Below are 144,179 nucleotides of genomic sequence, written 5' to 3'. Positions count from 1 at the left end.
GTCTTCCAGGTGACAGGGCGAAGGGACCTTCCTGGTAAAAATAAATGTACAAAATAAAAACAAAGCCCTAGATAGGCTTAGGGAGGAGAGACACCAAGAGCAATATGGGGCCACACACAGAAAGTCAAATGTTCACAAAAAGCAGAACTTTTCTTTCTTCTTTCTTTCTTTCTTTCTTTCTTTTCCTTTTCTTTCTTTCTTTCTTCCTTCCTTCCTCTTTTTTCCCTTCCTTCTTCCTTTTTTTGGTGAGATTTCGAGACAGGGTTCTCTGTAGCTTGGAGCTGTCCTGGAACTAGCTCTTGTAGACCAGGCCTGGCCTCAAACTCACAGAGATCCATCTGCCTCTGCCTCCTGAGTGCTAGGATTAAAGGCATGCGTCACCGCCACCTGGCAAAGCACAATTTCTAATACCACAGATAATAAAATAAAATGAAGCATTCAATTAGGTAACAGAAACCAGATAAGACAAGACCATATCTTATTTTAATATGTTAATAGAGTCACATTACAAAGACAATGGTTGTGTATGATTCCATTTATAGAAACAGAAGGCAAAAGAGTGACTTCCAGGGGCAGGGTTAAGGGGAAGAAAGATGAGCAGCTGAAGTACAGGTTTCCTTTGGGGTGCTGAAAATACTTTAGAGATGATAGAGCTTGTTGTGTAGTAGAAACAAATCCTCCTACAGCATCCCTCTGCACAGCGCTCACCATGTCAGATGCAGTCACGTGCTTGCTGCATCCGGCATCACTGCGCTCACCATGTCAGATGCAGTCACGTGCTTGCTGCATCCCGCATCACTCCTCTCACCGTGTCAGATGCAGCCACATGGACTCTCCCTTTACCCTCATAGCTCTCTCCACCTATGCCCTGTGCTCCCACACAGCATCTTCTTGGTGTTGCCCAAAGGCACAGCCCACGACTCTAAGCCGTGGGCACATGTGTCTGTTTCAGGTGCAAGCAGGAGTCCTATACCATGGCCTTCTGTTGATGACAATGGCATCTTTATGGATCAAAAATGACCACTGCTCCTTCGGGCCCCCGACAGAGCTAACAAAGTGGTCCAACTCACCAAACACGTCATCCAGTTCCTTGTGCACCTTCCTTTGGACGTCTGGATAAGAACCCAGTAGGTATAAGGACCAGTTTATCGCAGCTGCTGTTGTATCGTGACCCTGAATTTACAAGGGGGAGACATTTAAATTGTTGTGATATGTATGAGGACAAAAGTGAAGTCCCCATGTCTCACAGCGGCAGGATGACTGCAGTACCTGAATCATTGGGTGCAGCTGCTCACCTCAGTGAGCAACAAACAGACTCTACAGCCTCTAGGCTGGGTGGGAGTGGTTACTTCCAGAACCCCAGCACTTGGGAGAAGTCTGAGGCAGGAGGATTGCTTTACTGGTTAGGTTTTACTGTCAAGTTGACCCACCTGAGAAGAAAGGGACTCAATTGAAGAAGTGCCTCCATCAGACTGGCCTGAAACATGTCTGTGGGTCCTTTTCCTTGATTAATGATTGATGACTGAGACAGAGCAGCCAAAGCAATGTGAGGCTGGGCGCTCTAGGACTTCCGGAAGCCCATGCCCACTTCCCTTCCCACCACTTTGAGGCTGCTGCTATATCAGAGGATTTCCTGAAACCTTAAGCTTGCAACACACGTGTAGAAAGCTCCACACTTTGTAATATTCATATAATATTTAAGGTATATTTGTAAGAAGAGTTTTTAAAAAATACTAAAATGTCAAAGAAATCCCATTGGAATCACAAGCTGGTTAGGTTTTCTTTGTCTAAGCAACCCTCAGCAATAGATGCGTGCTAGACTTTGAAAGGAGTGAAATGGACCTGTTTGGGGACGTTAAGAAAAAACATGGAGCCACATAGGGAACCGAGGACAATGTGAGGTTTCGTGTCTTCTTGGGGAAAGTCTGGGAACCTTAAATTTTCTTAATAAAATATAATGTGTCTATCATCACTCTGTTCTTAAATTTAAAATTTCTGAAAATAATCTTAATTTTTTCCAGTTATACTAAAGCTGCTTTAGTGTTTGACTGAATTTTTCAACTCTCTGCTAGTGATTCTTTTTATTATTCACTTATTTGGACTTTATGTGCACTGGTGTTTTGTCTGCATGCACGTCCGTGTGAGGGTGCCATACCGCCTGGAACTGGAGTTACAGACACTTGTGAGCTGCCATGTGGGTGCTGGGACTTGATCCTGGGTCCTCTAGAAGAGCAGCCAATGCTCTCTTAAACTGATGAGCCACCTCTCTAAACCACTCCCCCAACCCCTCCTTTTTTATTTTTTATTTTTATGTATGTATGTATTTATTTATTTATTTTCTGCTTGCTTGTTTCTGTGGCACTGGGGTTGGAACCTAGTTCTTACGTAATTTAGGCAGATGTCTCCACCACAGTAAAACCCCAGCTGCGAAAGGCTTCAATAATAAAAGTTACCGGGCAACAAAAATTACCTCAAACATGAAGGTGTCAACTTCCTCTTGGATGTCTTCCTGGCTTAACCTGTTTCCGTCCTCATCAGTCACACTCAAAAGCAAGTCCAGAAAGGCCTTGCGCTTTCTTCTGGAGGGTTCAGGGCCCCTGCCGTCATTCCAGTCTTCCTCTGCCTTCATGGCATTGACCCGTTCTGCGATGACCTGTAGGATTTAAATCATGTTGAGTACACAATTTGCACTTTTTGTGAGGCTTACTGCTACATTTTTTTTCTATAAAAAACATGCCAGCTTTCTTGAACTTATTCCCACCCCCAAACTTTCCTGTTTTTTTTTTTTCTATTTTGGTAACAACTTAGGCTCTCTTGAAAGAGCAAGAAAGCCCTTGGTTAACACTAAGGACGTCATGTAGAAAACTATGAAATATGATTTTCATGTTAGGACAAACCCGTAATTTTCAATACTGCTTTTGCAATCTTTCTAACAGGGGAATAGAGTCACTGGCTACTAAACAGTCCCCTAGAGATGTGTGGGAACTCATGAGGAGAAATAGAGAGGACACAGTTACAGAATACACTAATTCTAGATCCCTCTTGATGAGTGCATCTGGTTATGGAGAAAGGAAATGGCAAGTTAATGAACCAATAGCTGCTGAGCCAATTCACCCTGCTGGCTTGCTCTTCAGGGAGCCCAGAATTCTCGGCCCTTGAGTGCTCCTGTGGCAGGGTCCTCTGCCACTCTCAGGTCTCAGGTGAAAGCCACACAGAGATCTTCCCTGCGCATGCCTGCTCTGCTCACTAACACTCTCTATGTGCCTGACTTTCTTTCTTTTGTCCCTGCTTCCCTTATCACCTGACATGCTTTGAGTTTGCATTTTATTTAGCATGTTTCCCCACAATCTCAAGCACCACCATTGATGGAGGAAGGTCATTTGTCTATGTGTTACTTTCATTGGATAATAAAGAAACTGCCTTGGCCCTTTAATAGGACAGAAAAAAGGTAGGCGGAGTAGACAGAACAGAATTGTGGGAGAAAGAAAGCAGAGTCAGGCAGATGCCTCAGGCAGATGCCATGCCTCTCCTCTCCGAGATGAACGCAGGCTAAGATCCTTCCCGTTAAGACACCACCTCATGGTGCTACACAGATTACTAAATATGGGTTAAAGCAAGATATGAAAATTAGCCAATAAGAGGCTGAAACTAATGGGCCAGGCAGTGTTTAAATGAATACAGTTTCCATGTAATTATTTTGGGGCTAAGCTAGCCATGCGGGAGCTGGGCGGGAAAGCAACCCGCAGCTCCTACTACACACCATCCTCTTAGCAGAGTCTGCTTTTGTGTATTGATTCCCCCACTCAGAATAAGAACACTGGCCAGCATTCTAGAGTGTTCATTAGATTCATCTGAATAACAACAACAGAAACAGTCCATACACCTGCTATGTCCATGAATATTTTTATTTTGTTTTGTATTTTTCAAGACAAGGTTTCCTCTATGTAACAACCCTGGAACTAGCTCTTGTAGACCAGGCTAGCCTTGAACCACTGCCTGGAGTTCATGAATATTTTTTTTCTTGTTGGGTAATTAGGTGACCTACCCATGCAGAGGCTTAAACAAGTACATTCTCAGAAATTTGGGAACAAAATACTATGTTTTCTTTTATTCCTCATGGAACTCATAAGTGTTTATGTCTCTCTCTCTCTCTCTCTCTATATATATATATATATATATATATATATATATATATATATATTAATATTTGCAGAATGAACAACACTGTCTATGCAGTCTGGAATTTATAGCTTATTGTACTGATGTTGATGTTGCTACATTCGGAGTGAAAATGCAATTATAAAATGTGACTGCTTCTCCTCTGGCAACCTGGCGGTGACGCTGCGGGCAACTCAAGGCAGAATCTCATTCATTTAACACCCACTGACTTAATCACGTGACTCATTGGTGGCTCGTCCACCAATGAAGAAGCAAGCCCAATATATTTAAGCAAAAATTACAGCAAAGCAAAGGTATAATTCAATGGGAAAATTTCACCACATTGCAATTGTGTTCTGTATTTTCAATTAAGCCTTGCTTTTTGGTAAACATGTCTTCAACCCAAAGATGTTTTAAACAAAACTCCCATCACCTGCTTATTTTTCAGTTTGGAAAGAAAATAGTCCTACCAAATTAATGGTCACTGAATTATACTACGTACTATGTTAGAAGTCCTTTCCTATGAGAACTGCTGTCTTACTGCAACATTTCATGCACAGATCTCAGTCCCCTTCCTCCTTCCATCCAGAACCCTGTTTGTTAATAAATGCTCAAAGTCCATAAGTCCACAGAACGTTCTGCAATTATGGTTATGGATAACCTCCTCTCCTAGACTATTCTCTGATACGGTAGAGAACATGCTTGTCTAATTAATTTCTCTATTTCCAACACTGGCTGCAGTGTAGAACACTCAGCAAGTATTTCATTCACGCCAGCTGAATATGCAATTCCGATGTAATATTGATTTTTGACATTACTGTCCTATTTAAATTTTATGGAAAGTATATTTTACTCCATAATCCTACATTTGAGTATATGTTTTTTAAAAAAATAACAATTCTGGGTTTAAGAATATGGGCTGGGTGATGGTGGCACACGCCTTTAATCCCAGCACCCAGGAGGCAGAGATAGGCGGATCTCTGTGAGTTTGACACCAGCCTGGTCTGCAGAGTGGGTTCCAGGACAGGCTCCAAACTATGGAGGAAACCCTGTCTCAAAAAAACAAAACAAAACAAGACAAAAAAACCAACCAAACAAAAAAGAATATTCTAAGTATTTGGTAATAGCTGCACAACATTGTGAAGTCATTTAATTCCACTTGATTCCATGCTTTGCATATTTTAACACATGCACACAGTGACACACACACGAACACGCTCACACAACTTACATTGTTGGTGAATGTATGTAGGCGCTTGAGTCCCCTTCTGTGTTCGCGTCCTTCTTTAAACAGAAGGTACCAAAGGTCAAACCAAAACCAGGGCATCTTCATTCTGCGGTATATCATATCACTCATCCTATAAACAGGATAACAGTACCTTTGATATCTGCTGACCTCTGGAACCTGGCCTCGATAACGCTAATAAATAAAGTGATGCCGATTTGTGTTCGCGGCTGCTAGAGATCCGCGTTCAATGCTCAGAGGTGAAATAATAGACTACTGCACATATAATGGAGCTTCAGCAAATAATGGTCATACTGGGGAACTGAAAACTCCGCTCTGAAACCTGCAGACGTCTTTGCCCAGTGCTTTTATGTCTACAGTGCAAGTTCACAATTTCCCAGGAATGGGAGAGCTTTTACACCGAAGGCTTAGATAAGATCTGCCTCTAGGCTCTGTGTACTTATTCAGTCACTATTCTGAGGACATTAAAAACTCTGGTGCCAGTGAGAAGGCTCAGCAACTAAACAAACCTGTGAGCAGGCCTGAGGTCTAACCTTGGGACACACATGGCAGAAGGGAAGAACCAGCTTCAGCATCTACAAGTTGTTCTCGACTCCCGCGTGTGCACTGTGGTGCACACACCCACACTCATGCATATGCACACAAAATAGATACATGTGATTGAGAAATAAGCAGTCTTTACAAGAAAATGCATATTAAATAGCAACCCATCACAGAGATGTTTCCAGCACCTGCCTCTCATCTTAAATGACAGGGCTCCTTTAGGACATTCTAAATGACAGCTTTTTGAAGGCTGTCTTTCCTGGACACAATTCTAGAACACAACCATGCTTTGCAGACTGATAACAACTTGATCTTTTCTTCGTCAACAACTTTTAAAATTCCTAAATTCCTATTTCTTGGTTCAATGGCCACCTCCCATACTATTCTGTTGTCTGTGTCAATTTAAAAGTAACTCGTAATTAACTAACTGTATGGTGCCTGGCTGGTTATAGATGTTCAGTAAATATCTGTTAGGATGAAATTAACTGAGCAATAAATGAAGATAGTATAAATCAAGTAAAATTCTATTCCCATCTCTTAATAAGCGAATAACTCCTCGAACTTTTAAAGTTCAAAAGGATGGCCTCAATTGCAAAATCAACATACAATCAATGCAGAAGATACGAAAAAAATACATGGTATTAAAAATTTCCCAATAAAAAAGAAAGCACACACAGAACAGTAGTAACCACTGCTAGCATTGCGGTATAGATCTAGAATAGTGGCTCTCAAACATCCTAATGCTGTGTCCCTTTAACACAGTTCCTCATATTGTGCTGGCCCCCAACCATAAAATTCTTTTCATTGCTACTTTGTAACTGTAATTTTGCTACTGTCATTAACCATAATGTAAATATCCAACACACATGCTATCTGATATGTGACCCATGTGATAGGGTCATCTGACCTCCAAAGGGGTCACAACACACAGGTTGAGAACTGTTATAGAGTGTTCCTAAAAATAACAAATAAATAGTAATAGTTGGCATGCTATTAGGATTGTTTCTATCTTTCTTTTGCCTTGTGATATCATGGTACTATGAGAAATTTTAAATAACTATAGATCTCAGACATACAATAAAATTATAGCAATCTCCCGTTACTAAAGTTGATGCCTATATTATGAAGTGAATTTTTAGTTTAAATTTTATTTCAAACACAATCAAAATACCATATAGATAGATGTGATTAGCAATGGTTTTAGAGACCAAATCAATTTAAAGAATATTAAAAGACCTCACACTCACACACACACACTCACACACACTTACACACACGCTTGCACATGCACACACTCACATAGTCTCACACACACATATATGCTTGTACATGCACACACTCACAGTCTCTCTCTCACACATACACGTCATACACACGCTTGCACATGCACACACTCAGTCACACACACATGCTTGTACACTCACACAGTCTCTCTCACACACACTCACACACACAAGTCACACACGCTTGCACATGCACACACTCACAGTCACACACACACAGTCACACAGTCACACACATGCTTGTACACTCACACACTCACACAGTCTCTCTCTCTCTCACACACACACACACACACACACACACACACACACGCGCGCACACACTTACCTATACACTGTCCGGACGTACTCAGAATCACCATTACTTTGAGCTTGGATGTTCTTCCCCATAGCTGTTTCTGCAACATACAGAGAGAAACATTTCCTACGCAGCCAGCTGTGTTTGCCATGTGATACGGGACGCTGAGATACGTCTTCTCTTCTTTGTTCCCCTTCTTTTCCCTTCTGTACATCTTATTTACAGTTCCTGTCATCCTTTCCCTTTGACCTTCCAGGCAAGGTGATACGGTGACTGCTTTGGACATTCCCCCTCCCCCACTTCCCCGCCACACACACCCCAGGAATGACTGCTGCTTCTTGGGGAGAGTTAGAACACTACCCTGAAGGATCCTGGGACCTTTCCTATTAATCCCCTCATCCATCCTACCCACAGAATCTTATTTCCTATTTCGGCCATTTATTTTCACGGTATAAACCGATTGCACTTACCACAGATTATATCCAACGCACAAAGAGTGACGTGGAAAAAGCAGTTAAATGCTCCGTGGTTGACGTGCTTTTCAAGCTTGCCAACCAATATATTTGCTTGCTCGTTCATGACATCTAAGAAATCTTCCAGAATTGTAAAATGGAATGTGGGCGTTAACATTTTCCTCCTGGAGCGCCATTTGTTCCCAGTACTGAAAACAGGACATCATAATAAACTCAAGAGGAGTAGAGCCACCTCGCAGTAGCCGTGAGCCCAGCCCAGTCAGTGCGATTCCAAAACAGCCTCAACCACAGCGCCACGCGGCAATGATTTCATTCAAATGAGAAAGGGAGCCGCATAGTATAAACTCACTTATTCCTACATTGTTGATATCTGGACCTTATTCTATGGACATTAATAGTTAAAATTAATTTAATGAAATAGAAAATGTTGAGAACATTTTGTCCATTTCTAAGATGAATTTCTCAAGACCAGCCCCTCCTCTAAGCCTTGATCTTCAGACACCCATATGACCTTAATGCCGACTGTTTGAAGCCCGTTCCTGGCTGACCCTCTCTTGGGGGAGAGACTTATTTCCAGGTGTCAGATCAAGGCTGATTTATGTATGTATCTGCAGCTTCCTGGCTGTCCCACTAGCGTTTCAAGGCTTCCCCCCACCACACATTCTCCCTCTACAGCAGACCTTCTAGTTCTTAGAGTGCTTTTCACACTTAGGAGCTCATAACTTCTGGTTATAGGCACGTCCGGCTGGGAACTGCCTATTTACCACACTGTATGCTACCGGGTAGCTGGACAGTTGTCTATCAAAAACCTCAGACAGCGCCCTTACCTTGTGAGAAGTCCTAGGCCCAGCCATGGCTGTAGGAACTTGTACAGAAATGATTTATCAATTTGTTTTGAACTGGTCAAAATTACCTTAAGAAGAAATAAAAAACGTAGAGGGATTTAGACATCAAAATAACTGCAGTTATAAAAACACCAGACTAGGTCTGTTTTTCAGATCAATATTTTATCAATGTTTATTATTCTATGTGGTTCATTTAATTCTTATGCCTAAAAGAAACTTGCTCAGAGTTTCAAATAAATATTTATTTCATAAAAATGAATTTTCTATCCACACTTGGGGACCAAATGCAGCTGAGGAAAATGAGAAGGTGAATCCCTTGATTGTCTTTGGCTTTTGTTTTCATTACGGGGAGTTCTTTGTCTTCGGAACTTAAACTTATGTATAGCACTTAATCACTTTACCTAAAGGAACTGGAGCTCAGGCATCATTAACGTCAATTTATGAGCTTTTAAACATAAAACAATTAGAAATAGTGTCCCTGGTACTCTGACTATGGGACCCTTGGTTCAGAAACTTGGAGAAGAAAAAAAAGAAAAAAAAAAACCCATGTCACTCTTTAGAACCAAATTAGACTAATTACACAGCCTGATCAAGAGAAAAAGAGAGAACTTAAAAAAAAACAACCCCCACCTCCTGTTGAACCCTCCCTTGCCCTGCTAGTCCACCCTGAGCTAAAGACTAGTCTCCATCTGAACACAGTGGGGCACCTGGGATGTGAAGGGCGGGCTTGACATTTCTCTGTGGATGCAAACTTAGAAGCTTTTTACCATCTGTTTACCTTTCTAAAAACGGTAACTTTTAAAAAGGAAACATAGAAACTGTGGCTCAGCAACCTGCCAGCCCACTAATTAATAAATAAACCAGCCAGTCCATGCAAGGGCTTAAAATAATGTCTCCGATATTAATCAGATTCTGTCAGTAGCCTAGTGGTGACCTAGTCCCCCAACCTCCCTCCCCTGTCATGATCCCTCAAAACGAACGTTATTGTTATTTAAAGGTTGGTTTGTTTGTTCCTGTACACACTGATGATATAGAAATATTTGCCTTTTCAGTGATCACTCTGTTATCTAGCACCTATGTTTCAGGTGCATTGGAGAGTTCTCCTTCAATCAGATCAATACCCCCACCTCTGCCCATGGTGGGCAAATCAGGCAATACTCCCTGTTTGACACAAATGTCCTAAGACTTAAGTATATTTAATTATATGGAGGATATCTTATTAGCTTCCTCTACTAAACACACAAATCTAATTATTTTAAATGTTTTGCAAGCTTCATAATCAAACTTATTTACTGCTTGCCCCATACAAAATTCAGTTTTTCCATGTGGTTATCTTAGATATATTGTCACTAATTTTTTAATTATACCTCATCAATTTCAAGTGTCTGTCCACTCCTCCCCTCACAAAGATAATGTTAAATTCTTTTCAACAGCTCTTAGACAATGTCAATTGGCTTTGACCTTCCTTGGAAACTCCCAATGCAACACTGCCACATCCTTTCGTGTCTCTTAAAGAGGACACTGACTTAAGTTAACCTAGGATGACAACATCACCTTGGATGACAACAGTTCACAGCCTGAGCCTTGGAACAACAACCCACCTTCTTGTCAATGATTATTTATCTCCGACACACCTCTTCCTGTTCCAGCAGCCATTGGACAGTTAACCCCCACTGTAGATATTTTAAAATGGCGTTTTCTTCTCAATACACCGAAAGAAAAAAAAAGCCTTTGCCCCAAACCAACAAAGACTAACTTTCACTCAACGGGACTGAACCCAAACCATCCATTCTTCCATATCTCAAAGCAACTTTCACTTTCTTCCATAGACTTCAGAAGAATGGAAAATAACATGTCCAGGGGTTGGGGGGACAAATTTCTATTCTCTTTCTTTCCTATAAAGGCTACATATACAATTGCATCACTTCCCAAACAGCCTTTTCGCCCATCAATACTCATCTTATTTCTCGTGCACTAACCATTTCCTGAGATGGAGCCAACAAATCGGACAAAAGAGGCTATTGCATAGCACTATGACGTTGGGATATGGCACTCTCTTGTAAACCCTGTAGGTACCACCACCCAACAAGCAAAACTGCGGGCTGCCTTTCCTGCTTCCTGACCTCTCCCTGATTCACCTGTCAATCTACTAACAGATTCTCACTGTGTGGCTCAGGCCATTCCACCTTGGTTCATACCTTAGACTCCTCTTGCCACCACTACCTGAAGTCCCTTTCCAGACAAACTCACCATCTTCTTATTCAACCCATACAGGAACACCTGGTCCCTCACAGAAGGAAACTAGCTTGCAGACACTTATTTGTATGTTTTCTTTGGCAAGCTCCTGCTTCCCAAAATTTCTTCTTTTATTAATAAGCTAAATTGTCACAAAAATAACTTCAGTTATCACACATGCGGGTTCAGCAAATCCTCCAGTCCCATAGCAACTGTCGGTTATCGGGCACCACTACCCCAAGAGGAATTAGCTCCCAAAGTTTTCATCCTAATGATTTTTGGGAAATGAATATAAGACACATACCTTTTTTTGGTTCTTTTAAATTAGTTCATGTTTGCACTGATACCTTGTCAGGCTTTATCTTTAATACCACATAACCCCTTGGATCTGTTGAAACTATTTCTAGATACTTATTACCTGCTTACTCTGTAATGGGGTTGCTAAGCAAATTAAGACAGTCAGTGTCATACTGGTACTCTTAAAATTTTTGTTTCATTTTGCCAACTTTGGAAATTTATGTCTGTAGTGGCATTCTGTCAAGGACAAACCATAATTAAATAAGCCCATTTATTATTCAAAACTCAAATACAAAAGTGAATAAGCTGGGGACTAAAGGATTTCTTTATTTCTCAATTTCCTTCCCTAACACCTGTGGGAAAATATCATCAAGAAGTAAGAAGTTTTATTAAAAAAAAAAAAAAACAGACGATGGTTGCACACACCTTTAACCCCAGCACTTTGGAAGCAGAGGCAGTCGGATATCTGTGAGTTTGGGGCCTGCCTGGTCTACTCACAGGACAGCCAGAACTATTACACAGGGAAACCCTGTCCTAAACGAACAAACAAAAAGGAAAGAAGGAAAAGAAAATAAAAGAAAAAACAACAACAAAACCCACATGGTTTTATATTAACTCCCTCAAGAACTCATCAAACAGCTACATCCTGTTCCATACGTTAATGGGTGCTACAGCTCCGTGTCTTTGCTTTTTCCTACAGACCATCTCTGGTCCTCAGTATGACTGGGAAAAGTCATGGACTGGCACAACCTGACTGCAGAAGAGTCTCCCGAGTTTAAAAGGCATTCCATCTTTCCCAAGAATCACTACAACTACGGTAATGGTAATTCACACCACTCCTCCAACATACTCCACTATTACCAACCCCCACACCAATAGCCATTTTGATTGATGTGTCCCTTAATTAATACAACTAAGGGAGTAGGATTGTAGGAATAATTTTTCTGAGAATGCTGCCCATACCTTGCCATTACTCTCAGACTCCCACTCCATCTGTAACAAGCTAGTAATGTGACTGGAGATCATTTATGACTATGCTTTTGTTCTGCCTCTATGCTGTACATTCTGCCTGTTTAGAATGGACCTTTAAGAAAAACAATGAAATCAATCTTACTCTATTACGGATTCCCAATGTAATTAGCTTCTATAAGCTCATTGAAAGAATGGCTTGAATGTACCATATTCTCTGTTTTTTTCTTTGTAACCCACTCATGCCTCTGACTCAGAACAATTGATAGTAACTAGACTTAAAACCATTCCCTAAAAGCAGTAACATATTGAAAGCAACACATACACACACTCCATACATACCTTCACACATACACACACACACACACACACACACACAATTTTGAAAGAAGCATATGGGCACACATCGATAATATCTGGTTGCAGCTTTATGTGCTTCTGAGTCAAAAGGGTGAGAAAAGCATTTTTTTTTTTTTTTACTTTTTGACAATCCTATGAAAGATGATTAAGACAAAATTTTGTCATTCTTCCTCAATACCATATTCACTGTACTGTTTAGTAAACAGACAGATTGGCCTCTGGGGTGGTGTGAATGAGAATGGCCCACATGTTTGAATATACTGACAATGCTCATATATTTGAATATATAGTCTACTTTTTGTGGAACTGTTTGAGAAGGATTAGAAGGTGTGGCCTTGTTGAATGAGGTATGCCACTGAAGCTCGGCTCTGAGGTTTCAAAAGTCCATACCATTTCCAGTTAGTTCTCTGCCCAATTCTCGTGAAATGAGATGTGAGCTCTCAGTTACTGCCTAGCACCATACTCGCTTGCCTGCTGCTCCCTGCCAAGATGGTCATGGACTCTAACCCTCTGGAACCGTAATCCTCAAATTAAAATATTTCTCTTACAAGTGACCATGGTGTTTCTTCACAAGCAGTAGACCTAAATAACTAAGACAGCCTCTGCTTCAGATGTTAGATCAGAACACCCCAGAAAATTTCAGGCAAAGAACCCCAAGGCTTAGTTTCTTTTCCTTATGTTCCACATCCTCAGGGCAATAATAATAAATTTATCACGGATGTAGTATGAGAGCCTGAAAACCATGATGAAAACACCCCTATTTTATTAGTCATGTGTTTTGAACTTTTTAAAAAATATTTATTTAATTATTATGTATACAATATTCTGTCTGTGTGTATGCCTGCTGGTCAGAAGTGGGCACCAGACCCCATTACAGATGGTTGTGAGCCACCATGTGGTTGCTGGAAATTGAACTCAGGACCTTTGGAAGAGCAGGCAATGCTCTTAACCTCTGAGCCATCTCTCCAGCCCCGTGCGTTTTGAACTTTTAAAACTGCCTGGTACACCAGTCTTGGTGCAAGACCACTGCACTGGCTGTTCAGGAGTCTGAGGTAGGAGACTTACAGACAAGTTCAAGGTTAGCCTGAAACTACAGGATGTGTTCAAAGCCACATTGGGCAACTCAGAGTCTCAAAATTAGAAAATAGAAAAAGGAGTAGACCTTAACAGATGCTGTGGGACAATGGTCTTTTATCCTATCACTTGTATTATTTTTAATAAACACTGATTGGCCAATCACCAGGCAGGAAGTAGAGGTGGGGCAATGAGAACAGGAGAATTCTGGGAAGAGAAAAGCTCAGTCTTCAGTCGTCACCCAGACGTAGAGGATGCAGATGAGAATGCCTTGCTGATGAAAGGTACCAAACCACGTGGCTGACGCAGACAAGAATTATGGGTTAAGATGCCAAAATTAATTAATAAGAAGCCTAAGCTAATAGACCAACCAGTTTATGTTTACTGTAGACATCTGTGTATTTCTTTGGGAATGAATGACTGCAGGACCTGGTGGGACAGAAACCTCTGTCAACAAACGGAAGACCATTTGTATGGCATGCAGTAGCCTTAGATTTAATCCCCAATACAAAACAGAACGCTAAAAACCCAAAACAACAACCACCACCACAGAAATCTCCCTCGGAAGACTTCTAATCCAAACGAGACCAAGTGTATAGGGACCTAATGAGAAACACGTGCAGCTATGGGAGTTATTCTCCCAGGATTGCAAGCGAACTGCAGTGAGAAATCACTGAATGGCCTGCACCGTGCCTCCCGAAACGCTCTTTGGGTGGAGCGTGAGGAAATGTGCAGCTGTATTTGTCCCATGTATTCAGATGAACTTCTTACATCCCAGCCTCCAGAGCACACCGTCCCCTGTAGGACTACATACCCACCTCCACGTTCTCTGCCTTATAGAGAGCCACGAGGGGCACTGGTCCAATCCAGAGTTTAATGAGGGGCAGGTGTCGGAATTCCTCTGTGTACTGAATTAACTGCTGAAAAAAGTCTGGAAGAAAAATATTTTGTCCTAAATTCAATGGAGACAAGAATTTGTTCATTGAAATGTGCAAAGTTTCATCATCTCCTTTCGACAAATACATAAGGTAAGTGACAGGTCATCATTAAAGGAAGCTGCAGAGAGGGAGAGGAAGTGAGCTCCCATGAGCTGCAATGTTCCTGTAGTCGTAAGGTTATTTAAAAAACTTTATCTATATTTTAAATAAATGTAACAATGATACAAGTTCTTATAAGATAATTATTAGGATTTAAAGTGGCAACATGTACATTCTTAATAAATCGGTGTTCAGTGCCGTGGAGCTGGAAAGTGGTAGAATGTGACTTGGTCCCAGGACCCTGGACCACTGTACTACATTTAGAAAAGAAACTGCAAACATCTCTTAGATAAAAAATCTTATCAGTATTGTCAAAATTTCAGGGAAAGAACTGGAAAGATGGTTCAGCCAGTAAAGTTATCTATTGACACAACATTCAACCTGAATTTGATCTCTCCGATACACACAGTGGAAGGAAAGAGATGACTCTAACTAGGTAGATGTCCTTTGACCTCCACACATGCACTGTGACACACATGAGCACACACACACACATACACACACATGCACACACACACGTGCACACACATGCACTAAGTAAGTAAATGAATAAAATAAATGTTAATAAAGAAATTGTTTTAAAACTTTAAAACTTAGAGCTGGAGAGATGGCTCTGTGGGTAAAAGCACATACTGCTCTTCCTAAGGACCAAAGTTCAATTCTTACCACTATTAGCAGACCACCTTAAATCCAACTGCAGGGGATCTAATATCTTTTTCTGATCTCCACAAGCACCCACACATATGTGTCATACCTTCATATAGATACACACATGTACATACACACATGTATATATACATATTTATATATTATTAATATATATGTATTAATATTTTTTAATCCTGGGCTATATCAACTCATTGATTTCAGAGCATTCTGTTCCACATTTGCCCTCTGCGTGGTTTGGTCTGACGTGGTAGGAGGATGAGGGCATTTGAATCTCTGGTTCGAGGGAGTCAGATCCAAAGGTTGGGCCCTTTGGTTATTTAACAGGAAACACTGGCAGATGTATGAATTAGATGCCAACGGGAGTCTACGGGCAACACTCAGAGGGAGGATACCAAGGCGTGTATCTGGACATTAGCCACAGAATAAAAGGCACAGCCACTTACATAAGTGTATCTCAGAGCAGAGATCCTATCTTAGAGTGTTCTCATAGGCCACTTTTGCCGAGCTCAATGCTGAGTACAAAAGGTCTCCATAAATGCTTGGTTGGTGCTTAAAGGACTTGCTGTAAACAAGTACATTTTAGAGAGTAATCTAGAAATTTGGCTCAAATTATGTTTTAATCCTAAACTAACTCCAATAGTTTCTTCTATAAATGGAATGAGTAAGAACAGCAACAAAACCTTTAACTCGAGAGTTCTCAACAACTTCCCAAATAAAGTCAGTTTCATAACTGAAAATTGAGCAATGGTTTTCTGTCCCCAAGTCCAGTACTTGTGGGCTGAATAAGCCATCCCTTTCTAAGTGGCCATTCTCCTCACTCAGAGTCACTGCAACAAGAAGGACTCGGAAGAGCCCCATCAGCTCAAAGTTTTTGCCTCTTGTTTTAGTCACTAAAGATTTTAGTGCATTTCCCCAAAATATGAGACTTACCAAGGATGAAGTTGGAGGGGCTCTAAGGCTATGTATGACCCCTCCAAGTAGAGTTTTTTTCTCAAACATTTATAATTCCATATGAGGAAATTCAGAAAGGACCAAAATATCTAAAAGCTAAACCCTGAAGGACTAGCATCTGGAAAATAAAATTACAGAAAAATAATTTTGAAAAATTATATAAAAGATATTTCCTTAAAATTTCAGAAAGTGGTTTAGTTGAAAACTCATATAAAAACACTAGACTGTCTCAGAGGCCACTTTATGTTATAAAATAAGTAATCACGTGTTTATCTTTACAGTCAAAACATCCAGACGTATTAACGACAATCATAAGCAGATCAACTGTGTTCATAAAGAAATGGGTCAAAAGTTAAAAATACGTAAATGCATATCACCATCATTGTAATGGTTTGCATCTTAGTGTATAATTGCTGGTGTTTGAAATGTCATGATAGACAATACAAGGGTGATGCTTACATGGATGAAACCACAATGGGGAAATGTAGATGCCCAAAGAGCTGAGGCCTCAAGGAGATGTTCTTTGTGGATGGAGTTCTCCCCATTCCTTAAGGGTGTCTCAGTGTTCTTTGATACACACACAGAGCTTCCTCAAAAGGTCAACCTTGTGGTAATGCACTTGTGCCTAGACCAACGTACGAAAACAGTGCCTAAGATGAATTAGAACTCTGAGTCTTTGAGCCATAAGTGAAGGAAGTGAAGTGCATGCCTACAAAACCCTAGAAGAGGCGGTGGGAGAGGCTGGGGTTTGCCTAAGCAGTACAGTCTGAAGGCTGGCCAGCCTGGCCTTCTGATGACCAAGGCAACCGAAGAAAGGTTCAGGGAGACACCAGTTGGCTTTCTGTATCCTTTCTCTGTGCTCAGGATGGGTTGGCTGCTGGGATTCTGCCCATGTTAAAGGTGAATTTTTCTTAGCTGGGCCACTCAGATTCATACACTGACTTCCTATGAAAAACCCCTTACAGACATATTCAAGATAATGCCTTGCCAGCTCTCATTCTATGGAAGATGGTACCCCCCCGTATATAACCAGAAACCCAGAATGGTTTCATGAAAATCTGAGTATCTACACTAAAAGCTGTTTTGTTTCCCCAATGGGCTTTTTGGGTTTTGGATTTTGTCTGTCATGATTTTCACAGTGGAAGTGCTAGAGGAGAAGCTCTCAAGCCTCAGAGTAGAGGGGAAGTTAGTTTTCTTTTGAGTATAGGCAGGTAAGCAGCATGAGTGTTAGCAATGTGGTTTTAACATACCTACATAGATTGTTAGGTAACTAATGTTAACTTTACTTGGATTTCTGCTAGAAAATATTTTTGGTTCATATTTTCCCATGTTGTCCTAGCTTAGTCATGTCACGTTGTCCTGAGGTGCGGTTTTTGTCTGGGGTCACAGAAATGATCATAAAGGATCTTAAGAAGGTTTAGAGTTGATGCTCAGCCTGTAAAGTAACTATTAATAAGTAGTATGAAGAAAGGATAGGTTCTGAGGCAGGTTCATTTTAAAACATGCCATGCTGGATGTATCTCCCCTATTCTGGGCATCCTAACATACACGGCCATAGAAAATAATCGTTAAGATCAAATGCACTGCTCCAACAGGGGGCCACAAATACCACTATGTTAAAGAACTTTCTGATTTAAAGTATTTTTCTTACATCAGCAGAACAAAAAAATTACATAAAACATATTTTTAGAAGATTATTTCAAGTTTTGAAAAAAAATCACTCTTTAATAAATAAAGTTTTTGAAACTGGCCATGTAATTTTCACCTCAAGGCCCAGGCAGCAGAGTCTGCTGAAGTAGTCTTGTAAAACTTCCTCAGAACAGTCGAAATACAAAGGCCAAGAGAATTTTAGCTGCATATTGGTCAAGTCATGCAATGTCTGGATGGTGAGCCTCAAAACAACCTCTGCTCTCTTGTTTTCTTAACTAAGATACAAAGAGGAATAGTATTAAGTTTGAGGATATTTGCAGCTTTCCCAGGGGTTTCCTCCTTAATGCTTTGCAAAACACAGCAGAAGAAAAGAGACCTTTGAGATATGGAGAAAAGAGAAAAGACCAAAGGAACCACAGGTACTTGGAAATATTGCAATCTGTATATACACTCGTTATAGGATAGGAGAGACACGGTGCAATTTGGCAGGCACCAGAGTGGAACCTGGAATCGGGAGAACTGGGAATTTATTCTTTAGGGAATCAAAGATTTCTTCTTTCTCCTAGTAGCCAAAGAGAATCCGAGGGATGTGAGGACCCCTAATATGGCAAAGGGTGGGGAGGGGTCGGTTAGACAGGTTTCCTAGACTGACAAGGAGCCTAGCAGTTTTCGCGTCAGAGTATAGATTCCTTGTACAAACCCTTACCTGTGCCGTTGGGCTTCATTAGCGGCGCGTGTCCCACAAAGGGGTAGGCGGGACCCACCGATGGGATAGGTCGCATCTGCAGCCATTTCCGCGCGTAGCTAGCCACCATCTGCAGAGTGTTGAGCAGGACAGTGGCGCCAGCCACCGAGACCGCGCTTGCTGCGCCCCAGAGCAACAGCTTCTGCCCGATGAGCCCTAACCACAACCACATCATCTCTCTCTCTCTCTCCTCTCCTTGCTGGCTGCGGGCTCCTTGCTCGCAGCGGGGCGCGGCGGACTGAGGGAGGTCTTGGGACTGAGGGAGGTCTTGCTCCAAGTTCAAGCGACAGCGTCTGAGGACCAGTTCGGGAACTCCGGGATGTAGGAGCTCCGAGCTCAGCGAGAGGACCCGGGACACGTCCCGTCCTCTCCGGTCTTCCTGCCCTAGAGCCCGATAGTTCTGCAGACACCGCTGCCGCCAGACCCTGGGGACAAAGTTTCTGAGGCTAAGATAAAGCGCCTCTGGCTTGTTATGATGTCCCGCTGGAGCCTGCGTCATCCACGCCGGCCTCTTGGGTGCTAGACGAAAGCGAAAGACCCGGAACAGCTTCTGAGCTCTCAAGTTCAGAACACACTAAGTCTCTCGGTGCGGAAAGATGACAGAGGAGGTCGAAATTAGGACAGTTTCTGGACGGAGAAGAAACTAGACAGTCACATGTCCAGCTCTGGACTCTCTGAGGCCTGATACGGCCTGGGGGGGGGCTGTTTAGAATTTTGCAACACCCCCTGCTAGATGTGGAGGTATTACGGATCTCATGAGCAGTCTGTTATTAAACAATTCAAGTGAGGAGTCTGGGTGTTGAAACGCAATCTTTGGAATTCTAAATTCACTTGTCCTTGCGCAACCTGCATCAGCTGCTGCCCTAAGGCACGGTTGGCTGATGAGGAAGACTGCTTCTGCTTTCAGGGTCAGGCACAGCAGCCATCTTCCTGTGACCTAGACCTTTAGGAAAGTCGCTTGCCCAATGAGTGTCAGCTGGCCGACTGAAACACCGCAGCTAAAGCAGATTGCAACCTAGGCACTTCCCCCCAAAACCTCTGATCGAGGAAAGTTACTTGAGGGAACAGGAAGCAGGAATAAAGGATGGAAAGGTAAGGTTTCAGATCGGAAGAGGATGGAAGAAGGGATGCGGAGGGTTTGGGAAGGAAGCAATAACACTAAGCCTACGGAAAAGAAAGGCCAGCGAAATCCGCCCCCTTCCCCCCCCCGCCCCCAGGGGTCTGTTTTCTGACTACCCACCCGTGGAGGTGTCCAGTCCTAATACCACTCCTCTTCTCTCTGCACCGGATTCTCCTTACCAAAGGGCGGGGCTGGAGGTGCCCTCTCCCAGTACCTGCACACTAGGTAGAGTGCCAAGAAAAGTCGAAATCCAAAGAATGTCTTGGATTCCCCTTTTTCTCAGTTACTTTCTCAGAGACTTCGCAGGTTACCCACAGATGCCCACGTAGCCTCTGTCATGTAGAGAAAACAAACCTGGGGCGTTTCCAGTTCAATTAAAATTTATTTAATTGGAGGTCAGAGGACAATAGATTTCTTTCCACCATGTGGGTTCTGGGGGATCAAACTCAAGTGGTCAAGCTTGGTGGCATGCTCTTTCTTTGACCAGCTGAGCCATCTTGCTCTCCCCTCCAGGTAGTTTTTAGAGAGCCATTGGTAGGCACCTACATGAAGAGACGTTTGTGAACTACTAAGTGAAAAAGCAAAAGAAAATAAGTTATAAAGCAAAATAAGTGTTATTATACTATCATTATATTACTATTTAAAGTGGTATATTACCTAGCATATGTATTCATTCATTAATATAGAGCATTAATATATTTCATAAAACATAGTGATATAAATATAGGCATGTCCATTGTTTGCAAGTTTCCTGTGCTGTAAATAATTGTGAATGTTCCTCCTCTTAGATGTCTTTTGACTCAATTATGTACATATTTCATTTGAATACATATGGCTAGGAGTAGAAGTGCTAGATGATGTATATATTCAGCCTTAATATTAATTGCCTGTTTTCAAGAATTGCACCAATTTGCTGTATTTATTCTATTTTATGGTACGTAATGCACATATGTCAATATATCACTAATATATAAATGAAATGGGAGAAAAGTTTTCTTTGCAACTACAATGAAAAGGAAGTAGTTGGAGGAAGGGAACTTAGTCATCTTCTTTTTCTTCTTTTTTTTATTTCTGATTTATTGAATCACTTCCAGACTTCCTTAAGAAATAATATGTTTACTAAGCGTTGTTAAGTATGTCTCATGGGTTTTAGTTTCCTTCCCTCTAAAGGACTAAGGCTGAGCTTTGAGGTCAATTACAGCTATCAGAGTAGAAGATAAGCCTCTATGTGATTTACTGCTAATCTCTATGGACAAACAAGCATTGTAAGGTAAACCTGTCTCTTCAAACACGGGTGGGTGTGCCTCAAGGAAGTGACAAGTAAGGAAATGGGCAAAGGGAGGTTCCCAAACAAGGAAAGGCATGAGTTCTGCTAGACCTTCTGGGTACCCTCCTTGGAGCGCTGGTGACATTCAGGAAGGTAGTTCACGTGTATGCGTGTATTTAGGAGGAACAGACAAAGACTGGACACCAAGCTTAGGGGCTTTGTTAGCTTTTCACTAGTGAGGAGGGTGGATATAGACATCCGGCAAGAGAGATATTGAAGATGGGGCATCTGATAATATAATAAAAGCTTTCTTCCTTTCATCAGTTCTCCAGGTGGGTTTTTTTTTTCTTCTGAGGTAACGATTCTTCTCACACCGTGGCCTTCTAATCCCACAGCTTCAGACTACGTGTAGGAAATGTGTGGTAACACCCTTCCGCAAAACAACAGGGGACAACAGAGCACACAACATCATAGCCCTTAGAGTCCCCACCAGGAAGTGTGGTGTTCTTTGGGGCCCGTGGTTGCATTGCCCACATGAAGGTAGTGGGTCTGTGACGTGTGTGACCACTCCTGCCAGGTTGTCAGCCTCACAAAGCTAATCCAACCAAACACAGGGGCGTCTCATCGCTTCCCTTCCCGAAGATCATTTGATCCAAAAGGGGGGCTTTTCCACTTGATAGAACTTTCACTAATGCATTAAATGCTCCCCTCCTTAAACCAGTGCATTAAATGTTAAAGACAGTTTCATTTATAATACAGCACCGTCATTGCAACCCAGATTTTCAAAGGCTCAAGATTCAGAATGGTCTCCTTACTTCCTCACATGCATCCTTTTGGGTAACCCCGTAGATTTACAATATAATAGCATCTATGAACTGTACTGATGATCACTGCCTGGCAATGATTTTTCAACATTACAATGATGCTTTAAAAATTCTGTATTTGGCCAGGTGGTGGTGGCGCATGCCTTTAATCGCAGCACCTGGGAGGCAGAGGCAGGTAGATCTATGAGTTCGAGGCCAGCCTGGTCTACAGAGCGAGTTCCAGGACAGACTAAAAAGCTACAGAGAAACCCCGTCTTTAAAAAAAAAAAACATATTTGGTAGAAACTTAAAACTTGAATTTTAAGTTTTGACTTTTCCAGGGCTGGTGAAAAGTCTCGTACAAGGCTGGATAACTGCAACAGGCTAGCTGCGTTGGCATAAGAACAGACAACCATTATTTCTGGATTTCTGCATTGCCGCCACACTTTGGATCCAGGTATTCAGTATTCTGTAGGAGGGACTGAATAAGGCCTTACATGAGATGACATAACAATAGGCTAAATGTCAGTGTCCTGAGAACGCTTTGGGTAAGCGAACGAACAGGTATGGTAGATAAATAAGATCCATAGTTTCCTTATCAGGCTTTCGTTTTCAGTGGGGACGAGAAACAGGTGCACAAGGTGACAGCGCTCACTTTGTACCTCCAGCCTGTGCTTCTCCAGATATCCAAACGCTCTGACATTCTCTTCAGCCTTCTACTGAGCCTCTAGAGGACAGTGTGTTCTAACATGCTCCAAAACTTACTTTCTTGCTCTTTCCAGTTCCACCGTATTTCCAAGAGATGGGGCAAAAGCTCAAGAGTCATTCTTGATCCTTTATGCAACTACACTTCACATCAAATCTTACCAGCTCAATTTCAAAATTGATCTAAAACCCTGCAACTTCCCATCTGACTAGCTACTGCCATCGAACTTGAAACATGAGGATTTCTTGCCAGGGACCCCTTCATCCTCAGAACCTAAGTAATTTGACAATTCTGACTATGATACTGCAAAGGCATCTTCCTCAGCCCCCTCTCACCTCCCTGATGCCATCTTCTGAGCCATCCTCTACCATGACTACTCTGTTTTCTCCTTGCCTCTCTGCTGCCCCTCGAGTACTGCCAGTGTTTGTCCTGTGTGTTAAGTCTCACTTCGGACTTCTCATCTATATTCCCATGGTTGATTTTTCTCATCTCTGGGCCTTTGACTGTACGACCTCAGAAGTACAGCCTTGGATGGTTGCACCACATGAAACTGTGTGCTCGGTCACCTTCTCTTGCCTGTTTCTTTGTGCCGCTGATCACTGGCTAGCCCTACATTTCTTTTCAATTTGTCTACTGCTTGCTTATCTTTCCCCCTAGAGTCTGAATTCTCTGAGAGCAAAACCTTTGTCTTATTCAGCCCAGTAAGAAAAGCATTTAACCAAAATGTTTACTGTTTGAAAAAAATAATATATTTCCGATGAGAACAACATAGAAGGGTCACCTTCTAAAACAAAACTTTCTTTGCAGTATTTTTTATGAAAGAAACTTCCACAAATCAATCTCGTTTTCATGCTCTCTCCCATGCTCGCTCTCCTGCTCTTGCTCACTCTCTCACTGCCTACCTGTCTGTCAATTTTGAAATTTCTGGGAAAAATTGACTGTCTGCTTAGAAATAACTCAATAATCTGGGAGTAGTGGCACACACCCTTAATTCTAGTACTTTGGCCATGGAGATCAGATCTGTGGATAAGGAGTTCAGAGCCACTGTCATCTACATAAAAAAATCTGAAGCCGGCCTGGGATTCTTTGAGACTCTAACTCGAAAGAGAGAGAGAGAGAGAAAGAGAGAGAGAGAGAGAGAGAGAGAGAGAGAGAGAGAGAGAGAGAACAAATGTCTGTGTGTTAGAAACTGCAAAGATAGTTACAGAACTCATAAAACTGGGAATTTAAGGATGTTTTTATGACTCCAGTGAAATTCTGAGAACTCTTAACATTTTATATTTTATTAAAAATTAAATATTAAAATCACTGAACAATCATCCATCATTATACGAAAGCAATTATAATAAAAATATACTGAAATGACTTATGGCGTTAAAAGTGAACCTCGCCCTTAGTAAAGAAACTCCATCCTAGTTCAGCGTAACACAAACATAAAGATCTGTGCTTCCTTTTGTATTCTTTATTAATCTAGCCATTTTCCATGGAATAGTATATTTTCTTGAATTATTTTTAAATTCTTTCCCCCTTTCTTTGGTTTGGGATGAAATAAAGATATTTTAACTCATGGAGTCACTACACTGCACTTGAAATTTTTTCTAAGGAGTGATTTCCCGTTTTCAATTTTTCCCGAGACAGCCTAAGTTAAGACTCACTTACATCAGTAGAATATTGTAGAAGCAGCCCCTGACTTTTCCTTTGCAGTCTGAACAGCACCATCCTCACACAAGCATCATTTGCTAACTGACAAATCTCATTTCACCCACAAAAAAAAAAAAAAACCTTTAACACAGGCATGAAATAAATTCCAGGAGAAGGTTTCTTTTAGAATCTGTAAGACCTCTGAGTCTAGACACCCTCCAGCAGTGTTTTTGCTTCCCAATTAAATGCCTGGAAGGTAAAAATCTGCCCCTGGTTCTCTTTGTCCTGCAGTACTTTGCTGACATAAACAATACGTTTCCAACTTCAAACTTCTGAAGGCAAACATGACGAAGCCACTATTCAATTGCTTCCATGGCTCCAAGACAGTAACTTATCTTAGACTCACCATCTGATTAGATACCCTATTAGCTACCTCCCTTTTTAAACCTTGGGTTGAGGGAGAAACAGTTGGAGGGCACCTAGGAATTCATGGGAAGTGGGCTGAATGACCCTGAGAGAGCAAAGCGGATGGGTCCCCTACCGGTATTGATGGAGCACAGAGCAGCCAGCCAGGCGCCTGGAGGCCAGGACTCCAGCCACTCATCAATCCAGAAACCCCTCTGTGTGGGGAGTCATTGCATTAAGACTGATATTTTCTCCAGAGCCTCCAGAGCTTATGGTGATAAATGGTTCACATAATTCTTGAAATGCTTTGGTCAGTTTGCAGTGAGAAACTGAACATCCGGCACACTCCCTAGGCAGAGGAGGTGGCGCTCAGAGTGCCCATCTGAAAGGAAGGCTCAATATAAACACTTGACTGTTGTTCGTTCTCTCTCCTGCCCTGGGAGATGCAGGAAATAAGTGGAGAGAGTGAAGGGGAAACCGAAGTCACTTCTGCTTGGTCATTCTCTGTAAAGAGTGGATCCAACTCTACACAGATGGGCCAGCTTCCAAACATCTCCCCACTTCTTACAGCAGGAAACGTGCTGAAACAATTTATCATGTTTACATGGTATACGCATACATGGGTATGCATGCAAAATTTATTTTAGAGATTTATGTTGATGTAGTGTAAATATCTAATTTAAAAAGAGAGAAAGTATGCTGACTTGGAATGTGTGTATATGAAAATGAGCCAGGATGAAGTCCCAGAAAGGGGCCTTGCCAGTAGTCAAGAGGGACCTATGGTCTGAAGAATATAAAGAAGGGAATGGGCAAAGGGTGGGAGAATTGCTGCTTTCAGCAAAAGCTCAGGGAGGCTCTGTTGAAGAGGTGAAAGCAGAGCAAAGGCTAGGCTGGGAGGAAGCAAGGATGCTGCTGCCTCAGTTCCCCCAGCCCAGGTGTCAAACACGCCAACTGAAACATTAATGTCAGAACCCTGTGCAAATGATTGTGATTTTGCTTATATTCAGCTTTAAATATGGGATACTTTTAAATGCACCGTCTAAATTTGACAATGAAAACTAGTTTACCGTTGTGTTTTAACACAATTGGCTTGCAAGATATTTCTCAACTATTTGCAACTAATCACGTGGTAGCAAAGTTGCGAGAAATCTTGTCAATCATGAAACCCATGACTTCATACACTGCATATGCAGTAATTATTTTTAAAGTCAGCATGATGAGCAGAAGAACCAGAATATTTTTTTCAAGAGGACAGATAGTCTCAAATATGACTACTATTTAGTTTTGACAGCATCATTAAGAGAATGAGACCAAAATGTTACAAAATGGCATATCCTTACAGAACGCACCCACATGATCATCGTGTGAAGACTAGCTGTAAGTATAAGCGAGGAAGAAAGAGAATCCGGGGACAAAGTAGGGTCTTCTGAGCAGAGCTCGAGAGCCCAAGGAGCCTCTGGCAAGCTTCACATCGGGCTTAGGGAGCTCACCTTTTATTCTCTTACAAAGCAAAGTGTTCATAACCAAGTTACTTATTTGCTTGTGTTTCTCTCCGGTACCCTACCATCTCTGGCTATCAGACAGAGAGGTGAGTAGATGCACCAGGTAATACTTGTTCCTGGACTTTTCCAGTGACAAACGATGTGGTCAAGGCTTCACACGTTCCAGCAAGTCCATAATTCCGGAGCAGTGATATCATGATGCCACTGGGAACCTCTTTCTCGCAGTCAGAGTTGACCTCTGATAAGATTTAGGTAGATACTGAGAACCTGAAACACAGGACACACAGGCTTTTACCTTAAAAGATTAAAATTCAGCCTCCTGAGATTGTGCTGTCTGTTCCATGCAGACGATATTTTGAGCAATAAAAACATTGTATCTAATGTCATATTTACATAAACTACAAAGTAGATACATGGAAACACCATCATGTAGGATCCTGAGTAAGGGGAAGGAATTCCCCACCCGCACCCTGCAACAAAACCCAGGACCTGGGATACATTCTCCCACAGCTGAGGGATTTACAAGAACTTTTTCTGCAGACGTCTGTCTAAGACCCAGGATGATGAGAATGAGGGTATCTCTGAACCATGGTGCCAGCCATGAAAGAAACGCCCCCATTATTGGAGACAATCATCTCTATTTTCTTTTCCAACCACAGATCAAACAGAAAGCTAAGACAGCAGCTCCTGGTGCTCTTTGTTCTGGAAACAGAGCAAGTCAGATGCCTGCTTGCCAGACAAAAAGAAAAGAAACCCTTACAAATACAGGAACATGGCCCCGAGGAACCTTTGGGCACATCTGTGGAAATGCTAAAAACCTCTAAACGCCAGTGATAATAATTACCCTAAACATCAATAAGAGAATATGATGACTTAATGTTTGAAAGAGTAGGTGTTTCTTTTTTTTTCCTCATTTTTTTATTAAAAATTTCCATCTTCTCCCCTCCTCCTCCCCCTTCCCTCCCCTCCCTTCCACCCATACCCCCACTCCTCCCCTCTCCAAGACAAAGAGCCATCAGGGTTCCCTTAACTATGTTAAGTCCAAGGTCCTCCCAGCTCCCTCTAAGTCCAGGAAGGTGAGCAACCAAACTGACAAGGCTCACAGTGAGCCCGTCCATGCTGTAGAGTTCATGCTCATTGCTGTTGTCCTTGGTTTCTCAGTCCTCCTCCACCGTCGGCCACATTCAGAGAGTCCGGTTTGGTCCCCTGTTCCATCAGTCCCATTCCAACTGGACTTGGTGGTCTCCCGTTAGATCTGTCCCACCGTCTCAATGGGTAAATGCACTCCTCACGGTCCTGACTTCCTTGCTCATGATCTCCCTCCTTTTGCTCCTCATCAGGACCTTGGGAGCTCAGTTCAGTGCTCCTATGTGGGGCTCTGTCATTTTCTCCATCCAATGCCAGGTGAAGAACAGAGAATTCTAAACAGAAGAAGTTCGAATGGCCAAAAGACACTTAAGGTCATGCTCAACCTCCTTAGCAATCAGGGAAATGCAAATGAAAACAACGTTGAGATACCATCTTACAACTGTCAGAATGGCTAAAATCAAAAACACCAATGATAGCCTTTGCTGGAGAGGATGTGAAGTAAGGGGTACACTCATCCATTGCTGGTGGGAATGCAAACTTGTGTAACCACTTTGGAAAGCAGTGTGGAGGTTTCTCGGGAAATTTGGGATCAACCTACCCCAGGACCCAGCAATCCCACTGTTGGGAATTTACCCAAGAGATGCCCAATCATATTACAAAAGCATCTGTTCAACTATGTTTATAGCAGCATTATTTGTAATAGCCAGACCTATAAACAACCTAGATGCCCTTCAGTGGAAGAATGGATGAAGAAAGTGTGGAATATATACATATTAGAGTACTACTCGGCGGTAAAAAACAATGACATCTTGAATTTTGCATGCAAATGGATGGAAATAGAAAACACCATCCTGAGTGAGGTAACCCAGGCCCAAAAAGATGAACATGGGATGTACTCACTCATAATTGGTTTCTAGCCATAAATAAAGGACATCGAGCCTACAATTCGTAAAAAATCCTAGAGAAGCTATATAAGAAGGTGAACCCAAAGAAAAACATATAGTTATCCTCCTGGATACTGGAAGTAGATAAGATTGCCGGACAAAAAATGGGAACATGGGGGTGGGGTGGGATTGGGGGATGGGGGATGGGGAGAGAAAAGTATGAAGTGGAGGATGGGAAGAGCTTGGGGGAATAGGAGGGTTGGGATATAGGAAGGGTGGATATGGGAACAAGGAATTATATATCTTAGTTAAGGGAGCCATTCTAGGGTTGGCAGAGACTTGACTCTAGAGGGGTTCCCAGGTGTCCAGGAAGACGCCCCCAGCTAGGTCCTTGGGCAGCTGAGGAGAGGGTGCCAGAAATGTCCAGATCCTATTGCCATGCTCATGAATATCTTGCATATCACCAAAGAGTAGGTGTTTCTATTTAAAGCCAATCCAGAGCCTAGTTCTCCCTTCATCTCAACCTCTCTGTACCTAACAACCGAGGAGACGTCTACTGGACAAGGTGCGGAGGTCACTTCCAAAGAGAGCCCAGCAGATCCTCTCAATCCTGTCGTCCCCACCACGAGGACTAGCACCATCTGCTCAATGTCATGGCCAGGCTTCACGCTCTTCTCAGGCCCTGGGTGATGTCCCTCTCCACGAAAACTTCCTGTGACTCTTACCTCCTGACTGTTGAGAGAGGCAACCCTGCTCATCTCTCTCATGGTCTTTTCCGTCTTTCCCATCAGACTAAATGGTTCTTAAAGCACAGGCTAAAATATGTTCAATTAAAAATTGGGGTTTTTGTTGTTGTTGTTGTTGTTAAGTGTGGTTAACTCTAGCACTTGGGAGGCAGAGAGAGATGAATCTCTATGAGTTCGAGGCTAGCCATGTCTACATAGGGAGTTTCAGGCCAGCCAGGACTGCATAATGAGATTCTCTCTGTGTGTGTTTGTGTCTGTGTGTGTGTGTGTGTGTGTGTGTGTGTGTGATGTATGTGTCCTTGCATGTACCACAGTGTACTTACAGAGGTCAGGGGCCAATTTGGGAATTCCACTATGGATTCCTGGAATTACACTCAAATCATCTGGCTTGCCTAGAAAGAAGTGCTTTTACCCACTGGGTCATCTTATCCACCTTGATTTTCTTGATTTTCCCCGCTAGTGGTGGAGCCAAGCACATGCCACAAGCCAGGCAAACACTCTGTTACTGAGCCGTATCCCCCGACCTATGCTCGATGCTCAATACCAGCCTTTATTCCTGGCACAGAGTATGTCCTTGATACATCATTATTTAATCTTAAACATGGAGAACTACTTCTCCCCTCACAATCCAAATTACGTTAAAAGCAGCAACTGTAGAGCTGGAGAGATGGTTCAGTCATTAAAGTGCTCGTTATACTAACATTGGGATCTGAGTTTGGATTCCATCCCAAACAGAAAATTCCAGACTTGGTGACACATGCCTGTGATTCCAGATCTGGGAAAGCAGAGAAAGGTTATTAAAAATTCAAGGTTAGCCCGGGCTATATAGCATGACTTTCTCAAAAAGCAAGTTTTAGGGTATAGATAAGTGATAGCCCTTTTACCTTATACATAAAGGACTCTGGGTTTGTCCCCTAATTAAAAGAAAAATTCTGAAATCTGTGACATAAGGAAGGCTAATATAAACCAGTATTAAATGCGTTATACAATGCTAACCTAATTTAATTTTAGAATTATAACTTATTAAAAGTTTCTTTTCAAACAATAAATTTCCTTCACATTTCAGTTTTCCCTAACACAAACGGTTTATAATTCCGAGCAAACGAGCAACTATTATTCCCTTTTCGTGAACTTTCCAGTAATTATTTTACCCACATGCCATCATAAACAGAGGCCTCGCCCAGAGAGGTTGGGACATGCCGGAGCTTACGGATCTGTATATCACATGCTATACTTCCTCCATGGACAGAAATAGGATAACACTGTAAAGATCAAAACATCACTGGTCCTATCCCCTCTAGAACCCTCTTCGGCCACTAGCACACTAGGCCCAGAATAAGTGCTTTTATGTAAAACCCTACACTACAAAACGTTTAATAAGCTTCTATTAATTTTCTTCAAACACTGTCACTTTAGATTTCCAGGGAGGATCCAGAATAAGGGTTTAATTAAGAAGGAATGAAAACACTAATGGGAGAAAGAGACTGCACCCTGCCAAAGGCAGTCCTTCCTTTGTTTTAGGAGTGAGGTCCCGGTTAATTAAGAGCATATGTCCCATTGCCACTTGGCACTCAGCAGCTGGTAGGTGATGATTTGGCACGGTGTCTGAGGTCGGGCCAACCATGGACCACATGCACCTGCTCGTCCTTCCTATGTGGTCAAAGCAGCAACAGTGAGGTAGATAATCTTCGGTTTCATTTTCTGCATTTTCTGACATTTTTAAATAGCAACATTGCGCTCTCTCTCTCTCTCTCTCTCTCTCTCTCTCTCTCTCTCTCTCTCTCTTTCTCTCCTCCCCCTCTTTTTCTTTGACACCCTCACTGTGTAGCCCAGAGTGACCTCCATCTTTCCAACCCCCTCCCTCAGCCTCTTGATCACTGAGGTGCCAGACGTATGCCACCACACCCAGCGTATACCATTGTCTTTACGTGTGAAAGATGCCTACCTGTCAAAATACTCTGACCTGTCCAAGTGTGAGCAACAAATTCCATGGGAGTCAGGGAGCCTTTTCTTGGTGTGTCTGACTGTGAGGAGAAAAAGAAAAATGGGGTGAGTTGTACTGTTTTCAGTTTTTATTTAAAGTTGAAATCGGAGACAACACAGAACCTACCCGGAATGTATGTGTGGTACTGGGCCTTGAAAGCTGTTCCAGAACAATGGTTCTTTCTCGAAGGGGTGACCGTTCGATGCTCTCAGGCATTGCACTGAACACACGGTTTTGTGGATGCCTTCCCCTGTACTGAATAGAAGATAATATGTTCTTTAAAAGAACAAACACAAACACAATCCCTATAACAACAAAAAGAAACCTACAAGTGTTTCAATTATTCGCTCATGTATTCAATTCACCCGCTTATTCGAACAATTTGATTTGCACATTGCGAAGTGTAAGGTCTTAGCTGTGGAAACAGCTAAACAAGAGTCTGTCTGTATTCATATCACTAAATTCAATAAAGCCGTAGTGTAATAGGATGCAAATGGGGTCCAGAGACCTTAACCACATAAAACTGTACATGTTAAATTGTGCTAGAAAGTTAACAGTGCATTTTTAAACACACTCTTGTTTATGTGACACCTGCCTGCACTGATGACTTTATCCTAGGATTAAACAGTCTAGCTGCAAAGCTCTTGCTTTGGGAATGGGTCCCAGTGCTACAACTAGGACCCTTGTGTGTCCTGCAGATACAGGTTGTTTACATCAGAGTAGAGTGGGGGCCTCTGTAAGCCTGGGAGAGGCCTGACTATACACACTGCCAGTAGCAGCTCTTCCCCAGCCCTGTCATTGCGTGGTAGAGGTGGGCTTGGGCTCTTGGCCTCTGCCCTGCACACACGTGCTATAAAAATGGGAGCAGATCTAAAGGACACCGGTTACAATTTGCCGAGCTCTTACTTTGTGCAAAGCATTTAATGTTTATGAGGCATCTAATGCTTGCAAGGACTCCTTGATACAGGAATGGCTATTACTCCCTTAAAGAAGTGAGAACTGACGTTTGGGGCCATTGAAATAACTTGTGTCAAATCACAGGATCTGTGTGGCCGCACTGAAGTGCAGAGCTGCCTGCCTCTTGCCCTTTGTGCTCTTGACTTCACTGTACCAGTCAGAGTTTCAGGTCTTTCCTTGATGCCTGGACTTTCTAATTTCGTTCAAGTTGAGGCTTCCTTCCTAAAATAGTTTATCGGTCTTCTCACTCTCTCTAGACTCTCACAAGCTATTCAGTTTCTAGAAGCAGATTATGAAGGCATGTTAAACACAGCTGACGAGATCACATTCGGTCGGACTGACTTCCCTGAGTGCCAAGATTGTTTCCCACAGACTGTCTAAATAGCTGCAACTGCAGTAGAATTCATCTTACAGAAACGGGGCGGGATCCGGAAGCTCCTGTGCTTTGCTCCCCAACCTCGGAGCCTATCGGGGGTAACCGGTTCCGGGAGGTTGGAACTGCTGAGGAGGGCAGGTGGTCAATGCCAGTTTGCCTGTAAAGACAGCAGCATACAAGTGAACACTGGCGGACACAGAAGAGAAGGTGACAATTGGTGTTAATGTTTGCAGCTGCTTCCAATAACAGTGCTCATGACTGCAAGCTGCATTTCAGGAAGACAAATACGAAGCCAGGGCAAGCAACACCACTCACATTGACCATGTTCAGCAATGCAAGTCAGGCTGCATCTATTGAGTGCACCACCATGCTAGGAAATGTGCAGACTCTCTATGTTCAGGAGAGATCCTCCCCGAGGATCTGACAAGTTAATGACCAAATGCAAGTGAGAGCCACGCAACCCTGCAGCGTGATCCAACATATAATAAGGTGCTGCGGTGTAGATCCTGGATATTAGTCAATTAATACCAATCCTGAATAGTAATCTATTAATAAGAGAGGTGTGGAGGGGAACAATCAGTGAAGAATACAATTAGTTATGAAAGCACAGAGCTTAAGTGAGGGCAACTGTTTAGCTTGGTGAAGATGTTAAAATGAGACATGGAAATGGTGAGCAAACGTTGTTTGTTGGGAGAACGACAGCCACCAGGAAGAACCGAGATCCATTTTCTGTATTTTTCATTGATTTTGATTTTATACTGTGATGTTAATGTGATACTTTTGAATTTCACATACTGGCTGCAAAGTTCATTTTTTGTAGTTTGAGAAAAAAATTCCTAATTAAAACAGTAATGACAGGAGAGTATCCCTATGAGACATCAGTATTCAAAAGTCTGCCATTCTTTTCTCTATAAAATATATATTATTTTATATATATATATTCAAGTTTATTAGTTTATTCACTAGTAATAAAGTTATAAACTTATAATATAGTAAATTTTTGAACAGTTGAGGCTACAGAGAGAGAGGTGGAGCTATAAGCAGGTGACTATCCGGTTAGTGGAACTATAAACAGACACAGCCATTCTAAGAAGTGTCCCGGCAAAACATGAATACTGTAAGTATTCATAATCTTTGACGTGATAGTTTAGCTTCTAGGCATTTCTACTAGGAAACAATTTAAAGATATTCTTACTAAGAGTGATACAAAATACATTCACTGTACCTCACAGTGATAATATAAACAACAAATGGGAAATTTTGATAATAGCAAATACTTATTGAATAACCATATAACCACATGATTAATGTGTGGTCATTAAAATCACTCTTTCAAAAATTTGTGGCATGGGAAATACAAATATTATAACGTTGGATAAAAGTTATATTGATAAAGTAATGATTTATATGATGTATAATTCTAGTGTAGAGGAAAAAGAATAGAGAAGAAAAAGTAAGAGCCTGCATAAAACTGATAGGAAATTTGCCAGTAGCTATAATTCAAGTGATACTTGATTTGTATACTTTTTAAAAGATTTACTTTTATTTGTGTTTGTTTGTGTGTCTGCCACATGTGTGTGAGAGGGTTCAGATGAGGGGGTCAGATCTCCTGGAGCTTGTAATACAGGAGAGTGTGAGCTGTCCAACTCGGGTGCTGGAGACGGATCTCCAATCTTCTGGGAGAGCAGCAAGGACTCGTAACTGCTGAGCCATCACTCCAGTCTCTCTATTCATATTTTTGATGTTGTTGCTATATTCAACAATGTTTGGTACTTTTACAACGTGTGGGTGAGTAGCAGTTCAATAAATGTGGAAGATCAGAGCTCTGGATATAGATTAGTGGTAGGGATCTTGAATTAGTCCCTGGATTCTATTCCCCAAATAACAATGATAAGAAAAGAAATAGAAAGCACTGATAGATACAAAGTATTGGCAGTAAGAGGATGCAAGCCTGGATGCTTATGGGTGAAGAGGTTCCGAAACACAAGAGAAGAGAGAAGTAAATAATTACATGTAGTCAAAGGGAGATGTCTCCCCAAAGTGGGCAAAACCCCGACTCTTACACACAAAACACTGCCATACATGTAGATATTCATCTTATCTGTGGCATTTACATTCTATGGGGGAGCAATGAAGGGAAATTAATAATTTAAAAGGACTCATTAGCGACACCAGAAAGAATATCACTAGAAGCACCCATACTGAGAGAGGAGAGAGAGGTCAAAGGAGAGAGAGCATCCAATGAAAGAGTCTAGACTAGACTTGTTTCCGTAAAAAAGAGAAGTGGGTTTAGGTGAAAGTCAGAGGGTAGATCTCAGACTGGAGGAAGAGTGGAGCTGACAGTGTGCTTCTGACATCGGCATGGTATAGAGAAAGCATAGAAGGTGACCATTCTGAGAAAGGAGGAAGAGGGTGGATGTAGCTTAAGTAAATCAATACAGCAGCAGACCCAAACTGCCTAAAGCCAACACCCAAGAAGCCAAAAGCGGTACTTGTGGTTTAAAAGAAAATGCCCACAGGCTCACATTTGTGAATACTTGGTCCCCAGTTGGTGGAATTGGTTGGGGATGATTAGTCGGAATGGCCTTGCTGGAGGAAGTGTGTCACTAGGGGTGAGCTCTGAGGTTTCGAAGGGCCATTAGCATTCCTAGTTAGCTCCATCAACCTCTCTGTCTCCTGCTGCACTTACAGATCACATGTACACTCTCTGCTCCAGTTCCATGCCTGCCTGCCTGGCTGCTGCCATTCTTCCTGCCATGATGATTATGGTCTCTAACCCTCTGGAGCCATGAGCCCTAATAAATGCTTTTTTAAAAATGGTTTTTCAAGACAGGGTTTCCCTGTAGTTTCTAGAGCCTGTCCTGGAACTAGCTCTTGTAGACCAAGCTGGCCTCGAACTCAGAGATCCGCCTGCCTCTGCCTCCCGAGTGCTGGGATTAAAGGCGTGCGCCACCACCGCCCGGCCATAAATGCTTTCTTTTATAAGTGGCCTTGGTTATGGCATTGGCTTCACAGTGACAGAAGAGTGAGACAGAAAGATGCCGTGGAGGCTTCCTGAAAAGTTCAGCAACTGATTGACCCAGCTGTGCCTCCGAGCACCTTGCTCTATGGCAAGAGAGACGGTTTCAGCTTCTTTCAGCCTGTTTCCTTATCTTTGGTCTGGACATACAATGGAGGTTTGTAGTACAGAATAATGGCAGTTTACTTGGACATTGATTAAAAGCAGTAATAATAGATTAACAACTGTTATTGTTAAGATATTTCCTGACAAGTAAGCAGTCAGCAGGAAGCTCCTTGGAATTCTGTGATGAAGGAAGAAACACGGAACTTGCCCATTTGCCTTGAATGTTACTTCTAAGTGAAAGTTTTCTGTTCTAAAGAAGTGAAAAACACTGCTTCAAACTTTTCTTAAAAGGATTTTTTTTTTTATTTTACAAGTACGGGTGTTTTGTCTGCTTGTATGTCAGTGTATCACATGCATGCAGTGCGCTTGGAGGTCAGAACACGGAGTCAGACCACATGGGACTGGAGTCATGGTGGGTAAGCTGTAAATGAGCCACCATGTAGGTGCTGGAAAGGGAACCTGTGTCCTCTGGCAAAGCAGCCAGTGCTCTGAACCACTGGGACATGTCTCCAGACCCTGGCACTTTATTTATTCATTTTTAAACATTTTATATAACCCCAGTGCAGCTGACTGATGGGCATAGTTTGAGCAAGGCATCCTCAGGCCAGCCTGTCATTGTGTAAACGCCACACAGTGGACCTAAACGAGGAGTTCTGATGCCAGGAGTCAATGTAATCATGAGTGACCACTGTCATATGCTTGTGCTGTAACTGGCCGGAACATTAGTATCCAATGCATGACCATGCATCATTTTACCAACACCTTTCCATAAAAAGAGAAAGTGGGAAGTACACTTGAATGTACTGGCACAGGAGACCACTTCCGAAATATAACCCCAGCAGCATAGACACTGAGAGCAACAATTAATAAATGGGACCTCCTGAAACTGAATAGCTTCTGTAAAGCAAAGGACACGGTCCACAAGACAAAATGACAGCCTACAGAATGGGAAAAGATCTTCACCAACCCCACATCAGACAGAGGGCTGATCTTTAAAATATATAATGAACTCAAGAAATTGGTCATCCAAAGAACAAATAACCCAATTTTAAAAATGGGGTACTGACTTAAACAGAGAACTCTTAAAAAATGAATCTAAAATGGCTGAAAGACACTTAGGGAAATGTTCAACATCCTTAGTCATCAGAGAACACAAATCAAAACAACTCTGAGATTCCATCTTACACCTGTAAGAATGGCCAAGATCAAAAACACTGATGACAACTTATACTGGAGAGGATATAACTTAACAAAAAAACATAAAAATCTAATATGGGAATGAAAAATTAATCCAAGCTCAATCACTCTCAGTTTAATTTTCTAGTTGCCTGAGCTTCCAGCATTTGCATGAACTTTTACGCTAGTAGAGAGCTACCCACACGGGTGGAACAAAATCAAGCACATGAACTCTTTTAGGAAAAACGGTTTAAAATCTGATGGATTTTTACCAGATTGACCAGTTCACCTACCCTGACTGACAAGCACTCCTTGCCCTTGTGGCCATCAGTCTGCCAGGAAAGAAACAAGACTCACAGTTTGGTTCCTCTCAGGATTTCATCACTATAGACGGTGGGGGTTCTCAGTCTCTGTGGGTCTGAAGCAATTGAAGGTAGTCTCCTGTGAACTGGTGTTTTCTTGGCAGAAGTCTGCGGTCCCCGAGAGTCTGGGATGCGGCCCAGTCGGTGACGTGAAGATGTACTGATCCCTCCACCAGACGGTTTGTCATCCTGCTCATTCCTGGGGAAGAAAAGTCCAGTTAAGGACACACACCTAAGTTTCCTGAAGACAGGAAACACACAGCAACAGAACACAGTCTCCGGAGAATGAACATTTCTATTGCTATGTCAATGAAGAAAGAACAGGAGGGACAAGATTGGTAATCCGATAGTGGAGCCCAAGAGATGATTCCCTTTCCTCGTCTCTTCTAAACTAATAGACAACAGAGATTATTTTGTGACTGATCCTGGAATAATCTGCTTCTGCCCTTGCATGCTCTGTAATTCTTTCTTAATACTTACTGTGTTTTATCTGCAAAATAGGTGGGTCTCTGCTGAAGTGGTTTGGCTTGAATCGTCATTACACCACTCAAGTCACTATAGAAGTTGCTGGAAAAGCGATGGGGCTGAGAAAACTGAAAACAGAACAGTAACATTAATCAACAGCTGACCATTTTGTCAATGGATGCCTGCTGGAAATCCGCAGATAGATAGCAAATGCCATCGATTAGCTAGTGAGAGGGAAAACCTAACAGTGGTAGCATTCTATAAATAAATAAAACAATAGATGCCATCTTCATAGAATTCATATTTATATGAAACAAAGCAAGGAATATCATATCGAATGTATCAGAGACCAAAAGCAATAGCAGGCAAGTAGCAACTTCAAAAGTTATTTCCAAACAGGAAAGGCGAAGAAGGGTTATTGCAAAGGCCTTATGCTAGACAGCAGAGACAGATGAGCAGACACAGCTTCATCCCGAACTACAAAATCCAACCAGGCCTATTTCTGTTCAGTCTTAGAAGGGTTTCAGTTTATGTACTCCAAGCCAGATGCGTGTTTTTCTTCTTTAATTTTTTGGTTGTTACTGTTGCTTTGGTTTGTTTTTTTGCTTTCTTTCTCAGTTTAACAAATCTTACTCATCATTTAGGCTTACACGACTTTGTAAAAGACATGATTTTTTTTTCTCTGAACCCCATAAAACTTAAATTAAAGCAATTTAATCAGGTGGAATAAATAAATAGTATGTGATTATAACAGAAGCCAATACCAAGTGTCTACTTAATACACCAGTAAATGGCTGAACTCCATTCATTCTTAGATCTTCCAACTGCACAGATGACAATGAGGTTTTGCAAGAAAGGGTCTCACATTATGTCAGGCTCCAGACTTGAACCCTAATGTAAAGCACAAACCCTTGGTCACTTTACGAGCAACTGTGCCACTTCTTCTTGTGTATGAGTATGTGTGTATGGCGGGGGAGGGGTAAGGGTGTGTAGCTCGTGCCCCCAAACTACAAAGGATCCTTTTACTCTGCTCCCCAACACCGATGGGCTGAGTCAAGCATCATGTTCAGACTTCTTGGTGCCCTGAAGAAATCCCATGAACAAATCGATCTTCTCTAGCCTCACCTGCTACTCCATCTCTAAATAAAGACGAAACTATGGAGAACTGCATTTAGGGCTTGTGTCCAGAGTCTGTGCTATGAGCTCTCTCATATTCCTAGCATGTGAGCTTGAGAACAATTCTTAGACCATATATCCTTATCCTCAACACATATAGAGACTGATGTGTAGATGAGCTAGCATCCGAAACAAGACCTCACACATGTCTCTTAACTCCAACGCCCCTGAGTTTGCTCCAGTGCCCTGTGCTTTCCAGTTTTGTCATTTAAGCTCACAGTCCAAGTGCTGGTCTCAGATACATCGGTTTTCACTGACACACAACTCTACCGGGTCTGAACTGGCCTAACCCAAACCCCACCCATCTCTTCACATTCCTGCTCAGGTGTCACCTACAAAAAAACTCAACCCTCCATCTCTAATCAAAACACACACTTCTCTCCTCAAGTCTTTAATTTCCTCCCTCCCTCCCCTTCCTCACTTTCTTCTTTCCTTCCCTGTCCCTCACAGAATGTTTGGTATCTGACCCTGGGTTATGGTTTTGCTTCAATGGGTTAGTGACTAGTTTCATTCAACCATTTACGTTCCTCAGACCATCTAATAGGGTACATGTACTATAAACAGTATAAATATAAATAATGGGGTACATGTAACATAAGCAATGAGGGTTCATGAACTCTTGTGAATAGTCATTAATATGTTTGTTACTTTAGTATAAGTGATGGGATCACTTGTAACGGCTAAATATTTAGGGGAAAATATTTTGTTTTTGATTTTTTTTGCTCTCCTAAGATGTAGAAAATAGTTCCATATCTCCAAACAAAGCTTGGGTGTTCACTAAAATATGTTGTGGTTCTCTTAGACACCACGAAACAACCCTATTACATTTTAATCTCATTAACAAATACACAAATACTTTACCAATAAGCTATTTTCTACCCTTTTGGGGCAACCTTTGCTGTCTTAAGTTTGATTTTTTTTTTTCCTGTTTAAGGTACCATCAAACCGTGATGTGAGCTCTCCAGTGTCCTCAAACACAGGCAGGGGTGAGGTTCATTAGAGAGCAGTGAAGAAAATGGCGCTCTTCACACACAGATGCAAAGGCATGAAAATAAAGGAGCAGAGACACAGGCTGTCAGTACCTGGGGTGGATTAAAGTGGGAGGCCAAGGACGTGTGGAGAGTTTCAGAGCTTCGGGATGGGGGGACACTGGAACCATCAGTGCTGAGACGAGACACGAGCACGTGTGGAGTTCTGTTTTCCGCTGCTTTTGGCTTTTCTTGATGCTTTCTTTCGCCTGTGTCAACAGAAAAATCAACAGGGAATGTATGTCCTGAGTAGCCACAAGTTTAAGCTATAGACGCCGATTAATTAAACAACCCTGCGGCAGAGGGCAAAGACTCCGGGGACTGTGATGATCGTATCAGTGATAGAAAAACAGGTTATACAGTGGAACAAAGACGATTCTCCAGAACAATGATGTCCCTTTTACGTGCTCAAAGAGTGCCTGTGTGGAAGGCAGAATGGTCACTTCCTGTTTCAGTCATGCTTTGGGTCCAAGCCCAAACACGAGATTGGGGAAAGAGCTGTGGTGGGATGGTCCAGGAGGCCAAACTCCGTAAATAAATACCTGTGAGTGCTGATTCCCAGGTTTTCCTAATGAGATCGTGTAGTATGTCTACCACATTGGTCCAAACATGATCGAACACTTCTGCTGCCACAGCATCTCTGATACAGTCATGAGGGGAGATGGGAGGAAGCCCGTGTCGATGCCACTTCCTGTCACGGAGTGCTGGGTTTTGTTCCAGTTGCTCATCTCCACTAAGGATGAAACCCACTCTAATTACTAGAACAGCCATGGTTAAGAATGAAGTAATTATCTACGTGTTCTTAATCTATCTCTATCTATCTATCTATCTATCTATCTATCTATCTATCTATCTATCATTATCTACCTATTTATTATCTACCTATGAGCTATCTACCTATTATCTATTTGTCTATCTATCTACTTATTATCTACCTACCTATTATCGATCTTTCATTTTATCTATCTGTCGATCTATCTCTAACTATATCTATCTATTTATCTATCTGTCTATCTGTCTGTCTGTCTGTCTGCCTATCTACCTATCTACCTATTTCTATATATCTATCACCATCTATCCTGTATGATATGCTCCTTGTAAACATCCCACTGTTATTTTTAAAATATACAATTTAACTTGTCAATTAAAAGTAAATAGAACTGGGAAAAACAAAACAAAGAAGAAAAATGACAAAGTCACTGATATTTTATTCTTTTTCTCTTAAATTGATTTTTTTATTTCTACTTTTATCTTTGTTATTTCCTTAACTATCTGGAGGCTTGACTTCTTCTATTTTTCCTGTGTGAGATTAGCTTACTGAAGGTCTCTCTTTATTACTATGTCTTCTTACTGTGTGACTACATAATGTGCATTGTGTGGGCATGTGTCCCATGGCATCTCTGTGGAAGTCAGAGGGCATCTTAACACAAGTGGGCTCTCTCCTTCCACTACAGGATCCAGGGATCAAACTCAGTTCATTAGATTTGCACAGCGAACTCTTTACCCAATGAGCCCTCTTACCAGCTCTGGCCTTTATTTCTAAACATAGGCAGTTAGTGCTACAACACCCTCTTTTTGAGCTGCTGTTCTTGGGGCCATCAATTCTGCTGTGCTGTGTTCCCATCTCCATTTGTCTTGAGATGGACTGACAATTTGGGAGTATCTATCTAATTTCTCTCTTGATGAATTTTCTAGCTTTCCTACCAGTTTATATTGTAAAGCCATAGTGGTCAGCAAGGACCCTCACTGTGACTTCTTGTATTTGCTAGAACTTCCTTCAGTACCCAGTTACTTTTTAATATATTGCTTTTCAATCATAAGGCAAATTTTTATGCTATGTCATTGTTGTTTAAAAGAAAATATTTATTTAGCATCAATATTGGAACTTCCTCTCTAGCCCCCAGCAAGCTAAGTGTAAGGAACCTGAGTCCCAAGGCATGAGGCTCAATGCCTTGTCCACTACCACTGCCACTAGCATGCTAGACAAAACCCTGGCTTTCCATACACCACAGGGTCAAGAAGAAAGTAATGCCCTGCTCTAGCATTTGCATTCCCTGCCAGGATCTAAAACCTTTAGATATATGTCTTTCAAAAGAATGGAAATTTTTCATAAGTAACAAATGCACAAAATATTGAAAGCATATGGTGAATTGATACAATTGATATTATACTACGAAGTATGCCAAATAAAACTCAATTTACTCTTGTTTTCTGTCAAAAGCAAAATATTCTTCGATGCTTCCATCCATGTGGTACACCTCTTCTTTCAGGGATGAGCATGACGTGGGGTCAGTCAGCTCTGTGCCATCAGCCTCTGTCAGGGTAGAGGCTGAAAGTGCCTCTGGGACTATCTGAGAGCCAGAGATACGCAGCCTAGGAGCAAAAACACTGCACATGAGAGTTTGTAGAACAAAAGGATATAACACTTGCACGGCAGTGATAGACTTGTGAGTTATCTTCAAAGATATACAATCTCTGAAACATCACCAAATATTACATTTGACAAAACCATTTTCTGAATCTGTGTGTGCATGTGTTTCCATGTCTATGCAAAAGATGTGTGTGTGTGTGTGTGTGTGTGTGTGTGTCTGTGTGCGTATGTGTGTGTGTGTGTGTCTGTGCATGTGTGTGTTTGAATGTGGAAGCCAGAGGATAATCTTGGATCTTTGTTCAAGATATGTCCACCATGTATCTTGATATGGGTTCTGGCATTAGCCTGGAGCTTGCCTAGAAGAATAGGCTGCGTGGCCAGTGAGCTCCAAGAAATCGCCTGCCTCCACCTTCCTAGCACTGGAAATACAGGTACCTAACACCACACCCAGCCTTCTAAGAATTTTAACCCCAGAGATCATAAAAACACTTAAAGGATTCTCAAGATCCTAAACCAGTACCTGTAGCTACATCTTTTTGCAGTTCTAAAGAGATGAGACAGCACAGCCTCCCGTGTGCATCAGTGGCACCAATAAAGTCATCAGAATACGGTAGTGACCGAAAGACAACAGGATGCAATCTTATTCGGCCACTGGTGCCTTGAAGCTTAGAACCCATCACAACAAGGGGTTTGATTGTGCATGGGGTTACCTTTCAGGGTCTTTGAAACAAATGCTGACATTAACTCCCCTGTATTTATGTTTATTCCATGTATGTTTTGCATGTGTGCACACACAAACACGTCTAAAGGCAAACATCGATCTAGGATCAGAAACAGCTCATGAAAAACATTGTCCCCAACTATTCCGGATCTGCATGCAAATTAGTTGAAGCCAAGACTCATGGAAGAGTTAAACATGGGAGTGAGAACTACAATAAAGTTAACAAGTATTTTTGGGTTAAGTTTTTTTTTTGAGACAGAGTCTCATGCAGCCCAGGCTTGCCCCAGGTTTGCCTCAAGTTTGCAAAGTAGCTGAAAATTCCCTGATCCTTCTGTTTGTACCACTCAAGTTCTCAGATCACATGTGTGCACTATCATGCTGGCTACAAATATGATACGATATGTATGCATGCATGTATGCAATATATACTTAAACTTACTCTCTGACACTGCTGATGTGGTCAGAAACAGGAGGCAAGGGTTCGTGGGTAGCAGAACGAGGCAAGCTCCCCTGGAAGTGTCGAAAGCCTTCATCATTGGGCGGAATGAGTTGTCTTCCTAACAGCCTGAAAGGAAAGAAAAGCTAAGAAGCTGAGGATTTTCTTTTCTCAGACAAAGGAAAAATGTTTCATAATATTAAACAGAATCCAATGCTGCTTCTGAAAGACACACGGGATGCAGTGGAGCATGCACTGGGTCAAGAGAGCCACCATGGTGTCGTAGAAAAAGCTCAGGCTTGGAGAAGACAGAATGGCTCTCTCAGAGTCCGGACAGAGACTGTGAACAGAGGTGTCCAGCTCCTTCGCCACTTACTTCATTTATTGGTTGGTCAGGTGCAAATCGGAATCATACTTACCTCACAGGAATGTGTGTCTGACCTGAGCATCTAGGGCAAAGAAGGGCACAGAGAAACTTGCTACGGGGGTAATTTGCATAAGCCCAGTGGATAAAAAGACATAAACACATAGGCATGGCTTATATGTATCCCTGGCTGGCTTTCAACTCACAACCCCCCTGTCAGCCTCCTAAACACCAGGATTATAGGCATGCATCACCACACCTAGCCAAGGCATTTTTTAAAATTCCCTTGACAAGCTAATCAGAAAAGTCATGTTATTATTCTAATTTATTCTCCTCAGCTCAGAGCTCGAGAACACTAAAACAGATTTCCTCCTAAGTAGCAAAGGTGGTTGAAGAAAGCAATGCTTCTGTTCCAACAAATCTACATTTTTTCCATCTTGTTTATAAAAAATCATAATAAATATCCCCCTGATATTAATAAAATAGAGAGAGCGAGAATAGGACCGTCTAGCCCGTTTAACAGCAAATGATCACCTGGTCTCTGGAGCATCACCACGACTACCCACCTCCCCTCCCCTGCGTTCATGGGCTCAGTGATGACGGATGCCTGCCACTCACACAGAGCGAATGCGGAGATAAAGGGTCCCTCCTCGGACTCTCGCACCTGCCGTGGATATGACATCTTTCTGAGAATGACCCGGATTGGATTCTGCCAAATTAAAGGCATGTGACCCCGCCGTTGTCAAGGTTTCCTTGGGACCTGTTATAAAGGGTGTGACTTGCCAAGAAAGGACTGTTCCAGAGAAATACTCTGAGTGGGCAAACGCTCTCAGGCACAATATGTTGGCTGAATAAACAGAAATCAATTGTGCATCCATCAGAACCCCATCCCAGGCGCTGTTTGTGGTCATCTCTGTACCTGAGATGGAGGGATCTCCTTGCCCACTCGCTGCATTCGGCCAGAAGATTCTGGGTCTGGGGGCTCACTTTCCCTTCAAATAGCATTTCCTCGACCTCCCAAAACAGCTGCTGGACTTTCTGAGCATTGGCTTTGTCAAATTCCTGAGACAGAAGCATATATTCAAATACCCCACTAGTTTGTGGCCACATCACGCTGAAGGGTTTGATCTCATCACACCAATACCACACCAAAAGTCATAGAACATGAGCTTCATAATCGACACTTATAAATTGAAGACCTCTGAATAAGAAGGAGTAAATCAAGGTAAAACTGTGAACTCTGTAGCCAGATAGACCCATGTACCAGTGTTTACTTTCTGATCAATGACATCCTATATTAATTTTCTCATTCATTAACTGTTAAATAAAGATGAGGTTTGCAACATCGATTATGAGATGCATTTAAGAGTCCTCATGGATACAGATGCACATCTTTACATAGCCATCCTCCCCAGGGATGGGGTTGATTCTGCAAATCTTAGCAAAACCAGAACTGTAGCTGAATAACTCACCTATCTGAGAATCCCACAGTCACAAAATACCCAAAGTAGGGTTAAAGTTGATGGCTGGTTCCAGGTTAGAAGGCAAAAGTGAAATATCTGCCTTGGTGGGGGTACATGTGGGGTGTCAGGGTCCTTCTAACCATGGAGATATTTCATAGTCTTTGCTTTCCCAAACCTTCTCTTATTTGTGTTAGCTGTCAAGGCTTTATCTCAAATTTTTAGCCACAGGATACTGTTTGAATAAAGTACAATGGCAGGCAGGGTTGTAGCATGGGGAAGACAAAATAAACAACAGCTAAGACAATGGACTATGAGATAATCAGAAAATTTATTTTTCTCTGTATTTTGACATTTTGATACTTTCACATATAACAGTATAAATGTACATATATGTATAATATCTATGATATACTTAATACTGATGAGATAAATGTAAATAGATTTTCTTTTGAACATAGAAAAGGAATTCTTAGGGCTGGGAGGTAGCTCATTGTGTAAAGTGAGGGCCTGGTTTGGGTCCTTAGCACGCCAAATGAAAGCTGTGTGTGGGAGCCTGTACCTGTAATTTCAGGCCAGGGGTAGGGTAGAGACCCTGTCTAAGGGAAAAAAAATGCAGAGAATGATAGAAGATATTCAAAGTTGACTTCTGAATGGGCATCACAGTAGAGTGTATTTCCACTGAACCACCCCTGACACACACACAAATAAATAAATTACTTAAAGGTTATTCCCCAAAAACCATACCCACAGGTTATTGAAATTATAAAAAGACATACATCATCTCTCCAAGAAGAAACTGAGCTCCTCTCTGTGGACAATCCAGTGGTGGAACTCTGTGTGGAAGAGCCAGGCCATGAATTGTGGGCCTCCATGGGCGTGCGGCTCCCACTGGACGAAAAGGATGAGGGGGACTCACTGCAGGAAGGAGCACAGATGAGACATGTGAGTTGGGAAGAGTGGACGTTCGGCATGGGCTTGAGTTCTCTAGGCTCATTTCCTCATTGTTCTCGTAAATGTCTTTGCCAAATTCACAGCAACATGGTTTAACAATCACTTGGTAATGTATCCGTATTACTAACGACCTCCCTCATATTTATTATGCACGTTTTTGCCTGGGACACCAGCAGCATTAAAATGATTACTTCTTACCTGGCATATTTGTCAATGGCTTTCTGCACGTTTCTGGTAAAATTTGTGGGTAGAGGATCTTTGCTCTTGGCAGAACTGTGCTTCCTGAGTCCTCCCGAAAGCCCCCTTCTGGAAAGAAAGAAAGCCAAGGAAGTCGGACCAGCTCCAACATGGTTACATGTACCCTTCATTGACTTAAAATGCCCCTGCTGTCCAGAGTCAGCCCTCTCCCCTTGTCGTTGAGGCCTAAATAATTAAATTATTTTAATTTTTCCTTAGAATCAAGGTTGCCAATAACCTACATAAATATTTAAGTGATCTGAAAACATAGTCAACAACTGTTTGTGGTGAAGTCAGAAAACACAAAGTTGCCGGAATAGTTGGCCGTACTTCTGATACTGTTCTTTTCCAATACCTAGGGCTTGACAAGTGGAGTATGGGCTGGGTTGTTGTCTGGTATGTATTCTGCGTTTTAAAGGATTCTGAAATGTTAAGGTTGAATGGAAAATTAGAACATCTAAAATCTAGGTAAACTATTAAACCAACCTGGTACAGTTCGTGTTAATCATTAAAAGGCCTTCTCAATGAACCTCCAGGAGCATTTGCTTCCTCCTCATCAAAACATCGTCTGTGTGTGTAGCAGGGAACCACTTTTGCTTGTTAGCAGGAATCATGAATTTCCATACAAATAAAACACATATTGCCGGAAGATGGAGGAAGAAGACTCCAACTTTCAGTGTTTGAGAGAAAGACACCACTCAGCGTGCTTTAGAAACAAAAGCTGGCTTTGCTGCTAATTAAAAGTGGTACCTAACTTTTAACATTTGTATTTTTAATATACACGGAAAACACCCTGCCTTTCCCTACATACTTATTGTCCCTATCACAAAGGGGGTTCTCTTACAAATTAACACTGTCTGCACAGGTTAGTCAAGGACATCTACCTTCCACTGATGTTTTTTTTTTTTGTACAGCAATGATTAACAGAATTGTGTTATTTTCCATTTCGTGTACCTATATCTCATAGGTACAGTTAAATAATTCTCAGGCAAAGATGTTAAAGGGGAAAAGAGAAAAGGACATAGCACAGTGCAAGGTTTTACACTTTTCTTGATTCTGGTGCTGCTGGACTTGAACCCAGAGACTCTCTATAAGAGGCAGGTGCTCTGCCACAGAGCCATACCCACTGTCCAGCTCTTACGACAATAAGCCACTTTTTATTGGCCCTGTATATTGGTCTTGTTTCTAAATCATCTTTAAACTCACTCACATTGTGATTCAACTCTTAGGTACTCATAGAAATTCTTACAAACCAGCTATTCCAAGATCAACCAATATTGCGTCAAGCAGATGTATTCGGAGCCTTAAGGAGTGTAATTCAGATGTGAGCTAACACGCCATCCAGAAACTTTAAAACTTTGGTGTTGTGGATGACTTTAATGTTAGTCTTTCCTGACACCGTCTTCATGGTGGACCAGTCGCTGACACTTGAACTCAGCACCCACTTCTGTAAACCTGACAACACAGCCGCCATCCTCCCTAGAAGCCTTGACTGCAAGGCTGTGGAGAAGATGACCTCACAGCAGGATGGCTAACCCGAGCACTTTCAGGGAGCATAAGGTCCTAACATGCTGAATTCCAAACACAGTCACAAAGGGTCTTTGTTTCTTATATTATGTTATTATTAGATTTCTCTCTAGCCAAACGCTGATCTGTCATTCCAAGCATAGTTTAAACAGCTTACTCCCCCTTACTTCCCTGTAAACTTCCAACTCCTCTATCATCTACTCAGCCTAAAAAAAAAACATGCAAACTATGCTTGTAACTATTTTCAAACCTACATCTGGTGCAATGTCTGTTATGATATCTAATCTATAGGCATTTGATAGTCGGATGTTAGTTCTTTCCTGAAGCTTACGTTTTAGAGATAGTAACAGTTTTGTTGTGTCTGCTTTTGCAACCAAGAGGTGGGCTCCCTCGGGGTGGACTGAACGGAACCACAATGCACTAACTGACTTGCGGGCACATCGAAGTTAGGGCTGAAGAGCTAGCTAGCTCTTCAGTACTTCGTCCAGCGATTTGACTTCTCTGTTTATTTATTTATTTTTTTTAAGGTTGATTTTTGATATCTTGCAAACTTGGGTGGAAATTGAAATGTCAACAATCCTCACAGTCTTCAAAACACCATTTGAGAGGAGTGTTTGAATGAGTATAACAGGCACAGTCTCTACATCAACATGCAGAATAGTCAAGTTTTCAGTGTTGTTTTTTAATGCGGGGCTGAGTGTTGAGCACAGGCCCTCATGCATGCTAAGCAAGCGCTCTACCCCGCTAATTAAAGCCAACAAGGATCTGATTTTAGATTCTGTAACAAACACACGAAACGGTGGTCCCCCCCCCCCCCCCGCGAAGCTCAAGAAGCAACCCTAATTGCTTCTTAGAGAAGCAAAGAAGTAACGTCATTTGGGAAGGCCTGCTGATGTCAGCGCGGCACAATTTCATGAATGAATACCGGCAGGAACGCACAGACCGGGTGGATTTCGCCTTTGCCGGCCTAGGAAAACACCACGCACTTCTCAGGGAAAAAAGAAGCCATGATCTAAAACTCACTGCCCCCGACTCGGATGGCGAACTTACCCAATCACAATGAGCCCCAGACTCTGCTCTGTGTCCCACAGGCCGGGCCCGGAGCCTCGAGGCCTGGGCACCACGGTGCGGTGGCTCCCGGCACCGGCCCCACGCGGGGCGAGGGCCGCCACATGTCCCCGCGATCCCGGGGCCTCAGCTCCGCGCCCGCCCAGCCCTGCGCCCCGAGCCCCGCTAGCGCTGCTCCTGCCGCCGCGGCGCGCCCGGGACCCACGAGCCTGCAGAGACGCAGCCAGCGGCGCTGTCTGCTGGACCAGCGGGGCCCATGGGCGCGGCGGGTCGCGGGGCTCCGGGCACGGCTTTCCGCTTCGGACCCTCAGGTCCGGCTGATGCTGGATGCCACAACGAGGTCTCCCGATTCTCCGATCTCTCCTGCCCCACGCCTGGGCCCCGACTGGAGTGGGCAGAATCGTGGCCAACACTCCCCGCCCCTTTCCACCCTCTCTGGCCAAGGCCTCCTGAAAAGCTGGCCACTGCTTTGGTAGATCCCAGATTTCTTTAGACAGGGACGAGAGTTTTGGTGGCCTCCCCGGGCCAACCCCATAGTCCTCTTTAAAATCTGGATTTCCCAAGCCGTGGTGCTTCCAGCCTAGCTTCTCCGAAAGAGCATATAGATTCCCAAGAGAAAGGCAAAGAACTATAAGAGATTTTTCACATCCCTCCTCCCCGCATCGACGAGATGCAAGGTTTCAAGTGAGAAGGCAAGAGAGGTTTAAAATAACCAAGCCCCAGATCTCGTAAATGCGTGATCAATTAATTATTCAATTAGTTGGAGCTTTGGGTCTGATGACACGCAAGATTAGCATCCTCTCCTGTGCTGTCTCTCTTTCTGCAAAATAGACGCTTAAAGTCACGCAAACCAGTCATTTTACTGTAAATCAAAGAGCATCCTTGTTGGTTGACTCGTTAGTTTTTTAATGCACGGTTTGTTTTCTTGCATGATTTGAAATGAGGTCTTACTCTTTGTAGCCCGAGTTGGTTGGGAACTCACTGTGTAGCCAGAGCTAGCCTCCAACTGTAGTTAGTAGACCTGTTGCTTCAGACTCCTGAGTGACCAGTAAGATTATAAATGTGAGCGATCTCATTCACATGTGTGTGTTTGTGTGTGTGTATATATACTTTTTTGTTTTGTTTTTTTTTTTAAGACAGGGTTTCTGTGTAGCTTTGGAGCCCGTCCTGTAACTACCTCTTGCAGACCAGGCTGGCCTCAAACTCACAGAGATCTGCCTGTCTCTGCCTCCTGAGTGCAGAGACCTGAGTCCTGAGGATTAAAGGCGTGCCACCACTACCCAGCCCAGATATCTACTTTTGAATACCAATACACAACTAATTTACTGGAATGAAATAATGGTTCTAGGTGTGCAACTCAGTGGAAAACTGCTTATCTGATATGTATAAAACCCTGAGGGCAATCTCCAACGACAAAAAAAAAAAAAAAAATCAAACTGAAAACTCTAAGGTAGAGGCCCACGAGAAGCCCCTGCCCCCTTTTGCATTAGCGTAGCCTTTGCTGTGCTAACAGGCAACTAAACAATGCTGAGAGTGGGAGAAACAGCCTTCCCCAGGGAAAAGCGAAAAATCCATTCTCCAATCCCAAATGCTTAGCCCTGAACTCACAGACACATAAGTAACATTATATGGACTAAACAGGTTTTACTTATATAATTAGGATTATTTAGTCATGCATTTATATGCATATATAACAATCATTTTTTTAAAAAAAATAGAGGCCATGAATTTGAGAGTGAGTGAGGGGAAGGTTTATGGGAAGAGTTGGGGAAGAAAAATGGATGGAGGTGGACAATGTTAATTGTACTTTAATTTTAAAAAATATTTTTTTAAAAAATATAAAAACTCCTTTTCCCATGTTCACAGCCTATAGAATTCAGATATGCTGTCAAGATTGTTTTCTGCTCCACGTGAGGTTACTCGTACGTCTATGGGAAGTTCTTATTTCTAAATACCTACCTGGGAGGACCGAAGAGCAGTTTCTGGGCTGGACAATGATCATTGAGTCCACATCTAGACCAAGGTTGCTTGATTATTCAGTCTTGGTCCTTGCTCAACTTCTTCTGTTTAAAGTATGAAATTCAGGTTGGGATCTGGAAGACGGACCCCCTTTATTGGTTTCCCCTCCCAATGTGATCACACTGAATAAAATTTTTTTTTTTTTTTTTTTTTTTTTTTTTTTTTTTTTTGGTTTTTCGAGACAGGGTTTCTCTGCGGCTTTGGAGCCTGTCCTGGAACTAGCTCTTGTAGACCAGGCTGGTCTCGAACTCACAGAGATCCGCCTGCCTCTGCCTCCCAAGTGCTGGGATTAAAGGCGTGCGCCACCACCGCCCGGCTTGAATAAAATTTTTCTCTCTATTTTTTCCACCATTACTCACTTTAACTGGTACATGGAATGAATGGCATAGCCTACCGTTGCTGCCAGAACCACGGCTTTGGCCCTGAAAGCACCCATTATAAAAGGAACCAGCAACCTTCTACACAGAGAGCGAACAGTGGGATGGGGATGGAATAACTGTTGACAATCTGATAGGTTTTATTGTTTTTAAATCTTTGAAAGTCATGTGATATAAAAGAAATGGTTGTTTCTGAGGTCTTCACAAGCCAAACCCTGGAGGAGCAAGGATCTGCACTGAGACAGTGACCGTCTAGTGCATGCCTAGACCCGGGCTGCTTAATTATTCGTATCTCTTGCCCTGTCTCCTATTTCCTGTGAATTCTGTTCAACACGAAAATAGTTCCATTTTCGTCTATTTCTATTTATGACATTTCCTTCGTATCTATCTTTATTCCAATTTCAAAATCTAGAGCAACACTGCTTGCTGAAGTAATAAAGGGATAAAATCCTATCATTCAATGGATCTGGAGATTCTGGAGTCTAGATTCTAACCATCCACCACTGCCCAGAAGAGAAGTGAATACACATGTATAAATGAATACTCATTTATACACCCACCTACACACATGCATACATGTGTATACACATGTGCACATATGCATGTATGCTTCCAATTCATTCTATTATTCTGGAGAACCCTGACTAATACCTAGTAATCTAGTAAAATCAGAAGAAAATGAGCCCAGTTAATAGCAACATCAAATGGCTACAGTAACAGATTCTAAAAACAGAGCATTCTTATAGGAAGCCATTGTAAAATTTGAAATAATATACTTAAAAACACACTTGATGTGGAAATCCCCTCTATTTGATGTGGATATGTTTTATTGCCAATGGTTAATAAAGAAGTTACTTTGATCTATGGCAGGGCATAGCAAGAATATAACAAGGCAGGAAATCCAAACAGAGACAGAGGAGGAAAGAAGGTAGAGTTGGAGAGATGCCATGTAGCTGCCCAAGAAGCAAGAGGTAGCAAACCATGAGCCTCATGGTAAAAATATAAAATAATAGAAATGGGTTAATTTAAGATATAAGTGCTAGCTAGGAATACGCCTGAGCTGTTGGTCAAGCAGTGTTGAAAATAATATAGTTTCTGTGTGATTATTTGGGTCTGGGAGACCAGAATAATGAAAGAACAATCGCCATTTACATATACTAACCTTCCTTATTCCTTGCTGGTTATTCAAGACACTGGTGTGAAAATATTGTCATCCAATACTGAAAGAAAGCCAGTAGATGGCGCCATGCCCCTTTTTTGTCATTATAATCCTTGCACTGAACATAAAACGTGTTTTATTGTTTTGTCTTTTGAGTTCTTGTTTGTTTTGTTTCTTCGAGATTTGGGATTCACAAGATTTTTCATCCCAGAATAGATGGAGAATCCTGTTTAGATCAGGAATCACCCCTTCTGCGACAATTATCTGACAAACATAGCAGGCAGGAAATGTCCTAGTATTAGAATCTACTGTGGGTGGATTCACTAAGTATTCAACTTCCAAGTTTCAAAACTATCCCGAGTGACGCTTCTCTCCTATACAGAGGAGAAAAACAAGGTCAGCAACGTTTTGCAAATTGCCAAGAGCTAGCAGTTTTATCCAAACTGACACACTCTGAGCTCATATATTTACTTTATAAAGATTTGTCTTTATCCATTCTTCAGTTGAAGGACATCTAGGTTGTTTCCAGGTTCTGGCTATTGTGAATAAAGCTGCCAGGAACACACCTGAGCAAGTGTCCTTGTGATATGATTGAGCATCCTTAGAGTACATGACCAAGAGTGGTACAGCCGGGTCTTAAGGTAGGTTGATTCCCAGTTTTCTGAGGAACTGTTACACTGATTTCCAAAGTGGCTGTACAAGTTTGCACTCCCACCAGCAATGGATGAGTGTTCCCCTTACTCCACATCCTCTCCAACATAAGTTGTCATCAGTGTTTTTAATCTTAGTCATCTAACAGGTCTAAGATGGTATCTCGGAAGAAAATGTGGTACATTTACACAATGGAGTATTACTCAGCTGTTAAAAACCATGACATTATGACATCTGTGGGCAAATGGATGGAAGTAGAAAAAAAAATCATCCTGAGTGAGGTAACTCAGATCCAGAAGACATACATGGTATGTACTCACTCATAAGTGGATATTAGCTGTAAAGTAAAGAATGACCAGGTTACAATGCATAGCCCCAGAGAGGCTAGGTAACAAGAAAGACCCAAAGGAGAAGTGCATGAATTTCCCTGGGAAAGGGAACTAGAAGAGACCTCCTGGGTATACTGGGGGCGGGTGGGGATGGGAACATGAGGGATTGGGTTGAAAGGTGGATGGAGGGAGAACAATGAAAGATGTCTTAATAGGGTGGAATTTAGGAATCAGGTAGACCCCTGATGCAAAGGAAACTCCCATGAATCTACAAGGATGACAAGAGCTGAGACTCTTAGCAATAGTGGATACATATCCTGAATTGATCATCTCCTGTGATCAGATTGGTGACTACCCCAATTGTCATCAGAGAATCTTCACCCAGCAACTGATGGAAACAGATGCAGACCCACAGCCAAACGTTGGGCCAAGCTCAGAGAATCCTGCTGAAGAGAGGGAGGAAGAATTTTAGGAGCCAGAGGGGTCAAGGGCATAATAAGAAAACCCACAGAAACAACTAACCTGGCCCATAGGAACTTACAAAGTCTGAATCAACAACCAGGTAACCTGCATGGGACTGACCTAGGCTCTCTCTCTTTCTCTCTCTGTCTGTCTCTCTGTCTCTGGATAGATAGATAGATAGATAGATAGATAGATAGATAGATAGATAGATAGATAGATAGATAGATAGATGATAGATAGATTGTGTGTGTGTGTGTGTGTGTGTGTGTGTGTGTGTGTGCATGTGTGTGTATGCCAGTTGTGTCGCTTGGCCTACTTGTGAGACTCCTAACCGTGGGAGCAGGGGCTGTCCCTAACACTTTGACTGGCTCTTGGAAACCTATTCCTCATACTGGTCTGCCTTGTCTGGCCTCAATATAACTCTGTGGAACATCTTTAGAGGGCATAAGGAGACTCACTCTGTACTTTTATCCATATTTATAACCATTACCATATAAGCATTTCAAAGTCTGACATTTAATGCATGATTAATAAAAGCTCAGAGAGAGAGAAATTGGGGTTCAATTTGAAGATCCAAAAAGTAAAGCAGTCAGCTACTGACTCTTATCTTGACCTCAGTCTGAAATGGCAATCCTGCCTCCAGGAATCTCAGAATGGGACTGTGACTGATAACTGTTTCCTCCCGTTTTATAATCCTCTCTAGGACTGGGATTAAAGGCATGCACTTTAAAGCCCAGTTTCTACGGCAACTAGTGTGACTACTAGGATTCAAGATGTGTGTTACTACTGCCTAGTCTGTAAGGCTGATCAGTGGGGCTGTTTTACTCTCTGATCTTCAGACACGCTTAATTTATTAAAATACACATGAAATGCCACTACAATCATTTAGTTTCCACCCCTTCTCAAAATAACAAGAACAAAACTACTTCCAAAAACCGGTAAATTGAGATAACATCAGCATTACAGTTAGTCTAAGAATCTACGTACAGAATCCGATGTGCCCACAGACTTCTGCTCGCACAGATCACGACTGAGCTCTGGAGGCCTCAGTTTTTACCTGCACCTGCATCCCCTGAGCACTGGTCAGAATGCGAGTCATCAGACCTTGCGTTCCCCTTTCCACTTCAGCAGTTGTGGCATGAGAATTTGGGCTTCTCACAAATCTCAGGGGTCCTGCTTTCTGAGGACCCAAGCTGAGAATGTGAGAACCACGGTTCCTGTTCATGTGTTTGATAGTTCTTATGCCAATTCACAGCCACACCCTACTCCTCGAAGCACTGGAGCCCAGGAACTATGTCACTGTTGGCCTGTACTCACCCCTCAATATATATTAATTACTTAATTACTGTATTTTGTTTGCTGATTGTGTGTGTGTGTGTGTGTGTGTGCGCGCGCACAAGCATTCCAGTGCACACACATGAGGAGGTCAGAAGATGACTTGTGTAAGTCGGTTCTCTTCTTCCACCGTGTGAGTCCCAGGAGTCTAACTTGGGTTTTCAGGAGTGGCGGCAAGCAGCCTTAACTCCTGAGCCATCTTGCCAGCTCCTAGACTTCTGATTACAGATGTTGAAGAGGATCTTGCTGAGATTTCCTATTACAGAAGAAAATGAGGCCCACAACCTGTCACTCCAAGCCAGGTACACAAACCCTAGCTCTAGCATATGAAGTGCTCAGCCAGGCTTCCTGAAATAATTGGCGACCATCTCCCTAAGTAAAACCCACTCTGCCTTTGGGTGGGAACACAAGCTGCAGAAGGCCCTTTCTAGACACGGAACAGAACTGTTGGATTCTGCATCAGGCCAGGATAGCTAGGGAATACGCCGGGCTCAGGAAAAGTACGCTTGAGAGAACACAGAAGTTCCTCTTCTTGCTGTGGGGCCCTTAGCTGAGCAAAGCCGAAAGGAGAACTTAAGTTTACAAGACTCCAGGGGTGGCTGGGCTCTTGGTGTTTGCTTCCTGCCTCATGAGAAGTGAGAGTCCACTCTTCCTCCACTGTGCACAGACAGCACCTAGACCAAGTCAGGCCTGGAAACATTTCAAATATTACTTTACTTAACGCTTTATTTCTAGCTGACAACCACCAAATGCTTAAGAGGTTGGACATGGAAAATAAAGGCCACCACTTTTCTTGTTTCAACTGGGAGGTTGGGGTGTGTCTACCATCCACGGCATCTCAGGACACCAAACACGTGGGTGCTAACCTTGAAGTGCTTGTCATGAAACATGACAGAGGTCATCTGCCCCCGCCACCACGCTCCTGCTTCACATTCATGAATCCGTTATGTTCTGTTTAGCACATACAGTGAACGCAAAAAATGTAAACTAGAGTTGAGAAAACATGATGCTAAGTAAACTAAGTAAGACAGAAAAGGAAAATGTGGCACATAGTTCTACAACTGTGAGGCAGAGGAAGAAGCAGAATGGTGCTTCCGGGGGAGAGGGAGGGGGGAGAGGGGAGAGGAGGGGAGGGGGATGTGGAGAGGGATGTTAGCGATGGTAGTCACACAACACTAAAATCTAGCCAACTCCCTAATTACATTTAAAAATGGTTAAAATGATTTTTTTTGTTTTTTGTTTTTTTTTGAGACAGAGTTTCCCTGTAGTTTCTAGAGCCTGTCCTGGAAATAGCTATTGTAGACCAGGCTGGCCTCGAACTCAGAGATCCGCCTGCCTCTGCCTCCCGAGTGCTGGGATTAAAGGCGTGCGCCACCACCGCCTGGCTTAAAATGATATTTTTGATATGTGTATTTATTGCAATTTAAAAATATACCACCCAGGTGGGCGGTGGTGGTGCACACCTTTAATCCCAGCACTCAGGAGGCAGAGGCAGGTGGATCTCTGTGAGTTTGAGGCCAGCCTGGTCTACAAGAACTGGTTCCAGGACAACACACACACGCACGCGTGCGCGCACACACACACACACACACACACACACATATACACATATATATGTGTATATATATATATACATATATATATATGCATATAGACAGAGCTCCCAGCTGTCAGAGTATCTCCAACTTGAAAGAAGTCTAGGAACAATGCAGGATATTACACATGTTGTAGTGGTCAGAATGAGAAAGGCTCCGTAGGTCCCCAATTTTGAATATTTAGTCACCGGTTGGTGTGGTTGTTTGGGAATGACGTGAAGGTGGCCTTGTAGGAGCAGGAGTGTTACTGGAGTCAGACTTTAAGGGTTCAAAACATTTGTGCCATTCCCCACCACTACCCACCTCCTACTTGGGGATCAAGATATGAGTCCCCAGTTGTCCCTGAAGCCATCATGAACTCTGACCTTCTCAAACCGGAAGCCTCAAATTAAATGCTCTCTTTTATGAGGTGCCTTGGCCGTGGAGTTTTATCAGCGCAATTCAATCGGAAAGTAATAAAGACACCTGATTAATCATTACCAATACGCATGTTAGAAACGAGTGAACAAGAGGGAAGCACACATTATCCAAACCCCTCAACAGCAGCACATGGACCCTGATCCCACACAGCTGCAAAGCCAACTTAAAGATTAATTAGCTGTGGCTCTGACACTCAACACATTCTTACAACTCTGCCTTACTGTGTCTCGCCAGCACAGAACAGAGTAGGTGAGAAACGAGGACTTTAAATGCCAAGCAGAAAAGGATCCGTGGAATCACTTATTAATAGTGTTGAGGAGTTCGCTGGAGTTGTCATCTTTCCTTTTATATAAGCCCATAAATATTCATGATTCGTAAAAGTTTGAGCAAATCTACAAGAGCTATTATAAGAAGGGAAAGCTGGAATTCAAAGTGACCAAGTATTGTAAAATAATTTGAGGGTTTTTTCTCCATAATAGAAGACAAAATAAAAACAAATTTTACAAAAGAACAGATGCTTGCATCCATCCATCCAGTACTAGCACTTGGGTGGATGGGGGGCTTGAAGCCAGTCTGTGAAACACACTGAAATCCTGTCTCAAAAGCAACACACACCCCACAAAAAAAAAAAAAAAATCAGACTTTACGAAACTTCATTCATTTATGTTTCCTAGGTTGGCCACAAACCATGATATCCTAGCATCTGCCTCCCAAAACTAGTCTCAGAGGCATGTGCCATCACACTTCCTGGGTTGAAAAAAATTTTCTTTCCTACCAGTGATGATTTGATTTTCAGAAATAAGTAGGATGCATTTAATGAAGTTTCTTTAATCAAAATGTAGCATAATAGAATGGCTGAAGAGAAGGCTTAGCAGTTAAGAGCACTGGCTGCTCTGTCGGAAACCAGAGTTTGATTCCCAGAACCAACACAGCCTCTTAAAGTCAGCCATAGCTCTGGTTCCAGGGGGTCTAATACTCTGTTCTGGCCATCTTACGCAGAGCACACACGTGGCAAGTGGATGTGCTGGCTAATGTTACATCAAGCTGATAAAAACTAGAATTATCTGTTGAGAAAATGCCTCCGTAGGATCCAGCTGCAGAGTATTTTCTTAATTTGTGGCTGATGGGGGAGGGTCCAGCCCGTTGTGGGTGGTGCTATCCTTGGGCAGTCCTGAGTTCTATAAGACAGCAGGCTGAGCAAGCCATGCTGAGAAAGTCCGTCAGCAATATTCCTCCATGGCCTCTCCACCAGCTCGTACCTCTAGCTCCTGCTCCGCTCCCCCTTGAGTTCCTGTTCCCACTGCTTTTAGTGATGAGCTGTTACATGGGATGGTGAAGTAAGTTGCTTTCGTCATGGTATTTCGTCATAGCAATAGTAACCCTAATGAAGACATGTTGGTATCAGGATAGTGGGGTGTTGCTGTGACAGATCTGAACATGTTTTGGGGAAGATTATGGAAGGGCTTTGGAACATTGGGCTGGAAATGCCATTGAGTGTTGAGAGCTCCGTGAGCTGTTCTGTAGGAGCTTGGAAAAAAAAATATTAAGAACATTGCAAACCATGGTGGCCTGACTTGTGAAGCTTCAGAGGGAACACACAGGAGCTGTGTTCTGGAGGTGGTGAAGGTTGTGCCTCATGCTGGCAGTGGAACTTGGTAGTGTGAGTCACCCGGGTGGCACTGGTTTTGAAGGCATGAAGGGGTCATGGAGAGAAGCTGAGGCTTGGCGCTGTGTGGCAGGGCTGGGGTCTCTGAAGAAGGCCGTGGAGAAGCCTATTGGTGAAAGTGCAGCCCAGTTGCAGCAAGGGACCCCAACATTTTAGGAGATGCCAGTACCACTAAGAAGATCAGCAATGGTGTCAAACCTACCTAGGCCTAGGGAGACAAGCTGTGTGTGCTACAGAGGGTAGAGCCAGAGAGGTGATCAAGCCCTTTGGAGTAGCCCATACGATCGTGAATAAGTCGCACTTAACTGAACCTTGAGTTATTTACACTTTTGGAGTTTGGTTTGGCTTTGCTTTGATTGTGACTGCGCCCTAGTTCTTCTCTCTTGAAGTAATTAAGTTATTTTTCATTTGACAGAAGCCTACAGTTGAAAGACTCAATTTTTAAGACTTTAGATTTGAAAAAAAAAAACTGAGTAGTTTAGGGTGTTTGAAGTTTAAAAGACGGTTGGCTTTTAAAATTTGGAATGTTTATTTGTAATGTTGATATTATTGGGTGACCTTGGGGAAGAACAAGAAAGGAAAGGTTAGCAGCAATGAGCTTCTGCATCAGGAAGCTGACAAAGGGTCAGTTGTGCTGGCGAGTTTTATGTCATCTTGTCACCAGTGAGAGTCATCTGAAGGTAGGGAGCCTCACCTGAGAAAAATGCCTCCGAAAGATTCAGCTGTAGAGCATTTTCTTAATTTGTGATTGATGTGGGTGGTGCCATCCATGGGCTGGTGGTTCTAGGTTCTATTAGAAAGCAGATTCTGTGAGCAAGCCATGGAGAGGCCGCCAGCCACTAAGGAACATTCCTTCATGGCCTCTGCCTCAGCTTCTGGCTCTGGATTCCTGCCCTGCTTGAGTTCCTGCCTTGAGTCACTGTTTTTGATAATGAACTGTGACATGGAACTGTGAATGAAACAAACCCTGTCCTCCCCTAGTGATGATGGTTTTCCAGCACAGCAATAGTAAGCCTACCTAAGACACTGGACAAAATACCCATACACACACACACACACACACACACACACACACACACACATATATACATATACACATACACATACACATACATATACATATATAAAACTAGGTGAAGCTGGAATATGATATTGTACTGAGATAGCCACTCTAAAAGTATTAATAGCCCCTGCTGTGAGTGGTACCTTGATCTTTGCTTCAAACCCTTACCCAGTAACAAGTTAGGTCTCTGTCTTACTCTCTTTCAGAGAGATGTTAGGTAAGGCTGGAACAAACATTAATTCAACCCAAAAAGAAATTCTAGCAGACTCTATTTCTGGCAATGAATCACAATTATAGGGCTAGATGGCCTGACAAGAGTTATTTGGGGTAGTTAAAAAAACTTCCATTAGAGGTCTCTTTCATTAAAAGACTTTTTCCAGTTTTATAGTGCAGTTTATGAATCTTTCATGATTTCAGCTAGGAGTTATTTTGACCTGTTAGTAAAGCAAGGTTTAACTATCCCCAGACATGATTGTTGGAAACTTTCTTCTAGAACAGTGGTTCTCAGCCTTCCTAATATTATGGCACTTCAATACAGTTCCTCAACTTGTGATCCGCCACTATAAAATTATTTTCGTTGCTACCTCATAACTGTAATTTTGCTGCTGTTATGAATTGTAGTGTAAATATCTGATATGCAGGATGTCTGACACGCAACCCCTGTGAAAGGTTGAGAACCGCTGTTCTGGAAGATTCATAATATAATTTTTATTCCTTATATTTACAATCCAGTTGAAATTGCCTTGAGTATGGCTGGGTATAACATGGGCAATCAAGTTTCTTTTTAAATCTTTAAAAGTTACCCAATGGACACTGAGCGATTGAAAATATTATTGTTGATGAGTGCATAAAGAAAAGTTTTCAATTCATTGCAGATACCTTAAGAATGTAACAAATGAGTTAATGAGAAAATAATGTGGTAAGAGAATACAAAACATGATTTAAAAGATTTCATTATGAGAATCAGTAAAAATTACTTTGTCAGTTGCTCTGGAGTTTACAAATGCTTTTTTTCAGTCTGTGTTCTTTTTGTGGACAGAGGTAACTAGAGAAATATTGGTCAAGCGAGACAGAGGGACCTTCTCATTTCAGAAGATCTTAACATATCCAGGCACAAAATAAAGAATGTTAAGTATTTTGTGTAATATAATGCAATTATCGGGTAATACATAATTTATGTGTATTTATCGTCAGCTACTTAGAAGGCTGTCTAAATCCAGACCTCACCTTTCTTCCAAGTTTGTCTCATAAGTTCCAAGCTCATCTAGGTATTTACCTAAGCCTTCAAGATCCATCACAAAATGAATTCCCCATCTTCTGGACACACCCCCTTCTTCTGTGTCCACCACCTTCTTGTTAATGACATGCTCCTCCTGAACAGGAAATATCATCAGTTTCTACTCTAGCTTCCTTTGGTTTTTCCTGTGTTGCCAGGCTGTGTAACAGTTGGCATACTCAAGTCTTTATATCCATTTCCAGTCTTTATATCGATCCCTTTCCAGTGTGGACAGTGGCCTCCTCTTCCTCCTCCTCTATGTACCTGTGTGGTATGCACACGTGTGACTGGTGTCCTATCAGTCTGTCTTATTCCCTTGAGACGCAGTCTCTCATTGAACCTGGGGCAAAGCTGGCCGCCAGCAAGTCCCTACCATCCTTCTGTCTCTGGCCCGGTCCTGGTTTTTCTACATGAGTCCTAGGATACGAACTCCTCAGCTCCTCAGTCTTGCACCATGAGTGTACTTACGCACTGAGCTATCTCCCTGGCTCTCTTTGTGGTTTTTTTGAAAACTCCTCCCTTCCATATCTCTAGACATCGACACCGTGGGCCTTGCTGGTGCCGCTTCTCTGCGAGAGCACACTCGGTCACTCTTCCCATGTTAACTGAACACAACCTGGTAGCCAAGGATTTCCTTGGTTTCTCTCTAAGCGCCTCACAAAAGCTGGCTCCTGGTAATGTCATCTTCCCCCCTGGCATGTTATTCTGCACCCCGGTGCTTTGTCTCACAACTTTAGTCCCCTAAAATGTACTCCCAAATCCTGAATAAATATATGCCCCGATTTTATATTTTTGTAAAAAAAAAAAAAAATTCAGGTCCCTAATGCCTTCCTTGTCCTATTGATTTATGCGCACCCCTCTTGCCTTGGCTTTGTGCTCTTGGACATTTGTCTTTTTTGTCGTCTGACAATTAAAGTCTAACTTCCTGCAGATCAGGTATTTGTAATCTATCGGTTGAAAGTTCATGTTTGGAAAATAATATAATAACTTCCACTGAAGACTAGCAAAAAAAACTCTACTCTGTACAAAGGATACTGTGTGTGATAAATGATATATTCAAAATACTGAACATTCTGAAATAATAGTTGTAGCCATTTATGGAGTGTGTCTATGCCAGGGGTGTTAGAAGTGAAAAGGTAGGTTGGAGACAAAACCAACAGAGACCAGAGACTGGGATGAGCAAAAGGTGGGAAGATGAGAATAATACCCAGAAATACCAGCAATATCCATTATCCATGCATGTGAGCATGCCCAAAGGTTCCACAGGCACAGGGAAGCCTTCACCTGTGAAAGCTGACACCGGACTAGTGACTTTTATATTATACATTGCCTCTTTTAATCACTACAGTATCTTTGACTGGAGATCATTATTTCCGAATCAATGGAAGGAAAAGTGAGTTGAGTGAGGTAAATAGCTCTTAATATTGTTGGGCTTCTTTTAAAAAAAAATGGATTTGATTCAATCAATCTCAATTGGACTCCAATATGTGCACTAAAATTTTGTACTAGTTTGGGTGAATTGTCGCTACTATGTAACTTGAAAGGATCCCAGTTCTATATCATGTGGATGTTGTTACATACGTGTGCTATATGTGCAGACTAGCAGACTATTACATAGGAAAATACCTAAACTTGCTTTTTCAAGATATAGCAGGAGACTAACCGCTAGCTCAACCACAGTTTTACAAATAATGTAAAGGAAAAATGCGTGATACGTCAGCCCGTTCCTCTTCATTTCTGCCTTTTACTGAGAAGTGGAAAGAAAGAAGCAATTTTATATCTACAGAGAAAATTAGAGGCTTAGGTTTATCTCTTGTCTGCCTGTCAAGATTTTTGGCTTCAGCTATAAAGTGTAGGTGTAACATAAGGAAGATTTTTGACAAAAAAAAATACACCTTCAATGCATTTTATTTCCGGAAGCAACTAGAACTCAATTTCTCCTCTTTCAGTAAAATTTAACGCATTTGCTAATCAGATTAACTTCTGCAAATCACACCAAATGCACAATTATTAAAAACAACGGTTATTGTAAAGGTCTTGGAAAATACAAATATGAATAACAATGTGCATGAATCAAGGTTAAAGACACTTCCTTTCCTGGCTTTTCTGCCGGTTTCAGTGTCTAGTTGCTAAAAGCACCAAGCCTCAAGTTTAAGGTCATTGTATAGGTCTGTTTGCTCATAAAACATTAATTGTATGACTGTTAAGGACCAGTTGCTAATAACAAAAGGCTTAATTCCTTAGGTAATTGGAGCAGCTTTCCAAGTGCAACTGCTTTTCCTTCGAGGTGGGGATTGGTTGGCAAACAAATTTTGTAATGTAGTATTTCAAATAAATGACTTAAGTTACCATGGCACAATTCCTGGCTTAAGCATCGACAAGGATGTCAGGCACTTTTGTGAACTGTACCTTTTTATACTGTGAAGGAATTAGAATCAGTCTTGATTTAGTAGGGACGTTAGGTGACGATGGCAAACACCTGAGCTATACCACCCAACTCTTCTTGCCGAAACCTGTTTGAAAAGGAGCTGCTGGGATCTGGAATTTTACTTTTCTTTTATAAGCATTCAAAACGACAACAAAAAAAAATTGTATGCACTTAAAAACAGCGATATGCTCTTCTCCTAAAAAAAAAAAAAAAAGAATCCACTGTAATTCTGGAGTCTAGATTTTTTGTAAGAATGATGTGTTCATTGTGCTTTTGATTTTAAAGGGGGCGTTTGTGTGTTAGTGTGTGTGTGAGCGCGCGTGCGCGCGCCGCGCGCATTTGCTGAGGAAAGTAGCCTCCAATTCCCATTTATGGTGAAGTCAGCCCATGTTTCTGTAGTAACCCAGGATCCCAAGATGGAACTCTAGACCTCAGGGAGACTTAATCCTAAGCATCACAGGTCTCCTTTGTAAGAGATGATGTGATGCATATGTAAATTAACTAGATGTCACGGAAAAGAAAGCCATTCCACTTGGGATCAGAAAAACATTGGCTGATCCTTAGACACTATTTAAGCGCTGTTTGGCAGTTTCTTAAAATCCATCCGTTGCTGCAATGGTGTAGTGGGTCACCTGAGCACCTCCTGTCGTAGCGACCTGTTCTGGAAGAAAGCCCTGTGAAAACTCATAGTCTAGATTTCAACGCTTCTGGTAGCAGAGACCTAGCATACAGTCCTTCCTTCCCTTCTTTTCCTCTCCACATTAACAGAAGTTTACTCCGAGAATGTTACGGAAAAGTTCCTCATAGTGTGATGGAAAAGACCAGAAAGTCTGGGAATGGGAGGAAATGAACCTGGGAAGACCTGCGTAGCAGGTAGAGGGTGGGGATCAAGAGGATGGACAGACTGCGACTCACCCTTCTGGATCTTCCTGGGAGTCGCTGTCGGAGGCCCACTCCTCCCCAATGTCCGGCAGGGTGAAAAACAGTGTTTTGGGGACAGATCCTTGGGCCATCCATGCACTGGGCTCTCGTTCTCCGGGACCCAGCAGTAGAGGGCGAGGGGTCCTTGGACTGGAGGTTGCACTGCTATTGCTGCCCACAGGGACAGTAACAGAGGGCAGGGTCGCCCAGACAGTGCCTGGGCTGGGCAAAGCTACTGATGCCATGGAGCCCGCAGAGCCACTACCACGGCCTAGGAGGGGCACTCTAGATGCTCCCGGGCTGCCAGGCAGAGACCCTGGGCACCCTACTGCTTCCACCCTGCGGGTGACTGCGGAGCTCCTGGGGTGCAAGGCAGAGTGCAGAGATATAGAGGGCTCCCGGGAGGCCGTAATGTCTGGAGGCAGAGATGGGAGCAGAGTCAACGTCGCTGCTTCGCTGGAGTCGGAGACCTCTGATCCAGTGGCCGTGGAGCCTCCAGGGTGGCTGGGGACCGCAGAGGACGCCGAGGTCTTGAAAATCCTGGCAAAGAGAGACCCCAGGTCCAACACAGCGACCTTCATGCCTTGGTCCTGGATAGGCCACCGTTGCTGCCACCACCGGAAGGTCAAAGATACCAGACGCTGGGCTGCAGGGCTCCATCCACCACCACCCAGCGATCTGGACCAGGCAGCCCTGAGACAAGCAGGGTCCTGGGGTCCTGGTACACAGAAGCCCTTGAGGCTTCTTTCTCTACGACAGGCACCTGTTTAGCTCCTCGGGGGTCTGGCAGATCCTCTTCAGTGGATCCACAGATTGCTGAAGTTGTGAATGGTGGCCGTGGCGGCCAAGACACAAGAGTCAGGTCACCCTTTGCAAGTAGTAATCCTTCCTGTCCCACAGTGTATTGAGACCTCTAAGGGACCAGGGTCATGGAGATAAAGAAGAGGACTAGTGTTTAGTGCACAGATTATGGCCTGAGCTCACTGGAGATTCCCTCCCTGGCTGGCCCCTGGGGCAGCACAGGCGGTTGCTAAGCTAAACAAAACCCCTGCTAAGCTCTCTGCTAATTGGACTCCAGACTGTAGCCTGGGCTGCAACCACAATAGAAACACCAGCTCCCCTCCTTGACTCCCGCCTTAAAGAAACAGTTTCAAATTTCTTCGTCATCCTTACAGCTTCAGAGTGCCTGGGAGCTAGGACATTGAACATAATCCCTGCAATCATAAGCATCCATTCCAGAATGTCCTGGATCTCATTCCGTTTGACAAGGACAAATGCATTAAGCTCATCACCGGTTCTTCTGTGTGGGGAGGGTGAGCAAGAAGGCAAATTGAGGAAAGATGCTTGAAACGGGGGTCCACTTCCCTTTCCCCGAGATTATTTTCTGTTTATCACTGGGCATATCAAAAGAGCTTATGTGGAACAACGGTAGAATATATACAAAACGTCGAGTACGCACGTGAACACCTGCAGCAGCGTGAGGTCTGTGTTGAGTGCAGGTTTTGCAAAAGCCATGGGCAGGGTTTGTTCATTGATATGAGGAGTGTTCAGCTTTGACCTCTGTATACTTTAGTCTTTAGCAAGATAACAAGAGTTCTTCTGATCCATGTTTTTAGCCTACTAGTCAGCTTTGCTATTTTTTTTTTTTACTTCTTGTTACTATGTCATTTTTTAAAAGTCCTTTAAAGGAGGGAATACTATTTTGGTTCAGAGGTGTCCAGCCATGGTTGCTCGGGTCTCATCATTTTGGCCTGAGATGAAAAAGCATCTATAGAAAAATTTGGAAGAATGGCACTGCCTCTTGGTAGCAAAAAACAGATAATCAAAGGGATCCTAGCAAGAGAGAACTCCTGAGAACATGCTACCAGAAACCACTATATCCAGGTAGGCGCCACCTCCTAAATTTCAAGCACCTCCGAAAATAGCACTCTCCGCTGAGGGCCAAGCCTTCAGCACAGGGACCTCTCAGGGTATTTCTTCTCAAACTGTAACACAGTAAGATTGCCAAGCTATGTTTTCCTATAGGCAGCTCATTTTGTGCTTATCATATTGAAAACCGGTTATTATCATTTTACTGCCTCCAACCCAACTAATAAGCATGCCAGGAGCACTTTTATCAAATTTCAAGATTCATTTAGCACTGAGAGGCAAGGAGATATGTTCTTCCTTAAGTATAGAAAAACAAACAAAACAAAAAACCAATTTCTTATCTATCATATGGTGTGGCCAGTAAAAGCCCTAAGAAACAAGCACGGCATGTGACCACCATTTAGTGAGCATCTGCATACAGAAAAAGAAAGAAAGAGTGAGCAGTAAGGTCCCAGTCTCAGTTAGATTCTGAGTATGTGCTTGTCAACATGGCAAGCTTGGCAGTAAGGAACAGGATGAGTAAGTGACAGCAGACAAAGAGCAGCAGTGGTGGACCCTAGAGACGGAGGTGCCAGAGCCAGACCAGAAAAGTTATGCTGTAACTGCAGGTTTCTTTCCTGCCTGCCAGTTCCTGAAAAACCACTCTGATGTTTAATATTAATTACAAATTGTTTGGCCTATTAGCTCAGGCTTTTTATTAACTAGCTCTTACAACTTAATTTAACCCATTTTTATTATTTGATATTTTTACATGAGGCTCATGGCTTATTATCCTTGCTTCCCCTGAGCCTGCTGGCATCTCCTGACTCTGCCTTTTTTTTTTTTTCTCCCAGTATCTGTTTGGATTTCCTGCCTGGCTATATTCTGCCCTGCCCATAGGCCAAATCAGCTTCTTTACTAACCAATGGTAATAAAACATATTCGCAGCATATAGAGATATCCCACATCACTGTGCCAACTCTAGAATGATGCGAGACCACCAGAAGCTGACTGGCGTTGTCCAATCATCGCTTCCCATATTCCTGGCATTTTCCATTTGCTGCAACTTGCCATGTAGTCCCCAGAGTGTGGAAGGTCCATCAGAGCATTGAGCTATTTAATATAGCTCCTCAGGATTGCAATAAATGCTATGTGAATGGCTGGTCCTTTGTTCTTACTCTCTCTATATTGATAGATGATAGATAGATGATAGATAGATGATAGATAGATAGATAGATGATAGATAGATGATAGATAGATAGATGATAGATGATAGATAGATAGATAGATAGATAGATAGATGATAGATAGATAGATGATAGATAGATAGATAGATAGATAGATAGATAGATAGATAGATAGATAGACAGACAGATAGATAGATAGACAGACAGATAGATAGACAGATAGACAGACAGATAGATAGATTAATTATATATTGCATACATATACTCATATAATTATACTACAGTAATATTTATAAATATTATAGTAATATTTATATTTGTATTAATCTATTTATACTACAGTAATATTTTTGATCACAGTTGACCTCAACTGAAACCATAAGATGAAAAGCGGGCTGACAGGACTACAGTATAATCGAGTTCAGATGAGGCCATTTGCATGGACCCTAATCAAATAGGATGATTTACTGTGAAGAAAAAAATGGTTTGAGGTCAGTCGCTTGGAAAAGAACACCCCAGCCCTGTGGTGACAGAGGTGTAGAACACCACCATAGCTGAAAATTGTTGTCCAGGATGGAAGAGGAAGAGAAAATCCTGATTTGTAGATTTTTCAAGGGATCACAGCTCTGCAGATACCCAGCATAGCATTGTAGCCTGCAGACACGTGCTATTTTAAACCATCCAGTAATGGTAATTTATTATGATAACCCTAGCAAATGATTAGGGTTTTAATTAATTGGAGAAGGAACCCCTCATAATCTCACTATTTTACTTGTAATTCTAGAATACCATTCAGTGGATATATAGTCTCTAAACAAACTGGCTATAAATTCAAGTGATGATAGCAACGGTCTTTAATCCATAGAAAAAGCAATTGGAAGGGAGGTGGCATTGTAGGAAGTAGCATTGTCAGTTAACTGGTGGATACGGCTTTCAGAAAAGCTAACTTCATGGAAAAGGGACAATGGATGAATGACTGATCCTTTTGTTTGCAGGTAGTGCTTTTGAAAACGACCTGTAATTGCAAGCATAGCAAACCCTTCTAAGCAAGATGCTGAGTCTTTTACACCCATTGTTCATCCATCAACAGCTTTTCAGACAGATGTGAGATGCTACCAGGCTAATCCTTAATTACCAGCAGCATGCAGTTTTCATGATGTGAGCCTTAGGTGGTGGACCATGGTGCTCTGCCTGAAGCCATCGTTTCAAGAATAAAGCAATGAAAGCAAATCATTTGGGTTCTGGGATTGTACTCATTTTAGACAGGCTGTTAGGAAGGGCAAAGTGTTTGATTCTATTTTTCTTCTGACGCTTAGCTAACAGCATTGACAAAGTATTAGGAAATTATGATGGTACTTCTAGGAAAAAGTTTTTATGTTCTGGAAATTTGACATTTGATCAAAACAAACAAGAGAAATGAATTGGTTTATGAAGTGCCTATCTCAAATAGGAACATCTCCTGGGAGTTACAGTTCTTTTTGGGGGTAGAGAGCGTTAAACGGAGCTTAGCTGGTGACTTTTATTTGGCTAACTTTTCTTTTGTGACGCCAGGTGACAGAGAATACCCAGAGACAAAGAACTGTAAGGAAACACAGCTACATTCACTTCTAAGTTGATTCATTTTTGAACAAATTGACTGCTTTCAATAAATGTGTCTATTTTCCATGATAAACACATCAAATGTATACTTTAGCAAAGCCCTGGGATAATTTTCTTAATATTTGATTAAAGGCTGTGTGTTCTACTAAGGGTAAACTATTAAATTAACAAGAAACAAACACATTTGGGGTCATCAACAAGTGTGCCCTCCATTTCTAGATTATAATTTTTTCCAGATATAGTCAAGTTGACAACCAATAATAGTTATCACAGTATGAAATTTTCAAAGACTTAATAAAATATTATGCTAAAAAATTACCCAGCCTCAGACATTTTGTTATACCAACACTGGCTACCCATGATCCCAGAGGTACACACCAATGATCCCAACTCAGATTGAAAAGGAAATGCTAGATGGGGTAGTGTTTGAGTCTCTACTTCTATCTGTGTTTGTCTTTTTCTCTTTATTATGTAACCCTGGCTCATCTGGAACTTACTATCCTGTAGACCAGGTTGGCCTCAGACTCAGTGGTCTCCTTGCTTCTGCTTCCCAAGTACTGAGATTAAAGATGTGCACCACCTCTTCTGAATTCTAGCCATCTTTGAACACGAAACACCTGTCCTTTCCTAGCTCGAATGTACCACACACCATCTACTTTGTTCTAAAAACCTCTTGAGTTTCTGACACTTGAAACCAAGTATTCACTACAAGAAGCCCCTGAATAATCAGAAGCTTAGTACTCAAGGATAGGCTATAATTCTGCTACTGGTCATACACAGATACTCCAACTTCAGGCAAGCTCACTCTATCTTGTAACATTAAATACAGCCTATCATGTCATAGATTCTTAGTCCAGACAATAAGGTCACTGCAACACTCTCAGAATACAATAGGCTCTCCTCTCTTGGTTATCTGATTGCTATTTCTTAGGCAATTACATTACCCTTGCTCCATTCTCCTCTTCTTAAAGCTACTCATGCCAAGACCTATTCCTATACTAGATTTTTTCCAGCACCTTCTTTCCAAATATGACCATTAATCTTCACTGCCAATTTAACTAGACTTGCAATCACCTACCAGACACACTTCTGGGCATATCTGTTTGGGTATTTCCAGAGAGATGTAAATCAATAAAGGAAGCCCCACCCTGAACGTGGGTGACACTATCCCATGACAGGCAGTCCTCACTAAATAAAATGGTAAAAAGGAAAAGGTGAACTGAGGGCCAGTGTTCATTTCTCTCTGCTTCCTGACTGGGTACAATGAAACCAGTTGCCACATACCCCTGCCTCTGTGCCTTCTCTGTTATGATGGGCTGTACCCCACCCCCAACCATAGTAAACCCTATCATCTTTAAGTTGATTCTGCCAGATATTTTGTTACAACAATGGGAAGAGTAAATAATACAGGGAGGTTCCCACAACTGTGCTTCCTTTATTACTGCGGTGAGTGGAGTCATAATTTATTCAGCTATATGGAGATCCTCAGTATCTACAATTAGAGTAACTTAACACTGATAAAACATTCTTGCTCTAAAAACTGATTCAGTAATGAAGTCATTCTTTTTCCAGAATTTCTAAAGAAGACAATTGGAGAGAGAGACAGAGACAGAGAAAGAGAGACAAAGAGAAAGAAACAGAGAGAGAGAGAGGTTTGAAGTCGATTCCTGGTCCTAGGCTCTAGACACAGACAATTACTTATCTGCTTCCAGTTTCTAGAGATTGTAGAACACTTTATTTATATCTTCTAATGGTCAGCATTATTTACATTAATTAAGCAAAACCTTAGGTATTTGCTTAAATGATGACATTGTTAAATAAACGGCATTTAAATGGTCTCATCTTCACTCACAAATTTATCCTATATTTTTTAGCTCAATTAAAAAGGATATCATTTTTATGCAAAACCTAAATACTTGGAATTAGTTTAAACTCCACATAGATCCAGGCGAGTTTTGTTTTGCAAACAAGAAGCTGGAGTGAGAATTGCATAGTGGAAACCTGAGAGTATTAAACAAGACAAGCCTTCTACGGAAACTGAATAAGAGGTCAGACAAACATCCGTTTCTTCAGTCCCTTTGTCTTAAACCCAAGGGATGAAGACTCCTCCTGAGGACAATTATAAAGGATAGTGCACAGACATTTAGGATGTTGCTTCCTGTGCAGGTCAAATGCAAGTCAGAATTTCCACACCTTTTTGAAGTTTTATTTGTATTTCTTTAAACAAGTTGTCTCTATGTCTTAATCTATTAAATATTAAGCAATAGTAAAAAATTATATTTGAATTCAGTTTAAATTTGGTCATTTGATCAGCCATCTTAAAGCAGACAGGAAAATAAAAGCAAAAATGTTTTCTGCCTCCTATAAACCAATGATAATTTATAAAAAAACAATTTGAAAATATGTAAGGAAAGAATAAAACATTCTGATAGACAGCACATACAATATTACCGAGATGAGAGGTAGTTGTATTTATTGTGTTTAAGAAGTATTATGTTCGCTTTATGATGCCCAAATAGAGGAGGCTGTTGCAGTAAAAAACAAATCTCACCTAAAATGCTGAAGAAATAAGTATTAAGAAGTAGTGGTGGTGGATATTGTGAAAATTAAAATCTTTCTCCCTAGAGTCATGCTATGGATAACTGTAGGTCAGATTATGTAGACTCCTTCAGAACTAAGAGTTGATAAGGGGTAAAGATGAGGTTTCCTCAGAGAAAGAGAGAGAGAGATGGGTGGGAGGGAGACTCCTGCTCAGTGTTCCCTGGCTCTCAAACAGACTGGGAAAGACTCTAGAGACACAAAAAAGGGGTTGGAATCTTTATCATAGAACAAAAGCACATGCGTAAGGCACAAGTGCATTCTTAGAGTGCACACGTCTGCTGAGTGTGTAGACAGTGCATCATATGGTCAAGGTAAAGGAGGAGATTACTCATGAACTAAGGTGGACAGAAGACAGGAATTCCTGGGATAGGATTTATGCCCCCTTTCTGTCCTCATGTGGGATTTTCAGATGAGTCTTGGCACCCAATGAACAATGAGAACAGACAATTCTGCAGGACTGGCTAATGACTGGAGACCAGATTATAAAGAAGCAAAGGACAGTTAGCAGTCATCTTCTTTGGCCATGTTACTCTGTGGTTTCCAGTGGCCGTGCATACATACACACACACTCATACACACACACACACACACACACACACACACACACCAGGGTGGGTGATATACAAGCGACTGCTAGAAGGGCTCCCCAAATCCAGTGCTGAATAATTTGAGAAAACAATCATCCAATAGTATGGTTCTTTAACACAAAACACAAGTTTACATTCAATCCATATTGACTTTAAAAAGTGAACAAGTGAGACAAATGAAGGAGAATCAGCAAAGTTGCCATATGGAAGAATTACAAGTCACTTTTGTAATTCTCAGGTGCTCAGCCCTGAGGAGCATACTTACCAATTCTTTGTCTTGTCAGCCTCTGGGAGGCTCCCCCCACTCACAGCACAAAGCAAATGCCGCTTCTTTACAGTCTTCTACCACCTATTAACCTCTCTCCTGATCACCATTGACTGTTCTCTCTCTAAATGTAGTAGAAGAGCCACTTGTTTGTTCCCGGCTGCTCAGCCCCGAAATAACCACACAGAAACCGTATTATTTGCAATACTGTTTGGCCAATTGTTTAAGCATATTTCTGGCTAACTCACCTTAAATTAACCCATCTCCATTAATCTGTGTATCACCATGGCTTACTGTCTTTGGTAGGGCTACATGGCTTCTCACTGACTCTGCCTTCTTCCAGCATTCAGTTTAGTTTTCCCCACCAAGCTCTGTTCTACCCTATCACAGGCCCAAAACAGCTTTTTTATTAACCAATGGTATTCACAGCATACAGAGGGAATCCCTATATCACTTAAAAGTCATGTGGGATTTCCAAAGTCAGTTCATCCTGAAAGGTAAGGTATGAGAAAAGAGGAACCTAACAATAGAGAAAGATGGCTAATGCTGTCAGCAAAACATTTGTTAACACTTTAATTTACACCCTGTCTTATGCTTTGGTACCTGAGCAAGAGACATTTCAAAAAGCATTTAATGTGAATTTCCAAGATGTTTATTATTTTTATCATAAAAAAGAAACTAAAGTATGGTGATATTTTGTTTGTGATCTAACAAATCAAGGTTGCCTGAAGATCAGAGTGCAGAGCTAGCAACTAGTTAGCCATAGAGGCCAGGCAGTGGTGGTACACACCTTTAATCCCAGAACTCCAGAGGTAGAGGCAGACAGATCTCTGTGAGTTCAAGGTCACCCAGAGCTACACAAGACTTAATTAAACGAGAAACAGAGCCAGACAGTGGTAGCTCACAATCCTAGTACTTAGGAGTAATACACCTTTAATCCCAGCACTAGGGAGATGGAGACAGGAAAGAATATAGCTGGGTGGAGAGAGGAATATAAGGAGGGAGGAGACAAGAACTCTTAGCCTTCAGTCTAAGGACTTGTAGAGACAGGATACCCCATTTTATATGAGGACTTTGTAGAGGTAAGAACTAGTGGCTAGTTGAAAAAAATATTTCAACTTTTATCCCTTACCATCTGACTCTGTTTTTATTAAGACCAATTAGAATTCATGCTACAGTAAATGCTCTGTTTTTACTAAAAATAAAACAATATCTAACAGTCTTTTCTTAGGGACTAAGTTATCCATTGTATCCATCTCATGGTATAAAATATTCATATGGAATATTCCATAGATACTATATATTCCAATATATTTCAATATATTATATCAAAATCATCATCTCTAATTATTTGGAGTTTTATATATCACAATTTTCTAGGTGAAGAGTCCAAGAACCCCACTGAGTGGTCCATAGCCACCTCCAGTGTCTGTGACCCATGGAGGGAAATGCTGTTTTCCATAAAAGCAATCTATTGACCAGTGTTCAAGAATATAGCTAATAAAAATACTTAAATTCTCCTTCAAAAGATACACAAATATTAGGAAAATACAAGTATCTATTTTATCAAGTAATAACAGTCGTCTGTTGTGGGGCACCCACCAGAAAAGATTGTCTGGACATGGGTTTAAGCCAATAGAAAGTCTTTATTAGCAAGCCAGTGACCACGCTGGGTGTTTGGGATACCAGTGTAGATAGCCCCGGGCTATTCTCAGAGTGAGCTTTTAGGCATAAAGAACATATTCTGTGTCGACATACTTCAGTTAGGAGTAGTTAGCCAAAAGCAGAACTACAGAAGCCAAAAAGCAAGGTTACTGCATTTAGAGAATTTCCCAGAACTGTGATGAATTAGGTCTTTGTTTTCATCTTGGCTGGTGGTGCTGTCTTCATGCTGAATTTTAGGGCCTAAATGGTACTTCCATTATGGAGACAGTCGTGTTAACATCTGGGGGCCTGTTACACCATGAAGATTATGAAAATATTCTGCTATTGGGTATGCAGATTTAAAAGCTACCTTACATCTATCAAAACAAACATCAAATAAAATACAAAGCTTTTCAACTGAAAAAACCCAACTGTTTGTAAATATTTTTACTCTTGTTAGCATTGAAGTAGCCTTGTACCATAAAAGCAATTATATTGAATTCTATAAATATCTCAAAATGTATTATAAAATCTCATGTACTGGGTTTAGTGTTGCATGCCTTTAAAAGCATCACTCAAGCAGGGCAGCGGTGGCACACGCCTTTAATCCAAGCACTTGGGCAGGAGAGGTAGGCGGATCTCTGTTAGTTTGAGGCCAACCTGGTCTACAAGAACTAGTTTAGGACAGCTAGGGCTGTTAAACAGAGAGGTCTTGTATCAGAAAAAAAAAAAAGAAAAGAAAAAAGCATCAAGATAGAGGCAGGCAGATCTTTATGATTTCATGAGTTCAAGGTCAGACTGTAGCATTGTAATTTCCAGGTCGCCAGAGTTACATAGTAAAACTTCATATTTAAAATACACACACACACACACACACACACACACACACACACACACACACACCCCTATAGAACTTGCAGTTTTACTCATATAAAGACAATTTTTAAAGCCCCCTAGAAGGCATGATATACTTCAGAAATCAACTGTGAATTCATATTAATAGAGAATGCGCTTAGCTCCCAAGGTATTTATTTGGAGTGGATAAATAAACCAGTTTTTGACAAGAGACCTGAAATAAAAAACATTTCAGAAAACGAGATTTGATTATAATACAACAACACCATCTATGCATATAAATAAACATAGAAAACTTTCAAGTAAAACTCAGATTTTTGATGGCCCTTTAGAAATTCGATCTATCCCTTTATCAACTTAATCTACACAAGCAATTTAATGTGCTGAATTCCGTGATCCAAGTACTACTTGCAACTTATGATGAAAGGCACTTATCCGTTCTTTCTGAACTGGCCAGTTCAAGATGCAGCGAGACTTAAACATTCCTCTTCTCAAGCAGAGTGCATGGTTTAGTCTATAATCTGGAATATTCTGAAGAAAAATCAATATAATTGAATCCAGATTTTGCTCAATGGCTTGCTGAACTGCATGATGAACCTTGAATCTAAACAGAACATGAGAATGAATAGTTAGGTAACTAGCATAGTTGTTAAAAGTTAAAAACAATCTAAAATTATTTCTGGAATTTATTTGTACTTTCACTAAAAATTAGAATCCCCCCTCAATTTTGTTGTTACAAATTTTATGAATTGTGAATGTAGTGATTTTGCAAGGTCAGTTGAAAAACAAGTGCAGACATAAGACATTAACAAATTCCCCTACCTTCTGCACAGAGGGTCATTTAATAGATGGTTTGTTATAACGAAAATGACTTTTCTGCTTCTTTTGATGCTGTTGACGATAGCTTCAAGTCCCAGGACACCTGCTTCAAAGTCCCTTTCTTCAAGACAAAATTTAAGAGTTTGGTCTTGTTCTTCCATTGGGGAGAAGTGTTCCCAAACCCAGTCTCTGTCTTTATAGGCATGGATTATATACGCTGTGTATTCAAACTGTTCAGGCTGTGCTTCGATTTCCTTGAAACCAAGAACCCGGTGTACTAAAACATTCCAGTAAAAAGATATCCTCCAGCCCTCAAAGTGAACGAGCAATGCCGAAAGTATAAAAACCATGAGTCCAGTAGTACTAATCATGAAAAGGAGTTCGAAGGGGGCACTGTCTTTACAGGATGATGTATCGAAAAGCATCACTGGGAAGCCATGGTACTGAGGTGGAGTATTGCAGAGGTAATGAGTGCGTAGCTCAGCGATGTTAGTGTGGGTCTGGTTAATCCAGTTCACAAACCAGGCAATACTTTCACACGTACAATCGAATGGATTAAAGCGCATATCTAAACTATTCAGGTTCTGGAAAGCTGGCCCAAAAACATCCTTCTCAACTGACGTGATGAGGTTCTTCTGAAGATTCAATGCCCTTAGAGACGTCTGGTCATCAAAAGTAGACGGTAGAAGTATGTTCAAATTATTCAGCCCTAGATTGATGCTCTTCAGCTCAAATAAGTTCTTGAACACCTCGACTGGGATTTCGTCAAAGCCGTTAGATTCTAGATTCAGGATGTGGAGGTGAGATAGGCCCTTCAGGAAATTGACAGGACCACCAGGGTTTGCACGCTTCCAGAGCCTTGCTAAGTTGTTGTGCTGAATATCCAAAATTTCGAGATTCTCAAGACCCTCCAACAAGTCCTTGTTTATGTTGGCTATGTTGTTGTTGCTTAAGTCCAGAATGGTCAAGTTACCAAGCGGGCGGAAAGGCGAAGGGGACAGTTCCACATTTTTAAGTGCCACCCTCCTGAGCATCAGCCGTTGAAGACTGGGGACCAAGGCAAAGGAACTGCTAGTCAGTTGGAGATTTTTGTTATACGACAGGTAGATCTCAAATATATTTCTCAGACCTTTCCACTCCTGGCCTGTGAGTTCTTGCTCAATTTCATTAAGGCCAAGATCAAGAATCCTGAGTTGGCCCAACCAAGAGAAAGCACCACTCGCTATTTTTGCGATGTGGTTTTTCGTTAGATTGAGGGTGGACAAAGGAGAATGAGCAAGGGACACGAATGTTTCATTGGTTAAAGTTTGCAAACTTGTGAATGTTTTGGAAAGACTGAGGTACTTCAGACTCACCAAGCCCGTGAATGTATTGCTCTTTGTACTCGGAATATTATTATCGTCCATGTTGAGATATTCCAAACATTTTAGCCACTGAAAGGAAAAATCATCGATCTTGGGGTGTGAAGCAAGTGAAATACTTTGTTTAGTAAATGCTCGCTTCAAATTCAGGTACCTCAGATTGGAAAGTCCGTAAAAGGAGCGAGGAGACAAACTCTGGATATTATTGTAGTCCAGAGACAGGTACGTGAGGTGTGGGAGCCAAGAGAAGGAATCGTTACCGATATCGCGGAGGCTGTTGTAGGAAAGATCAAGCCAGGTGAGATTTGTCTGCTTCAGTCCAGACAACGTGGTGTCTCTGGTTGCCAGAAGCTGATTGTTAGCCAGAGAGAGATTCTGGAGGCTTGTGCCGGAAAGTTCCCAACACAGCTTCTCTGTGAGATGTTGGTCTAGTTGAGCGTTGTTCAAAAGGAGAGCAGATAACTTGCCAATTGCATGAAAACACCCTGGAGAAAACTGACGGTTCAAAACACACAAAAAACCCAGCTGTAACAGGCTCTGCATCTTTGCTCGGTCCTCCCCCCCCACCTTGCCCCTTGCACCATGTGACTTGGGCAGGGCAGCCCACTCTATCCCTCTAGTGAATGGGTCGTTCTTCACTCTGTGCATGTAGCCACCCCCCCATCTCCCTACTACCCATATCCCAGGCTCTTCCCTGGTTTCCCAGGTAAAGTTGCATTCCCCAGCCTAAACCACACTGGATCCAGTTGCATTTCAAAAACTATGTGTGGAAACAGTAATGGGGCAGCCCCTGAGTGACTGCTTTCAGGGGCCACGAGTAAATAGGTCATGATGGTATTTTCTCTTCCAGAGTCTTGTCTTTCCAGGCTTTCTTCTTCCTTTATTTTATGATAGAGTTTTCAACTTTCTTCCACTGACTTGCCTTCCATTATCAGAAGCCTCAGCTGTCCAGGGACAAAAGGAAGAACTCCAGACGGCCATAGCCCTTACCTGAGAGCAAAGGGGCTTGGCTTTCTCATATGTAGCTTATAACAAGTTTGGGCTAATGGAGCAAAAATTAACTAGGAATAAGAAAAGAGGTGTGCTTTTCTTCTTCTTTTTCTTTCTTTTTTTTTTTTAAAGGAAGTTAAAATGAAAACAGGCAATTATTAAATTATGGTACATTTGCCTGAACATTGTTTGCAGCCTTGAAAGTTAAGACGTTTTATTATTATTATTAATTACTGTGTGGGAGATGCTCAATGATACAACATTAATTTTACCCCCATGAGTCAGTATTGCACGGCTGTGGAGAGCGTTGTTAGGATTCAGGCATTATGCTGGTCCCTGTCACCTAGTGGGATGAACCTAGGCAGTACCCTGGCCAGCTCAGGGTCCTATGGCTGTTACATCACTAGGCAGGTATGCCCCTATGCTGCTACTAAGGTCCTGTTAAGAGACAAGCTCCGCCCATTTCTGCTCTCTCTTTTTTTTTTCCCCCTGCTGCTCTTCTGAAGAGACAGGCTGGTCCTTGTCTCTTCTTCCTCTTCCTCTGTATTACTCTTTCCCTCCTCTCTCCCCTTTTCCCTTCTCTCAATAAACTCCCTGCATGGCTTATTTGTCTCCAGTCCACTATGAGGCCTCTGGTCCTCTCCCACCAGGGTCCCTCTGGTGCCTTTTCACAAAAGCATAGTCTTGGGTAACATACCAGAAATGCCACCCTGTCACCTGCCCTTTTTTGTCCTAATATGCTCTTGTGTGAAAATAATCCGTTGACTAAGAAGACCATGTATATACATACAAAATATACAGAAATAATTTTCACACTGTTAGTACTGAGTTAAGTGTTCTAAGATTAAGCTGTTGTTGGTTTTCTTATACTTACTTGGAGAATTGTAAATAGATGTACACCAATACTAGCAACGTATTTTTATGATGATAGACTTAAAGTGATTTTTATTAACACTCTGTTTATGTATTTTATAAGATTATGGCAATAAATGTTCTAATCAGAAAAATATTTTAAAAATCAAGTGAGCAGCATAGACAAATGATTTCATTATTCTTTTGGCATAATTTTTTGCACAGTATCTTATATCTGAAAAATAGCTTTTTAAAAACTGATTTGTTAAGGATTTTCCATATCCTCGCAGCTTGTAAATGCCCTAGATGAACAGTTCCAGGCAATTAATGACTGGTGAGAGTGGAAGAGTCTTCCCTGGGGATGAGCCCCTAATTGGTTATCTAATACCACGTGGTCAGTTCTAAACACATACATACGAGCAATATTTAATGAACGTAAGACTATCAAAGGCATGTAATATATTCAAAGCTTTGTATGAAAATAGTTCAGCCGAAGACCACAGGCCAAAGAGGAGCAAGATAGCTGAGAAATATTTCACTACAGGGAACGTTTTATATTAAAAACTGCTGCGGGACAGATGCAATCCTAAATTCTTTCGCCCCGTAGTCCCGTGAGGTAGCGCTTTTAGAGCTCAGATTTGGAAGGCTGAAGCCCAGATCACTTGAATGAGGTACCTGATAGCCCAATTATCAAAACACAAAGCCTGTGTAGGGGTGGCTAAGCCAAGTAGGAGGCCTGAGCTCTTAACTACCATAGTGTTTGCATTTATATAGAGATCGCAGGAGGAGAAGTTTGATTTTCACTATGTAATTAGGAAACTAAAGTCAGAGTCTTTTCCAAAATCAAAGAACAGCTCTGCAATGGCAGGGGAATTAGAGTTGGCGCCATCAATGAGCAATTTTTCAACTCTTCTTCGGTGCAGGTGGCAGTGGCTCTTAACAGCAAAGGTTGAAGGATGTCTTAAAGACATGGCAGAGCTTATCACTGCGTTTCACTAGCAATCCTAAATTCCCTCTGTACAGCACGGTTAGAGACCACACACACGTAAAGGTAGACTAGGAAGCAATTTGTCCTTGATTCTTACCTCTTTAAGTGCATTGGATGACAAGTCCAATTTCTGTAAAGAAGAATTGCCAAGAAAATCGAGTTCTTCACTTCTTAGTGCAAGGATTTTATTTTTTGATAAGAGGAGCTCCCGGAGGTTTTCCAGTTGGACCTCAGTTCCCAACTTTGTAGATGATAAGCCATTATGCGACAGATCTAATTTGATTAAATTCTGAGTGTGAAAAATAGATACATGCATATTAGAGACTATCTCCAACTGTATGAATCTTGGAGGTATCTCAAAGGAAAAATTTGACTTTTCTCTCTATTATGCTGAAGGACAGGATAACTTTTGTTGCAATGAAAAACACCATCATTGTTACAAACTTTTCAGCCAGTTTTCCTCAATGTTTGTACCAGTCCGCTGTGAAGCAGTCTGTCCTATACATGGCTGCGAAAACAAGACCAGAAAACTGGCAATATCAAAAGACATGTTACATAAAAGGGGTAAATTTCAAGGGGACCCATCCCTAGACAAAGACCCGTAGAGTATTAATGGCTGCTGGGAGAAGAAAGTTTAGCCTCTCCCAGGGTTGAGCCCCCTTATTGGGTTGTCCAATGCAGACTGGCCAGCCTTACTAGAGAAACACATTTTGTCTTTTTAATGCATACATGGAAGTCTTATTTCTTTAATAGAAATTCCATTAGATTTTCCCTAACAAACATCACTGGTTTTCCTGCTTTTTGCCTCACCTTGAACAATCCATCAAGATGTAGTCTCAATCCTGAACATCTATGTCTCTAATACAAGAGCACCCGCATATGTAAAAGAAACATTACTGCCAGGCGGCGGTGGTGCGCGCCTTTAATCCCAGCACGCAGGAGGCAAAGACTCTATATGAGTTCAAGGCCAGCCTGGTCTACAAGAGCTAGTTCCAGGACAGGCTCCAAAGCTACAGAGAAACCTGTCTCAAAACACCAAAAATAAATAAATAAGAAAGAAAGAAAGAAAGGAAGGAAGGAAGGAAGGAAGGAAGGAAGGAAGGAAGGAAGGAAGGAAGAAACATTACTAAAACTTAAATCACAATCAAACCCCACACACTCCACTCTTGCCAATGGACAGGTCAACCACACAGAGACTTAATAGAAAAATAAGAGAACTAACAGATGTCTTGAATCAAATGGACTTAACAGACATTTATAGAACATTCCATCCAAACACAAAAGAATATACCTTCTTCTCAGCACCTCATGGAACCTGTTCTAAAATTAATCACGTACTTGGTAACAAAGCAAACCTCCACAGATATAAAAAATTGGAGTAATCCCCTGCATCTTATTGGGATCACCATGGATTAAAGTTAGAATTTAACAACAATATTACTCTCAGAGAGCCTACAAACTCATGAAAATTGAACAATGAACTACTGAACCACCCCTGAATCAAGGAAGAAATAAAGAAAGAAATTAAAGACTTCCTAGATGTCAATGAAAATGAAGGCACAATGTATCCAAACCTATGGGACACTATGAAAGCAGTGCTAAGAGCTAAGTTCATAGCACTAAGTGCCCACATAAAGAAAATGGAGAAAGTTCACATCAGTGACTTAACAGCATACCTGAAAGCTCTAGAACAAAAATAAGCAGACTCACCCAGGAGGAGTAAAAAACAGGAAATATCAAATTGAGGGATGAAATCAACAAAATAGAAACAAAGAAAACAATACAAAGAATCAATGATGCAAAGAGCTGGTTCTTTGAGAAAATCAACAAGATAGACAAATCCTTATCCAAACTAAGCAAAGGGCAGAGAGAGAACATCCAAATTAACAAAATCAGAAATGAAAAGAGGGGCATAACAACAGACACTGACAAAATTCAGAGAATCACTAGGTTATACTACAAAAACCTGTACTTCACAAAATTGGAAAATGTAAAAGAAACACACAATTTTCTAGATAGATAGCATATACCAAAATTAAATCAAGACCAGATGAGCAATTTAAATAGACCTATAAACTGCAAGGAAATAGAAGCTGTCATCAAAACCTCCCAGCCAAAAAAAATCCCAGGGCTGGATGGTTTTGGTGCAGAATTCTACCAGAACTTCCAAGAAGAACTAATACCTACACTCCTCAAAGTGTTCCACATAATAAAAACAGAAGGAACATTGCCAAACTTTTTTTATGAGGCTACAGTTACCCTGATACCAAAACCACACAGAGGCTCAACCAAGAAAGAGAATTACAGACCAATCTTACTCATGAACATGGATGCAAAAATACTCAATAAAGTACTGACAAACCGAATCCAAGAATACATAAAAAAATCATCCACCATGATTAAGTTGGCTCATCCCAGAGCTACAGGGCTGATTCACCATACAAAAATATATCAATGTAATCCACCATATAAATAAACTGAAAGAAAAAAATATGATCATTTCATTTCACTCGACAAAATTCAACACCCCTTCATGATAAATGTCTTAGAGAGAGCAGGGATACAAGGAACATATCTAAATATAATAAAACCAATACACAGCAAGCCGACACCAACATCAAATTAAATGGAGAGAAACTCAAAGTGATTCCATTAAAATCAGGAACAAGAAAAGGCTGTTCATTCTCTCCATATCTCTTTAACATAGTTCTTGAAGTTCTGGCTATAGCACTAAGACAACAAAAGGAAATCAAGGGACTTCAAATTGGAAAGGAAGAAGTCAAACTTTCGTTATTTGCAGATGATATGATAGTATATATAAGTTATCCCAAAAACTCTACCAGAGAACTCCTATAGTTGATAAATACCTTCAGTGATGTGGCAGGATACAAGATCAACTAAAAAAATCAGTAGCCCTCCTATACACAAATAATAAAGAAGCTGAGAGGGAAATCAGAGAAACATCACCCTTCACAATAGTCACAAATGACATAAAATATCTTGGGGTAACACTAACCAAAGAAGTGAAAGACCTATTTGATAAGAACTTTAAGTCTTTGAAGAAAGAAATTAAAGAACATACCAGAAAATAGAAAGATCTCCCATGCTCGTGAATAGGTAGGATCAACATAGTAAACATGGCAATCCCACAAAAAACAATCTATGGATTCAATATAATCTCCATCAAAATCCCAACACAATTCTTCATGGACCTTGAAGGAATAATAATCAACTTCATATGGAAAAATCAAAAAGCCCAGGATAGCTAAAACTATCCTGTACAATAAAGGAACTTCCAGAGGGATCACCATCCCTGATGTCAATCTCTATTACAGAGCTCCAGTAATGAAAACAGCTTGGTACTGGCATAAAAACAGGGAGGTTGACCAATGGAATTAAATCGAAGACCTGGATATTAATCCACACGCCTATGAACACCTAATTTTTTTTTACAATGAAGCTAAAATTATACAATGGAATAAAGAAGGCATCTTCAACAAACTGTGCTGGCCTAACTGGATGTCAACATTTAGAAGAATGAAAATAGATCCATATCTATCCCCATGCACAAAACTCAAGTCCAGATGGATTGAAGACCTTAATATAAATCTGACCACACTGAACCCGGTAGAAGGGAAAGTAGGAAGTAGTTTTCAATGTATGACCACAGAAGACCACTTCTGAAATATAACCCCGGTAGTACAGACACTGAGAGCAAGAGTAAATAAATGGAACCTCCTGAAACTGAGAGGCTTCTGTAAAGCAAAGAACACAGTCAATAAGACAAAAAGGCAGCCAGCTGAATGGGAAAAGATCTTCACCAAGCCCACATCAGACAAAGGACTGATCTCCAAAATATATAAAGAACTCAAGAAATTAGACATCAAAATTCTAAATAACACAATTTTAAAATGGGGTACCAACGTAAACAGAGTATTCTCAACAGAAGAATCTCAATGACCAAAATATACTTAAGGAAATGTTCAACATTCTTAGCCATCAGGGAAATGCAAATCAAAACAACTTCAAGATACCATCTTACACCTGTCAGAATGCCTAAGATCAAAAACACCAATGATATCTTATGCTGGAGAGGATGTGGAGTAACGGGAACACTCATCCATTGCTGGTGGGAATGTAAACTTGTACAACCATTTTGGAAATCAGTATGGCTGTTTCTCAGAAAATTGGGAATCAACCTACCTCAGGATCCAGCAACACCACTCTTGGGTATATACCCAAAAGATGCTCAACTGTACTACAAAAGCGTCTGTTCAACTATGTTCATAGTAGCATTATTTGTAATAACTAGAACCTGGAAACAACTTAGCTGCCCCTCAACTGAATAATGGATAAAGAAAATGTGGCACATTTACACATTAGAATACTAGTTAATGGTAAAAAAAAAATGACACCTTGAATTTTGCATGCAAATGGATGGAATTAGAAAACACTATCCTGAGTGAGGTAACCCAGATCTAAAAAGGTGAATATGGTATGTATTCACTCATAATTGGATATTAGCTATATACAAAAGATATTGAGCCTGTATTTCATGATTCTTGAGAAGCTAAGTAATAAGTGAACCCTAAGAAAAACATATATAGATCCACCTGGAAAGTCCAAACAGACAAGATTGACTGACAAAATTGGGAGCATGGGAGTGGGGAGAATAGAGGTTAGAAGGGGAAGAGGAGGAGGAAAGGGGTGGGGTGAAAAGAACTTGAGGGAATGGGATAGTCGAGAGGGAGAAGGGACGAGATGAGAGCAGGAAAAGAGATATCTTGATTGAGGGAGCCATTATAGGGTGAGCAAGAAACCTGGCTCTGGAGAAAATCCCAGAAATTCACAGGGATGACCTCAGCTGGGAGCCTAGCAGTAGAGGAGAGAGGGCCTGACTTGCCCTGTAGTCAGAATATTATTTAAGATATGAATATCTTAAATATCACCATAGAACCCTTGTCCAGCAACTGATGGAAACAGGGGCAGGGAGCCACATCGGAGCACTGGACTGAGCTCCCAAGGTCCAGTTGAAGAGTGGAAGGAATGAGAATATGAGCAAAGAGGTCAAGACCATGATGAGTACACCCACTGAAACAGTTTACCTGTGCTAATGGGAGCTTACAAACTCCAGCCGGACTGGAAGGAACAAGCATAGGACCAAACTAGTCCCTCTGAATGTGGTTAACAGTTGCATTGCAGGGGAGACTAAGAGGCCACTGGCAGTGGCACCAGGATTTATCACTACTGCATGTACTGGCTTTTTGAGAACCCGTTCTCTTTGGAGGGGTACCTTGATCAGCCTAGATATAGTAGAGAGGGCTTTGAACCTCCCGCAAAACAAAGTGCCATACCCTCTCTGAGGATTGGATGAGAGTGGGAGGGGTCGTATGTGCAGAAAATGGGACTGGGAACTTGAATTGGTATATATAATGAAAAAAGATAGTTTGTCTCTTTTTTAAAATAAGTAAATAAATAAAAAAGGAAAAAAGAAAACAACACAATCCCTATAGTTAAGGCTCAGGGAACATCTTGGAAGAAGGAGCCAGAATATTATAAAAGCCAGAGAACCAAGGCATCTTCCTATAAGCTTCAAGTTCAGGCAAAAAGCAGGAAAACCAGTGATGTTTGTTAGGGAAAATCTAATGAAATTTCTATTAAAGAAATAAGACTTCCATGTATGCATTAAAAAGACAAAAACGTGTTTCTCTAGTAATTTCTCTGGTCAGATTTTGATATCTTTGCCTTGAAAGGAATTTCCTGCATGCTATGGTTTAAGAAGGCTCAAAGACTGGAAAACATATCACTTTATCAAAGCTTGTCAGTATGCTTAAATTACTACCTTACGTCCTCGGCATCTGAGAAGGAATAAGAATATATATAAAAGACAATAAACTGATTTGCAAACAGCTTTGGTTTAAGAAATGCACTTAAGGGTTGCTGAGGTTACCCGCCAATAACACATACCCTTGTCACTGATTTAAAATTTAAGCAAAGCATTTAAAAGAAAGGCAGAACTCATTGAAAGAGCAATGTTCCAAGATTTCATAAGCTCCAAATAGTAGGCAGTATTTATCCAAAAAGTCTGCTTTGCCATTGTATCAACTTGTTACTTGTATTTCAGCCAGAATTTGGACTCATTGTGTTTCTTATTCACCTCCTAAATTCAGAAGCACCCCAAGTTTGTTTTCTATGTTCCCCATGGGATAGGCAGATGCATTTTGGTCATGATGTCTCTCTTGTGTGTCTTATTTTAAATGAGACAACGCAACAAAGGAAGATCTCTTACCATTCAAATTGACTTAAGACTGTAATTTTGAGCAGATTTATATCACAACACCCACATGCAAAAGTGTACCCCAGCAGCAATGAAGAGGGCTGATCATCATTGGTACCCTTACCTTGATATCTATATAGACTTTGATGATTCAGTAACTTAAAAACTTAACTTCAAGTAACTGTAAATAATATTTGCATTTCTTAGAACAAAAGAAACACATGCTTCTTACCTTCTGGTTTCTGAAAGGGTTGCTTTTAATTTTGTGTATTAAATTAGACATTAGGTAGAGTTCTGTCAGGTTTCTGCAGAAGACGAAAGTTTTATCGGAAATCTGAGATAGCTCATTGTGTTGGAGGTTCAAGACTTTCAACAAAGGGAGTGTTTGGCACAGCTCTGGCTCCAGTTTTGAGATGGAGTTAAATCCTGCATCCAAGATAGTAAGTTGGCTGTATCTTGTAATATTGGTATGCGGTAAGCTTCTGAGTTGGTTGTGCGTAAGATTCAGCACTGTTATGTTGGCAGGAAGGTCAGCAGGGATGTGTGTCAGCTTCAGATGACTGCAGTCAGCTACCTCATGTCTCACAGTACATTGGTTTGTGGAAGACACACCAAGAATCCATAGGGACAAAAGTCCCCCAAAGGAGTATATTAGATAGGATGAACACCCTTTCATGATTCTGCCCTACAGAGGAAATATAAAGAGCAATGGTTAATACCATGCTTCCATATCCTTTGGTGTATTCTTTTAGAATGTATCACCCAAATCCTATAAAAGATCTTTTAATAACTTTTGCACCATAAGAGTATATACCATATAAATGATGCACCAGGCAGGAATAATTCAAATAACACCAATAAGTGAGATAAACTGCAGATACTTCTTTCTCATCTCCCCCCACCACAGAGATAAGGAACTCAGTCATGCCATTTCCTTAAAACTATGGTTATTTTGTCTATTGTTATATTGACTACTTTTTAAAACTATCTACAAGTGACCTCCAGGAAAAAAAATCTCACCTTGAAATTATTTTTATCAACACAGAATAATTACACACACTTCTGGAATACGATGACTATCTCAGCATTGTGTATGATGCATAGTCAGCAGGGCAGAGTGATGATCATGTTTATCAGTTCTCTTGGTTGTGAACAGTTAAGACCCTTTCTCGTAGTTACTTTGAAATATATAATTAATCACTTTTAGCCATAATCATCCAAGTAATTTCTGAATTTCAGCTGCACCCTTCCATTTGCTAGCCACCTTCTCTCACCTCTGGCTGCTCGCACTGTTCTTGGCCTCCAGTACCCACAGCTTTATAATTCTACCAGTTCACCTTGCATAGGAAAAAAAAAAACTGTGAATTTTGTTTCCCTTTGTCTGACGTATTTCAGGGTAATAATACTCTGAGGCTCACGTGTGTAGTTACTGATGTGAAACAACTGTGCCCTACTCTAAATGTTAGGCGTTTAACTAGACGATTCTCTCGCTTTCATTACTAGTTTTCTATGCTTAGGTTTATCTTCATCTAATACAGTGTTGCAAGAATAATTTCAAAGACTATCCCTAAAACTATATTTCTTCATTTTCTGACTACACAGAATTTCTTTTTATTTTTTTTAGATTTATGTATTATGTACCCAGTGTTCAGCCTCCATGTGTGCCTGCAGGCCAGAAGAGGGCGCCAGATCTCATTACAGATGGTTGTGAGCCACCACGTGGTTGCTGGGAATTGAACTCGGGACCTCTGGAAGAGCAGTCAGTTCTCTTAACCTCTGGGCCATCTCTCCAGCCCTACACAGAATTTCTTGATGCCTTCCTTTGTGGCACAGGAGGCACATGCTCTTCGGTCTGTACCGCATCCTTCCATCCTTACAGGAATGTAACTGTTAGTACAGTATCGATTGATATTACTAAGATATGAAATGTTAGGGTTCGGGATCTGCAACTATGAGTAAGGAGAAACATGTTATCTAAATTGGTTAGAAAATCCTAACGCTAAGAAATCTCATTCATCATATATATTTATTTCACTCACCTTTCTCTGAAGAATCAGTGCAACTTGGAGAAACATAGTGAAGAGAGCAGGTCCCGGAATAATGGGATCTGCGTTCACATAATGGTGCTTCTGTTCTGTAGCTTTGGACAAGTTAGTTCTCAAATCTAGATGAAATTCTCCAAAGGGAACTGGGCAGATCAAAGGAGATAAGCTGAGCTGATCTCCTGCTTCTCAGAATATAGCAATGTGATATTAAAATCATTATTCAGTCACTGGGAGTTAAGAGAGCATGACTCTATAAGTTTACCTTTTTCATTCAAACATTTTTGAAAGTTTTCATTGATATTTTAAGAGCACGTGATTTGAACTAGGCTCTGTCTTGTAATATTTTAATTTCTAATGAAAAACCCAAATTTGTTTTGAGATACTCCTAGCCAAGCCCTAGACAAGATGGCAGCAGTAGAAACACTGAAGTGAGTAGAGCATTTGAAATATAAGGGACGCCATGATTACTAAGCAGATGTCACAAAACTGCTTATTAACTCCCACTGGTTGAGCAGGAACTGCAGGTGGTTCCCCTCACAGCTGTGACAACCTGCATTGTTCCCAGTCAGTGACACAAGACCATCTGCCGGAGTCCAGAGTCCCCTCAAATGGCTTTTGATTTTACTTTAAAAACCAAAGAGAAAGTTCTGGGTTCTGAGATGCCCTTGGCTTGTTGTACTTGGTATGTGTCTTAAGAATGAAAAGTAACGAGTCAAAGCATTTGGTTGTACATTATTGACAAAATCTGAAGACCTTTAAAAGTTTCGTCTTGGGTCTTTGTGTCTTTAATAATTTTGATACGTGGCTTATTTGAAATACAGATTTCTTTTTCATTAACTCTTATTAGCATATACTAATTGAACAAAGTATTGAGCTTTGTTATGCTTTTTCATATAGGAATATTATTAACCTCAAATACCATGGGACTAGAGAAAAATGGCTTAGCAACTAAGAGTACCTTCTGTTCTTCTAAAAGATCAGGGTTTAGTTCTCAGCATCTGCATGGTTGCTTGCAATCATGTGTAACTCCAGTTTTAGGGAATCTACGTTCTTTCCTGGCCTCCACATACATTTGGGGAAGCACTTTTGGAGGCGCATAGAATTAAATTTCTTCATTCAAGGGAGAAACTGCGTTATGGTATGACTAAGGCAGGGGGCGTGGGGAGCGAATACCTAGAATCAGCCATGATTTATAATTTTGTTTATAAACATTGCAGCATCTTTTTGTAAGTTAATACATGAGCACCTACATGCAGATACATATCAAATACAATCACATTGGAAAGTCAAGGAAACAACGTATGACAACTTCCATATGTGGAAGGTTGAGTATTCCCCCAGTAAGTCCATAATTTTTCAGCCTGGTTTCCGACCTTACGATACAATTTCTAACAGCTTGCTCCCCTCTCCCACCATCCTCTCTTATTCTGGAACAGGAAGCCAGCCGCCAGTTCCTAGAAATACCTGAGGATTCTTTCTTTCTTGAAAATATTATCATAAAATGTCAGCTCCTCTCTAGCCCACTAAATAGAAGAAAAGAGTTTTTAACTGTCTGGGATCTTTTTGCTTTAAGGCAAAGGTGCAATTTTTTTTTTTTAAAAAAAAGCATTTTAGTTAATTTCTAATAAAAAAATCTTTTTACTTATTCTCTGAGAGTTTCATACTGCATACCACCCGTCGACACGTATTTTGTTTACTTCTCATTCCTCGCCCCATCTGACCCCAGAGCCACCTTTACCCTTTGTAAAGCCTGTTGCAAAATCACACCCATCCGAAGCTGTCTGAATGAGACTTTCCAAGAACAGAAGTCTACAGAGCAAATATTTTCAGTTTAATTGCTTCACAAAATTGATGTTTTATCAAAGAAATCAGATTTGATTTTGCGACTAAAATTGCATTTGCCATTCCTATGCCTTTCTCCCCTGTACCTGTATCACCTTCTACCTTCTTCTGTTGTATGATTCTCACAAAGTTTCATTCCCCACATGAAAGACAGGTGGATTAGCGTTAAAAGTCAAGAATGTTCTGATTTTATTCAGCCAGAGATCCTGCTTTCTCTTAGTTATCATTCAGACCTTTTTTTTTTTTAAATCAGTTGTTTCCTGCAAACCTGAAAGTGAAACTTAAGTATTAAGAAACAGAAAAGACAGAAGAGAAAGACAAAAAGACAGAGGAGAAAGTTTAGCCTAGTTAGCGCAACACAGATATTGTCAGTGAAATAGTTAAATTATTACCTTTGTTTTTTTGGTTTCTTTTTTAACGACTTCCTGGAATTCACTGAAATGGTCAAGAATTGAACTTTAGGGAGAAAGAGGAGGAACCGGCTGCCGCCCGTGGGTGGAACTCTGGAAGTCAATGAGTTAAGGGCCTCAGGAGCTCAGCCTAGCCCTCCAGGAAGGGTTGCAGATCCCTGTAAACCTGTCAGATTGGAGTAGTGTATGGTCAAAGACTTGGGAGGGGAGGTGGAGTCTGAGATCGGGGACCTGCGCGAGGGGGGGGGGGGGGGGGGGGCGTGTCTAAGCAAACTGAAAGTCATTCCCTCTTACTTGGCTTTTTATTTTCTTTGCAACCTTGCAAAATGAGTAGAGTTGGACTTAATCTCTTGGTCAAAATAGGCCATCCGGTTTTCCAAATGGAAGAGGTGAGGACAGCCAGGGCACAGGTGGAGGTCGTGTCTCAAAAACAATAAGGAAACTTCGAAAGGGAGGGAGGGAAAGAGGGAAAGGGGGCAGAATTCTTCCAGCACTGGCTGTCACAAAGAGCCCTTCTTGCTCAAGCGGACCCAGTTCCCCAAGGTATCCAGAAGTCAGTAAGGCATCAAGCAGGTTTGCTCAGAGAAGAGCTCCGATTAACTCTTTCCTTCTCAGTTAGCTTCGAAGCCTGGCGGTGGTGGTGCATGCCTTTAATCCCATCACTCCGTTAGCTTCGAGGACTCCAGTTGGTTAAAGAAATGTGACTGAAAGGGAATGGACGCAGTCTCCTTTTCATTTCAGACGTACAATGACATAACAGACAACCAGATTGATATGTAGTAGAAATGTAATAAAGTATACAAGAGGCAGATTCCCTTTTCCAAAACCGAGAGCTGGGGTTGCCTAAGGACTCACCACAAGTTACTGCGGTGGTTCCTTCATCAACCAGTAACGAAACCGCCCTGGGTTGAGGTGAAAGTGAACAAGGTGAATGGGAGCAGAACTGAAAGCAGGAAGTAGGTTTTGTCTTGTGGTGCAAATTGCCTTTCCCTGGGCCCAGTAAGTTCCTACCTGTGGTTACTGCCTTGTGATTATACTCTCCTGAAGTCCAGTAGTAACATCGTTAGTCCAACACCGAAAGCTCCTGTCTTTAGTAAACAATTGTCCCCTACATTTATCCACCTCGAGGCCAACAAAACATTATTAACAGTATTGACAAGATTTCTTCTCTGTGAGTTCTTTGAAAACAGGACAAGCTGCAGTGTGTGTGTGTGTGTGTGTGTGTGTGTGTGTGTGTGTGTGTGTTTTACATCTCTAGTCATCAGTCCATGGTAGAGCACCTCTCTTGCTAGCCTCGGAAGGGCTAGTCCTGGTAACAGGATTCAGCCACTGCCTAATGCTCTCCTACACCGACTCTTGGCTTCACTACCTAACTAGTTTTGACCAAGTGGATATCAGCATGAAGCAGAGTTTGATTCTGAATCAATTATTAAGACATGCTAAGTGCTTGCATGCCTGAGATTCATCATGGACCGTGAACCTCCCTTAGGCTTCTTTGGAACTGAGTTGTGATTCAATAAGCCTGGATCAGCTGTGCAATGGGTGTGTGGGAGCGAACATGCTAACTGAACACCTGAGAGATGGCTAATGCAATTTTCTGGATGCATGGGAGACAATCCTCCAATCGTCAACAAATTACTGCAGTAATGTCTCTTGGGGAAAACTTCAACAAGTCCTGCCAGCACTGCAGAAAAGCAGTTTAGAAACAGAGGTGGAGTGGGGTGTTATGCGCCATTAGAGAAGTAAAATATACTTCCTCTATAATCTCTTACGCTTTATAATTCTTTATAATTACATTAACTAGAGTGTTAGTTGACTAGTAAATGGCTTTAAATAGACATTTTTTCCAAGTGTATATGTTTTGGAATGTGTATGTGTGTGTATGTTGGGGGTTGCATATGCACATGTACACACATGCACATTGAGGCCTGAAGTTGATTTGGGGTATTTTCCTTGATTGGTCTACACTTTATTCATTGAGGCAGGCTCTCTCAGCTGAACTCACAGCTCATTACTACTGCTAGCCTAGCTAGACAGCCTGCTCTGGATATCCCATCCCCATCATCTGGGCCCTAGAATTATAAGACAAACTCCTTTATCCACCTAGCATTTACCTGGGTTCTGGGAATCCCAGATGTGATTCTCAAGCAGGCTTGTGTGACAAGCATTTTAACTGCTGGACTACCTCCCTAGTGACTCAGAATCAAAGGTATTAAGTCGTAATTGGAAGTTACATTGTGAATATAGGCCATAGAACTCAGGTCGGAGCCAAAGAATGAATAAAACTCTTAAGGAGACTCACTAGATCATTGGTCCTAGAACCTGGTCAACATCCTTCCCTTCTTCCTGCTCATGGTCTTAGCAGAAGGAGCTTCCCCCTTTTGAAGACATGCTTGGGAGACCACTTTCCATCCTCCCCAAACCCAGAGATATCCCCCCACCCTGACAGAAATGTCTAAGAACTTGCCTCTTGAGTACTTGTGGGTTTTGCAGGAAGTTTGCCAAGCCATTGCTCAGACTGTGAAGGGAATCCCACTATCTCCCATCTCTGAACCCACCTACCAGTCCTAGCCAAGAGAGAGACTTGATTTGGTGGAGAGGAATTCGGCCCAGACTCTGGAACCTTCCTGGAAGGGACCTTACCCAATTATCTTCTTCATTCCAGCTGATGTGAAAGTAACTGGTGTCATCCCTTGAGTTCATCTGTTCCAATTAAAAAAAAAAAGGCTGCTAAGAACAATGACAATTGGACTGTTACTCAGACTTCAGACATTTTAAAGATAAGACAGACCCATGTTCATTAACCTAGGTTCGTCTTTTCCTTTCTTTCGGTATGGGAATGAAAGCTACAGCTCTCATCTTCCCCATACGGGAACTAAGAATAGCAGACCCAGGGAAGGCGATAATCAATCTGACTCTTGATGAGCAACCCTAGTTCCATGGAGACCTTTGTCCTTTTGTGCCTGCTTTTGGAGTTTGGTTAAAACTACAGAAAGGGATGGTTGTAGGGACCTTTTGAGAGAGAAATCTGCAAAGTCTAGTTTTATGCATTCCCCACAAATGGGTCCATATACTCTCAGGGGCCAGAGTGTGTGTGGGGGGGGGGAGGGGTGGTCCTATCATGCCAAGTAGGGTTGTAAAACTGACATTTCTTGGAAGCATGCTAAGAACCTTATATACATAGAAAGAGGGGTCACTCCCAAACACTTCATAATAAGGTACTATAATTTCATAGCCATAAAAACCAAGGGGATGGAGTCAACATAAGAATGACTGTGTTTCATGGGGCACTGGTAGAACCTGGGAAATACAACTCCATTATGCAACCAAAAGAGAAACAGGGGCTAAGTTTACCATCGAGGGGAAGCCACCTTCCCAAGCCCAGACCTATGGGCCCCAACAGAGACCTCCTACCCATTCCATGGGGAAAGATTCAACTCCAATTATGCTTCCTCCCATGAGATTGGTCCCAACCAACACCAAAAAATTGCTGCCCTAGTCCCCACCCACATTGGGGTTGGAAAACCTTCTTCTATATTCTTCTACTCTTGATAAAGTTTGCTATTTGCTCAATCACTCCTAGTTGAGAATTGGTCAGGCTATCTGGCTATGCCTGAACCCTCAACCCCTTTGCTACATAGGGCTAGGGACCAACCAGAGCATCAGTTCACCAGGAAATAAAAACAGTTGTAGCTGGGGACAGACTAAGCTAGCATTGGGGGAGCTACAAGGAGCTGGACCCTAGCATCCAGGACTTTTGACCTAGAAACTTCACTTTACTCCGGTGCTTGCTAGCCCACTCTTCAGAACAAGTTTTATCAGCAGCAATATTTCATGGCCTATGAGACCACCTGGTGAGCATGCACAAAGAGATTATCTAAATGTGCCTCCTCTGAGGCATTCTGAAACAACAAGCCTCACTTAGGCACCCCTGTGCACATCTTACCCCAGGTGTACTTATCTAATGGGAAGAAGGGAGTGCACACTTTAACATGGACCCCAAGCTGCAACAGAAAAAGTGAGTCACAGACATCTATTCTCGTTCCACTTCTGGTTGGAGCTGGTATTGCTGAGGCAACAGCATTAAGAACATCAGCCCTCCTGGTCAGTGATCAAACCATTAAGAGAATTAAGTTAAAAAGAAAAGTGGATTTAATCCCAGCACTCGGGAGGCAGAGGCAGGCGGATCTCTGTGAGTTCGAGGCCAGCCTGGTCTACAAGAGCTAGGTCCAGGACAGGCTCTAAAAAAGCTGCAGAGAAACCCTGTCTCGAAAAACCAAAAAAAAAAAAAAAAAAAAAAAAAAAAAAAAAAAAAAAAAAAAAAAAAAAAAAGAAAAAAGAAAAGTGGACCCAGACTTAAGTTTATTAGAAGACTCCATATCCAAACTAGAAAAATAAGTAGACTCTCTAGTTCTGCAAAACAGAAGAGGCTTAGATCTTCTCTTGATGAAAAAAGGAAGGTTATGTAAGACTTTAGGAGAAACCTGCCATTTCCATGCCAACCAATTGGGGTAATTAGGAAAAGATCATGGTCAGAGAAAAGCTTAAAGAAAGGCAAGAGAGGAGACCTAGGTCAGATAATTGGCATCGGTCTGTTTGCCTGGTTTATCTGGTCCCCTGTTAGTATTAGTCAGACCTTTGATTCCTATTCTGATCAGGCTAATGGTGGGACCCTGTATCCTCAACTTCATGGCCAACGACATCTAACAGAGCATAAACTCAGTTAAGCTGCTGGTCTTTAGGGTCAACCATGCTCCATTAGAACAGGACAAGCCAATGATGCGATTCATGTTCATAGAACCAGTGGAGAATGTGACGGGGCAGGATTCCCTCCATCTCGTATTCTTACTAAAACCATTTATGTTTGATTGGAATTTGATCTCCTTGATGGAGAATCCCATGGAAAACTACCCAGCTCTATTATAGGAGCCTAAGATCACGATGATCCAGTTAACATATCTTGGCTTCTGTTAACTGCTTGCTTGTACAAAATTTCCCCCTGCAGTTACTGAGTGAGATACCAGGATGTGAGTTTTGCCTTTAAGGTCCCCTTACTTAAACACCCAGTGTTACAGTTAGGTTCCAAATACCTGAGTGTAGTCCCAGCCAGCTGGAATAAAGACTTTCAGTTGGGTATAGTCTATGTCTGGTGTGCTCCCCATAACAAAGCTTCAGAGAAACCCAAAAAAGTGTACAGAATTATAGAAGCAGAATCCCATTAATTGTATTGAATGAACAAAATCTCCAACTTCTTATAGTCTAAATGGGCTCGTTTTTATGAGAGTACAGTAATATAATTTGTATGACGAGTCTGGGAAATGATGAGACAAACAGCAAGTAACAAAGTCTGGAATCGATAGTTAAGTTATTTATAATTTACTATTTACTTATTTGATAGTTTCTTGCTAAAAGACCACACTGACAGCTTTCCATAAGGCCAGGAAAAGCAATCCAGAAGCAAGGTACTACAGGAGAAAACTAATATAGTTGTTCCAGTCATTTCTGCCCCTATTGCAGCCATATTTTTCCGTAGGCATTTCTTAACTACACATAGGGGTGAGCCTATGCCCCTAGCAGTGAATAAACATGACCCCACCTACCTAAGGTCAGACCTCTCTTTCTGCCTCCTCTCTCTGTGAAGCCATCTCATAAGTATTATGTTATTAAGCTACAGATATATTGTTTTCCTTTGCCTGTGTGTGTAATAATAATTTTCAATAAGCTGGAGTATTTTTATAAAGAGTGTCTACAACTGTTTAAGTTAGAAACAATTTTTATGATCAAGGGCACTATATAGCTAGTAACAAGTCTCGTCACTTTATTGTAAAAATTGTTTTAAATTGAAAGTCATTCTTTGTTTAATGCTGAAGTGACTAAGGTAACATCATCTTGTCTGGACACATCTTGTATCTACTTAGTTACTTCTCAGCCTCTACCTGCCTCCCAGCCACATCCACCTTGGCAGCACATTTGAGATTCTCCACGACCCTGACTATGGTCCGGGTGTAGGAGCTTGTATGCTCGTGTTTGTTCAAATTAAACATAAACTAAAAAACGGATCAAGGTGTAAATGAAAATGGATTGTCATAGTGTGTCTGAAATAACTTCAATGCTCTTCCAAAACAGATGTTGCAAGGACCCTCTGAGCATCATCAGAGATTGATGTGATTGTAGTCGGTGTGATCTTCTGCCTTTAAAAACACTGCTTTGAATCCCTGAGATTCAACACCAAAAAGAGTCCTTCTGAAGTGCTGTCCCTCTCTTGGTTGCTAGGCAAAAATAAAGGACTCTAATTTGGCCTTTTATGAGAGATGTCCTGTAACTTTCTCACCTACACTATGATAATGTATGGGAATAGAATCTACACGTTAAATAACACAATAGCAGAATGATTTGATAACCCCTTACCACCAGAAATTTTTTTAAAAAAGCAATCATTTTTTCTGAATGGATCAATGTAAAAAGCGTATTGTGATCATTTTAGGGAAGATTTGATTATCCCTTTCATTTTCCATAAGCAGTAGTATCTACACTGGTCTAGTCTTGATTATCCTTTTCATTTTCCATAAGCAGTATCCATGTTGGTCTGGACTTCTGAACACTTCAGGGAATACTCTTTCCAGTCTTGTGTGTGGATCAAATCAGATGTAGTGACTGCATCTTTGCAGCACCTTACCACGTACAGAGGGAACTGACCTTGTGGACTAAACAGCAGACTTCCCCCTCGATGCTCCCATGTGAAAAGTCAGATTCATATGAGAGAGTAACAGACTAGGGATGGGTCTCTGTGTCCAAGTGTTTGATAAGTATGCACAAGGCTACAGTATAGGTTTAATCCCCCCCCCCCACACACACACACGCACGCATGCATGCACTCAGGCACACACAATTACACTTTCCCAAGCCTGCAAAGGGGTTCAAATCAAGAAATTCATTGATTTCTGAGCAGAGAGCCAGCATGAAGTTGTGCCTGTACAGCACTAAAGTTGCTCATGGCCCATGTGATTGCTGTACCATTAACCAAGAATTTAAACATCTAGACCGTCCTTGTCAATAGTGTCTGCTGCCCCCTTTCGTAGTCACTTTTCAGAAAGGGCTTGTCCTGCCCACCTCGTCTGAGACCGAGCAGGCCACTGAAGCACGATTAATAAAAACTCGGAGAGAGAAATTGGGGTTCAACCTGAAGATCCAAAAAGCAAAGCAGCCAACCACTGGCTCTTACCTCAACCTGAGTCCGAAATGGCGATCCTGCCTCCAGGAATCTCAGAATGAGACTGTGTCTGTGAGCTGTCCCTTCCTGTCTTCTATTCCTTTCTAGTTCTGGGGTTAAAGGTGTGCCCTATTGCCACCTGGTTCCTATGGCAAACTAGTGTGGCTACTGGGATCAAAGGTGTGCGTCATTGCTGCCCGGACCATAAGGCTGGCTGTTTTACTTTTCTGATCCTCAGACAAGTTTTATGGATTAAAACACCAGAGAAATGCCGCTACAGGGCATGTCTTTCTTTCCAAGTCCTTTCTTCAAAACAGCAGTTCTCAGCCTGTCACGACTCCTTGGGTGGTCACACATCAGACACCCTGCGTTTGCAATTCATAGCAGTACTGCAGCGACGATTATGAGGCACCAATGAAGTAATTTAATGCTTGGGGTCACCATGGCATTAGGAACTATATCAAAGGGTCACCTCATTAGGGAGGTTGAGAACCACCGCTCTAAGGTAAAGATGCAGTTCCTCTCACCAAAGTCGCTTCCATTTCCTCCCGTCACACTTCAGCTAGCTCAGCTAAAGCCATGAGCCTACCAAGACTTTCAAGGAGAGGAAACCACTTGTTCCCTTCTTTCACTCTCGGTCCCACTGCTAAGCAGAGCTGCACTTGAAACTTCCCTTCTGAAAAGAAACCATTGTCTGCCACACAGAACTTGTGGTTGAGCCCCATCTTCTATTTAGTGTGTTTCGATACAGTGGTCCACATAGTTGTAGCCCATTTGATTTGGCAAGAAAAAAAGGAAATAAAAATAATCCAAATTGGGAAAGGGGAAGTGAAATGGTTTCTGTCTGCCTGTGACATGATCTTACATGCAGAAACCCTGAAGATGCCACAGAATCCTGGTAGACTAACAAATTTGGCAAAGTCACAAGATAGAAAATTAGTAGACACTGGCCAGTCGTGTACACCAACACATCCAGTGAGCAGCAGGAAGAGGAAATTGGACAGACTTCTGTTTAGAAGAGAACACTCTGAAGAAACCTAGCCAATTATCTTAAAAGATCATATACACCAAATGAGAAAAATGTTGCTTATGGAAAGTTTTTTAAAAAACTAATTAGAAAGGCATTTCATATTCGTGGATTGAAAGACTTAATTATCAAGGTGACGATATCACTCTAAGTAATTTACAGGTTTAGTAAAGACTCCATGAAAATCCTGTTGATATCATTGAGACATCAAGTAGATATAAAAAAGCTCTTGTGGATTTTTCAAGGATTCCAACAGCTAAATCGATCTTTAAAAAGATCACAGCTTGAGGAATCAAACTCATGGATATCAAAACTTATAACAGTAATTAATCAGTGTCAATTGCTGGCATGAGAAAACAAGTACATAGACTCTCATAATGCAATGGGGACTCAGAAATAGAAAGCATTACATGTATTCAGATGGTTTTTAAACAAGGAGGACAAAATTTGTCTATGGAGAAAGAAAAGTTTGTCTCCAACTTGTGCTAAACAAAACCATCCTTTCCCCAAGTCCCAAGACATTCACTTACAACAATGAAAACCCCATCCCCAAGCTCCAGGATATTCACTTACAAAAAAACAAAACAGAATACTTACACACAAAACCTGGCTCAAAGTGACTCAAACTCTATTTTTATGTGTAAAATAAAGAAACTTTATTTCTTTAATTGAAAATCATTTTTTGAGTGTTAAAATCTTTTCTTTTTTATTGATTTTATTGAGCTCTACATTTTTTTCTCTGCTCCCCTCTCTTCCTCTCCCCTCCCATTCAATCCTCTCTCATGATCCCCATGCTCCCAATTTACTCAGGAGATCTTGTCTTTTTCTACTTCCCATGTAGATTAGATCCATGTATGTCTTTCTTAGGGTCTTTGTTTTCTAGGTTCTCTGGGATGGTGATTTGTATGCTGGCTTTCTTTGGTTTATGTCTAAAAGCTACTTATCACCACATGTGATATTTGTCTTTCTGGGTCTGGGTTACCTCACTCAATATGACGTTTTCTAGATCCATCCATTTGCCTGCAAATTTTAAGATGTCATTATTTTTTTCTGCTGTGTAGTACTCCATTGTATAAATGTACCACATTTTCCTTATCCATTTTTGTTTGAGGGGAATTTAGGTTGTTTTCAGGTTCTGGATATGATAAATAATACTGCTATGAAACTAGACAAATCAGAATAGGATAAAGCAGCCAAATAAGAAAATGAGAGAAAGGAAAAGCACAAGAAACACACAGATGCAGAGACACACATGTTCCCACACAGGAACCCCATAAAAACCCAAACCAGACATCATAATATCATAATATGTATTCAAAGGACCCATGAGGGGTGTGTGTGTGTGTGTGTGTGTGTGTGTGTGTGTGCAGATCTGACAACATTTTGAGACAAAGACCCCCCAAAGATGCTGTTGAGCTCATTTCGTGTTGGTCATCTGCAAAAGTATGGGGCCTATCCACAAAAGTGCCTTGTTTTCCCAGTGAGACTCCCATGGAGGAAATTAAATTTTCTGTTGCAAGTGTGTATCAGTTGGAGCTAGCTTCCGGATTAGGGATGGGGGTATGTGTCCAATTTTCCTTTCAGCTTTAAGATCTCATCTGATGCAGACCCTTGCAGCCCTATGCATGCTTCCTCAGTCTTTGTAAGTTCATATGCGTGCCAGTTCTTATGTGTCTAGAAGGCCGTGGTGCCTTTGTGTCCCCCTTCCCCTCCGGCTCTTACGTTCTTTCTGCCTCCCCTTCTGCAGAGTCCCCTGACCTCTGAGAAGAGGGGTGTCATGGAGCCATCTCTTTTAGGGCTGATTATTCCAATGTCTCCATTCTCTGCCTAGTGGGTCTCTGTATTTGTTCCCATATGCTGCAGCAAGCAGCTTTTCTGATGGTGACTGAGCAAGGCAAGGAACTATAAGAATAAAAGATCATCATTAGAAGCCACTTTATTGCTATGTTCCTTTAGCTGAACAGTAGTATATGGTTTTCCTCTAGGTCCCTAGCCTTTCTGGTCTCAAGTTCGTGGACACCCAAGCAGTGTTGGGTATGAGTTCCATCTCATGGAGTAGGTTTTAAATCAAATAGGTGGCTCTATGCCACCACTGCACTAGTGTATCCTTCAGGCAAATCACCTTTATAGATCAAAGGTTTTATAGCTGAGTTGGTGTGACAGCAGGCAGCATACCTTTTAGTACCTTCATGGGGGGAAGGTTCTAGATAGGTATCACCTTGACTTTTCCATGTTCAGTGGGTTGTGTAAGTGTTATCTTCAGCAATAGGGCTACCATCAATTTGTGAAGAGCTACCTTTGCAAGAGTCTTTGCAATAGCCTGGGTTGCTTGGGGCTTCTCATGGGACCCCTTTGGCCAAGAAAATTAGATGCAACTTTTTTTTTTCTGGTACTAAAAGCTTCATTTGGACTGGAGATGTCCAGTTGGGGCTTTGTCTCCCCTGTAATTTGGAGATTTCATTTAAATTACTTTCATATATGTTTAAGTTCTTGGAAGTTTCTACTATATTAGGTTTCCATACAATCCAAGTGGTCTTTAGTTTTAGCTGTCCCTTCCTTTATTACCTTCCTTGTCTCCTCTTCTGTGGAGCCCCAAAAATGTGAGCCTATTTCCACCTTGACCAAAGGTTAGAGAGGTGGAACTTAGCTCTATTCCTTCAAGGTTATTGTGTTTCTACCTCAAATAAAGGTCCCACCTAGATTTAGATCAGAGAGTTCCTCTCTCTCAAGGTTATTGTCACCAGGTGTGTCTAATATCTAGACCTTGTATTTCAGGAATAGAGATATAGATATGTTTCTACCTCAAACCAAAGTCTAAGGATCCAACTAAGTTCCTATTCCTTAAGGAGATAACATTAGATTACACCCAAGGAGTGGTTTGCTTATAGAATGTTTTGGTCTAGGGTGTGAGTGTGACTTGTTTGATTCTAGCAACAGAATGTTTAACTATGAATGTACCCCATGACCTTCAACTGGTTTGTTCATTTCCTTGTATCATGTTAATGTAGTTTTTTTTTTTTATCATCTTACGCCTACCTCTTGGGGTCTGGGTGTGTTAAGCAATTAGAAATTAAATGTGATTTCAGTATCCACTGGAACTCCCTTCTGATACTCTTCTACGTTTTTGTTTTATTATTTTTCACTTCTCTTTGTATTTTTCCTAATTTTTCTAAATCCCCACACCCCTATCCTGGCAAGAGGTGTTTTTGTCAAGACTGGTCACCAACACCCTTCCCTCCCCCTTCCTATTTAATAATCCTGTTCCTGTTCCACCCCTCATTCAAAAAAACTATTCATTATTTACCCCTCCTAGGGAGATTCATTGCTCTCGCCCCTTATTCTATTCCTAACCTCAGTGGTTATATGGATTGTAGCTTTCTTATTAATCGATGATTAAACAGCTAACATCCCCATAAATGTGAATACATTTTACATTTGTCTTTCTGAATCTTGTTTACCTCACTCAGGATTATTTTTTCTAGTTCCATCCATTCTCCTGATTTTGTGCTTTTTAATGACTAATATTCCATTCGTTTTCAAACCACCACATTTGCTAAAGAAAGAGAAACAAGGACTAGAGTGTGAGCCTTACGGACATAGGACCCTGTGTACTGGTCCAGCAGACTTGCCACGCCAAATTTCCCTTTTCCTAGAGACCTCTCCATTATTGCAGGAAGACAAGGTGGGAGCTTTGGGGGCATTCCTAGGCTCATGTAACTTTTGGTAACTGAGACTTCCAAAAGTCACATTCCTGACAAGGAATTTTCAATAAGTGCTTTTGAATTCAGCACCCTGGGTGCTGCAAAATGCTTCACTAGGACTTTAAAGGTTCCTCACTGGACAGTTTGAACTTGTTACAGCAATGTGTCACTCTTAGTGTGTTGGTCCTGTTCAGCGAACACGTCAAAGCACTTCCCCTTGGTGTCATTTCAACAAGAGAGAGCCCAGGTTTGGATTCTGTACTTTGTTCTCCAGGTATCTTCTGTCCATTTTTTGTCCATCAGTTGCGTGAGTCTGAATCTGTGCCTGCCTGAATGCTGTCTCATGAGTCTGTCCCTTTGTCTGTTCCTGTGTGCCTGTCCGTGTCTGTTTCTGTTAAAGGGCTTCACTCTGTATTTATTGAAAATCATGGAAAGCATCATGTGGGAGAGGAATGAGTTATTTTTTAGAAATATGTGGCAAAGTTTGCCAGGGATTAAATTGTGGACTCCAACTGACCCAGATAACAAACAATATTCCAAACAACACTGTTTATCGAGAAGGTTGTCTTCAAAATTGATGGTAGATATGCATTTTATGAGATCTCACCCTTTATTTTTGTTGCTTTTAGCAAATTATTATTATTAGAACACATGTGCATTGCTCTGGGTAAGGATCATGGAAGAGTATGCGATGTAAGGATACAGCTATGCAGTAGCTGTGAAAATTGATTACATGGGAAGTCTAAACCAAGTAAGGTTGGATGCTACGCTGTTCTCTTAAGGGCAGGTTAAGTAGACAGTCTGAGCACACAGTGGGACAGCAGCCTCAGATCTTCAGTGACTTCAACGTATACTATTTATTAACTGTGGCCATGAGGTCTAGAGTCACATTCATGAACGATATCCTCATAATATTGCATCACCACAGAAAATAATGTGTGAGAGTCTCAAGATTACCGTATGATTCTGAAATTCAGTGTCTAGGTATATCCGCAAGAACGCAAGGAGCTTAAAAGCAGATGTGTGAATATCAGTGACTATAGCAGCTTTATGCATAATAAGCAAAAGGTGAAAATAGCCCACATTTATCAATGGATGAGTGGATAAACAAAACATGGGTATACATAATCAGATAATTCACCTTGAAAAGGAAGTGCACTCCTCCCAGTTTATTATAACGGCATGGATGGATCTTGAAACCATTAAACAAAGCTGACTCAAAGATTACTGTGCAAATCCTTCATTGATTAGATGAGTCAAATTCTCAGAGCTGGGAACCAGGTACTGTGAGGCATAAAGTAACAGGACTTTGTTAACGCATCAGTCGGAGATGAAAAAGTATCTCTGAAATATATAGTGCTGATGCTTATATAATTGTGTGCTAATGACACTGAATAGTGTCAAGCTTTAAGTTATGAATATTTGCTATAGTCAAAACCTTTTAAAAAGTCCATTAAATAGTGTGGAAGTGGTCATCATACAGTGTCAAATACAACAGAACTGAGGCTACGTTGTCAAAGGTTTTAAGGGAAGTCTTAATATCTTTATTTTTTTATATGATTTGGAAATTCAGCTCAAAAAATTTCTAATGGGGCTGGAGAGATTGCTTAGTGGTTAAGAGTACTGACTTCTCTTCCAGAAGACTCTGGTTCATTTCTCAACATTTACACGGCAGCTTACAACCATTTATATAAGTCCAGTCCCAGGAAATCCAGTGCCCTCTGCTGGCCTCCTTGGACACTGTGCTCATGAGATGCAAAAAATATATATTCAGGGCAAACATTCACACACATAAAATAAAAATAAATAAAGCCCCAAAAATATAATTAAAAGAAAAAGAAAATTCAAGTGCCCACCTTGGAACTTTTCAAGAATACCATATCTTATCAAAAAAAAAAAAAAAAAAAAAGCCGGGCGGTGGTGGCGCACGCCTTTAATCCTAGCACTCGGGAGGCAGAGGCAGGTGGATCCCTGTGAGTTCGAGGCCAGCCTGGTCTACAAGAGCTAGTACCAGGACAGGCTCCAAAGCCACAGAGAAACCCTGTCTCGAAAAATCAAAAAAAAAAAAAAAAAAAAAGAATACCATGTCTTCCTTCCGTCAATAATACTTATTACCAAAAATCTATTGTGCCATAATTTATCATATTTTATTCATAACCACATTGACCACCCAGTTGCTTTCCAAAGATATGTTGTTGATCCAAAAACTTTTTCTCTTATTTTTTAATAGACTTACATTTTGATAATGAAATAACTGGGGAATAGCATACTATCAGTGGCCTAGTTTAAATGAACGAAGCTGAACACTACTTTCATGTTTGGTTATTTGTGATTCCTGCTCACTAGAGCACCTGCCCATGTCATCCACACAGTTTTCTACTTCTTTTTTTCTTTCTTTCTTTTTTTTTTTTTTTTTTGGTTTTTCGAGACAGGGTTTCTCTGCAGCTTTTTTTTTTTTTTTTTTTTTTTTTTTTTTTTTTTTTTTTTTTTTTTTTTTTAGAGCCTGTCCTGGAACTAGCTCTTATAGACCAGGCTGGCCTCGAACTCACAGAGATCCACCTGCCTCTGCCTCCCGAGTGCTGGGATTAAAGGCGTGCGCCACCACCGCCTGGCTAGTTTTCTACTTCTTTACTATTTCTGCCCCCTTAGAATTCATAAAAAGCCTTTTCCCCTCTAGTAATACTAGAAATTGAACCTTGGGCCTCACGAATACCAGGAGAGCATAGAACTATAGCTACCATCCAGTAAGAAGTTACCTTGTCCCATAAGACATCCTTTACCTGGTTTATTGTTTTGTTATTTTCGATTATTGAGTTTAATCACACCAATCTGAAATATCAAATATAACCATATTTTATTCATCTGTTCAGAGTGAGTTTTGTTTTGTGCTTACAAGGGAATTTTCACAATATAACTTTAATTTAGAAAATCCCTTTCAGAGAATTTGTCTCATAGATGCACCTTTGAAAACATAGGAAGATAAGTCATGCTAAAAATGCTTTTATTATATTAATAAGCAGCTGCCTGTGCTATTTTAATAAACAGAATACTCTTTAGAGTGGTTATAGAAGTAAATGGTTGCATTTTTTCTTTTCAGAAAAATTTTAAAGTTACAAAACGATGTCTAGTAGAACTTGATTTGTAATTAAAAATAAAGAATGAAGAAAAAAATGCATGTTTGAGGAACCGTCTTCTCTAGCACTTTTAGTAAATGCCTAGAAAGCCTTGGAAGACTCCACGAGCAGTAATTGCTTCTAAGCAGTCTGGGAAGCTCCAGGTAGAAGGACGATTATGTCTTCTCAGTACTGCTTCTGTGGTGTTTGATACTTGTCATGTCTGTGCATGGTTTAAAGAAATGAATGAGAAAATGGCTGGACTTTGAAGATGTGCAGTTTCCATATGAGAAACAAAATGGAACAAATGGATAGCCAAATCAAAAACTGTGGACCACATCAAAGGCAAATTTTAAAAGTTGGTTTCCTAGCAGTTAAGAGCAGGACAGTGTTTAGCCATGATGGGGAGAATGAGGGGAGACGGCGAGGGGAGAGACTGATCAACGTGTGGCATGATTGCTGGGTAAGAGGACTTAAGGCCGAGGGTCCTGTGACACTGTAGGGTAATTAGTTAAGCATAAAAGCTCATGTTTGGTCATGTGTTGCATCACACTGACCAAAGGACTTGACATCAACACGGGAGGAATTCTTTTCCTCCAAGGTTTCAGAAGGATTTCGGTTCATTATGGATTGGAAGGAATGGCAGAAAGCATCAGTCTACAGGGGCAGGCACTTGTAGACGATGACTTATTAACAGGGAGAAAAACAGGAAGCAGAAAGAACGGGCTGGAACCAGGGATGGGTGGAGCATGCAAAGGCTCATCTCTAGTGTCCTCCTGCTGAAACTAGGATGTGCTAACTTATTATCTCGCTAGACCCTTAAAATGGTCTCTCATGTAGCAGACTAGATCTTAAATCAACTTTTCTTTTGTTGTGTTTTAATTACTAATGACTCTCTCCTTAATTTATTAAAAAGTATCAGCTAGAACATTCTACAAGTAAGTAAAATATTTCAATATCATGATATGTAACAGGTTTAGCGTGTCAAGTTTGACAACGTAAGCAAATAAGATATTTTTGTCCAAATCAAACTATTCTACAGTGTTTTGCAGACCTCCAAAAAAATCCATGTTGCCCAATAGTCTTCTGTACGTATTCATTAAAAACTGAATTGATATTGTTGAAAAGTTCCTGCAAAAAAAGACTATTTGGGAGTGCATGCCTCTCACATAGCCATCATTTTGGTATCGTCTGATCCTGTGTGAGAGACAGAAGCTGACTCCATCCTGGCGTTAAGACATGCTGCATTAAGTAAGCTTTCCTTTGCTTTAGCACAGCGGTTCTCAGCCTTCCTAACGCTGGGACCCTTTAACACAGTTCCTCATGTGGTGACCCCAACCGTAACATTTTTTCATTGCTGCTTCATAATTGCAATTTTTCTACTGTTATGAATCATAATAATATCTGTGTTTTCCAATGGTCTTAGGTGACCCATGTGAAAGGGCCATTTGATCCCCAAAGGGATCATGACCCTCTGGCTGAGAACCACTGCTTTATGACTTGGGATCCACCTTTTTTTTTGAGACAGGGTTTCTCTGTAGCTTTGGAACTTGTCCTGGAACTAGCTCTTGTAGACCAGGCTGGCCTCAAACTCATGGAGATCCACCTGCCTCTGCCTCTGCCTCCCGAGTGCTGGGATTAAAGGTGTGTGCGACCACTGCCCGGCTGGGATCCACATTTTTAATAACGTTTCTATCACTCTCTACTCTGCGCTATTGTTGCATTAATGTAATACTGGTCTAGTGAAAATGATAAAAAAGAGAATCAGGATCCCAAATACATAATTGTGATTGGTCCTGACTCCAAAGCATTTAGATAGAAAGAGGCACATAGTCCATTAGAGCAAAGCAGAGTTTTATAATAAGGAAGGCTGAGAATCACATCATCATTTTGCTGTTTAATGGCTATGTGACCTCAAACAAGGTCACTAAGCCTTTGAAGCCTCACTTTTTCACATGTGAAAAGTTATAATGATAATATCTACCTTAGAAGACTATTGCACAGATTAAATAAAATAATACAGGGACGTGTGTTCATAACAAATATTCAACTAGTGGCCATTGCTGTTGCCACTCTCCTGCTTCATGGAGTTTCGACAGGCTTGCTATAATAAACAGAGCTTACAGCAATGTATTTTCCTGAATTTATCCATTTGTCTTCACTAGATATGATTATATGGATTGTGGGAAACAGGAGGGCAGGTTCAGGAAAGGATCAGACACAATGATCCTTCAGACATGACCTGTATTAGGAGCAACAGCTTTAAAAATAACGAAGACCGTGATTGGGCCCATAGGTAAGGGAGCGTTATGAAGACAGTATATCACACCAAAACCAAAATGCTGGAACCTTGATGGTAAGGGAATTAGAGACATTATGAGAACATTGAGGGAGACAGCTTAAAGTGAAAGATGAGGAGTTGGTTGCCATGGACAGCATGAGGCAGGGGAGGGAGCGTGTTAGAATGTGTGGGACAGAAGGAGAGACAGAAATCCCTTATTTCTATGTTTCCTCGATGGTGGGAGTAGCTTAGCATAGCTCAAAGCCAGTTCCCGGGGAGACATCAGAGTTGTTGGACATAAGGAAAGACATTTGTTTACAAATTCCTATTACCTCCCTGAGCGATAGAGACCAGAGCTTCAGTGGGGGAGGGAGACCATAACTGCAGAGGAAACATGGCTGGGCTTCTGAGAGGCAGGTAGGGGTCTATCATGACCTAATGGATGCAAGCAATACCCGTCTATCTTCTGGTCCCATTGTGCCTGCTTTCTTCTTTCCATTTTGTTTCGTCCTTCTTTCCATCTCTGCCCTTCACGCCTACCTTCTAGAATCACATGTGAATGTATGGATACAATCATCTGATGCTGAAGCTGGCTTGTGAGACAGCATCCTAAGCCATGTTTATTCTCACTCTCTTGGCAGCCGGAGGCATGCTTCCAAGGCATGATATGGTTCGCTGCCTCGGCTTAGGTTTCAGGATTGCCTTAATGGCTTTGGAGATGATGCATCTGATGCTGGGAAACTAGCATCTTTTGCTCTGAAACGCTTCTCACGGTCGCACACAGAGAACTTGATTTGATCCCGTTCCTCAATCAGTTTCTGGGTAGGTAACTTAGGAAATGAGAATTGTCAAGACGCTTGCCATTTCAAAATGTAACACTAGGTGGAGTAGGGAGATCATTTTCCCCCTTCATTTGCGTAGTCACCTAAGTTTAGATGCTATACCCGCAAAGCAAAATGAGATGACTAAGTAAGTCGCATAGAGATTAGAACAAAGAGACAGCCACCGCAATTTCCTCCTTTCCCATCCTCTTCCTCTTCAATGTTTTCTCTGTCATTGCATTTTCCTTCTTTGGTCCCGCAGCCTGCTTCTTTGAAGGGCTACAAAGGGCCAGGTGTGTGTGTGTGTGTGTGTGTGTGTGTGTGTGTGTGTGTGTGTGCGTGTGCGCCGGGTTGGCTGCTCGTTCATCTGCCCTGGATTCAATAAGGTGTGATCCCCTTTGTGTATAGAGACGTAGCAATGTCAGCTGTCTGAGGTAACAGACAGAATCCTTCCTCATCTCCTCAGTCTGCCAAGTTAAAGATTGTGAACATGTGCATCTAGTCTAGTCACTCTTGCCATCAATTATTCTAATTATTCTGCAATCTTGCCTGAAACTTCTCTGCCTTTTTCTAGAAGAGGAACCTTTTACGCCTTTCTCTCATATGTGCAATAAATGCATTGACTCCTACCTCTAAAATCGTTGGCCTAAAACAGAAACCTTTCTAGTTTCTAGTTACAACTTCTTAGTCCCTTGTTCCTTTTTCTATTCTCTGAAAAGTCATATAACTTTCTGCAACGTTTGTTCTAAATCAGTGGTTCTCAACCTTCCTAATGCTGCGACCCATTAATACAGTTCCTCATGTGGTGGTAATCCCCAAACCATAAAATTATTTTCGTTGTTGCTTCTTAACTGTAATGTTGCGATTGTTATGAAGTGTAATGTAAACATCTGTGTCTTCCCGTGGTCTTAGGCAACCCCTGTGAAAAAGTTGTTTGACCCCCACAAAGAAGTTGCAACCCACAGGTCGAGAACCACTGTTCTAAATAAATATTTCAGTTGATGAACGAGCTGGAAAGTAAATGAATGATTAGTTTCCTTGACCTCGCTAGTCTTCAATGTTTTCTTTCCTATATTCACCTCTTACTATTTAATTGTTTTTATCATTTAATTATCCTTTGTTGGTAATTAAGTTTAAGGGCTTTATCCAAATTGTTTCATTATATATAGATTCCCTGATGCAGTCCTTCTGTTCTGTGGTTATGTCTTGCTGAACCATTTTAATGGCTAGCGTTCTATACTTCATTTTCAATATTACCTCTTTGTATGAACTAAAGGATGAGACAGTTTTCTTCAATGCAGGGGCGTCTAGAAACTTCTATACCCTCAGGAAAAGAGTATGGGCGTGTAGGAAAATTAGAGGAGAGTAAGTGGTTGGAAGTAAAGACTTACAAACCCTCAGACGTCTAGGAGGTAGTCTGTGACAATGTCTGCCTGGAAGTGTCATGAGCCACCACATTCTTCTGTCGGACGAGCTCATCTTCACTGTTGAGGAGATCCCTGGGAAAAAGTGACCTCCTTTAGGAAGGGTTGACTTTTCACATATGAGACAAGTTCAGACTAAGTCATTCCCGGCATTTACTCTTCATCAAGTGGCATAGTTTAGGTTTTGGCTATCCCCCACAAAAGGCCCATCTGTTGAAGGTTTCGTCCCCAGCCTGTGGTGCTCTTGGGAGATAACAGAGCCCTTAGTAGACGGCAACTAGTAGAAGGGATTTGGGTTATTGAAGGCTTGTTCACAAGCAGGATAGTGTGATCCTGGCATCTCTTCTTCATCCCTGTTTCTCAGCTGTCACAAGGTGACAAGGTGGACTGGCTCCTCTACCACATACTCCTGCCATGATGCGCTGCCTCCCACAGGCCTAGAAGACACAGAACCTCTGAAACAGGAGCACAGATGAACCTTTCCTTTTCTCCTTCTTTGAGTTATATGTATATGCTCCTGTGTGTACAGATATGTGTGCGTGAGCCATGTATGCTTACATATGTACATGTGTGCAGTAGCATATGGAGGGAGGCCAGAGGTTAGCATTGGGTATTTCTCCACTGCTTTCCACCTTAAATTTTGAGACAGAGCTCACTTGAGCCTGGTGCTCACAGGTTTGTCCAGTGAGGTCCAGGGAGATGACTGTCCACACACACACACACACACACACACACACACACACACACACACACACGCACCACCTCAACTAGGACTACAGAAGTGTACTCCTGTACCTTGTATTTGACATAAGTTCGGGACCCACCTCAGGCCCCCATGCTCACACATGCAGCACCTTATTGCTGCGCCAACCCCCGCTCTCAGCATTTCTTCTTTCTGTTTGAATATGTGAGGATTCTTATCACCGAGATGCAGAACTGATTAATGCACAGTACCCTCTGATGATGTCTTCATCACCAGAGCTATCTCTGTGTGTGGGGGAGGGGGGATTGCCTGAGTTTATTCACCTGTGAACACACACCCATCACTTCAACAGCCAGGGGTGTCCAAGACATTATGATTTATAGGAAATTGGCATATACCCGACAAGGAATGCATTTAAAAGTTATATTCATTATGAACCACACCAAACACGAGAGATGGGGACACAAGGAGAAGTTTCACAATGGTCTCCTCCTTGACCGCTGCAGGAAGATCCCTCTCTCTCCTTGCCATTGGGGAAAATGAGCTTAACGTGTGCTAATTTGGCAAGATTATAGAACTGCACAAAAGAGAAGGTCATAAGACAGCATTCTCCGAGAAAATGAGACCAGAAAGTAGAGAGAATGTGGAGCAATTTTATTCACTCGGTGTCTTTGGCTTTGAACTACAGAGACCATCTAACACATTAATCACCAGAAGAGGTTTTTCTTCCTGCCAAATTGAAGTCTCTCAGCAGCCACGGAAGATTTACTGTTCCCTGGGGCTAGGCAGAAGGGAGCCAAGCAAGCAAGTCTCTCTTTTTCCCCCCAACCAATCTGCCATGTGATGTCCTGCTCTGCTTCCAGGATCCCGGGGGAGGGAGAGTTTCAGACAAGCCTCACCACCTCAGTCCCTTCATGGAGAAAGAAAGAGACCCAGGGGCCTCCTGAGCTCCGTGGTGGGTCATAGTCACTGAGCTAGGCAGTTGGACGCACAGAGCACAGAATTCTTCTCTTGCTCCATCCAAGACCAGCGCAGCTCTGGAAGGAGTCTTGCTAACTAACCTCCCTTCCTGGCTATTATCCAGCGATTGCAAATTCTCCTCTAAGCCTCTAGCAGCCTTTTAGCTGTAGAAAGGGAATGAAAAAATTGCATCCTAAGACCTTGGTTGTTGGGATTTCTTTTCCCCCAGCTGGCACAAGTTCTAGGAATTTGTGCAATGCCAAGAAGTGCCGGTAGGCTGCCAGGCACTCCTAAACATGGCTCTAGATGGTATCTTGTACTTTTAGGGTAATGAGTTGCCAATAAAACATATTCCCAGAGACTTGGAACTTGTAATGTTTTAGATCAATCTCTCTCTCTCTGTCTCTCTCTGTCTCTCTCTGTCTCTCTCTCTCTCTCTCTCTTTCTCTCTCTCTCTCTCTTGCTATCTGTCTCTCTCTTTCTGTCTCTCCCTCTGTCATGAAGGGCATTGTAAGCCACATATATCTTACTAGCTCATTCGCAAAGCAGATGCATCTCCACTATACCCTACACTTCCTTCCTTGGAGTCTCAGAAAGGTAAACATAAACATGTATGTGCTTTTCCGGGGAAGACTAACCATTTTTAATTTAGTACTTGCTGAATTCTCAGAATCAGATCACTTACTAAATAACCTTTAGCAAATACCAATTATATGCTATTCAAACTGGGACACTCAGAAGAACAAAGAAACACAGAGCAAGACTAGCCCGTGCTTCATCTTCATGCCTCTGTGGAACGTTTGTCCATTCTCCTCCACCCTGGTCTGAAGACATCTTCGTCCCTTCCCCCAGCCCCTCATGCAGGCCCTTCCACAGGAGACACAGTGTGCCAGCCATGTCTCCAGACTTTCCCCTCTTCAGACCCGAGAAACCTGGGTGCTTTGCACCCTCAGCTTTCTAATGGCCTCGCGGAAAGTCGCAATTACAATTTTGTAGGTTGCCTGGCTTCTCCATCTTGCTAAGATAATCTTCTTCAAGCTATCTTCGTCCTAAGCAGAAGCTAAACTCTGTCTTCTTAGATAGTCAACGTGCGTGGTCAGGAGTTTGGTCCACTTCCCCAAAGGCAATCAAAGCTTCCATACTTTCAAAGCCCCCAAAGTGAACTATTTGTTCATTCAGCAAACACTGGCTAGAAATCTGCACTTAGACGCTTATCATATCCTTCGTCTGAACTGATTAGAAGTGTAGATATTTTTAAGAATTATGAAATATTTACAAAAAACATCGAGTTGTCTTGAGAATGAGATACAAGCCCAAGCACAAAATTTGTTTATGTTTTATATACACTTTCTCCAATAGTCTGAAGATAATTTTGTACAGCATTTTCAGAGTGTCTGTGTTCTGCCTGTTACCTGGCAGGGGTGGATTTTTTTTTTTTTTTTACCAGTGTCCTGTTGGAACTCAACATGGTTTGGACTTTGGAGCTTGAGCTTAGATTTTTCAGATTTGTTTGTCATTATGTGAAGAGCCGAGGGGACAAAAAATGAATGAGGTACAGTCTTTGTTCTCCAGTCGCTGCTAAGCTAAAGGAATTCAGGCACATAAGCAAAAGTATAAAGCACTGTGGTGAATTCCATAGTGAGAATGGGTGGGGGACACCATGGCCCAGAATAAATGGGACCCAGAAAAAAACGAGGAGGCAAAATTGTTTGCTGTTATGTCCTAGTTGGCTTTCTGTAGCTATGATATTGTCATGACCGAAAGAAACTTGGAGAGGAGAGGGTTTATTTCATATTACACCCTACAGCAGTGGTTCTCAACCTCTGAGCCACAGGCATTGGAAAACACATATTTCTGATGGTCTTAGGAACCCCCAACCATAAATTCACTTTTGCTGCTGCTTCAGAACTGTAATCTTACTACTGAGTGGTGTCTCAGTTCCTAAGACCATAGGAAATGTGTATTTTCCTACGGTTGGGACTGAGAGGTTTAGAAGCACTGCTCTGTGGTCTAGCATGAAGGAAACTCAGGGTAGGTCCTCCAGTAGGAACCTGGAGTTAGGAGCTGAAGCAGATGCCGTGGGGGAATGTTCTTTATTGGCTTGCTCTCACTAGCAGCTGTCTTATACAACCTCAGGATTGCCTACTCAGGAGTGACATCCCCTAAAATGGTCTGAATCTTCTCCCATCATCCTTAATCAAGACAGTGTTCTACAAACTTGTCTTCTGACCAGTGTGATAGAGGTAGTTCCTCCGTGGAGGGTCCCTTTTTCCACATCGCTCTGGCTTCTTTCAAGCTGACAAAAACAAAACAAAACAACAAAGCAAAAAAAAAAAAAGCCAACCAATTTGCCCCTGGATTTTTAGTAAGAATTTTCCTGCCTGCAAAGGTTGTGCATTATTCTCTGTCTAAGTCTAGGAAGGCTGGCTGGTCTCAGACATTTTGTCTCCTCTGAGCCTGAGTCCCCCAGTTGACATTAGCCCCTCCCTAGGTAAGCAAGTTCTGGGACTATAGCGATAACAACAGAGATTCTCACATGTCAATCTGACTAAGGTGTATTTTTCCTTAAGAAGAATTTTGACATCAGTACCTCAGATGCTGTAGCGTACAATTTCCCTGTTTTTATTTATACTAGCCTCGGATATTCTGTGCTGCACCCTACGTGTGTAGAGATCTTACTTCTAGTTCCCGGGAGTGTGTGTGAGCTTCACTCCGAAAAGAGCAGTAGCTACGCAGTCCCAAAGCTCTCCTATTTCGGTCTCTTAAGTGGAGTTCAGACAGCGCATACGTCAGTGCCGGGCCCAGAATAGCACAGCCCAAACAGAGGCTTGGTAGAGCAAGATGCCTGGAGGAGCATGGGACACCGGTCAAAATTTGGTTCTGATGGTCCGAGGAGAATCTGAGGCAGACTGAGTTTAGACAGCATCTTCTGGGAAGATCAATGGAATAATGCAATTTGATTTCTTTTTCAATTTAAATTCCTTCTCTTCAACTGTTCACTTTAAAAACAAAAGGAACCCGCCTATAAATGGAAAATTTTCACAACTGAGTCAGGTATGGTAACACACTTAAAATCCCAGCACTTGTGAGTTCTAGGCTAGCCTACTCTGCTTGTGATTTCAAGGCCAGCCTGAGCTATCTAGTAAGGCGATTTCTCAAGAAGAACAAAAAAAAAAGTGGCATATGGAAAAGGAGGAAGTAAGAATGGGAGAAAGAAGGAGGGAAGAAGGAAGAAGGCAGAAGGAGGAGGGGGAGTGGAGAATGAAAGAAAAACCTCACAATTTGGTCTGCTTATGCCAACATAGTCCCCAGTATGTTGGGCCAACCAGAGCAAAGATGGTGTCCTGAGCCCTGAAGTACGTTAATTATACATGCTAATTAAGTGTCTAGCTCATTCTGGGTTATCTCAGGACTGAAGCCTCCAGCTCATTCTGGGTTATCTCAGGGTCAAAGTCTGTTATTCTGATTTTTTTTCACACAACTGAGAAGTTAAAACATTACCAACATTTGTCAAGATATAAACTCCCTCGGTATAGTTACATATCCACTATCTATTTGTGTGTTAAGTATCTATAAGAACAGCAGTGCCTGAAATCAGTCAATGTCCTTCTTAAAAGTCATAGCCCTTCATATCCGGTACTGCTAGCACATAGGCGCTAGTTTCTGTTGTTTTGTCTCCCGGTTCTGATATTTTTATTTTTCTGGCAAAAACATGGTATCATATTATACAGTTTGAACCCAACTGTCATTGCCTAAGTTTCACCCCACAGAGTGGAAAGGCGACCTTCTCGCTCGTCTCTTATGACGGTCCCCTTCTTTGAGCTTTAGTGCCTAGAAAGTGTCTTTTAAAAAAAAAAATGCCCACATGCAAACAGGTCAATCTGACGGAAGCAATTTCTTTTATTTATTATGTATACAATATTTTTTCTGCATGTATGCCTGCAGGCCAGAAGAGGGCATCAGACCTAATTACAGGTGATTGTGAGCCACCATGAGGTTGCCGGGAATTGAACTCAGGACCTTTGGAAGAGCAGGCAATGCTCTTAACCGCTGAGCCATCTCTCCAGCCCTAGAAAGTGTCTTAAAGCAAACTGGTGTCTGCATATCACAGGAAACTTCCCCTTCGTTGTGTAAGGGCCACAGTATCCCACTGTGCCGTGTTGTCTCTGCCGTGCACATCTTTGTGGTTGTGACTGTGCAAAGGCAGCTAGTTATACCACATGGGTGTACTGGAGACTTGGGGTGCATTAGTTTTGAAGAATCATGAAGAGAAAAGCATGTATTTTCCCCAAAGTCACAGATTGTACATTATTTTTACCATGAGACTTTTAGTAGTGGGAATACAATGAAGGCAATTACATATTATAACATGGCTTTCAGACAATTACATACTTTACTGTATGTGTTTTAATATCATTTACCTATATTATATGATACAGTTTTAATATAAATTACCTATAATATTGTACAATATAATTTGAATTTAATCTATCTAGAATTTAATTTCACTATAACGTATTAGGCAACATAATTTTGCTATAATGTGACGTAATTTAATTTTCAAGTATAGTCACTCACACATATGTATATGATGAGGGCTTCAGAGAGATTGGATGTCTGGGACAGGTCCTAAAACAGAAATTCAAAGAAGTGTTAACAGAGAAGCATCCATTTTCCTCACTGGCAACACGTTTATTCCGAATTTTACACTTTTCCGCTTTGTAGACAGGTGCTCGACTCTAATCTGGGAAGCAAACGAGGGGAAACTGATAGCAGAGTTAACGGATGGGGAGATTTAGTGGGGACAGAGCGTCTTGAATTTGAGCGGAAGAAAGCTGAATTATGAATGGGGTAAATGCGTGATTTACTGCCCCGAAGGCTGAGTAGATCTATGCAGCTGTAACCACCCAGATAAGTCAGACAAAACCAGGATTATTTGAGTCTGGATTCTATCCAGTGAATGCTGCCAATCATTTCCTTCACTTTGGCAAGCAGCAGACTGCCCTGGAGACAGTTCTGGGAATCACAGACAGGGTCAGGAGGGAACATTAAATGCCAATTTTGTTCATTGGCCACAAGAGGGCGCTATTGTTCTCTGTATGCGTTGCCAAGAGTCTTGCGAGGAAACCTAGGAAGCTTGAGGGCAAACACACCGCACCCCATTGCAGGGTACCTGTAGTAGACCTGGAATGCCAGGGACGTGCCCATGCATGTCTTGTTCCAAATGGCATATCAGCTGCCAGCCTCAGTGCCAACAGAAAATCACCCGCATCCTGAGTAGTGCGGCCTAGAGAGAGGTCTCTTCATGCAGCACTTTGGTCTATCGGGTCTCTTCCTGTGTGTTGAGCTCTCAGTACCTAACTGCAAGCAAAATATTTTAAGCCCACAGGTCTTTTTCTTTTTTTTTTTTATTAAAAAAAACCCTATCTTTTTTCATCTTACATACCAATCCCAATCCCCACTCCCTCTCCTCCTCTTGTTCCCTCCCCTACCCCTCTCCCAACCCCCCATTCAATCCTCAGAGAGGGTAAGGCACATTGCTTTGAGGAAGGACCAAGGTTCTTCCTACTATATCTAGGCTGAGCAAGGTATCCTTCCAAAGAGAATGGGTTCCAAAAGCCAGTACAAGCAGTAGAAATAAATCCTGCTCCCTCTGCCAGAGACCCCACAGTCTGCCCCAGCCATACAACTGTCACCCACATTCTGAGGGCCTAGTTTGGTCCTATACTGGTTCCTTCTGTCCTCAGCCAGAGTTGGTGAGCTCCCATTGGCTTAGGTAAGCTGTTTCAGTGGGTGTCTCCATCAAGGTCTTGACCTCTTTGCTCATATTCTCACTCCCCCACAGGCCTTTTTCTAAGGGTTAAGCTATCAGACATTAATGGTTATCATAAACTCATAAATCTGGGGATGGATTTATTCAGTTTCAAGAAAGGAAAACTGGCCGGGCAGTGGTGGCGCACGCCTTTAATCCCAGCGCTCGGGAGGCAGAGGCAGGCGGATCTCTGTGAGTTCAAGGCCAGCCTGGTTTACAAGAGCTAGTTCCAGGACAGGCTCTAAAAAAAAAAAAAAAAAAAAAAAGCTAAACCCTGTCTCGAAAAACAAAACAAAAACAAAAAAAAAAAAAAGGAAAACTGGCTGTCAAAATTTACAAAAAAGAGAAAGATAAAAACTCTGCTCCTGTGATCAATACTCTACACATGCACACGTGCACACACACACACACACACACACTGCATGGCCCTTTGCCCTTGGCTCTTCTGCTGACTACACAGGTTTGTGTGTAAACAGACATTTCTAATGTCTGCAGAACAACCCCTGTTCCTAAAAGGCTAGAAAAATCCTACAGAAGTTCTTTAGTGGGAGAGAATGAACCCTAAGTTTGCCTGGCTTCCTGGCCTACAGGACTTGTGCCCCCTACAATGCTGACAGAAGTCATAGCTACTGACATGTGGAACTTCTGCAGTAAAACGGAGCTGCACACGGCTACACACCCGCCACACAGGAGAAGCCCATTCACGTTCTCTGGCTCAGTGATTGCCCCCTCTAAGCCAAGCATCCACTTCCTGTGAGTACTTTCTGCCTCTCTATGATTCAATCCAGTTTCTAAAAAAAAACTAGATAATTATTTTCAGTCCCATAAAATGGAGTTCACATTATTTGCACTGTGCTGGACTATGTAGTGATTTGAACTTACGTATGTTGCCGGCTTCCACAGAGCCTCTTTCCCATGACAGTCTGCTCCACTGGTACTCTCCCTTCCCGGTGCCTGCTGTTGCTGTACCACATCTTATGATACCCACTGCTCTGAGCACGTATCACTAGGAATGATATATGACATAGTATGTCTCGCATGTTTTCTCCCATGGACATTACATTAGATTACATGCTCATTAGGTTTGTGGTTCTTTTCCTGCAAGTCCTCTAAAGGGAAAGAGCTCCTTACGTGGCTGCAGAAATGGACGATATCAAGAGAGCTGTCACCTAGTGAGCCTGAGCTGATGCCCCTTTATGGAGAGTAAGACAGGGTTGACCTCTCCCATGGCTCCCCTCTCTGAATACATCTCCGTAAATGTAGGAGGCGAGCTCATGATGTCAAAACCAAGCTCTTCTCATCCTCTTACACTCCCCGAGTGGGGCCAAGCCACTCCCTCTCATTCAACACAAACCTACAGCTGGCCCACTCTGGTCAGGCTCTTAGCTGATGGCCATTGCCAAGGCCTCTGGCTTCCAGAACAGTTTTGTTGAGCCTTCTCTGGAAAGGGCAGATGGTCCAGGGTGTGCTCACATAGCCAGTTCCCAAAACTCATCTTTGTGCTGATACTCAGCAGGCTAACTCACACAGAGAAGATGATGAGAAGTGAGGATAACTGTGGAGACTTTCCTTGGTTTGTGGGGTACCAGTCCATACTACCATCTGGCTATTGTGCATTGCGATAGGGACCGGTCCACAGCAGTGAGAACCTTAATACACGAGTTTACTCATTGTGTGATAGAATCCGTGAGGATGGCCTCTCCCTGAGGACACCACCAAGTCTGTCGGGGCAGAGAGTCCATCTTTCATTTTGCTTTTTCTTCTCTCATCAGTGCTATAGAACACCTCCACACTCTCCATTTCCAGCACCCCAAATCTCAGCTGTCCCTTTTCTCGCAACCTCTTCTAGCTTCCTGTGTCCAACCCTCTCTCCAGCACATCCTCCAGTCTTCGCTACCATGTTATCCCGCAAAGACCTTTCCTTCTGCTTTATTTAAATCTTCAGGCTGGGGCTCCTGTCTCTGTAGCGCTTAACTCCACCTTGTTCCCACCATCTGACACGCCATGTATTTTTACTTCACCTGTTGCCAGTTCCTCGCTAGGCAGGAAGCTCCACAAGGGAGCCTGTGTCTATTTTGTCCACGACAGCATCCTCAAGGCTTGCGGAATTGCCTGACACACAATCAACCCTCAATAAATGTGTGTGGAATGAACACATAAAGTATTTAGTGGAGCGTTTTCCCAAGCCTGTGCTGTAAAGGAGGACTTGTTAATTTGAGCCGCCATAGCTGTTCAGGAAAAGGGAAGTCAAAAGTCACTTACAGAGGGAAACGTAAGTGCCTTCCCATAGCCTAACAGCTGCTAAAGATCTACAGAACTGATACAAATGAGATTTTTCTTGGGTTGCAAAATAAGCCAAGAATTCTTCAATATGAAGTCCTTCAGAAATTGAATCATAGAAGGTTTTGGAAGCCGAACTTGAAGATGGTCAGTTGGAAATTTCAAAACCACCTTCCCCACAGCATGGCCTTCCAGGGTGCCAGGCATCTAAAGTGAGCACATATCTATAGATGCAAGAGTATGCCAAAAGGACAGGTAACAGTGACAGCCAAAGCCACGGGCAACAAGACAGTGGCAACTCGCAAGGCTCAGCTTGTAAAATACAGACTGTTTAGTGAGACGGTGCTTTGTCATATTAATTATTCCTACTATTTCCTTTTCATTTTATGGATGGAGATAGCAGGTAGGAAATGTCCATTTTACTCCGTGTTTGACATCGAAGAGTGTTTGCACATTACCTAATGTGTTCTTATTTTCCAACTTGGCACTTTGAAATCTGGGGCCTTTGCTGACTCTTAGGGCCTGCTCCCCCTACCTCAAAAATGCAACTCCCTGTCAAAGAAGAGCTCCAACACACACGAGTCAATCAAAATCCACGTGCTCCCAGATTCGGCTCCTATTCTCCTGCTCTAATGACTCCAAAACTAGCTACCAGGCACAGAACAGCACGGAGCCTGGCGAATGACCTAAAGTAGCCAACCCATCTGCTTGCCTTGCCCACCATATCCTGCCCATCCCATAGCACTGTAGCAGAGGCCCTTGCCCACCCGTGGCTTCTCTTGTTCCCGTCTCCTCCTGGCCCATTGGAGCTTCCCCCATGGATGCCCATGGGAGACATGCCCCTTCCTTGTGCTGTCTGTAGGAAGTAGATTGAATATCTTTTCAAAGGGAGTTGTGGATTTGTTTTTCTCTTCTTATCATGCCTAAATAATGGCATGACATATGTTCTAAGATTGTGGGAAGGAAAAGACATTAACTTTGGGTTTTTAGAGTCATTTATACTGTGGTTTGGCATATGAATGATGAGGATTGGGACTAAGTTGATTAGGATGAGTGAGTCGTCTGTACTTTCATGACAAAGAGGAGACTGTACGGTGACACACTGGGACTGGGGGTCGGCGGCGTTCCAGCAGCTGCATTTCTTCTGCCTTACCTGTTGTTACCTGGTTTAATAAGGCTGAGAGGTAGCTTTGGGCAACTGTGACTACAGGCAAACCTGTACCCGTCTTCTCTGGAGTCCTAGATTGCCAGTCTCCGACATCTCTCTAATGCAAACCGAAACGGTTTGAGGTAGATGTTGTTACTAAAGACATGACAAATGAGATTCAAGAGATTAAGACGATGCTACTAATAAGCCAGTGGCGTAAATCATGGCAGTGCCCGTCACTGCTTCATTAGTGCGTTTCACATTACTATCTGTTTGCAATTTGCTTATAAAATTTGTTAACACGTTAAGTGCACAAAATAAAAATATAAGGCCACAAACATCCCTATAGGCATCAAGACATGTGATTTGAACACTGCAGCCTCCAGCCTGTTCCCAACCCTCCCACCACCCTGTTCCTAGGAGAAACACATGTTACACTTTTAGGTGATGCCTTGGAACAGACAGACAGACAGACAGACGACACACACACACACACACACACACACAAACTCAAACACACATGTATACATACACGTATGTGCACACACATGTATGCACACGCATACACACAATTCAACACATGTAGGCATATACACACATATACATGTATACTCATACATTTACACACATACACACAAATATATACACAGACACACAGACAAATGATATTAAGTAAATGAATATCTATGAGAAAAAAAGAATTCTAATGTCTAACTAGTAGTAGCACTACAACAAACTAAGGATTGAGAAAAAATAAAAATAATGGGTCAAAGGGAGGACAGAAAAGATGGTGCTAAGATTTAAATTCATACAGTTCCCTGTCTGATCCCATTAGCTTAAGGTAGAGAAGAGAAGACTTAGGAGTGCCAAAGGTGATCTCTTAGTGGGTAAGAGCTCTGACCAGTCTTTCAAAGTGCCTGAATTCAATTTTCAGCATCCACAAGGCAGTTAACAACTCTCTGTAACTCTAGTTTCAGAGCATCTCATGTCTTCTCTCCTCCTTGTTTTATATATATATATATATATATATATATATATATATATATATATATATATATAACATAAGAATACATGTAGGTTAAAAATACATGCAAAATAAAAATAAAGAAATCTCTAAAAATAAATTTTATAGATGTAAACATTTATAAATACCAAAAACTTTGTTGACCTTTGAATGTTCTGTCTTGTACTTCTAATTAAGGTGGGGTGGAATTGTACAGGGATTAGGGTACATTTCATAAAATAACAGGCCACTGTTAGAAGGGAATCTAAATACCATTTGGTCTGTTCCTTCTACCTTTTCAAAAGTTATTTTTAGTTTTAAACGGAAGTCAAAAGATGCCATCAAAATCCACTGGAGAACTGGAGAGTTTCGGATAGTTGTGAGCTACCATGTGGCTACTGGAAGCTGGCCCAGATCCTCTGCAAGAGCAGCAAATGCTTTTAATTTCTGAACCACCTTTCCAGCCCCATGTTTCTCCCATATTTCTGTGAGTGGGTATCAGTGAAGAAGCTTCCTGTCAGTACCAACTAGATTTCTCTATGTCCTGTGACCAAAGTGAGTAATGTCTCCAGCAATGAAGGAAGCTAGAAAACATTAAATTATGTCAGGTAACACAAATCCAGGAAGAGCAACGTGGCATGCTCTCATTCATATGTGGATCTCAGTGTCAATTCTTTAGGATAATGTGGTTAAGTTGTAGTATGTGTAGAATCCAGGAACTGAAAAGGGAGCATTGGTGAAGGCAAAGAAAGAGCTTGGGATGGGGGCACACTAGGTCATAGATGATATGAAGGGAATGACAGGGAGGGAGGTTTAGATGGAGATATGGGTAGAAGGGTAGACAGAGGAGGGTGGGAGGGAAGAGATAACTAATATAAAGAATATTTGGAAAAGCCACATGGAAACCTACTGTTTTGTAAGTTTCCTCACAGAAGTCAAAAGTTGATGAATAAAAATCCCAGTGACAGGGGCTGGAGAGATGGCTCAGTGATTAAGAGCATTGCCTGCTCTTCCAAAGGTCCTGAGTTCAATTCCCAGCAACCACATGGTGGCTCACAACCATCTGAAATGATATCTGATGCCCTCTTCTGGCCTGCAGGCAGACACACAGACAGAATATTGTATATATAATAAATAAATAAATAAATAAAAATTTTTAAAAATCCCAGTGACAAATGTAGTTTGTCACTTGAGTTGTTGGTCTGGGGTGATGCTGGAAAAAAAAACACAGTTTATTGCTATTGCTCCTTTGGCCTGCAAGAACTTTATTTCTGAAGTCTGACTATAATGACATCCAGTCACGTGGAGAGATGACATGCTTAGCTAATTGGATGGACAATGTGGAAGGTATATCTAATATATATATTATATATGTATATGTATATTACTGTGGAATAAGTATATATATTATATGTGTATGTATATGTGTGTGTCTTATATATGTGTGTGTGTGTATGTATGTATGTATGTATATATGTATATATTGTTGGTTGTGGCAGGTGGTAGATCTTCCTCGGCCTCTGAATTATGCAAAACTAGGTAGGGGGAAATTTTTAAGTCAGCATGCAGACTTGGAATCTGCAAACAGATACCAGATTCCTCTGTCAGTGTGAAGATATTTCTTGACAGGCTTACTAAAAGGAAAGACCTTGGATAGTCCACAAATATAGCCCTAAATTCAGTTTTCAACAGCTTAAAATTTTTTCAGCACTAGAAACAAACTCTATAATTTATGAGAGAGAGAGAGAGAGAGAGAGAGAGAGAGAGAGAGAGAGAGAATATGCTCTTCCTACTTATCCACTTTTACTCAGCTGTTGCATATCATGGCTGCCCTTGCATTGGAGCAGAACCTGGAATACATAGAAACACTGTAGTATTAGCAAAATGTGCCTGCCTGGACAGTACCATTGCCCCTCTATACTGCCTGCTGCCATACATATTTCTAGGGAATTTTAAGAGTGTGGTAGTGCACACCCTTACCCAGTGACTTCTGTAAGAATTTGACAAGATGCATATGTCCTGTTGACCAGGTAGATTTAAGGGTCGCTGTTGTGCTGTTATTGTGCCCAGGATAACCTGATCTCTTAGATCATAACACAACCTGGAGGTTATTGATACACAGACAGACACACTGGCCTTTTCTGGAAAAAGTTTGCAAGTTCACACCCCTAGCAGGCAGAAGCCCTGCCCCTTCTCCTCTACCTACCCTCCTTTCTCCCCTTTCCCAGGAAAAGGTGTGTGGAAGTGAAACAGGTTGGCTGCTGAGCACTGTGGCCCTCTGGTTCACCTTTCCTCCCTCGTGACTTAAAGCTATGCCCATAATTAGCTCAAGTTTTTGGGTGCTTCTTTTCTTACAATGGGCACCCTCAAGTAAAGAGACCTCTGGGGAGCTCAACAGGACTAGATCATTCCCATCATCATTGACGCCCTGCTGAGGCTCCAGAAGAATCCATTAAAATATGTATTCCTATTGCACACGTGCACACATTTCAGTAACGCTTAGGTAATTAATGTACAGTCCTGGAGCCATATGGTTGGAATCATAGCCCTGGGTAGTGTTTGAGTCATATAACACTGATGAATCTAGTCCATGCCAAAGTCATTATGAATCTCACCTTAATAGATGTTTTTTTTTGGAAAGAAATAATCTCCTTGACAACTTTTGTTGATTCTCACCTCTGGCTATGTCAATACCTGTGGGGCTCCCAGAGTTTCACACTGCAGATGCATGACAGGAAATGTGCAATCTCTCTTCAACTTTACTTAGTTCTGCCTTTAGTTTTATGTATAGGTCCCATATTATACTCACCTTCTAAACTGCTTTAGGTTAATTATACTGATTAGCCAATGAAGGAGAAGCCTTGTCTACTGTGGGTACAAACAGGTAGTGGAGGACGCATTGAAGGCCGTCAGTCGTAGGGAGAATGGCATAAAAAGTACAACATAGAGAATGCTGCTATTATAATCAGGACAGATAAATAGCTTGGGGTGTACTTCTCAGGGAATAGAAATCATCATTAGAGGTGCATTTGATACTGAGTGAGTGGAAGAAAAAAAATAACATGTTGACCCCCAGTAAATTAGTTAAACGACTCTGGAAACACTCAAAATTCTGTTGCCTGACTGACTTTGTACTCAAAGTAGTTCTAAGATGTAACTTATGAGCCAGAGAGATGGCTCCATGGATAAATGCATTTGTCACAAAGCCTAGCAGCCTGAGTTCCATCCCCAGGATTCACACGGTGGAAGGGGACTGACTCCTGGAAGTTGTCCTGTGACTTCTACATGTGTACTGTGATATGTACACACCTCAGCCCCCAACATGTACACATACACACATACACACGCACACAGACACACACATGCAGGCATGCATACACTAAATAAATGTAACTAAAAACCAACAAAAGGCATACGTTTTGTAGAGAATGAGAGTCTTTAAAAATGATGCTGTTAAAACATTATTCTGTAACATAATATGACACAAAATATGGACCATGAATTAAAAAGAAGCAGAATTTGGGTGTGGTCAGCAATGTGGAATCCTGACCAGAACGGAGCAGAGAGAAGTCTCTTCACTCTGCTTGATGAAAGATTGTTGCTCCCTATGGAGAAATTCAGTATTTAAATAAAAAACCTCACAGTATTAACTTGGTTACCATTTATAACTTATATTGAAATCAGTTGTGTAATAATTTAAATATAGCTATTATTCCAAAGTAAGGTTTTGACCATTCTCACAAATATTGCCACTGGCTTCCTGAAGCATTGAGTCAAAGGTGCTCCTCACTGAAGACGCTTTCCTTCCAGTCTAGGTAGCTTCCTCAGGCGTAGCAGCTGCAATTCTAGTAGACTCAGTACAAAACCCGGGAAACCAACTTCTCCATTAATTTCCTTCCCAGTTTTATTTTATGCTGATGCTGTTTCCATCATAGGTATTTTAAAATGGGAAATAAACCATGTAATTATTTACTTGGAGACACGCTTCCCTTAGCTCTGGTAGGACAGGTTCTGCTTGTCCCAGTGATGTTTGAAACCAGGCAGAGTGCTAGATGCTTAATAGGCCACAGCTCTCCTCTTTGTTCTCATTTCAGTTTTCAACAACCTCTGTAGACTTTTTCCCCCCTCTATTTTTTTTTTATAAAGTCAAGAACTTTTACCTTTTCCTGCAAGAAAGCTATGTAAGCTTTGGGAATGACTATTTAAAGAAAAAGCCCAAGGGTTATTTGACTACACACACTGCAGTACCTGACACCTGAGAAGGCTACTAGGTGACCAACTAATAGACAGGTAGTATATATGATGGGGATGCACTGGACAAGGGGCGGGGCTTTCGTGGTGTAGGCAGGACGGAGGATGGTGTGAGGCTTCATTACACTGCTCAGAATGGCATAGGCTTTAAAACTTACACATTGCTTATTTCTGAAATTTGTCTTCTAATGGTTTCAGACTACATTGCGCCACAGGTAACAAATGGCAGGACAGGAAAGCACGATGGAAAGCGGACTGCTATATTTATACATCTCAGAGTGCTAACAACACTCAGAGGGGAGCTGCATAGATTATTGCACTAACACTCAAGGAAAATTACCTTAGACTGTGATGTTTCTATTTTCACAGGTCACAGCTGATGTAGTACATCACATCTTAAACACATGGACAATTTTTTTATGCACCAGCTATAAAGGCAAGTTTTTAAAGAATGGGAAAAAAAAATAAATGTGGTGGCATGTCAACTGTCGCCTGTCATTCTTAGTCACACAATACCAGATATTTTTCTAGAAGTAGGGGACTAATCTAAGGTGAGAAAAAAAATCAAACATGGAAAGTGTTATTACAAAAGAGAAATTATTTTTAAATGCTGCAATTGTTTGAGAATCTCATGCAATGTATTTTCGCCATACTCACCCATTCCCCAACCCCTCCCATGTCTACCCCTCCCCACCCTCAACTTCCTACTCATACAACTTTAAGATTTCTTCTTTTCCCCACATTGAGTCTAAAGTTTACTTTGTGTTGCCTAAGTAGTCTTGGGAATGGGACCTGCTTTTGTGGCTGACCTACTAAGAGTCACATCATTTCAAAAACAAGAAAAAAAGAAGGGGAGGAGGAAGAGAAGAGAAGAGAAAAGGAGGAGGAGGAGTAGGAGGAGGAGGAGGAGGAGGAGGAGGAGGAGGAGGAGGAGGAGGAGGAGAATCAACTCTCTCCACAAGAAAATCCTAAGTGATCTTGGAGACATTTTGTAATGTAGATGAGGTCAGGGAGAACTGTAGCTTATCAAAGCACTCAAAGGTGACAGCTAAGTATCATTTTTCCTCTTGAGACAGAGTCTTCTTGTACTTCTCTGGATTATCCTGAATCCTATACTCAGGCACCACTTTGCTTCTGCTTCGCAAGCAGCTGGGTGTACATATGTGCGCTCTGACTCTGCTCTCATTTGCTGTGTCCAAACCATAATTCTAGTAGAAACCAGTATTACCTATAGAGGACATAGAGTTCATGGAGAATTACATTATCTACTTACTAATGTGCCATAAAGTTGGGCTCTTCAAACCATAGCTGTCATTTACAGTTCATTAAACTAACAGAAGCTATCCTGGAAAAACAAAGTCTAGAAATGACCTGGTACCAATGACAGATCAACTAGAAGACATCAGGCCCAACCTAATCTTTGAGGAAAGAGGCAGAAACCCCTGGTTAGTAAATTGGCTCTCACCAGATGTCCAAACTTTCTCCATCACAAGTACAATTATACCAGTGGGAGGAAGGAGAACATGCCACTGTTGGTTGGTTACTGAACGCCGGGCACATCTGTTTTTCCACTACCAACCCCATTACACACGTGTGGAACTTCAGGCTGTGGAAGGTAAAGACATTTGCCTAAGATCATAGCGATACAAGAAGTCTGAACTATGAGCCTAGGCCCAGCTGGATTTTTACTGAATATGCACACCTTGTCACACCGAGGGATTGAGGCACCACGTTTTGTTATATTAACGCAAAGCAACACTTTAGATTTGTACGCAGATATACGTTACAGTAAATAACTACCCTAAGTACTATGCTTCCTTTCCCTTTAACTCATGTGCGTCTTACACTCATTTTATCTTTTCGTGTCGATGTTTATGCGTCTGGCTTTCATAAGTGAATTATTCAAATAAATTAATTCTCTACACTTGGCAATTCTGATCTGCTTCTCCAGGAGATGATACATAGAAAATCCTTTGATAATTAGGTCACTCTTACTCTGGGGATTTCCAGGATTCTCACCTTTTGATTAAGTCAGTAGTCTAATGCTGCTTTTGAAATTTATTTTTACCTATAGGCATGGTGAGCAATTTTCTGACAGTGTACTCAAGAAGAATACGATGCAAGCTGTGTGTAGCCTGCATGGCTTGTGTCACATATAAATGACCGCTTTCTAGGAAAATTAGTTTCCCTAGATATTATTACATATCAAAATTAAGAGTTAATTTAGTTTACAGTCCACCAAATCTAACGCTTCTATGTTTGGTAAATTCTCTTCCTAACTAGTCTACTACACCACCTGTTAACGGGTCCTAAGCAGGATAGCCGGACTCAATGCCAAGGAGATCATTTTTAATTTGTAACCTCACAGCCTCCCTGATGATCACGGAGTCGGTGCTTTTCTTTCCCTCTCAAGCCGTTTCCATTTTGCAAACACCAGTTATGGCTCAAGCCCAAGGTTTCGGAGGAATGAGGTCACCAAATATCACTTGCCAGATCTCTCCCGCAAAGGACAATAACGAAGAACCTCATGGAAAAATCTCACACAAAGCCAAAGTAGAATTTGTGTTAATGAGGCAGAAGTGTTGGTTACCTCGATGCTATCTCTCAAAGGCGGCATAGTTACTGTCACTGCCCTGGCCAACCCCTTCTTCTTCAAGCTCTCCCGCACAGACCCAGAGATTCCAAGTCTAGATCTGACCTCATTTTCAAGAACTTTCTTTCTTACTTACTTTTTTTTAAAAAAAAAAAAAACAAGCACAGCAGCCAGTGCCAGTCCTGAAAACTAAAGCAGAAGGACATTAGGGACAATCTAGCCTTTCTAGATGATTATATTAAAAGCAATCTATCCTCTCATGTCAGCCACATTTATTATAATGCACTGCATTAGTAGAGATGGATTTCAGTAAACAAAAACCCTTGAACCAGGAGAACACTTACCAGATATGTGATTTCAGTTCAATTTACTTCTCTTTGCTTTTCCTCCTTTGTTGCTAAAAATCTGAAAAAAACACTAATAACCATATCTGCCCAACTTCAGACACATGGAAGTACTTCATAAACAGAACAAATTATTGTTTAATGTTAAACCAGATAAAACCTTTAACATAAGCAAAAAACTACAGCAATGGATTAAATAGCTATAAGAATGATAGAACAAGCCACACCAACCTTCCTGCGTGTGTGAATCAGTGAAGAGGGCTAAGCAGGTGATTTTTTTACACATCTGAACAGACATAACTCTCAAGAAATTATGCCCTTCACGGAAACTGTGAGCATATTAGTCTTGGCAAAGCCTGTGTAATATTTTTGGACCTCTGAAAGGGCCCTTTCATTTTAATTCCCATGAAAAGCTTTATTTTTATATACTCTATTAGAGAAATCCATGCAGGAAAAACATGAGGGCCATTACGCCTATTCATTATGTTCTATGCATCACAGGGGTTCACCCAGATGCGCCCTTGTCTGAGATCGTTATGATCTCAGACTGTCAATGAGCCTTTCAGTCTTCATTCACTGAACGTTCATCTCACACTTAGTCATTTTATAAGCTCAAGCTTGGGCAGTGCATTAACAATTTGACATGTATACCTGCGAGCAGGTTCTATGCATGTAGCAATGGACCTCCGTGAGTCCGACTCCCCCTAGCTCTCTTCTATTCGTAGAAATCATAAGTCTTAAAGAACATAATGACTCTCTGAAGCTATTGCAGCAGTGACCTATTCAGATTCTGAATGTTGTTACCTTTCTTTAAGAACCGGTTGACATCAAACTCGAAAGAGCTTTTGTTCAACTGGGTTTATTTTTTTTTTTTTTTTCAGAGAGGGTCTCATAATGTAGCCTTGGCTGGCCTTGCCTGAAACTCATTATGTAGATCAGGCTGGTCCCAAACTCAGAGATCTGTCTGCTTCAGCCTCCAGAACACTGGGATTAAAGAATGAAGGAACTACCACTGAAGGTCGGCAAAAGCATCTCGAAGTACAAGATTGCTTTATGTTGGTGAGGCGACCCATGTCAAAATTTTAGGAGACAGTGGTAGCTCTTTCATTCATAATAGCAGAAACAATGTTTGGAAGGTTGATTAAAAAGTACAAAAGACTGAAGCCCAGAGCTGTCTGAATATGGTGTTCTCATAAGCCACCTGCCTCCTGTGAAAATTGCCTTTGAGTGGTCTTGCTAAATGAAGTCTCTCTCACAGTAGGGGATTGACAAGGCTCCAATTAGCAAATCCCTCTACCACAAAGTTAATTATGTGGGTCTTGAAAACGGTGGAAAAACTCATTCCCAGGAAATGAAGAATCGATCAGGCATTAGCCACCCCGGGTGCAAAGTAGGATTGGGAGCCACCATATGAAGTGGCCACATGTGATTATTGTTGATAAATAACTTCAAGGAAATTTTTAAAAAGCAGTGAAAGATTATAGAAGACACTTCGATGTTTACTCCTCTTAATAACCCTTAAACTCTTAGGCACAGTAAGGGAAAATATAAAAATCTATTTCAGATATTAAATATAGGGAAGAATAAAGACAAGGATCTCTCCTTTGTCAGCATCAGGAATTTATGATTGATGTAGTAATAAAAACTATGTTAGTCATATCTGCGCCCAGCAAAAAGATGCCTGATCTATATCAAAGATAGATAGTACATTATTGAAATATTACAAAACTAAGCACAAGCATGAAAAATAATGAAAGATCATATTTGTCAAAGTCTTTTTAAAATTGAGCCACTGAGTCTAGCAAGCCAGGATGTTTAAGAACTGAAACGGAGTTGATAACTGTAGATATCATAAGGGAGGAATATCTGAAGGTTGCCAACAGCAAAATATTGCCAACAGTATTTTATCCTTAAATAGCAAATGGGCAAATATTTGCTGGTAAGGAAAATTGCTACTATGACGGCAGCTTCTGGGTATCCATCCAGGTTCTGCTTCCTGTATTCTGTAGCACTGAACATGGTTCTGTTCCCATCGGCGATCATTCAGTCGCTGTGTCTCCGAGTCTCTCATGAAGACGATTTGCAATGCTCTTTCCATGGTTAATCTGGACGGGCATCGTGACTGAACTGAACACCGCCTGGGAAATTCTGGGCTTGTCTTTGAGGGGATTTATGGAAAGAATTTGATCACAAGGGTCTGACCTCAGCAATAGCTCAACCTAATCATAACTCAAACACTGAGCAGATGATTGGGAGGTGGTAGATTTCTGAAAGGGTAGTGTCTTAGGGGTTCTGTTGCTGTGAAGATACACTGCTTGGTTCCCATACACTGGAAAGCCGGCTTTTCAGAAAAAATTCATTATTCAGAACACCTAGATGTTGAGATGGATCTAGTACAGGCAGGACTTGGGGTGTTTCCAGGATAGGACAAGTTCATATGTTCAGGTGCGGGGCGGGATTTAATGTCTGGGTGAGAACTGGAGGGGTCTAGAGAAACACAGCAGTCATATATCAAATTCCTTCCCACTTTTTCTTTAAACATTGCTCTGCACCCCAATTCATCACTGGTCTTTTGTGGACATTTTTGAACTGCCTTTGCAGATGGGTGACACCCTCTGACTAAGTTCTACTGGCAGGAGCTTGAGTGGAAGTGACATTTATCAGATCAAGGATTTCAGATAAAATGCAAGTAGCCCTTGAATCCTCACCCCAGTGCTACTGCCTTGGACTTGTGTTTAGCCATGAAGATGAGGATTTCCTGGCAGGATGGAAGTGACCTTGCACTTGGCTAGCTTGCATGACTCAGCGAGGCAAGAATGGTACATGAAAGGAAATTAAAAATTTTTGCATTGCAGTTTCAAGGGATTTACTTATGAGCACTAAGACTTGATCCTAACCAATCAGTGATTTGTTAACTCAGTTCACCTATCTGTCAGGTAAATTGATGAGTAATGATCTCCAACTAAACGTCAGACATTGGCCTAGACTGTTGGGTCACTGTGCCATGGCCGCCAGCCATTCATTGATATTCTACCACTAGGTGTGACCCATGTCCCCTGCAGTCTATGGCCTTACTACACCTTGTTGGACCACTCGACTGGAAGTGGAACCTAAGGCCATCTCAATCTACAATTGCTTGTCTTTTTATTTATAGATATTTAATGTTGTATCTGAGTTACAAACATACTGAAGTCTCTCTGGGATTTAGGGTATGTGTCAGTGTGTCTGAGTGTGTAACTGTGCCAGATGGGTGTTTCTGCTGCCTTTCTTGTTTTGTATTAAAATTATTTTTCTCATTCCTTGGGTAATTGATATTGTGTAGATGTGAATAAAGACAAGGATGCCCATTTAACTTCCTATGCTTAGGTACTGCGAATTTTCTACATACTTCAAGTCATAATTGGAATTTTGGTAAAGTGATGTATTAGAACTCTGGGTTACATGACAGAAATTAACACCAGGTATGTGGTACCTTTTAATATCTTGGCATGTATTAAATGTGGTGAGGAAATTGAAATTATAGTTTGAAAAAACATCTTAAGAAATGTTCTTGGGTTCACCTTAGTAAATTCACTTAAACATTTATGACAGGCTGTTTATTCAATTATAAAGAAAAAGCGTAAGGAGGTAGATTTCAGCCAAAACATAATACAGAAGATATTTTACCTCACATTAGATTGTGTCCCAAATGTTTTCCATATCATGAATATTAAACAGGAAAAGAAGAACAATTTACTAATTTAAAGGTATACAAGTATGCTCTGGAAGCATCCATTCACTCTTGCTTAGCTATTTGTGGAGCAGTTATTCTGGAACCGGCACTCTCGCTGATGCTAGGTTGACAGCAGAAGCCCCGGAGCCTGCCTGTGGGCTTTACTCATAGATTAGCGCCCATCTCCAAAGCTGACCCTTAGGCTGGGACAAACAATGTCAAGAGAAATAGTCAAGGCCTTTGTGTCAGAGGCATAAAAATCTCCTTTGAAGATACAATCTCTAGGACAAATGATTTCCTTTCTTTCATTATGAATCTCATATTTTAAGCTTGGAAATAAGCATCAAATTGTTTACTCGAGCCTTTCTCTTCAGAATCATACGGTGGATGCTGCTCATGGTCCACTCTGCTCAGCATTTGGATACTAACTCAGTGCTACCTCCTTAGGTAAGGCTGTCCTAAACGTGTTCCCTACTCTTCCATCGCTCCATCTTTTCCTCCCTCCCTCCTTCCTTTCTCCTCACTCTTTCCCCTCTCTCCTTCCCTTCCTTTATTTTTTCTTTCTTAGACAAGGTTTCCTCATATATCCCAGGCTAGCCTTGAACTCCCAGTCTTTCTGCCTCAGCCTCTCACATACTGAGGTTATAGGTTTGGGCCACTGTGCCTCATCAGAGTTACAGAGATTCTTTTTATCTATAATAATAATAAAATAATAATAATAAATAAATAATAATAAAAAGTGTTACTTTTATATGTACATATGGTAGCCCAGAGTAAGTAAAAATGCCTTAAGAAATATCACATAGCTAATATGAAGGATAACCCAAATTATATTAAAGATTCCTAAATTAAAATAGTGAGAGACAATAAAAAAGAATTGGAAAGAACATAGAACATGTTTTTAGCTTCTTGTTTCTCTTGAAGCTCTATTATTATGCAGGATAACATCGGATCTTTTAAAATTTTTTATTTGTATGTGTTTCTTTGTTTAAGTGTATATGCGTGCCTAGACGTGTGTGTCATGTATGTGAAAGTGTCTCCAGAGGCCAGAAAAGGGTGTAGGACCCCTGGAGCTGGAGTGATAGACAGTTGTGGGCTGCTTGATCTGGGAGATGGGGACCTAACTCAGGCCTTCTGCAAAAGCAGTATGTACTCTAACCATTGAGCCATCTCTCCATCCCCCGTATCAGACTTGAATAACCAGCAATAGCCTTGCTAAGTTGTAAACAAAGTACAATGACTGCAGGTCACAAGAGGGACCAAAGTATCTGCTTGTACAGCAGCTCTGACAGGAAAATTCAGAAACAAACAAAACAAACAAACCTGTAACCCCTCTGGGCTTCTGCTAATTTGTCGTAAAATAAGTCATAACGTATGCATTTAAACCCAAAACCTGGTCCGGGGAGATGTGAGTGTTTGCAGAGTGCTTGCTATACCACCAGGAGGATATGAGTGCAATCCCAGGCATCCATGGAAAAAGCCAGTGAGTGACGCATGCCTGTAATTCTAGTTCTGGGGAGGTGGAGATGTGAAGATCGCTGGGCTCAGTGGTCCAGCTTGCCTAGTCAGTGAGCTCCCAGTTTAATGAGAAGTTTTTATTTCAAAAACTAAGTTGGAGAGTAATGGAGGAAGACACCTGACATCCTTCCACACTCATACACACACACACACACACACACACACAACATTTACATACACACACACACACACAAACACAAACATACACAATCACACACAAACACATACACACACAATCTCACACACATTCATATGCACACAAACACACACACACACACACAATTTTCCTTTATCCAAGTTTTGTTTCCAAGTGCAATGGCAATTACATAATTATAATTGGCTGACTTTTTTTAGTTATTGTCATCTAATACATCCATTTATCACATAGCTACTGAATATTTATTGCATCCCAGACTCTAAATGAGTCTTAGATAGACAGATGAACAAAGAGACATGAAACTTGTCATCTTAGATCATCAAAATCTAGCTGAGGAATCAACATTAAGAAAAAGTACAAGAAGAGATACTTGCTTAATGGTTTTAACTGATCGGTGTGAAAGGTAACTGTAACCACACCATAAAGATTCAAGCGGCCCATCTTAAATCAGATCTTCCAAATACTGACAGTCTTCAGAAAGAACTTATACGATGGTGTTCTTAGCTATTATTGAACAGCTGGTTTCAAAAAGTGTCAGAAAATAGAGATTTTAGTTTGAAAGTCAACAGTACACTTTTCACTTGATTCGTTTAGAGTTTAATTCAACGTCTCTCGGTTTGACTTTGGACATCCTATTAGCATGGAAGGAAATAGTTTTCTCTTAGTGACGTCAACACAACCTTTTCATTCTCTAAGCCTTAGGCTTGGCTTCTTCCCACCACCAAATGAACCCTTAGAGAATGTCCTGGCTAGAAAAGATACTTGATTTCTTTCTCCAGAAGTGCTGAGTTGGGGCTTAAAAAAAAATCAGGAGAGTGATTCGCTTGTCCAGCTGAAAGCCATTCATGATGATTTACGTTCTGCCCTTTTCTATTTCTGCTTCTAGAAGCATGAATGTTTTCTGCTGCTAGAACCAGTAAATTGAAGCAAAAGAAATGCTACCACCTACATCTCAGAATCCTCCAACTGTTCTGGTTCACACAGCTGGGGAAGTATTGATAAATAATAGATAGAAGCTTCATAGCCTTTAATTCAATCCCATCTCTGAAATATACTTTTCATTTTCTGCAGGACTGAGGACCAGATGGCTCTTAGAAACCATTTCCAGTAAAAGCAGTGATTGCTTGGTACTAATTCTTTAGTTTGAGCCTTGATCATCTTCCAAGCAGGATGAGATTTTGGTTGCTACGGGCATGAGCTGCTTATTTTGTTTGAAATTAAGGGACTAAATCTTTTTCATGTCTCCATCATGTTAATCTGATGCATCGAAACCACTTAGTTTGCAACAAAAGGAACAAAAAAAGCATCAGAAAAATTCTGCTAGGATTTACCCATGCTTGAGAATACTAGTGTGCGTTTATTTGTTTTCTCTTGGAAACACAACCATGCGGCAGAGACAGAAAGCCCAGTTCAAAGTGACTTGAAAATGCCCATTAGCCTAACTTCATGTTGACATGGCAGGAAATGACAACTGTTGGGTTTCAAGTGTTATTTCATTAGCTTAAATCTGATGTCTTCATTGGGAAACTGTTACTTCAAAAGGACTAGACTTTAACATATACACCAGGGACCATCTGTCCGGGGCTGTTTTGCTGCTGCCTCACTTGGGGCTGTCATGGTTTTTAGGGAAATACAAATTGTGCTAAAGGACTGCTTAGAATTATATCAACTTTTTTTTTTTTTTGTATTTGTACTAAAAGAGAAAGTGTCCTTCTCTCTGACACTTAAACATCAAAAGTTGAAGCATTTCAAAGACCTTAGGTTTGTGGTAAAATTTCAGTATTCCCTACTAACCTGAAGCCCTGCCTGTTGTAGAATGATGCTCTTAGCTTTTATTGAAGGGCTGGTTTCAAACATATTGAACGTTTATATTTTAGAACTTTCTGTTGACGTCTAGAAATTCATTGCTTTATTTTCTGTTCAATTTCCCATTATGTGGTTTTTCACTTAAATAATTTTTTTTTGCTGTATTTTAAAGGATTTCTTATTTTAGAGGCATTTTTCAATAATAGCCAACCTATAAAACTTTGGATAGCAGAACTTCATATATCAAAAATAATACACCTTTATTATAAATATCATAGTTCACAACTATCTCTAATCCCTTACTTCTATGACTATACATAGTTTACAAGTATTATTTGAATATTCTTAAAGGAATTTGACTTTAGACCCCTGGCATCATTGGAAATGTAATACATTTATGTCTTCTTTGAATGTATTCTGGATTTCCTCATTTTAACTATAGTTTTGTGGTGGATTGAATAAGAATGCCCCTCCCCCCAGCTCATCTATTTAATGTGTAGTCTTCAGGGCGAGCCACTGTTTGAGAAGGATTAGGAGGGATGGCCTTGTTGGAGGAAGTGTGAGTGTGGGCTGTGAGGTTTTAGAAGGCCAACACCAAGCCCAGGATCATCTTCCTCTGTTCTGTGTATCAGGATGTAGTTCTCAGTCAGCTACTGCTTCAGTGCCACCTGCATGCTGCCAGGCTCCCCGCCATGACAATAGCGGACTCTTCTCTTTCCTCGCAGGTCCTGACAGCATACCTGAATGTTAGAGTACTGAGTAGCTGCTCAGAGCAAAGTGAGTGATCTGCATATTACATCTTAAGAGACTATTTCTGGACACGGATTCACAGACAAAAAATAATCAGGTAGTAAGCTGAAGGTTTTTTAACTCCTTAATGTTGCCTTCCTTGGCTGACGTCAGCCTTGTCTTGAGCTCTTGGGTGGTTACTCTCACCTCTGATCACCCTGCCTAAGTTCTTTTTTCAGATGCATTCAGCATTTTAATTGGCCTTTTATCCCACTCATCAGTTCAGAGATATCACTCAGCTGCCTTTCCACACTTCTTTTTCCCACTGAAGAAGTGTGACATTCATAATAGTCGTTTTTCTATCCATAAGCAAACTGTCTTTCCTCCCTCATTACAGCTGGACTTTGTCGTTTCATACCCTGCAGTTTCAAGGCGAGTTAAGCTTGGACACATTCGTCTTGTGCAGAACTCATGGTACCTCTCCAGTCTGAATGTTGCTGCTCTTGGAAAACCCTCACCTAACTACAGATTGCTGTATTTTATCCACACTAGAATGCCCCTCCCACACTGGCTAGAAGTTTTTAGTGGAATGAAAGGTACTTTATATATTCTTGATGGCCATTCTCATAAATCTGATTTCTTGGAACCATGTTGAGACAAATTGGACATCCCCACTCATCCACACTCTGCTGTAACTGTCCTGATCATTTCCATTTCAACCTTTCCTGGTTTTTCTCTTACATACCCTCCTCACATCTGCTGTCATGGATACTTCAAATGCCCCTCTCCCCCTCTGCCAGGCATCACACCCATCCTCTGATGTCACCTGACAGTTCCCTGCTGGTTTCCTCCTCTCTGGTGTCTTGTTCTTGGATGATGGGAAACACTTATCCAGGAAACACAGGTTATGCCTCTCCTCTTACAGGACCCAGCCAAAAATGAGTGGCTAATGGGGTAATAAAATCCCTCAGCAATTCTGTGAGACCATTCAAGATGACAAGGCCCATTGAAGGTGGAACTGAGACTCAACGGGACTGATATCCGGATCTTGCTTCCTTGTTTCTCTGGTTTCTCTCCAGTTGCTTGGTACAGCATCCTGTGCCATTTCCCCTTCAGGTGACATTGCTGGTGGAGCCACCTGCTGTGGATTACTCCAACATCTCTCCCTATGTACATAATCAACTGTTAAACATGATTTTAATTTTGCATCTCACAATCCACCTTCTTGCACAGTGCTACCTGGGGTTACTTTCCTGAGACCCTTAAGCTTTCAGTGATCTCAAGCATGGCTTGCATGTTAATTGCTCACATCTCCTCAACTACAGATGTCATTTAAATTTGCAAACCCTACTTGTGACTTTTCTGTATTTATTGTAATTTTGATGTCAACCAAAATACCAGTGAGACAGTAAAAACTCCCTGGTGTGGTGGATGAATAAACTGACCACAGTACCACTCCAGGGGAGGGCTGAGGGAAAGGTTTGTACTGTGGAGGAGAGAGAAAGAACAACCAGAGCAAAGAGAGAAAGCAGTACACTGAATGCGGCCAGCAGAGTGGATCTAGTCATGAAAGAAACAAGAGTTGAGCAGGGAAGAGAGGGAAGGAGAAAAGAGAGAGACAGGATGAGAGAGAGGCCAAAATAGTAGGATTAGAAGTAGAATGAGTAGCTGGGGAGGCAAGGGAGGAGTGTTTAGAATGGGGAAGAGGAAGAAGGGCTAGAATGCTAGCATGGACTTTGAAATGTGTAACAGGTGCTTGTGACACTCAGGGAACCTGGACACCAGCATGTGCTTTGGTGTGCCAATAAATAATCACTTGTCCCTTCTGACTTTTGGAATTTGGGGAAATGGGATTTCCTGTGGGCACGGCAGTTAATAAGCACCTGTGGTGGTTTGCATGAGAATGGCCTTCATGTGCTCTTGTATCTGAATGTTTGGTTTCCAGATGAGGACTGTTTGGGAAGGGTTAACTTGTGTGGCCTTGGAGGAGGTTGTCGCTGGAGCAATAAAATGGGGTACTAGAAACAGAGTCCTGCTGTGACAGGGCTGACCACGCTGTTTGTTTGGAGAAACATGGAAGACTTTTTAGACTTTGGGCAAGGCTTACTTAGTCATCCCAGTAGGAAGACAAAAGAATAGTAGTGCAGTGAGCAATGGGGACGGGGGAGCCAGTTCAGGAGGGTTCAGAGGGGAGTAATACTAGAGACTGCTACAGTGATATTTTGGTAAAGGATGTGGCTGCTTTCTGCCCTTGTCCAAAGGAAAAAGAAAGTCTGCCAGAAACTGGATTGAAGAGTTTTGGACTATTGTCATTGGCTGAAGAGATTTCAAGACAACCTAGTATTGACTGTGTCATGTGATTATTAATGGCTGCTCTACAGACAAGTGACAGGATAAGTAAGACAGAAAGAAAGACAAAATGCACAGTTTGAGGAGAAAGAGAGCACCAAGGGTTGCAACGTGGGAGCCAAGTCCTGTGCTGTATAAAGCAAGGCTTGATGTTAAACAGAATAAAGAGAGGGGTGACCTCAGAGGAGGACCCAATCCAACTAAGCTGCCAACTTGTGAAAAGCAAAGCTTATTTAACAAAGTAAGCAATCAGCAAGTCAAAGCGTGTGTGGCAGGTTCCAGCCCCGGCACACAGCAGAACGTGGTAGCCCCTTTCATTCTGTTCTTGGGGTGATAACAGCTCTTCATTGTTTTTATATAAAAATTTTGCTTTTATGTTTTCTATATTGCCTAGGGGATATTAATTATTTATGTATTAGCAACAAAATCTGGCACCCTTTGTTGTTTGAACATTGGGTTTTCATTTTTCTTTCTTTTGGAAGCTTTGCTAACTTTCTTTGCTATTCGGTTATATGTCTAAGAAAATTATTTTATCTTTTACCCCAAATCGTTGTCTATGCTTCCCCATCCTTTTCTGGAACAGCGGGTTCTCTTTATGGCACCTCCATATTCACACCTCCCTTCCAAAGCAAGTGTCTGGGAAAGACACAGAAGCAACTTGTCAAATCCATTTTTTTTTTTTGACATCTTGTTGTTTACACCTGCGATCTGGAGACTTCTGAATTGCCTGTCACACTATCTCTGTGCAAAAATTCTCTCTCAGTCCCTCAACAGCCTAAAAATGAGGCTTGTGGATGCAAAAGTATTTGCAAAAGAATGGGAACCCTGATTGCAAGAGTATCTGGCAGGTTTGCTGTACTTGAAGGAAGAGTTGAAGAGAGAACAATCTCAGGATATGTCCTGATATAAACGTTTACCAGATCGCATTCTCCTTCATGGCCTCCCTCAACCAGTTTTGTTTTAATACAAACAGAGGGCAGAAGAACATTTAGCCTCAGCATACTCAATGAAATGATAAATTAGTTTCAATATGATGCTATAAAAAGTGTGAACTCACGTCAAATAGAGAGGAAATATATATCTAGATAAGTGATTTTTTTTTAAAAAAAAAAAACAAGTCCATTAGACATTGTCTTTAAAGTGATCTTTAAAGTGATTTTGTGGAAATCACAACTGAACATAGTGTTAAACCTCTATAATCCTAGGACATGGGAGGCTGTAGGAGGAGGATATCCTGAAGTTATGCAAGCCAACCTCGCTCAAAACACCATCAACAAGGGAATAAATAAATAAGCAAACAAATAAATATGTTTTATTGAAACAATAAACAATGTAGATTTTTAGTGATAAGACAGTAAAAGCTGGCACAGAAATTGAAGCTTGGCTGAGCAAACTGTGTCCAGGTTTGCAATGATGATGTATGCTTTATGGTAAGTTATAATTATATATATATAATCTATTAAAGAGAAGAGGGATGGATTTTAACCTTATCATCCAACTGTGGCAGCCACTTAAGAAAGTAATATAAGGAAGAACATGGAAGAACAGGGAAGCTGATGCTCAATGACAATTTTGTCAGGTTTTCAACCTCTCTAACACTTTCCTGTAATAGACCCACTATGGGTTTTCTTTCTCTCTCCTTGCAGATTAGAAGTCGGGAGCTCTCCCAGCCTGCCCTCAGGAACTCAATGACTCAGAAGCTATGCCATCACTAGTCAACAACTCTTGACTAGTTGACTAAAAGGTCCCCACCAACTTAGATCACTCCCTTGTTCTTCTCTCTCTGTCTTTCAGTCTTTCAACCTCTCTGTCTGTGACTCTCTCTCTCTCTCTCTCTCTCTCTCTCTCTCTCTCATGTCCCTACTCTGAGGCAGCCTTTCATACACCCCCAATAAGCCTCTTAAGTGAGATCTATTGTATGGTGTGATCTCTCTGTGACACACCTTGGCCCCAACACAACAAGGTACCCCCACCACTTAATCCCAACACTGCACAGTGCATGGTTTAGGCTTGCTTAAGATTCTTGCAACAAAAGTGTCTTTCTATCCTCTTATCTATGAACCAAAGTATAAGGAAATAGAGGAATTTGAGGTAAAATAATTATGTTCAATTTCTTCCTTTAGTTCTTCATCTTCCCTTATTTCAATTGAGGCCAAGTATCAGTAAGAGACAGTGATGATCCAACGTGCCTGAAATGGATGGAGCCAATAGGAGAGTTGGATGAAGAATGACTTATTTACATCAGAGATTGAAGTAACGCATTGAAACATGCTTTGAAGCAGAGTTACTTATGAAGATATAAGTAGTTTACTTTCTTGCTCGTTGCTCAGAAGAGTCGATATCAATGGGTTGGCTGATAAAGAAAAGAATCATTTTTTTATCAGGACTCTAGTCTATTGGACACTGTCATGGGAATCAGCCCTAGATATCTTCATTTTCCTGAAAATAAATGAACAAAGTAGGTCACGGCAGTAAATTTAGCCCAATAAGGTTAGCTGTGAAGGCAATTCTCAAGCAAAATGGGTTTCAGCGCTGGTAACCAGACACCAGCCAAGTGCATTGTGCTTGCGATGGCAGCTGACTGTGGCTTTGAAGTGAGCAGACAAAAGCAAGGACGGATGGGAAAGAAGGAGGCTACTGTAAACAGAATGAGCACTAAGGGAGGCCAGGGGCTGCCTTCTTGAGCCATTGGCAAGGTCTCAAAAGTGCACTTGGGATCTCTGGCTTTTGGAATTTGAACTGGCAGCTCATGTTTATATTTCTAAACCTGAGAATTTCCTTTTCTATATAATCTAAAATCTGCTGTAAACATACAAATTTAATTAACGAGACAGTCTGCAATAATTATTTCACTTTTATATAGCATAAAAAGCTTTTCAATTGCTTTCTAAAAGAAATGGTTTATTTATTTTTATTTTATGTGTATGCGTGTTTTGCCTACACCTGTGTCTGTGCCGTATGTGTGCCTGGTGCCCGCAGAGGCTAGAAGAGGCCATCACAATTCCCTGGAACTGAAATTATGGACAGCTATGGACTGCTTTTATGGGTGTTGGGGAACAGCCAGAGCCCTCTGGAAGAGCAGACGGTGCTCTTAACTGACTTGGAATAATCCTTCTGTACATTGTGAATATGTATTATTCTCTTTGGTTAATAAAAGGTGGCAGGCCAGTAGCTGGGCTGGAAGTTAGGTGAGAAAGCCAAACTTTTGATGATGGGAAGAAGGGCGGAGTCAGGAAGATGCCAGTCAATCAGAGGGGAAACAGGACATGCTGGAGGACAGGTAAAGCCATGAACCATGTGACAATATATAGATTAATAGAAATGGGTTAATTTAAATTTAAAAGCTAGTTAGCAATAAGCCTTAGCTAATCAATCAAGCATTTATAAGTAATATAAGCCTCTGTGTGGTAATCTGAAAGCAGCTGCTGGGACCGAAAGCTCCACCTACACTTGTCCACTATCCTCAGAGGATCTGATGCCCTCCACTGATGTCTAGTGACAATGCTTACATGGCACACATACATGCAAGCCAGAAACTCACATACGTGAAATGAATAAAACTTGTAAACATTACTAACTAGTAAAAGGCTTCCTGCTAAATAGTAAGGACGTATCTTCCCTCTCCTGTAAGAGGACATCTAAGTGGGCTAATCAGTCACCTGGATAGAAAAACATTTCTCAGAAAAAGCTGTTCTGGAAACTTTAGAAATAACATAGAACCTTCCTAAAATGTGGACCATCTCAAAGGTCTCTTTTACCTTTGTACCCAATGAGAGTGTGCAGCCCTCTTCCGTGCAGTGAACTCTGTCTGACTTCCACACTACAACCTGTGTGTCTCATCTGAGCTCTCTGAATGAAGACCAGGACTGCGGAACTGGGGAGTAAAGCTCCCAATGACACACAAATGACTTAGATGATGTGCAACTCTTCTACCGAGCGGGGACAAAAAGGCAGGGGAAACCTTAGGGACATGGGAAAGAAAAGAGCCTCCGGCTGCATAGTCTACTCGAAGTTTGTGAGGTTAGTATTTTGTCAACTTGACACCAGCCTGAGTCATCCGGGGAAAGGAACCTAAATTGAGAAAATAACCCCACCAGATTTCCCTCTACACATGTTTGTTGGGCATTTGCTTGATTAATGATTGATGTGGGAGGGCCCAGGCCACTGTAGGCAGTACCTCCCCCGGGTAGGAGGTCTTGGAGTTTATAAGAAAACCAGTCAAGACAAACATGGAAAGAAAGTCAGGAAGCAGGGCTCAGTTTTCCTTCATGGCCTCTGCTTCAGTTCCTAACTCTAGTTTTTTGCCTTGCGTTCACCCTGACATCCTTGGTGAGGGACTATAAACTGTTAGGTGACAACTTGCTTTTGGCCACAGCGGTTATCACAGCAACGGAATGCAAACAGGACAAAGTCTTTTATCAGTCAAAGGTCAGGAATTCTAGCACAATTAAAACTCACTGTGAAGTTTGCCTATACAGAGACAATAGTTCTTAATGCCTGCTATTTTAATGTAAATGTTAAACTAGCAATGTTTAAAACTTAAGACCACAGTAAATATTATCTTTGAGTTTAACTATAGACTTTT

The 144,179-nt window shown here is 41.5% G+C and overlaps 3 protein-coding genes across 6 annotated transcripts in view; all 3 read right to left on the bottom strand.

Annotated features, from left to right (window-relative positions):
• LOC119811191 (cytochrome P450 4V2) overlaps nt 1-19,613 on the bottom strand; it is a 24,109-nt gene extending 4,496 nt beyond the window's left edge. The window contains 9 exon segments of the mRNA XM_038324829.1: nt 1-31; nt 1,071-1,173; nt 2,471-2,653; nt 5,390-5,516; nt 7,559-7,628; nt 7,999-8,189; nt 8,829-8,914; nt 14,600-14,712; nt 18,795-19,613. Of these exon segments, the coding sequence (XP_038180757.1) occupies nt 1-31; nt 1,071-1,173; nt 2,471-2,653; nt 5,390-5,516; nt 7,559-7,628; nt 7,999-8,189; nt 8,829-8,914; nt 14,600-14,712; nt 18,795-19,332 (1,442 nt within the window). The 5' untranslated portion in view covers nt 19,333-19,613.
• Nucleotides 19,614-23,996: 4,383 nt separating this feature from the next.
• Nucleotides 23,997-65,064, bottom strand: Fam149a (family with sequence similarity 149 member A). Of its 2 annotated transcripts, none has more exons than XM_038324827.2 (14): nt 64,478-65,064; nt 46,149-46,256; nt 45,776-45,914; nt 44,456-44,598; nt 43,176-43,301; nt 41,847-42,017; nt 40,187-40,377; nt 39,699-39,853; nt 37,456-37,568; nt 36,971-37,174; nt 32,350-32,470; nt 31,107-31,235; nt 30,942-31,020; nt 23,997-26,544 (listed from the first exon to the last, which is right to left on the bottom strand). In XM_038324827.2, exons 1-14 carry the CDS (start codon nt 65,062-65,064, stop codon nt 26,471-26,473), a joined length of 2,340 nt encoding a protein of 779 aa, XP_038180755.1. In that variant the 3' UTR covers nt 23,997-26,470. The 2 variants fall into 2 exon arrangements, with proteins under 2 accessions (XP_038180755.1, XP_038180756.1); XM_038324828.2 differs by lacking the exon at nt 64,478-65,064 and adding an exon at nt 48,765-49,165.
• A 10,162-nt stretch (nt 65,065-75,226) lies between these two features.
• Nucleotides 75,227-90,827, bottom strand: Tlr3 (toll like receptor 3). Of its 3 annotated transcripts, none has more exons than XM_038327163.1 (5): nt 90,636-90,827; nt 86,589-87,041; nt 80,177-80,368; nt 75,892-77,744; nt 75,227-75,673 (listed from the first exon to the last, which is right to left on the bottom strand). In XM_038327163.1, exons 2-5 carry the CDS (start codon nt 87,030-87,032, stop codon nt 75,445-75,447), a joined length of 2,718 nt encoding a protein of 905 aa, XP_038183091.1. In that variant the 5' UTR covers nt 87,033-87,041; nt 90,636-90,827; the 3' UTR covers nt 75,227-75,444. The 3 variants fall into 3 exon arrangements, with proteins under 3 accessions (XP_038183091.1, XP_038183089.1, XP_038183090.1); XM_038327161.1 differs by lacking the exon at nt 90,636-90,827 and adding an exon at nt 88,396-89,358; XM_038327162.1 differs by lacking the exon at nt 90,636-90,827 and adding an exon at nt 87,998-88,034.
• Nucleotides 90,828-144,179: the final 53,352 nt, after the last annotated feature.

Source organism: Arvicola amphibius, chromosome 4 (assembly GCF_903992535.2).
Source record: "Arvicola amphibius chromosome 4, mArvAmp1.2, whole genome shotgun sequence".
NCBI classification, from domain to species: Eukaryota; Metazoa; Chordata; class Mammalia; order Rodentia; family Cricetidae; genus Arvicola; species Arvicola amphibius.
The sequence above is the reverse complement of the archived record's forward strand: the minus strand, read 5'-3'. Positions and strand labels throughout refer to the sequence as shown.

Coding starts and splice junctions, on each gene's coding strand:
- Fam149a (XM_038324827.2), bottom strand. CDS start 65,064: ATGAAGGTCGCTGTGTTGGACCTGGGGTCTCTCTTTGCCAGGATTTTC. Junction 31,236..32,349: donor CCGGATCCCGCCCCGTTTCT/GTAAGATGAATT, acceptor TCTTCTATTCAG/TACAGGGGAAGGCATCCACA. Junction 31,021..31,106: donor GTACCACACATACATTCCGG/GTAGGTTCTGTG, acceptor TTCTCCTCACAG/TCAGACACACCAAGAAAAGG.
- Tlr3 (XM_038327161.1), bottom strand. CDS start 88,431: ATGTTTCTCCAAGTTGCACTGATTCTTCAGAGAAAG. Junction 77,745..80,176: donor CATCCAATGCACTTAAAGAG/GTAAGAATCAAG, acceptor TTGAACCGTCAG/TTTTCTCCAGGGTGTTTTCA. Junction 75,674..75,891: donor AATGACCCTCTGTGCAGAAG/GTAGGGGAATTT, acceptor TGTTCTGTTTAG/ATTCAAGGTTCATCATGCAG.